The sequence below is a fragment of the Chiloscyllium plagiosum genome, unplaced genomic scaffold (genome assembly GCF_037043375.1).
Source record: "Chiloscyllium plagiosum isolate Xiang-an unplaced genomic scaffold, Cpla_swu_hap1 HiC_scaffold_1, whole genome shotgun sequence".
Lineage (NCBI taxonomy): Eukaryota > Metazoa > Chordata > Chondrichthyes > Orectolobiformes > Hemiscylliidae > Chiloscyllium > Chiloscyllium plagiosum.
In genome coordinates this window covers 85546464-85690642 of record NW_028270139.1, presented here as the reverse complement: position 1 = coordinate 85690642, position 144179 = coordinate 85546464, and the positions used below count along the sequence as shown (strand labels likewise).

The window sequence follows — 144179 nt, the reverse complement described above, 5'->3', positions numbered from 1 at the left end:
TAGACAGTGTTCGGTTCCCTTCCAGACCAGCCACTTCCTCTCTCTCCTTTACTTGCCCTTTTTGTCTTCTTTCTTATTCTTTTTTATTTTCTTCATCTTCTTCCTGTTGCCGGCGGCAGAGAAGGTGACATCACAGAGGAGGGGAAGGCAGCGGGATTCTTGGCAGTTCCTGGCAGCAGAGCGAGGGAAGGCTGGTTGTGGTAGGCCCGGAGCAGGGACTCCAGACAGCATCAAGGTGGCGGGTGACAGTGGAGCCAGGGATTCCTGTTTGTCATAGGCCCAGAGCGGGGAGGCAGGGGAGGCAGCTCCTGGTTGTGGTAGTTCTGGAACCGGGGATTCCTGATTGTGGGGCGAGGGTGGGTCCATCATGAAGTCCCATCATTGACGGCCCATCAGCAAGATGGGCCCAGCGACAAAGAAATGGTGCCTGAAGAGCGCTGATTCTGACTGGCAAGTGACGCTCAGATACGATGAATGAATAAAAGAACACTCAGACAGTATTCATGATCCCACACCCAGACAGTGCTGACAGAATTATTTGGTGACCTCAGAGAAAAAGCACTCTTAGGCAACAGTGACCACAAAGTAACAGAATTTTACATCCAATTTGAAAGAAAAGAGATTGGATCTAAAACTATTACTTTAAACTTAAATATAAGCTATAATGTGCCACTAATGCTGCCCTCGGTGATAGGTGAATGCAGAGGCTGTGACAGGCTTTCAAGGTGATATTTCTGAATACTCAAACTATATTCATACAATACAGGTATCCCCTACTTTTCAAACATTCGCTTTATGCAATTTCGCTTTTACAAAAGACCTACATTATAACCTGTTTTTGTGAATCCAAAGAGGATTTTTGCTTTTACAAAACATGGAAATACTTGTTACCATACAAGCCATGCACCTTCACTTTATGCCATTTCTGACTTACAAAAGGTTTCCTTGGAACACTCTACTTTCGGATAGAGGAAAAATTCTAAAGGGAGGGACCACCATCTTTTATTGACTAAAGAAGTTGAAGGAAGCAACAAACTTAAGGAAGAAGCATATAACCTCACAAAAATGTGTGGCAGATCAGATGATTGGTCAGAATATTAAGAACGGCAGAAATGAGAAGATTGTTACTCAGGACAAAGAATTAGAGCATGAGAGGAAATTAGCCACAAAGGAAAAAAGGCTAACAAATATTTCAATAAGCATTTAGAAAAGGAAAAAGTAAGTAAAGTGAGTGTCCTCTAAAGTGTTAGAATTGGGAATTGATAGTAAATAACAAGGAATTGGCAGATGAAAATGAAGAAGTTTTTTTGCTTCTGGCGTCAGTTTAGAGGATACAAAAAAAGTCCACTAAAAGCAGGAAATAAGGATTTGAAAGGGAGAGAGAAACTTTGTGAAATTACAATTACCACAGATTAGATACTAATCAATTAATAGAGCTGCATGCTGACAAGTCTCTGGGTCCAGATGCATTTCATCCAAAGGTTTAAAAGAGAATACTAATGAAGTAGTAGAAGTGTTGGTGTTAATTTCCCAAAATTCCTTAGATTCAGGAAAAGTTCAATTAGACGAAAAGTTGCAAACGTAACCCATCAACTCTAGACGGAATAGGAGCAGAAAACAGGAACTTGAAAGGCAGTTAGCTTGACACCTGTCTTGCAAATTGATCATTAAAGAGATTAGAACATTGTACTTTGAAGAAATCTCAACATTATCAGGAAGAGTCAGCACGGTTTTTTTGAAGGGACAATCATGTTTAACCAAGTTCTGAAGAAGGGTCACTGGACTTGAAATATGAACACTGCTCTTTTTTTCCACAGGTGCTGCCAGACTTGCTGAGTTTCTGCAGGGATTGCTGAGTTTTTTTCTGATTTCCTGCATCCGCAGTTCTTTGGTTTTATTTTGTTCAGTGTTTACCTCACTGTCACCTCTCTTCCAGGTACGCCCACTTTGAAGAAGCTCTGCTCTTCTCTCAGAAAAGATTTCCATTCTAATCTTTTTTCTTGGTAACCGTCATTACGTTCATTGTCGCTCCTAATGTTTGTTCATGGTATTTGCCAAAACTCACTTGAACAACCACATCACATTCTTCAGTGTCTGCCTCCGGCTCAGACTCACCCTATGTGGATTCCAATTCAAGTTTCATCCTTCATGTTTTGAATCCTCTCAGGATCACAGCTATCTCTGTGATATACCATGTTCCTCAGACATGTGTTCTCACTGCATCCTGAGATCCACATGTGTCACTGCATGCACACGCTCAGACCTCTCTTCCATCAGCATTACCTCACAGCTCTTCTGTCCCCATTCAACTCCATCCTCTGGCTCATTTGACCAGCTATGAGGAAGGTCACTGAACCCAAAACGTTAACTCTGATTTCTCTCCACAGATGTTGCCAGACTTGCTGAGACTCTGCAGAGATTTCTGTTTATTCTTCTGATTTCCACAATCCGCAGACTTTTGTTTTTTTTTTAACCAACTTATTAGGCTTGTTTAAAGTAATAATTATCTGTAGATAGATGGGAACTGAGGATGCACTGTATTCAGATTTTAAGAAAGCATTTAATAATCGTAGGTTACTTGGGAAAATTAACACATACAGCGTTAATTAGAGTAATATATTGGCAGGGATTGGCTGGTTAGTTGAAAACAGAGAGAACAGCTCACTCGGAGTAGCAGCAGGAGGCAAGTGAGTCGAGCTCAGTCGGAGCGGGAGAGGGGGTGGATCGAGCTCAGTCGGAGCGGGAGAGGGGGTGGATCGAGCTCAGTCGGAGCGGGAGAGGGAGAGGATAGAGCTCAGTTGGAGAGGGAGAGGGAGAGGATTGAGCTCAGTCGGAGAGGGAGAGGGAACGGATTAAATTCAGTGGGAATGGGAGAGGGAGAGGATTGAGCCCAGTCGGAATGGGAGAGGGAGAGTAATGAGCTCAGTCGGAGTGGGAGATGGTGGGGATTTTGCTCAGTTGGAATGGGAGAGGGAGTGGATCGAGCTGAGTCGGAGCGGGAAAGGGAGTGGATCGAGCTCAGTCAGAGCAGGAGAGGGAGCGGATTGAGCTCAGTCGGAGTGGGAGAGGGAGAGGGAGCGGATTGAGCTCAGTGGGAATGGGAGAGGGAGAGGGAGAGGGAGAGGGAGAGGATTGAGTTCAGTCAGAGTGGGAGAGGGAGAGGATTGAGCGCAGTCGGAGAGGGAGAGGGAGAGGATTGAGCTCAGTCGGAGAGGGAGAAGGAGAGGATCGAGCTCAGTCAGAGAGGGAAGGGGGTGGATCGAGCTCAGTCGGAATGGGAAAGGGAGAGGATTGAGCTCAGTCGGAATGGGAGAGGCAGAGGATTGAGCTCAGTCGGAATGGATGAGGAAGAGGATTGAGCTCAGTTGGAAAGGGAGAGGGAGGGGATTGAGCTCAGTCAGAGAGGGAGAGGGAACGGATTAAATTCAGTGGGAATGGGAGTGGGAGAGGATTGAGCCCAGTCGGACTGGGAGAGGAAGAGGATTGAGCTCAGTCAGAATTGGAGAGGGAGAGTATTGAGCTCAGTCAGAGCGGGAGAGGGAGAGGATTGAGCTCAGTTGGAGAGGGAGAGGGTGTGGATCGAGCTCAGTCGGAGCGGGAAAGGGAGCGGATTGAGCTCAGTCGGAGAGGGAGAGGGAGAGGGGGTGGATTGAGCTCAGTCGGAATGGGAGAGGAAGAGGATTGACCTCAGTCGGAGAGGGAGAGGGAGCGGATTGAGCTCAGTCGGAATGGGAGAGGTTGGGGATTTAACTCAGTCGGAGAGGGAGAGGGTGAGGATTGAGCTCAGTCGGAGAGGGAGAGGGAGAGGATTGAGTTCAGTCAGAGTGGGAGAGGGGGTGGATCGAGCTCAGTCGGAATGGGAGAGGGAGCAGATTGAGCTCAGTCAGAGAGGGAGAGGGAGTGGATTAAATTCAGTGGGAATGGGAGAGGGAGAGGATTGAGCCCAGTCGGAATGGGAGGTGAAGAGTATTGAGCTCAGTCGGAGCGGGAGAGGGTGGGGATTTTGCTCAGTCGGACAGGAAGAGAGAGAGGGTTGAGCTCAGTCGGAATGGGAGAGGGAGTGGATCGAGCTCAGTCGGAGCGGGAAAGGGAGTGGATTGAGCTCAGTCGGAGCGGGAGAAGGAGTGGATCGAGCTCAGTTGGAGCGGTAGAGGGGGTGGGTTGAGCTCAGTCGGAATGGGAGAGGGAGAGGATTTAGCTCAGTCGGAATGGGATAGGTTGGGGATTTAACTCAGTCGGAGAGGATGAGAGAGAGGATTGAGCTCAGTCGGAGCGGGAGAGGGTGAGGATTGAGCTCAGTCGGATTGGGAGAGAAAGAGGATTGAGCTAAGTCGGAGAGGGAGAGGGAGAGGATTGAGTTCAGTCAGAGTGGGAGTAGGGGTGGATTGAGCTCAGTCGGAGAGGGAGAGGAAGAGGATTGAGCTCAGTCAGAGAGGGAGAAGGAGTGGATTAAATTCAGTGGGAATGGGAGAGGGAGAGGATTGAGCCCAGTCGGAAAGGGAGGTGAAGAGGATTGAGCTCAGTCAGAATGGGAGAGGGAGAGGATTGAGCTCAGTCGGAATTGGAGAGTGTGGAGATTTTGCACAGTCGGACAGGAAGAGAGAGAGGGCTGAGCTCAGTCGGAATGGGAGAGAGATAGAGGATTGAGCTCAGTCGGAATGGGAGAGGGAGTGGATCGAGCTCAGTCGGAGCGGGAAAGGGAGTGGATCGAGCAAAGTTGGAGCGGGAAAGGGAGTGGATCGAGCTCAGTCGGAGAGGGAGAAGGAGTGGATCGAGCTCAGTCGGAGCGATAGAGGGGGTGGGTTGAGCTCAGTCGGAATGGGAGAGGGAGAGGATTGAGCTCAGTCGGAATGGGAGAGGGAGAGAATTGAGCTCAGTCAGAATGGGAGAGGGAGAGTATTGAGCTCAGTGAGAATGGGAGAGGTTGGGGATTTAACTCAGTCGGAGAGGATGAGAGAGAGAATTGAGCTCAGTCGGAGCGGGAGAGGGAGAGGATTCAGCTCAGTCGGAATGGGAGAGGTTGCGGATTTAACTCAGTCGGAGAGGGAGAGGGAGAGGATTGAGCTCAGTCGGATTTGGAGAGGGAGAGGATTGAGCTCAGTCGGATTGGGAGAGGGAGAGGATTGAGCTCAGTCGGAGAGGGAGAGGGAGAGGATTGAGCTCAGTCAGAGAGGGAGAGGGAGAGGATTGAGCTCAGTTGGAGAGGGAGAGGTTTGAGCTCAGTCGGAATGGGAGAGGTTGGGGATTTGACTCAGTCGGAGAGGACGAGAGAGAGGATTGAGCTCAGTTGGAAAGGGAGAGGGAGCGGATTGAGCTCAGACAGAGAGGGAGAGGGAGCGGATTAAATTCAGTGGGAATGCGAGAGGGAGAGGATTGAGCCCAGTCGGAATGGGAGAGGTAGAGGATTGAGCTCAGTCAGAATGGGAGAGGGAGAGTATTGAGCTCAGTCGGGGAGGGAGAGGGAGAGGATTGAGCTCAGTTGGAATGGGAGAGGGAGAGAATTGAGCTCAGTCAGAATGGGAGAGGGAGAGAATTGAGATCAGTCGGAGCGGTAGAGGGGGTGGGTTGAACTCAGTTGGAGAGTGAGAGGGAGCGGATAGAGCTCAGTGAGAAAGGGAGAGGGAACGGATCGAGCTCATTTGGAATGGGAGAAGGAGAGGATTGAGCTCAGTTGGAGAGGGAGAGAGGGTGGATTGAGCTCAGTCGGAATGGGAGAGGGAGAGGATTGAGCTTAGTCAGAGAGGGAGAGGGAGCGGGTGGAGCCCAGTTGGAATGGGAGAGGTTGGGGATTTAAGTCAGTCGGAGAGGATGAGAGAGAGGATTGAGCTCAGTCGGAGCAGGAGAGGGAGAGGATTGAGCTCAGTCGGAGAGGGAGAGGGAGCGGGTTGAGCTCAGTCGGAATGGGAGAGGGAGAAGATTGAGCTCAGTCGGAATTGGAGAGGGAGAGGATTGAGTTCAGTCGGAGCGGGAGAGGGAGCAGATCGAACTCAGTTGGAATGGGAGAGGGGGGTGGATTGAACTCAGTCGGAATGGGAGAGGGAGAGGATTGAGCTCAGTCGGAGAGGGAGAGGGAGAGGATTGAGCTCAGTTGGAGAGGGAGAGGGGGTGGATTGAGCACAATCGGAATGGGAGAGGGAGAGGATTGAACTCAGTCGGAGAGGGAGAGGAAGCGGATTGTGCCCAGTCGGAATGGGAGAGGAAGTGGATTGAGCTCAGTCGGGGAGGGAGAGGGAGAGGATTGAGCTCAGTCAGAATGGGAGAGGGAGAGGATTGAGCTCAGTTGGAGAGGGAGAGGGAGAGGATTGAGCTCAGTCGGAGAGGGAGAAGGAGTGGATTGAGCTCAGTCAGAGCGGGAGAGGGGGTGGATTGAGCTCAGTCGGAATGGGAGAGGGAGAAGATTGAGCATAATCGGAATGGGAGAGAAAGAGGATTGAGCTCAGTCGGAATTGGAGAGGGAGAGGATTGAGCTCAGTTGGAGAGGGAGAGGGGGTGGATTGAGCTCAGTCGGAATGGGAGAGGGAGAAGATTGAGCTCAGTCGGAGAGGGAGAGGGAGCAGATCGAACTCAGTTGGAATGGGAGAGGGGGGTGGATTGAACTCAGTCGGAATGGGAAAGAGAGTGGATTGAGCTCAGTCAGAGAGGGAGAGGGAGAGGATTGAGCTCAGTTGGAGAGGGAGAGGGAGAGAATTGAGCTCAGTTGGACAGGGAGAGGGGGTGGATTGAGCTCAATCGGAATGGGAGAGGGAGAGGATTGAACTCAGTCGGAGAGGCAGAGGAAGCGGATTGTGCCCAGTCGGAATGGGAGAGGAAGCGGATTGAGCTCAGTCGGGGAGGGAGAGGGAGAGGATTGAGCTCAGTCAGAGAGGGAGAAGGAGAGGATTGAGCTCAGTCAGAATGGGAGAGGGAGAGGACTGAGCTCAGTCGGAGAGGGAGAGGGAGAGGATTGAGCTCAGTAGGAGAGGGAGAGGGAGAGGATTGAGCTCAGTCGGAGCGGGAGAAGGAATGGATCGAGCTCAGTCGGAGCAATAGAGGGAGTGGGTTGAGCTCAGTCGGAATGGGAGAGGGAGAGGATTGAGCTCAGTCGGAGCGGGAGAGGGAGAGTATTGAGCTCAGTCAGAATGGGAGAGGTTGGGGATTTAACTCAGTCGGAGAGGGAGAGGGAGAGGATTGAGCTCAGTCGGATTGGGAGAGGGAGAGGATTGAGCTCAGTCGGAGAGGGAGAGGGAGAGGAGTGAGCTCAGTCGGAATGGGAGAGGGACAGGATTGAGCTCAGTCGGAGAGGGAGAGGGAGAGGATTGAGCTCAGTCGGAGAGGGAGAGGGAGAGGAGTGAGCTCAGTCGGAATGGGAGAGGGACAGGATTGAGCTCAGTCGGAGAGGGAGAGGAAGAGGATTGAGCTCAGTTGGAGAGGGAGAGGGAGAGGATTGAGCTCAGTCGAAATGGGAGAGGGAGAGGATTGAGCTCAGCTGGAGAGGGAGAGAGGGTGGATTGAGCTCAGTCGGAATGGGAAAGGGAGAGGATTGAGCTCAGTCGGAATGGGAGAGGGAGAGGATTGAGCTCAGTCGGAGTGGGAGAGGGAGTGGATCGAGCTCAGTCGGAGCGGGAGAAGGAGAGGATTGTGCTCAGTCGGAGAGTGAGAGGGAGAGGACTGAGCTCAGTCAGAATGGGAGAGGGGATGGATTGAGCTCAGTCAGAATGGGAGAGGGGATGGATTGAGCTTAGTCCCAGAGGGAGAGGGAGTGGATTAAGCTCAGTCGGAGAGGAAGAGAGACAGGATTGAGCTCAGTCGGAATGGGAGCTGGAGAGGATTGAGCTCACTCGGAATGGGAGAGGGAGTGGATCGAGCTCAGTCGGAGCGGGAGAGGGAGTGGATCGAGCTCAGTCAGAATGGGAGAGTGAGAGGATTGAGCTCAGTCGGAATGGGAGAGTGAGAGGATTGAGCTCAGTCGGAGAGGGAGAGGGAGAGGATTGAACTCAGTCGGAATGGGGGAGGGGGTGGATTGAGCTCATTCGGAGAGGGAGAGGGAGAGGATTGAGCTCAGTCGGAGAGTGAAAGGGAGAGGATTGAGCTCAGTCGGAATGGGGGAGGGGGTGGATTGAGCTCATTCGGAGAGGGAGTGGGAGACGATCGAGCACAGTCAGAATGGGAGAATGAGTGGATCGAGCCCAGTCGGAATGGGAGAGGGAGTGGATTGAGCTCAATCAGAATGGGAGAGGGAATGGATCGAGGTCAGTCGGAGCATGAAAGGAGTGGCTCAAGGTCAGTCAGAAAGGATTATGGGTTGGATCGAGCTCAGCCGGAGCAGGCAGAGGAACACAGCAGGCGGAACCTTCACTGAATCCAGAGTCAGAGCTCCTGAGGTGAGGTGAGATAGCACAAAAAGATTGGCTGCTTGGGACACAGCTTCAGAAACTGAGTGAACAATACCAACATAGAGGCAAAGTGTAAAGCCCTTATTTTTGTGGTTTGTAGTTTGTTAGGAATATATATAAATATATTTATAGATATAATAAAAAGAAATCTGATTTGGTGAGTACTGAGTAAAGTTGAGTAAGTGGTTCCCAGTTTATTGTTTGTAGTTGGTGAGTTTTACAATGGCAGGGGAACCCGGATCTCTGGAATACTCCTCCTGTAATATGTGGGGAATCAGGAACACTTACCGTAACCATGGTGACCATGCATGCAGGAACTGTAAGGAACTCACTATGGAGCATCCATGAGGTTGAGAATATTGTGGATAGTACGTTTAGTGAGTGGGTCACACCACAATTAAGGGCTACACAGGCAGAAAAGAGTTGGTTGACAACGAGGAAGATGAGTAACTGTGGGCAGGCAGTGCAGGAGTCATCTGTAGCCATTCCCCTCTCAAACAGATATACCATGATGGAAACCGATGGGGGAATGGCTTCTCAGGGGAAAGCAGCCACAGCCAGGTTTGTGGCACCACAGTTCACTCTGCTGCACAGCAAGGGAGGAAAAAGACTGGGAGAGCCTTAGTGATCGGGCACTTGGTTGTCGAGGGAACTGACAGGCGGCTCTGTGACAGCAAATGTGACTCTTTATTGGTATGTTGCCTCCCTGGTGTCAGGGTCAGGGATGCCTCAGAGCAGCTGCAGGGCTTTCTCAAGGGGAAGGGTGAATAGCCAGCAGTCAGGATACACGTCGGTAACAAAACACAGGTAAAAGAAACTACCTGAGGTCCTGCAGAAGGATTAGTGACAGTCTGGTAGCAGACTAAAGAAGAAGAAAACTAAGGTTGTAATTTCTGGATTACTGAGTACAGGAATCGGGAGATAGGTCAGATAAATATGTGGCTAAAGGGATGGTGGAGGAGGGAGGGCTATAGATTTCTGGATCATTGGGACAGTTTCTAGAGAAGGTGGGACCTGTACAAGCTGGATTGGTTGCACCCAAATCAAAATGAGTCCAATATCCTTACTGGGACGTTTGCTCCTGGTGTTGAAAAGGTTTTCAACTGATCTGGGAGGTGAGTGGGGCACTGAGAAGATGTGAAGTTGGGTGAAAGGTTCAGTCAGATATAGAAGGAATTTTCTCCAGTCGGTGGAGAAGACATAAAGAAGGAATGGAAGGAGCTTGACTGGTAAGGTGGATGAACTTCGAACATTAATCACCTCATGGGAATATGTTAATAATGCAATCACTGAGTCACAATGGAAGGAAGGACAGGACTGGCAGCTCAATATTCCAGGGTATAGGGATTGGGCAGGGATAGTCAGCATGGATTTATGAAAGGGAGATCCTGTCTGACAATTTTGTTTTATAATAGGGACTAAATATATGGATGAGGATAGTGCAGTTGATGTGGTTTACATGGACTTCAATAAGGTCTTTGACAAGGTCCTACATCGTCCAAAAGGTAAGAGCCCATGGAATCCAAGGCAAGTTGGTAAACTGGATCCAAAATTAGGAGAAAGTGAGGACTTCAGATGCTGGAGATCAGAGTTGAGAGTGCAGTGCTGGAAAAGCACAGCAGGTCAGGCAGCATCTGAGGAGCAGGAAAATTGACGTTTCAGGCATAAGCCCTTCATCAGGAAGGGCTGATGAAGGGTTTATACCTGAAATATAAATTCTCCTGCTCTTCGATGCTGCCTGACCTCCTGTGCTTTTCCGGCACCACACTCTCGACTCTGGATCCAAAATTGGCTTACAAACAGGGGGCAAAGAGTAATGGTGGGAGAAAGCTTTTGTAATTGAAAGCCTGTGACCAGGAGTGTACAACAGAGATTGGTGTTGGGACCCTCATTGTTCGTTATTCACATTAATGATTTGGATGCAAGCATCAGGGTATAATTGGTAAGTTTGAAGATGATAATAAAATCAACTCATCAACTGCCAGGTCCAACGTGCCTCAGCAAGGAACCATAATGACCTCCTCAGGAGACAGACATGTGCTGCAACCGACAGGGTACCCTTCATTGTCCAGTATTTCTCAGGAGCCGAAAAACTACACCATGTTCTTCACAGCCTGCAACACGTTATCAATAAGGATGAGCACCTCGCCAAGACCTTCCCTATACCTCCACTGCTTGTCTTTAAACAACCACCAAACCTCAAACAGATCATTGTTCGTAGCAAACTGCCCGGCTTTCAGGACAAGTCCATACAACCCTATTACGGTAGGTGCTGCAAGACGCGTCAGAGTGGGGACATGAATACCATCATTACACGTGGGGACACCTCCCACCACGCACATGGCAGGTAGTCATGCGACTCAGCCAACGTTGTCTATCTCATGCGCTGCAGGCAAGGATGCCCTGATGGATGATACATTGATGAAGCGAAGCAGAAGCTATGACAACGGATGAATGGGCACCGCATAATAATCAACAGACAGGACCGTTCCCTCCCAGTTGGGGAACACTTCAGCGGTCCAGGACTTTCGACCTTGGACCTTCAGGTGACCATCCTCCAAGACGGACTTCCAGACAGGCAGCAGCGAAAAGTGGCCGAGCAGAGGCTGATAGCTAGGTTCGGTACCCATAGGGAGGGCCTCAACCGGGACCTTGGATTCATGTCACACTACATTGCATTATACGTGCACACACACACAAACACTCCTACACACACACACACAAAAACCCACATGCACACATACACATATACATTTCAGGGGTGAATTTGTACTTGCAGAGTTACATTGTACTTTGCTCAAAAACTGCATGAATCCATGTAAGACTCTGTTAACTCATTTTTTTAGATTAGAATCAGTCTAAAAATTATGGCACAGACAGCAGCACACAGGGGGAAAACACCCTGAACACATTATCTGGGCTGACACCAATTGTTAAAGTTAGCCTGAGAATGTAACTGTTAAAAAAAGTTTTGTGATTTACATATGAAAGAAGTGAAACTAACATGGTCATTCAACAGATGAGAGACTTAACAAACAATCAAGGTATTTTTCAGTGTATAATTTCAGTTACATCACACTGTAAACTTTTGCTATAAATTCTGTGTCTTACAATTGTGTCCTCCACAACCACCTGATGAAGGAGCGTCGCTCCGAAAGCTAGTGCTTCCAATTAAACTTGTTGGACTATAACCTGGTGTTGTATGATTTTTAACTTTGTACACCCGAGTCCAACACCAGCATTTCCAAATAATGACATTAAAATTGGTGGTGCCGTTGATAGTGAGGAGGATGGTGTAAAAAACAATGACTGCAGATGCTGGAAACCAGATTCTGGATTAGTGGTGCTGGAAGAGCACAGCAGTTCAGGCAGCATCCGAGGACAGGCAAAATCCGAGGACAGGCAACATCGACGTTTCGGGCAAAAGCCCTTCATCAGGAATAAAAAAAAAAGTTTTGCCCGAAACGTCGATGTTGCCTGTCCTCGGATTTTGCCTGTGAGGAGGATGGTGTCAGGTTACAGTCAGATATTGATTAGCTGGTAAATTGGGCAGAGCAATGGCAGAGCTTTTAATCCCACTGAGTGTGAGGTGTTACATTTGGGAGGCCTAATAAAAGATGGATGTGCAGAACTCAGGTGTGACTGTCAGACATGACAATCTTAATAGAGTGTGGATATTTGGTGAACTAGCTCAGATAAGCACTTTCATGTCTGGTATTTTGTCCTACCACCTGACCTTCAGATGCTTCCAAAAGCAGCATAAGTGAAAATGGTTGGCATGATGACAGCACAGGGGTCAAGTCTCATGTGTATAAACAGAGTTTGAGGATTACAATTCTGTAGCCATTCAGTTTAATAGGCAACCTTACACCTTTTTATTGCCAGATTGATGCTTGCAATCTGGCAAAGTCTACACTGCTTCTTGCATTCATCTTGCCATTGATGTAGACAGCTTGATAGAGTGTGCTGCCAATTTTGTTATGGTTCACAGTTTGCAGATGTCACTGACTGAGCCAGCATTTACTACACATCCCAAGTTGCGTTGCAGATGGTTGCAAATGAGCTGCCTTCTTGAACTTCTGCAGTCCTTGGTGTTTTGCTCAAAAGAGAATTCCAGGATTGTAACCTAGCAACTGTTAAGGATATAATTTCAAATCAGGATGGGTTTTGGCTTGGAGGGGAATGTATAGTCATCTGTGTTCCCATGCATTTGCTGCCCTTGTCCTTCTGGGTGATGGAGAATGTTTGCTTGGAAGGTGCAATATGAAGAGACATGATGAGTTTGTGCAGTGCACACTGCTGCATTCGATGCTAGCCAAGTATCTTCCAGATGATGTTAATTCCTTGTGATGTTGGAGCTGCCCTACTCCAGGCAGGTGAAGAGTATCCAGACAAATGGGAGGTGATACATTTTGGAGGATCAAATTTAAGTGTGATTTATACTGTAAATGGCACAATCCTTAGGAACATTAACATACAGATGGATCTGGGCATGCAGGTCTACAGTTTCCTAAAAGTGGTAACGCAGGTATCTAAGGTGATGAAAAAGGCATATGGTGTGCTTGTCTTCATTGGCTGGTGCATGGAGTACAAAAGTTGGCAAACCATGTCGCAACTATATAAATCACTTGTTAGGCTGTATTTTGAGTATTATGTGCAGTTTTGGTCATCATGCTACCAGAAGATGTGGAAGCTTTGGAGAGAGTACAGAGAAGGATGTTGCCTGGTCTTGATGGCATTGGCTATGAGGAAAGGATAAAAAGACTAGGATTGTTTTCACTGGAAAGATGGCAGCTAAGAAGAGGCCTGATAGAGGTCTACAAAATTATGAGAGGCAGAGATAGTGTGGATAGTCGGACGCTTTTTCCCAAGGTTTAAAGTTTCAATTACAAGGGGGCACATGTTCAAGGTGAGAGAGAGAAAGTTAAAGGGAGATGTGTGAGGGAAGTCTTTCATGCAGGGACTGATAGGAGCCTGGAACACACTGCCTGAAGAGATGGTGGAAGCAGGCATGTTGGTGACACTTAAGAGGCATCTGCATGGTCACATGAATAGGGAGGGAATAGAGTGAATAAGGGCAGAAGGTTCGTTCTTTAGTTTAGTTTGGGCATGATGATTGGCACAGGTTTGGAGGGTTTTGTTCTTTTGCTGTGCTGACCTGTTCCTTGTTGATGGTGGAGCGCCCTCTGGAACAGCACTGTGGATGCACTGACACTCTAGGGACTACAGTTCTTCAAAAATGCAACTCAATACCACCTTCTCAAGAGCAATTAGAGATTGGTAATAAATGCCTGTGACAACCAAATCCCACAAACAAACAAAATAAAATGATTAACTTTCTATAGGTCCACAGATTTCTTCAGATTTCTCCTGGGGTTGTCTAACTATAAGTACCATATCAGTGGTTCCTCAACCTTCACTGATTCCCTGGCAGAGGATCCTGGTCAAGATGTTACATTAAGTGGTTCAGAATAACTTTGGTAAAGGTTTTACCAGCAATGAAGAGAAGTAAGGTTCCTGTATGATTACCCCAAGACTGTTGAGTCGACAAATGGATTTGAAGGATCTTGCAGGAACAGGATTTCTGAATGTCATAGACTGGAAAAGTTGAGTAAGCTTCTCAACTCAGGCCCTGACTTCCAGCCTTGTAGTCCACAGCTGGAACAGCTTCAACACTTCGAGCTTTGACACTAGACAAGTGTTTGGTAGTTTTTGTTATTCCAACAATGTCAGTGAGTCAACACAACAGCAGTTGATGGCAAATTGTGCGGTCTAGCACATGGTCAATGCTTCTTCATTGATGGACAAAGGCTGATTAAATTGGCCTGCTCATCTTTCACTAGTTTAGTATTTTTTGTGAGTAATATTGACTTGTCCTTATTGAGATTAATGATGAATTGGTAGGCTGGGCCTGTCAACAGATTTCACGGCATTATAGACTTTCTGCCTGTCTTTGTAATCAGCTTGTGTCCAAAGCATGTCTGACCAAGAGACCAATTGCAACCACAAGGTGTACCACTCATCGGATGTACTGCCATTGTGTAACTGCATTCAGTACATCATGCTGGTGAATGCCCACTATCCTGGTAGCATTGATCCTGCTTTAGTTCTGTACAAATCCACTGTCTCCTTTAACCAGGTTGGTTAAGGGGCAACAAAAGTAATTTATTTTATACCTGGCTCCTGACCCTGATGTGTAATGGAAATACCCATTGGTTCATGAACAATAAGAGACATGCTGCCAAAGGTGCTGAAAATGGCTCCTCTTCCTGCTCTGAATGAACTCGACAGTACTTGCTTGGGTTGGCATTCCGATAAAAAATGGCCTACTGTCTCCTCAACTAAACTTGACCATCATGAGAGCACCAAAGATCTGTTGAGCAGCTCAGGATCAGATGAAAGGAGAAGGAACAAAAGAATGATGATGGACGATCCCTCATCTGGTCAAGCTATCCATGATCTTTCATTTCAGAAGTACAATCCCCAGAATCCACCAACCTTTGCCACCCTCAAATTTGTTGAAACCAAAACTAATATCTTTAAAATGGTTTGGAGATGCATTTTAAATTTCCAAATTTTAACTTATCCAACCAAAACTTATGCCTTCTTGGAAGTTAAAATCATTTCCAAGTGAGGATGAAATTACGAAGAGCAAGAACATGTAAAAATATTAGGAATATCAATCCTTAATGAGGTTTAATTTGCAAAGAGCTGGCTTTGCTATTAGAAGCAGTTACACTTTCACTGAAGTCATATAGTCATAGTCATCGAGATATCCATCATGAAAACAGACCCTTCATTCCAATTGTCCACGACAATCAAATATCCTAAATTGACCTAGCCCCATTTGCCAGCATTTGACCCATATCCCTCTAAACCCTTCCTATTCAAATATCCATCCACACCCATCGATAGGACTGGAAATTCAGAACTCAAACTCAAATCACACCAAATTAAAATGCAAAAAGGAATTTTTAAAAGTAGCAATTTAGGGAGAACACCACTCAAGAAAAAATGAGGTTTTCATGGAAGTCAAACTGTTTCATGTTCGTGAACTTGCTACCCCTATTTAATCTGGTATCAGTGAGTTGACAGTATTAACTGTCAAGTCATTATTAACTGACAGTAATATCAATACCGTGAGAATACATCTTCAAAAACAAAATGCAGATGTATGCATACTAAGCATTAAAAGGATAATTTCTACAAACAGGCAATGTGACATTTTTGTCTTTTTTAAAAAAGTGATATTGTTCTCTATTAGCTCCACAAATGTGATTCATTTGTGCTTTCTCTTAGATCCAAGTTTTATTTAATAAACCAAAGCAACAGACTTTCACCTATATAAACACTGATGCCAAATTCAAATTGAGATATGTGAGAAGAGTACCCATTCCATTCAAGGTCACAAGGAATTTGTCATATTTAGTAATGCTTAAAAATATATCAAACAACAAAGCACACAACACTTCAAGTAAACCCGACATTGTTGCATGCTGAAACATTTCCTTCAGGCTGAGAATTACATAATTTAACACAGTGAAACTTGGTGAATTGCCAATAATTTATCAGCACTTAACCAGCACGTTGTGCAGTGATGGAACAGAGCTTTAGCTAAATGGCTTAGAGAAAGAAATAGAGGATATTACATAATTGAACTCGGTGAGCAATTCATAGACCATGCATTTGATTTTCAACTAATGCCTAACTGTTCAAAATTGAATCAATGAGGCTAGAAATATGAAACATTAGGTTATGACTTCATAAGCTCTTTTGGTCCCAGAGATGTGCATAAAGCCATTTTGGATCCAGCCTATGGTTAAGCTACCAGAACTATCGACCAGTCTAAGATCATAAGGCATCTATCTAGTATGTATAAGTAGATAGCTGTACCGCTTTCTGATCCAAACAGAACTTCTAATTGCTTTCAGCACATATTGGTCAAACATTATTCCTTCTATGATTTGTATCACTAATCAAAAAGGAGAAATTTCCAACTTTATCTACAGGGATTATTAGTAATGTCCTGAGATTAATTGGTTTAATCACTGCTAATGTGCTGTTTGATGAATGTAGCATTTACTTTTCAAGCATTCTTGTATATCACTGATACACAGTTTTAGTGCTAGGGGATGCAATCATTACTGCAACACAGATGTCTCTGCAGCTTTAGATAAATATTATCTTCCTGGTGCCAGGAACAAGGACACCTGAGGGACCATCAACTCGATGAAAGATACTTTTTGGTCTGCTCGAAACCTTTTATTCTTCCAGTGTAAAGATTTGAACTTGACAGTGTGTTGGACACTGGCACATTCCAACATCCAGTACTATATGCTGAGAGATGTGCTAGGTTAGGGGCAGCTGCCACCAAGGCACAGTGGGTAAAGGTCATTCTGCCAAAGTTTAACAGGGGTCTGTTCACTTATCAGACCCTCTCATTACCTCAATGTATGCAAATAGCATCCTGTGTGATTAAGAAATATCTTTGGTTATTGCAAACGCAGGGAATGTCAAATCCCAATATCTATTTTTTTTTGATACTCACAAATGGTACAGAACTGCTTTAGTACCTGTGAATGTATATAAAGTTTTTTTATGAATACAATATATTTTTGAAATTAATAAAAAGGACAGACCATTTTATTTTTAGTTGGGAAACTTGGGTGTTGCTGGCTGATCTGCGTTTATTGCCCATGCCCTTGAGAAGGTAATGCTGAGCTGCCTTCTTGATCTGCTGCAGTCCACATGCTGTAGGTTGACCCACCATAACGTTTGGGAAGGAATTCCAGGATTTTTGACACAGTGACAGTAAAAGATTAGCGATGTAATTGCAAGCCAGGAAAGTGTATCAATTGCCCTTGTCCTTCTAGATAGAAGTGGTCATGAGTTTGAAAGGTGCTGTCTCAGGATCTTTGGCAAATTCCTGCAGTGCATTTCATAGATGGTGCACATTGTTGCTACTGAGTGGCAGTGATAGAGGGAGAGGATGTTTGTGGTGTGGTGTCAAACAGGTGGGCAGTTATTGGAGCTGTCCTTATCCAGCCAAGTTGGGAATATTCCATCACACTTCAGTCTTCTGCCTTGCAAATGATGGACAAGCTTTGGGGAGTCTGGAAGTGAGTTACTCACTACAATATTCCTAGCCCCTGACCTGCTTTTGGAAACACAGAATTTATATGTCTGTCCAGTTCAGTTTCAGGATGTTGATAGCAGGGATTCTTTCATGAGTAATGCTCTTGAATGTCATGGCGATATGGTTAGGTTGTCTCTTTTTAGAGGTGGTCACTGATTGGTATTTGTGCAATATAAATGTTACATGCCATTTTCCATCACATAGTTGATGATTTCTGTTGAATTTCTCCTAGTTTATGTATACTAGATATATCTGAATCCAATGTTGTAACTGTACTGGAACAGGGTTGCAAGTAAAATGGCAAGTTCTGAAGTACAATTCTTAAGTATGATTGTGGAAATGCCATTATGGTCTATAGTTTTGTCGACTTTCATGCCTTCAGCCACTTTTTGATATCATATGGAGGAAATTCAATTGGCTAAAGATTAACATTTGTGATGCTGGGGAAAGACTTTGAAAATCTGAAGCAGAAAGGGAGTTAGGAGTCCCAGTTCAGGATTCTCTTAATGTTAACATGCAGGTTCAGTTGGCAGGTAGGAAGGCAAATACAATGTTAGCATTCATTTCAAGAGGGTTAGTTGGAGGGGCAGAGATGCACTACTGAGGTTGTATAAGGCTGTAGTCAGAGCACATTTGGAATATTGTGAACAGTTTTGGGGCACGTATCCAGGGAAGGATATTTTGACATTGGAGGGGGTCCAGAGGACCATCACAAGAATGATCTTGGGGATGAAAGGCTTGTCATATGATGAGCAGTTGAGGTCTCTGAGGCTGTACTTGATGGAGTTTAGAAGGATGAGGTAGATTCGATTGAAATGGAATACTGTGATGCCTGAATATGGTGGATATAGAGGAGATGTTTCAACTAGAACATGAGACGAGACTTGAGTGGACAGTCCTTCACACTGAGTTGTGGAGCAATTTCTTCAGCAGAGGATGATGAATCTCTGGAACTCATTGCCTCAGAAGGCTAAGGACACCAGGCCACTGAGCATACTTAAGATGGAGATAGATAAGTTCTTGATTAGTAAGGGATCAAAGATTACAGGAGAAGGAGAATGGAATTGAGAAACATATGAGCAAACTTAATGGGCTGAATGGCCTAATTCTCCCCCTATATGTTATGGTTTTATGGCTTTATGCTAACTCTGGCTGGGATAGTTGCAAATAATTCGGATGTAGTCTTTTGCACTGGGCTCCCCATAATTAAGGTGTGGAGTATTCATGGACCCTCCATTAAGCACTGTCTATCATTTGCTGCTTATTCTATATGATGTACAAGTTGTCCCATATTGTAGCTTGACTAGATTGACACTTCATTTTTAGATATAACTGATGCTGCTTGTGGCATGCTGTTCTGCTCTCTTCATTGAACCACGACTGATCCCCAAATTGATGGTGTTGGTGGAGTTGGTGATATTCCAGGCCATGAGGTTACAAATTGTGTTTAAGTACAATGCTTCTGCTGCTGTTAATGGCCCATAGCATATCATAGATGCCCAGCTTTGAATTGCTAGATTGATTCAAAATCTATCGCATTTAACATAGTGGAGGTTATCATTAATATGAAGGTATGACATTACCTCCACAAGGACTGTGCAGTTGTCACTTTTACCAATACTGTTATTGACAGATGAATCTGCATTAAACAGATTGGCGAGGATGAGGTCAAGCACATTTCTCCTTTTTGTAGAAATCCTTTAACACCACAGTTGCATTCCTATCCGATACAATGTTATAGAAAATTGTACAATAGAAATAATAGGGTCTATTGGAAAAACAGGATTGAGGTGAACCACCAAAACTACCAAAGAAAATTGAAACAAAAATAGTAGTTAGCTTAACTACAGTCTAAGTAAATTTTGATCTGTTGTAGGTGGTCTGTTGTATGGTGCTGTGTAGTGCAAATCATCAGAATCTTCAACAGATTACTCTTGATTGGCATCATACCTGCTGGCTGCACTACATTCTGACCAGTCTTCTGATACCATCCAATGGTAACACTGCACAAGTCAGATCCCCGAATGAAACCTGCCTTGATAGATCAAGGGTTGAATCTTAATTTCTTTCGCTAAGAGTCCATTTAGTCAAGTTTTTCAGAGGGTTTTACATCGTGATGTTTGGGGACATCTATCACCTTATTTTATTACCTATCCTGCCCTTTGGTGCCTTTTCACACATTCTAGCACCATGATGCCATGTGCCGTTTCCAAAACAGCTCACCATTTCCTGGATATCCCAGAATTAACCAACATCTGTGGCGCAAAACCATCTTTAAAAAGATATTGTGCACCCAGACAAGAGCTGCCAGTCCAGAATTGCCCTGTATGGTTTCTGATATTAGTCCTGAATGTGGCAGACAATGGAAAATTAGTGCCTATCTTTGTGGGCAGGGACATGAAGATACTGTTAATGGGGTGGGGGGTGATGCAGAATTGTTTTCTCCTCGACCAACAGAGGACACCATTCTACTGGAACCACACCAACCTGGACCAGGGTTACCATCCAGGAGAGTGCAGTCTCAACCACCTGATGGAATACACAGAACGTAGGAAGAAGATCAATGACCTTCTCCTCTCTGCCAGTGAAAGTGCCAACATCTTGTCATTGATACCTCACACTTACTCTATCTCTGCTACTGTACCCACCATTTCCTGCAACATCTTCCCCACTCACACTTTCCTCACTAACATCTGAGCCTGACTAACCCTGAATCTCTTCTATACAGCCTACTCACCCCCTCAGGACATTTCCACATCTGCACTAAAAATAACAGTGTGTAACCCACCTTTCTCTCCTTCACCCACTTTTTTGCAGTTTCCTGACTCTGACTACCCTGAGTAGCTGACTGACCACGTTCAAGTTCCTGTACTGGTATACTTTTGCACTTGGTTACCATAGTGGTTGGTCACTGAAACAAATTCACATGAGTCTGCAGAAACTCTTTAACACCTAAACATGTATTTTTTAAACAAAAAGAGAGACAAAAAGCTCTTAATACAAACAACAAAGCCTAGTTTCAAACTGCTCCTCAGCCCTGTCTTTTTACTGTTAGTCAATTCCAGTGAAATGTCACTATTATCTCAACTCTTTAAGTGTTTAAATTAACAGATTGCTCCCTGCTTCTCTTTCTCAGGCTGTAAAGACATTTTCATGATACTTTTCTAAGTCCACTAACACTAACATTTCAAAATACCTTTCACGAAGCTCTTCAGGAGAAGGTGCACGAGCCAATTGATCATGTGATGCTGACACGGAGCCCAGTCCTCCGCGCACCTAGTGTGTTGCTGGAAAAGCACAGCAGGTCAGGCAGCATCCGAGGAGCAGGATGATGAAGGGCTCCGGCAAAAAACGCCGATTCTCCTGCTCCTCAGATGCTGCCTGACTTGCCTGTGCTTTTCCAGCATCACACTCTCAACTCTGATCTCCAGCATCTGCAATCCTTACTGTCTCCCACTGCAACACCGAGTGCCAGGGATGGGAGTCATGTAGCAGTGAACAAGAGTTCACTTTATTAAAAATGGAAGACAATTCATATATCGCGACACAGACAAATCGTGTTTAGCAAACCTGCGTTATAGGAGAACTACCTGTAGTGCCACTGCTGAGCCACTCTTGGTGATGGTTATTGAAGCTCCAAGTCTGAGACATTCCGGCACTACTGTATACCACTGTGTTATTACCTCTGCTGGGTTTGTCCTGCTGGTGGGAGTGTACACATCCAGGGTGATGATTATCTGGGGCATTGATAGTAAGGTTTAGTTTTGTGAGTATGACTACGTCAAGCTGTTACTTGCCTCGTCTGTGAGACATCTCTCCCAATTTTAACACTAGCTCCCAGATGTTAGTAAGGACAATTTTGTAAGGTCAACATGGCTGTGTTTGCTGTTGCCATTCTGCTGCCTAGGTCAATGCCAAATGGTACATCCAATTTCATTCCTTCTTTGAGAAATGTTTAGCAGTTTAATACAAATGAGCAGTTTTCTACCTCATGTCAGGGGTAGTTAAGAGCCTAACACACTGATGTGGGAATTTCTTTCCCTAAAGAGGGAAAAAAAGGGGCAATAATGAACTAGATGGGTTGCATGGTCATCATTAGAAATCTTTATTTCAAATTTCATTAACTGTCGTGGTGAGATTCAAACACAGCTCCCTAGGACATTATTTGGGTTTTTTGGATTATAAGACTAGCGACAATAACACGTCATCATTGGTTGTTATAAGTGAAGGCAATCTAAAAATGACCTATTCCCCATTGTTCTCTACTTCCTGTTAGCTAATCAATTCTTCATCATGTGAATATGTTATCCCTCACACCATGAGTTCCAATTTCATATAACATGTACCCCCATCGACAAGAAGCATCACAATAACTCACCCAGGCTCCTTTGACAGCACCTTACAAACCTGTGACTTCTACCACCCAGAAGGACAAGGACAGCAGATGTATAAGAAAGGCAATAAGATTTCCTCCAAGTCACAAACCATCCTGACTTCAAATGATGATACCATTCCTTCACTGTTGTGTACTTAAAATCCTGGAATCCCTTTATAACAGTGCTGAAGGTGTAACCTCTATGAATTACAGTGGATCAAGAAGATGGTTCAACATCACCTTCTAGAAGTTTCTTTATGGTTGGGTAATAAATATTGGCCTTGCCAGTGGTGCCCACGTCTCATGAATTAATAAAATAAAACTTTGTTCCTTCAAGATCCAATGCTGTTCTGCTTCTCCCACTCTGATTTATATTACACTTTCAGGGACTCTTGGTTCCAGAACTAGACATCAATGCTGTGAACAGCTTCAGCATGCCAATTGGCTTTCGTAGACCCTCAGAACAGTCATGTGACTGAGCAGCTTAGGTGGAATGCTGCTCCTCAGTATTAACCCTTTCAGACACTAACACTTTTACAACAAGATCCTCAGATGCATCACCATGGTAATCTGGAGATTCTTCCAGGAAATATTGTACAGCTCTTTCAGCATGATCAAGGCAACCATGGCACATCTGCTTTATTGTATTGTGGGTCAGCAAAGTGCTTATTATTGTAAGACTCTCAGGTTCAATTTTCAATTGCTGAGAAGTGGTCAACAGCCTTAAAAGTTGATCCTCATTCCCCTGAAGCCAATAGGAGATCTGTTTACAATTGGCAGCTACAAAATAGTTTCTAGAGCAGGATCTGAAAGGAAATGCTTCCATTTTCCTAATTGGAGGACATAAGTGCTCATCCAAGATGGGATGGCAGATAAGCAGTCTGGTAAATTTGCAACACTGGAGGAGTCAGGAAGAGGTGCTGATAAAGTATTCTTGAAATTTGCAGCTGGTTAAAACCTAACACTCTACCTTCAGATGATATTATGGAGGACAATATCTAGCTGACTAAATTGACATTTGATGTTAAAACTGCAACTTTTGAACTGTTTTCTATTGCAGCAGATAATAGATGTTTGGGGGACAACTGAGTTCACGCTGATGCTCTGGCTGTGATTAGTTTGGTGAGAGTGGACATAGTGAGAGTAGTCTGTCAGTACCCAGCTAGACGATAGTGGTGAGGCTTTGGAGGAGGATCGTGCAGTTAACTGAATTAAAGGCTATAGGCAGGCTGAGAACAAAGTGAATGGAAAATGTACATTTGTCACAGCAACATAGGATGTCATTTTGAATTGATAACTTTTATTTCGATATTGTGAAAGGGGCAGAAACCTGACTGGAGGAATTCAGAGATGGAATTCTGGGAGGCAACACCAGGTTCAAAGACTTTGAACAGACTGGGGGGTTTGGAGATGAGACGATAGATTACAAGGACAGTGAAGTCAAAGGTTGGTTTTTGCGGTGGGGGCATGATGATATCAGTTTTGAAGGAGCGAGGAATAATATCTGACAAGAAGGAACCGTTGATAATATTGGCTAACATGGGTACCGGGAATGGAAGTTGACTGATCAGCAATCTAGGGGGAAACCTTGAGGTTGGTCTCATGCAGAAACTGAGATGAGAAAGGACATGAGGAGAGATCAGGGAGAAACAAGAGAAAAGCGTGAGCCCAGGAGTAGGAACAGGGTGTGGGAGATGACGGGGTGTGAAACAAGCTACTTGTTTCTTTCTGCTCAGTGTCTTTTTCAGCACAGTGTGATTTAAGGTTCTGAGGAAAGGTCGCTCAACCCGAAACATTTACTCTGATTTCTCTCCACACATGCTGCCAGACCCACTGAGCTTTTCCAGCAGTTTCAGATTTTGTCTCTGATTTACAGCATCCGCAGTTCTTTCGGTGATCTAGTCCTTCTTGGGCTGTTTTTTATATCATACTGGATATTTTGTTACACCTTGCTACAGTTTGCATGCCTAGTGCGTAATGGTTAACAGTGCACCATGAACCTGGCATGACTCTTCAATACAGCCTAGTGTGCTTTAAACCAGAGTTTATCCTTTTGTAATAAGATAAAGGTTTGACTCCCTGGGACTGCTGGAGGTCTGGAATATGATATATATCCAGAATTGTTAAGACAGATCTCAGTGTAATATAGCCTTGTCCTGCATAGTAAATAGATATGACATAGGAAAATGATTTTGTAGCAGTTCCTACTTAACGATTAATGTTTATTTGGTATATTTTTATGATTAGCAAGAAGATGAGCAGTACAGTCCCAGGACACCCCATTGGTATTCCACTCCTGATTTTGTCAAAGTAAATATTGAATGGAATAGTTTAGCTCCAGCAAAGTTAATGCATCAACAAGAGAAGAGCATAGTGTCAAACATTAACATCTGTCCTTTTCTCAACTGATTGCTTTAGAGATATGGAAATGGAAATTGGTCATTAAATCTGAAAATAAGCCAGAGCAGAATGCTGGTACATGCTGATGTGTTGAATAAGAAGCTGAATGAATTTTAGATTATGTGTATGTAATGTTATATCCAGTATTACATGCATGTCACATGGCCCTTGGCTGTCAGCACAAGGTCATTCATACTCATGGCCTCCTCCTCCTCAAACCATTTCAATTCATCCTCATCTGCAGAGGAATTGGTCTCCTTCTGCTCATCCTGTTGTAACAGATGTCTGTTACATTGCCAGTTTGTGCAATACACAGCAGTCCCTGACTATTCATGACACACTTTGTAGTGTGTATTGGAGAGCCCCTTTTGAAATGATAGGGCAGTGGAAGTGCATTTTGAGCACGGCAATGGTCTGCTCTGTGATTGCTCTGGTGGAAGTATGAGCTGATATGATCATTATTCTGCTAATGTGGTTTCAAGACTCACTCCACAGACCTGTGCACATAATCCTTGTGAAGTACTGAATGAATGCTCTCCTGCCAGAGATTAGAATAGATTCCCTACTGTATGGAAACAGGCCCTTTGGCCTAATAAGTCCATACCAACTCTCAGAAGAGTAACCCACTCAGACCCATTCCTCTATCCTATATTTACCCCTGACTAATGCATCTAGCACTATGGGCAATTTAATATGACCAATGGATGATGTGTATGACCATAAGGTGACATACAGGTTGGGAAGAGCCTTATTGGGATAGGTATAGGAATAAATGGCACATAGGCTATAAAAGGTGATGGGTAGGTTTGGAATAAGGTGATATAGAACGTATGACAGAGGATGGTATTGTATTTTCACATTAATGTTTAAGGTTTGACTACAGTGCTGGAGCCCCGAGGCAGGGTTTCTTCTCAGCCCGTTTTGGGAATGGGCAGCATCATAGGCACTTTCCGGGTGACTGGGACTGCCTTCTAATTCAACATCCTCATCCTCAAACAGACTGAAAAGCAGAAAGTGTGGCTGGCCTTACAGTTAACAGAGGCAGTTCTTCTATAATACAATGGTTGTGTTCTTGTGCAACCCTACATTATAGAAGAATTGTGCATTTGAAATGCTGCTTAAAGAGTTACAGCCAACTCACATTTAAAAGTTCGCATTTTAGAAACAAACTTTGGAATTGCGTTCCAACAAATTCATGTTAACAAAACACGTGTTATAGCAGAACGACCTGCATGTGGAAGTCCACATCATCAATCTTTCAGCCCCCCTAGAGCAGGCAGTCCCCAGATTGTGCACAGGTTCAGTTCTGGAGCCTGTTCGCAGGTTGATTCATCTGCAAGTCAGAACAAAATGCTGGACAATGCAAAGCAGCGGATCAAGCAAAGGACATTTTCGTAAGTCGGGTCTTCAAAATTACAAACATGTATGGTTTTGCATTGATAAATTAGATGTTTGTAAATCGGGAACTGTAGTAATGGAACAAACAGTGAGAATGCTGGAGAAAAACAGCAGATTTGGCAGTATCTGTAGAGAGAGTTAATGTTTCATGTTTGATATAATTCTTCAGAATGGGTCTACCTACAGCATATAAAGTGCAGCAATTTGGGAAGATAGCTTACCACCATCTCTGCAAGGGCAATTAGAGATAGTATTAAAGTGATAGACCAACCAGTGATGCTCACATCTCATGAGTGAATGAAAAATAAAAATCTATTGGAATTCTTTGAAGGAGTGACATGCACCAGCGGTGAAGAGGAGGCTGTAGATGTACTATATTTGGATATCCAAAAGGCAATTTATTAGGTGCCACATTGAAGGTTACTGCAGAAAATTGCAGCAAGTTCATGGTACTGGGTGGTTGCTTGTTATCATTGATAGAAGATTAGCTAGCTGGTAGAAAATGGAGAGATTATACCAATGAATCTTTGGCAGGATGTAACTATTGGAGATCCATACTATCTGAGCTGGACTCTCAAGTTTTTACAGTTTATATCAATTATGAAGCAAGCAGAAACATGAGAGCTAACTTTGTGCCTTACACATATATAAGTGCGAATGTATGTTGGGAAGAAGACATAGGGACATTGTAAATGAATAAAAATAGGTTGAGTGAGTGAGCAAAAATCTTGCATCTGTACAGGACATTAGTTAGGCACTTTTGGAATATTGTGTACAATTCTGGTGGACCTCCTATTGGAAGGATGTTGTGAAACTTGAAAGGGTTGAGAAAAGATTTACAAGGATGTTGCCAGGGTTGGAGGGTTTGAACTGATAGGGAGAGGCTGAAAAGGCTGGCGCTGTTTTCCCTGGGAGCATCGGAGACTAAGGGGTGACCTTATAGACGTTTATAAAATCATGAAGGGCATGGATAGAATAAAAGTCTTTTCCCTGGGTTGGGGGAGTCCAGAACTAGAGGGCATAGGTTTAGGGTGAGAGGGAGAAGGGACCTAAGGGACAACTTTTTCACGCAGAGGGTGGTGTGGGTATGGAATGAGCTGCCAGACCGAGTGATGGAGGTTGGTACAATTACAACATTTCAAAGGTACCTGGATGGGTATATGAATAGGAAAGGTTTAGAGAGATATGGGCCAAATACTGGCAAATGGGACTAGATTAATGTAGAACATCTGGTCGGCATGGATGAGTTGGACTGAAGGGTCTGTTTCCATGCTGTGCACCACTATTACTCTATGACTTTATGGAATATAATGTGGAAAAATGTGAAGCCATTTACATGGGCGGAAGAATAATGAAGCAGAATATCACTTAAATGGAATGAATAATTGCAGAATTCTGAGATGTCTGTATTCTGTTCCCTGAGTCAAAAACCGAGAGAATGCAAATACGACACAACATCAATAACCATATAATGGCTTAATATTCTTTATTATGAGAGGAATTGAACATAAAAGTTATACTTCAGATATACTGCAGAACATAAAATGTTATACTTCAGATATACAGGGCATGGTTGACACCACATCTCAAATACTGAAAGCAATTTTGAACCCCTTGTTTGAGTGCATTGGTCAGTTCAGAGGAAGTTCACTGGCTTGATACCTGGAGTCGATGGATTGTCTGATGAGGATTGGTTCAACAGGCCAGTCTTGTTTCTAATCAAGTTTGCAATGGTGAAGAATGACATGATTCTAACAATGTTGGATTGGAAAGCATGTTCCCGTTTGTGGATCAGTCCAGCCTGGAGGGCACTGTTTTAAAATTCAAGGTCACACTCTTTCAGAATGCTGCAAAGGATAATTAATTTTCTCTCAAGAGTATTGTTTGACTTTGGAACTGTCTACATGAGAGTGGTTGGAGGTAGGGTTTGCTACAGTCCCCCTCATCATAGCTCAAGCTTATTACCCCACGAGTGCACTCGCAATCTTTTTCTTCCAAGCTGCGCATTTCCAATTTCCATCAAGATAGAAGGCAATAGTTATCTGCTGTTATCTTGACCGGGTGTGTTGATGAGTTCCCAAACATTCCATCTCATCTCCCATCTATTAATGCTACAGGCCCACATTCCCACCCAACCCAGCTACTTGCACTTACAACTGCCAACTTTTCCCACCCAGGCCCTGGCATTTGAGCTCAATGTGGGAATTGTGGTCATTCACTGCCTTCCCACCTCCTTGAGACCAATGTGCTCCTGAACATGTGATGGCCTACAGCCCCATTGCATCCTTCCCAGCCATGCTTTATCATACCTTCTCTTTCCAAATCCTGCTGATCAATCCCCATCTGGATACCTGACTAAAGCCAATCTCCTGGACTGACATTGGAAGTTGCCCTTAACTAACTGCTCCAGAACCTCCTGCTACATCCATGGACTTTGGTAAGGAATACACCCCTAAGATTTCTAGACATGGATGCTTGCTTACTGCATAAATTGCTTGCACATGGTGCAGATGTGAGATTGACATAATACATTGCTGTACAGCAAGATGTATGCCCTTGGACTGAGGACTGTTTGACAACAAGGGAAGCTATCGGTTTTTGTGAGTGCCTTAATTGACAAAGCGAGGCAATACATGAATGCTATGAGTATGGAGATAAGTGCTAAGTCATTGAGAGCTAAGATAACAAGCAAGCAGCCCTGAGATGCAGTCTAGTCACTGGATTCAAAATGTTAACTCTGCTTTCTCGCTACAGATGCTGCTTGACCTGCTAAGTTTCTCCAACAATTTCTATTTTGTTTCTATCCATGCTGGTATGGTACCTCCTACACCATGAATCCGATTTTGAACAATGTTTTGAATGGAACTTTGTCAAAGGTCTTCTGGAAATCCAGGTACAATACATTAATGGGCTCAACCGCAGAGACTGTTATTTCTTCAAAAAAATTACAATAACTTGGTTAAACATGATTAGTTTTTCACAAAACCACACTTCCCGATTACCTTGAGATTTTCCAAGTGCTCAGTGAGAACCTCCTTAATGATCAATACTAGTACCTTCTGCAGTGATTGTAACAAAGTCAGCCAGGTGGATCTCATACAGCATGAGTTCCCTGATTGGGGCTGTTAATCTGGTCCACTTAGGGAGCCCTGGCTGACAGGTAAGAACTGGAATTTCAGACATCCTGCTCACTCTGAGAGAGCTGGATTAGTGTCAAGGACTCTCCACATGAAAATAATGGGTGACTTGGTGATGGGATGCCAGCCTGTTTGGAGTTATTTCACACTCATTATGATAGACACCAAACTAACTCCATAGTTTTCTGTATTCTACTCCTTCGCTTCTTGAATAGAGGAGTTATATTTGCTAAAGTTGTAAGGCCAGTGTGAGTGGAGACAAAGGTCAAGTGAATATTTCAGGGAATTTGGTACAAAGTGAGGATTTGTACCAGAGAGGGGTAAAGGGGCGTAAAGTAATGTTTACTGCAAGAAACAGGCTCCAATGAAAAAGGTAAGTGGGAGACATGAAAAGGCATGGATCGAGAGGATCGCCCACCAGTGGAGAATAGATGTTAAACCACAGCATTATCAAAGTGTAGAGCAAGACGTTGATTGGTGAGCAAAACCAGAGAATAATTTAAAGGAAAAGCAAGGTCATCACTTTGTGTTTGGGCAGGGAAATAAGAATACAGCCCTGGCAGGCAGTACTGTATAATTAGAAAAACAGATTGTTCATTGCAACCAAAAGCAAGGATTCCAATCACCATGTTATCCACCCAGAGCCAGGGTTGAGGACATCTCTAGGGCTGGAGAGGAAATTGACATTGGAGTGAAGGGATCCAGTTGCAATTGTCCATGTTGGTTTCAATGACACTGTTAGGACTGGAAAAAAGGTTTGACTGAAACAAGTTGATGAATTAGGGGCTAAATTAGAAAACAGAGCCTCCAAGCTAATTATTTCAGGATTGCTACCTGCGGCATGGGCAAACTGGCCTTGAGTAAATAAAGTCAAGGAATTCAAAGTGTAACTCAACTATTGGTGTCGGTGGAATGGCTTTTAGTTCGTGGGGCACTGGCAGTTCATAGTTGAAGAGAGCTGTTCTGTTGGAACGGGCTTCACTTGAACCATGCTGGGACCAGTGACCTGGTGAATCAAGTAACTAGGACTATAGAAAGAGCTTTTAGCTAAATAGAGGCAGAGTGGGTTTGGGAGAGAGGAAATGTAAGCTTACAAAGCAAAGTGATATGGTAACATTACAAGGTAATGTATTCAGAGAACAATACCCAAAGTGGGATAACAAGAGACGGAATGAACAAGCATAGAAACAAATAAAAGTCAAAGGGAGAAAACTTGGCAAGCTGGAAAAAGTAATGACTCTGTAGTTTAATGCTTATTGTGCTCAGAGAAAAAAAACTAAATGAATTATTGACACAAACAGATGTTATAAAGTCATAGAGTCACACAGTACAGAAACAGATCCTTCAGTCCAACTCATCCATGCTGACCAGGTTTCCCAAACTTAACTAATCGCATTTACCTGCGTTTAGCCCATATCTCTCTAAAACTTTCCTGTATGTATAGAGTAGAATCCCTACAATGTGGAAGCAGGCCATTCAGCTCATCAATTCGCACTGACCCTCTGAAGAGCATCCCACCTAGACTCATACCCCTCCCAATACCATGGCTAACCGATCTCGCCTGCACACCCCTGGACAATTTAACATGGCCAATCCACCTAACCTGCACATTTTTGGACTGTGGAAGGAAACTGGAACACCCAGAGGAAACCCACGCAGACACGGGGAGAATGTGGAAACTCCACAGAGACGGTCATCTGAGGCAGAAATTGAACCCAGTCCCTGGTGCTGTGAGGCAGCAGTCCAGCCACTGAGCCACTGTGCCACCCTGTACTTCTCCAAATGTCTTTTGAACGTTGTAACTGTACCTGCATCTGCCGCTTCCTCTGACAATTCATTCCACATATGCACCACCCTCTGTGTGAAAACGTTGCCATGCAGGTCCCTTTTAAATCATTCCCCTTTCACCTTGAACCTATGTCCTTTAGTTTTGAATTCCCTTAACCTGGGGAAAAGACTTTGACTATTCACCTCATCTATGCCTCTCCTGATTTTATAAACCTCTAATTGGCTGCCCTTTGTTCGACTATTTAAAAAGATAAGAGTCCTGGAGTGGGGTATATTAATTAGTAAGGATAGAGGATTGGCTAATTGATAGAGAATGGCAACTTTATGGCAACTTGTAACTAGTGGAATGGCACATGGATCTGTGCTGTGATCGTAATTATATACGATATATATCAATGACTTCAAAGAGGGAAATAAATGGACTATTATCAGGTTTGTATTTGACACGAAAAGCATTTGGTGAGGATGACAATCTACAGTGTTATATAAACAGGTTTAGCGATTGGGCGAAAATGTAGCAAGTGGAATATGATATGGGAAAATACAAGATTATGGACTTTAGCAGGAAGACTAGTGGAGATCAATATTATTAAAATAGTTGTGGTTCTGTTTGTCGAGCTGGGAATTTGAGTTGCAGATGTTTCGTCCCCTGTCTAGGTGACATCCTCAGTGCTTGGGAGCCTCCTGAGAATCCTGGCTTCACAGGAAACGTCTGCAACACAAATTCCCAGCTCGGCGAACAGAACCACAACAGCGAGCACCCGAGCTACAAATCTTCTCACAAACTTTGAATTATTAAAATAGAAACTGCATAAAGCTGCAGCACTGAGGGATTTCAGGGTAATAAGGAAGGTAAATGGCCTCTTATTTCAAATGGATGGAATATAAAACTAAACAAGGAACTAATTAGACCATACCTAGAATACTGTGAAAAGTTTTGGTCCCCTTATCAAAGGAAAGATATACTGACATTGGAGGCAGTCCAGAGAAAGTTGCCTCTGGGTATTGAGGCATTTTATTTTGAGGAGAGTCGAGTTGAGATAGGACCTGTACTCATTGGAGTTTATTGGCTTATTGAAATACATAAGATTATTAGGGTACTTGACAGGGTAGATGCTGATAAATTGATTTCACTTGTAGGAAAGTCCAGGACCAGAGAGCGAGATATCAGTATAATGGCTTAGCTGGTTATAACACAGATGAGGGAGAATTTCTTCTCTCAAAGGTTAATGAATCTGTCTTAAGCTTTACCAGCAAGAGCAATACAAGCTGCACCTTTGAGGAAATTCAAGACTGAGATAGAGAGATCTTTAATCAGGAAGGAAATCCAAGGTTATGGGGAATGTACAGGAAAACAAAGTTAAGGATTATCAGGTGAGCCACAATCACATTGAAAGTCACAGCAGGAAGAATGGGCTGAATGGCCTACTCATGTTCCTATGTCTAATTGGCCTTAAGCTACTTCCCAGTCTGATGGAATGTTTTCACAAGCTAATGAGTTTTGAAAAATTAACAACGATGTGCATCTATTACTTCATTAGTCATTTATTTTAAGAGCTGAGGATGAAGTCCATCAGGAGCCAAGGATTTATCAACCCAAACCCCACCAGGTTGCTCAGTATCAATTTCCTAGTTATCACAATTTTAGCAAGTTGAAGTTGCCCTCTTGATATTCAGTACTGAGACTTTTTTTATATTCTCAATTGTGAAGACAGAAGGAAAAGTTATACTAGATGTTAACCTTGCCCAATGTCACCCTTTAGAGGATCAGCACCAGCGTGTCCTCTAATTTTCTGATGGGCTGCATGGGTCTCTGAGGCCTTGGCACTGCAGTGAATTCCAAAGCAGAAATCAATGCCAATATCAGAATGCTGCTGCTGACCACTGTGAGCGGAACATTGGAACAGTGACGTGTACACAGGACACAGCTTAGAAGGAATGCCAACCAATGCTCACTTTACTTCATCTTATCAATTTTAGATATCTATAGAAACTCTTGCATGATCTCACCTGCTGTTCACTATTGCACAATTATATGCTTTTTCATCATAGAATCCTTACAGTGCCATTTGGCCTGTCAGGTCCATATTGACCCTCCAAAGAGCATCCCACCTGGACCCACCCTATCTCTGCAACCCATGGCTAATCCACCTAGCCAGCACATCCCTGGACACTATGGGCTATTTAGCATGGCCAATCCACCTAACCGGCACAACTTTGGACTGATAGGAGGAAACCTGAGCACCCGGAAGAAACCCACAGAGACACAACGATAATGTGTAAATTCCACACAGAGAGACACCCAAGGCTGGGATTGAACCTTGGTCCCTGGCACTGTGAGGGTGTGAACCACTGAACTACTGTGCCACCCTTTTGAAGCTTTCCTTAACATTTTTTTAGTAAATTTTAGTTGGCAAATTATTACCTTGTATGTTTTCTTTATAATAAGAATGAACTTATTCTGAGCATTCTGAAACAACTCCATGCACTGCCTCTTAAATGATTTACATGATATTTATAATGTCATTTCCCTTCAGTTAGCTCAGCTGATATATCCACAAAATTATCTTTACGTAAGAGGAAAGGTTTGAGCAGGTTATGACAATACTCCTCGGAGTTTGGAAAATAAGGCTATCTTACTAAGACATATGCAATCAATGAGATTTGACATGGTCAATGCTGCACATTTCTTTCTGTGCAGGAGCCTAGAAATCGGGTGCACTGTTTAAAAATAAAAGCCTCCCATTTAAGGTAATTAGACTCTGCAATTCTCCTTTCATTGTACATAAGAGGTTAGATCATTTGATAATGTGGGGTGGCACAAGGACTCAGTGGTTAGGACTGCTGCCTCACAGTGCCACGGACTCAGGTTCAATTCCAGTCTCAGGCGACTGTCTGTGTGGAGTTTGCACATTCTCCCCGTGTCGGCGTGTGTTTCCTCCAGGTGCGCAGGTTTCCTCCCACAATCCAAAGATGTGCAGGTTAGGTGAATTGGTCATGCTAAATTGCCAATAGTCTTCAGGGATGTATTAGTTAGGGGTAAATGTAGAGTTATAGGGTAGGGGAATAGTTTTTGTAGGGTACTCTTCAGAGGTTCAGTATGGACTTGTTGGGCCAAAGGGCCTGTTTCCACACTGTAGGGATTCTGTGATGATCTTTGATAACTTCAAAGTTGTATTTGACTGATTTATGATCAAGAAATTAGACCAGGGTTATGGGAGGCAGGCAGCAAGGTTGAGTGAAGACCACGATTCAGATCAATTATGTTCGTGATGAATGGTGGAAGAACGCTTACTGGTTCACTGGGTTAAATGGCAATCACCATTTTTTATGCTGTTCTGCGAGTACAATGTGAGTCATAATATGCTGTTGCTAAAGGCAAACAGAAAGGATTATATCTTTAGAGGATATTTTTCACTGAGTCAACTGTTACTGAAATAACAGAGACACATAATCATTAAATATTTCAGCATTTTATTATGATGCTTATACATTCAAGAAATGAAATGCTTCAACCTGATAAATGCATTATTTACAGCTTTACTGATTAGATCAATTTATCTTTAGTCAGTCTGTAACTGTGTATTTGGTTCAGCACATTTTACTTGCATCACATCAGTTAGTTCAATGGCAATGTTTTAGACAAGTGACGTACAGGTCTCAGGTCCCATTGCTGAAAGTACTTTCTCTCATTATAAAAGGAGCCATAGCACAAATATTTTATACATGCAAATAGTTCATGCAAAAGAGATTGCTGCAAATCTCCAATTATAAATGCTTCTTGTTTTTAAAAGAAAATAACCTTTACAAGTGGGGTAAACAAAATATGTTATCCTAACATGCTAGTGAATGAAAATAAACCACGTATGGCCACATTAGCTCTGCATTCCTCAGCTTTGTTTTGCACAATTAAACAACTGTAATCATATTTTCTTGATGTAAAGATAATACATTCTAGAACCATTTTACTCTCTGCAAAATTCATCTGCAGAAAGTGAAATTCAAATTCAATGGCAGCACAAGATAAATCTCAGTATACTATTTGCAGTCAATTTTACAACCCTTTTGATTTTCTTTTCAATGGATCAGATCATCTAATTTGAAGTAAAATAGTCTGATGAACTTTGAGTTCTGGTGAAGGATCTGCAACATGACATGACTCAGTTTCTCACTCCAGAGATATGATCTGACCTGCTGTGATTTTCCACCAATTCTGAATTGATTTCAAATTTTCCAGCAGTATTTTGTGTGTCTGGGTGTAAATTAAGCTGCTGATTCACTATTCACTGACTTTCATCGCCATCAAAATCTAATATCTACCCAGCCACCTGCCAAACCAAACATCTGCGTAATACCTACTGCTTTGTGTAGTTTATCACACTACCCTAAGGAACTGAGGATTTGTACCATGTGGAGAATAAATGTTTTCAACATGTATTCAGTTATAAAGTGCATTATAAGTACAATTCAGCACAAAAGCAGACCCTTTGGCCCACCAAGCCTGTGCCAATACATGATGCCTTTCTAAATTAAAAACCTTTTGCCACTATATGTTGGCGGCACGGTGGCACAGTGGTTAGCACTGCTGCCTCACAGCGCCTGAGACCCGGGTTCAATTCCCGCCTCAGGCGACTGACTGTGTGGAGATTCTCCCCGTGTCTGCGTGGGTTTCCTCCGGATGCTCCGGTTTCCTCCCTCAGTCCAAAGATGTGCAGGTCAGGTGAATTGGCCATGCTAAATTGCCCGTAGTGTTAGGTAAGGGGTAAATGTAGGGGTATGGGTGGGTTGCGCTTCGGCGGGTCGGTGTGGACATGTTGGGCCGAAGGGCCTGTTTCCACACTGTAATGTAATCTATACTGTCTGTGTCCCTCACGTTTGCCTTCATGGGTTAGTGTATTGAGTACAGGGGTTGAAAGGTCCTGTTGTGGCTGTACAGGATATTGGTTAGGCCACTTTTGAAATTCTGTGTTTAATTCTTGTCTCCTTGCTTTAAGAAAGATGATGTTAAATTTGAAATGGTTCAGAAAGATTTACAAGGAAATTGCAGGGATTGGAGGGTTTGAGCTACAGGGAGAAGTTGAATAGTCTTTTTTTTTCCTGGAGCATCAGAGGCTGAGGGATGATAAATTCATAAGGGGCATGGATAGGGGAAATAGCTAAGATATTTTCCCCAGGGTAGTGGAGTCCAAAACCTCTTAAAGGTTAGAGGGAAAGATTTAAAAGTGACCTGAGGGGCAACTTTTTCTTGCAGAAGGTGGGATGTGAATGAAAAGAGGTGCCAGAGAAAGTGATAGAGGTGAGTAAATTACAACATTTAAAAGGAATCTGGAAAGGTATATGAATAAGTTGGGTTTAAAACGATGTGGCCCAAATGCTGACATATGAAACTAGACGAATATAAGATATCTGGTGGGCATGGACGAGTTGGATTGAAAGGTCTGTTTCTGTGCTGTACATTTCTATGACTCTATAAAAACGGTGCTATTGATATAAATATTTCTGTTAAAGCTCGCAAACATTACATCAATACAGAATGCAGCAAAAGACTACACTGCTTAAGAATAATAAGTCTGAAATTCTAAAATTAAAACATTCTCTGATCAAAGCAGGATTACCTGTTCCAGTCAACATCCAATTCTCCCACCTATAAATAAGTTTTGTACTCTGAGGCTTAACTGGTTAACAAAAGCACACTAATGAATTTAAATTCATTGGTTGACACAACTAAACAACATATTTCTTCATTAAAATTGAATCTTGTCTTACATTGATCAAATAACTGACTTGCATTAATCTGACGAGCTTCATTTAAGGCCTAATAGGTCTATTTGTGAACATAGAACATATTTGAAGTCCATTTGAAGTTAACTTTGAGGTCAGTATTGTGAGAACCAGTTTAGTTTGTGATTGAGGGGAAAATGGAAATTTGCTCCATGGAGGAGCAGCCCAGGTTATTGTTGCAGCATCAGAAAAAAAAATTAATGATGTCAAAGCTAATTTGGGGCTTCTGTACCTAAGATGTGACTTGCTCTTGCACAGGCCTGAGTAGTTTGTATTCAGTTGACAGGCATAAGAATTCCAGTGATATAACCCAGAGGCGGCTTTGTCATTTAAAGTTTGTCCCTGCTCCACATGGATGGGTGACCTTCCTATACCTGCTTTCAGATATAAGAAAATGGTGGGAAGCTGAAATTAAAAACTTCAGGAAAATGCACCATTCAACTTTGGGTAAGATACCTATTGAACATTTTCATTAAAAATCTATTTGAAATTTTTAAAAAATAATACTGTTGAGTTGCACTTGTGCTTCTTTGGACATTGTTTAGAAACAGAGCATTGGCTACCACTGTTTCTGTTAACATAATTGACTTAATATAAAAAAACGGATTAAATATGAACTGCAAAATATACAAAGGAGACTGACAGTTTCTTTCCTCCAGTCTTAAGAGAAACTTTCTCATTACCACATGCAAAATTTTGCTATTCCTGATTCTAACTTACTTAATTTAAGTGATTTATACTATTCAACACTGCAGTTCCACAAGAATTACAATTGCCATTTTCTGCTTTTAGTCTCTTATGGTCCATAGGAGACTATGGTTTAGTCTCCTATAATAAAACCATTATTAAAATCAATGGTTTTAATAAGCATTGATTAAAATTAGCAAGGTTATTTTCATGCAAAATGCCATTAGACTATAAGAAAGACTGCCCAACAATTGTTCAAGTTGAGTTAATTACAATTTCTCAGAGTTAATAAGATAAATACATGATTACAAAAACATATTATGGGATGTAAAGAAAGATGAATAAAATATGTCCATGTAGGCTGGTGAAGTGAGGCCATAAGGATAAAGGCATGATGGACTAAAAGCCTCATTTTAGACATTTGTACACTTTTTTTAAGTTCATGAAGTTCCACCTGTCATGATTTTTCTTTCCAGTCCAGCATGATTTGTACACTTCAAGGAATTATCCTTAGTCTTCTCTCTTTCTCACCCACATGCTACCCCTTACAAAGGTGACATAACAGCTGGATGGAGGTAAAGCAGTGGATGTTGTAATTATGGACTTCAGTAGGGCATTTGATAAGTTTCCACATGGCAGGCTATAGTACAAAATACGGAGTTTCAGGATTGAAGGTCATTTAGCGGTTTGGATCAGAAATTGGCTAGCTGAAAGAAGACAGAGGGTGGTGGTTGATGGGAAGCTTTCATCCTGGAGCTCAGTTACCAGTGGCATGCCGCAAGGATCTGTTTTGGGGCCACTGCTATTTGTTATTTTGATAAATGATCCGGGTGTGAGTGTAGAAGGATGGATTAGTAAATTTGCGGATGACACTAAGGTAGGTAGAGTTGTGGATAGTGTTAAAGGATGTGATGGGTTACAGAAGGACATAGATAAGATGCAGAGCTGGGCTGAGAAGTGGCAAATGGAGTTTAATGTGGAAAAATGTGAAGTAGTTCACTTCAGAAGAATGCAGAGTACTGGGCTACTGGTAAAATTCTTGGCAGTGTAGATGAACAAGAGATCTTGGTATCTTGATGCATAAATCCCTGCAAGTTGCCACCCAGGCTGATAGGCATATGGTGTGTTGGCGTTTATTGGGAGGGGGATTGAGTTTCAGAGCCATGAGGTCATGCTTCAGTTGTACAAGACATTGGTAAGGCCGCACTTGGAATATTGTGTGTAGTTCTGGTCACCGCATTATAGGAAAGATGTGGAAGCTTTGGAAAGGGTTCAGAGGAGATTTACTAGAATATTGCCTGTTATGGAAGGAAGGTCTTATGAGGAAAGGCTCAGGGAACTGAGGTGGTTTTTGTTGAAGAGAAGAAGGTTGACAGGTGACTTAATCAAAACATATAAGATAATCAGTCGGTTAGATAAAGTGGGCAGTGAGAGCCTTTTTCCTCGGATGTGGAGGCTAACACGAGGGGGCATAGTTTTAAATTGAGGAATGATAGATTTAGGAGAGATATTTGGGGTAGCTTCTTCACTCAGAGAATAGTAGGGGTGTGGAACATCCTGCCTGCAACAGCAGTAGACTCGTTGACTTTAAGGGCATTTAAATGGGCATTGGACATATATATGGATAATAATGGAACAGTGTAGATTAGATGGGCACCAGATTATTTTCTCAGGTCAGCGCAACATCAAGGGCCGAAGGGCCTGTACGGCACTGTAACGTTTTATGTTCTATCATATCCTCCCAAAAGCACAGTATTTAATTTCATATGCACATAGATTATACCCAATTCTATGTCACTAACACTGCTTTTAATTCCTTTATTTTAATTTGTTTAGACTGTGTTGTTGGATCAGTAGAAATGTCCTCCGTGTACCAGTTCTAATAAAATGTCATTGACCTGAAATGTTAATTTTGTTACTCTCTCTAAAGGTGTTGTGTGGCTTGTTGAGTGATTCCAATAGTTTATTCTTTTACTTCAGAATCCCAGCATTAGCAACAGATTGCTTTTCAATTTTAATATCTGTTCAATGGATTCTACATAAAATCTAGAGGATGGTAAAGTGGATGCAATTAGCGTGTCACAACTTGACCTTTGTTTGCCAGGAGGAGTTTGTGTTATGAAACATTGAAAAATGAGTAAGGGATACTTTGCGTTTTCAATAGTTAATCACTTCATGCCATGTAAATGCTGACTGAAATATCAAAAAAAGATACATCTTAGACTTTTGTACTTCATTCCATTTACAAGAGAAAAGACAAATGTTGGTATTTTTACCGTTTCGATTAAAAGCCACAATAACAGCCAAAATTTTGTCATTACGCCATTGGGGTTGACAGTAACTTCTGGCACCAAACCTCATGTACAGAGAGACATGGAATGTCAGAGGTTGTTGTCAATGATTCCATAATCCTTTTTTGGATGCACTGTTCTAATCCCCCATCCAGACTAGAATCAATTATCAATGACTGGACTGACAAGAACTTCTATTAGACAAACTGCAAAAACATTTGAAAATGCTGCACCTTAATGAATGCAGAACAACTTTTTTTTAATCAGTATAACAATTTCATGCTGTAATTCCTGTTTTCCATAGAATCATAGAATCCCTACAGTATGGAAACAGGCCCTTCGGCCCAATAAGTCCACACCAACCCTCTGAAGGATAACCCACCCAGACCCATTCCCCTACCCAATTATCCTATATTATCCTATATTTACCCCTGACTTCTGCACCTAACTCACACATCCCTGAATGCTATGGGCAATTTAGCATGGCCAATTCACCCAACCTGCACATCTTTGGACTATGGGAGGAAACCGGACGACCTGGAGGAACCCATACATAAACAGGGAGAATGTGTAAACTCCAAACAGACAGTCATCTGAGGCTGGAATCAAACACGGGTCCCTGGCGCTGTGAGGCATAATGTTAACAATTCCCTTACTTTTTAAAAATGCTTTCCAACACAAGTCTGTTCATCTTTATTTTAGTTTCTATCTTGATCTAATTAAAATCATTTATTTGGCTTTCTGAATGGTTTAACTGGAATATCAGGACACTTGACTTTTGTGTGAATGTATCTGGCTGTTTACCCGCTTGTTGATGTCACTGCTGCTGTGTGCCAAAGATATCTCCTTGAATTGGCACCAGATTTAAACTGCTGTTGGGAAAGGAGCACAATGATTGCAAGATATTTGTGAAACCTTTCTTTGCGGCGAAGATTGATTGCCATTGATTTGCTGCTGACCATGAAATTGTGGCCAAAGTATATTTTCAAGTATTCAATCACCCTGTGCATTTGGCTCTGAAATCACATGAACATAGCCCACCAAGAGCACAAAACACTATGCTCCCATGTTATGTGTTTAAGCTGTTAAATAACTCAGCTCTAAGAAAAATATGAAAAATGCAAGTTATCGTGCACAATGCTAATACCCTCTTATCTCTGAACATGTTGTAATTATAAACTTTGGCAGCCAGGCAAGAAGTAAGGATTTTATTTTAATTCCTTTATGGGATGTGAACATCACTGGCAAGCATTTCATACCTATTCCTAATTGCCTTTGAGAAGGAAGAACATTTATTAACAAAGGCATCATAAGAACACAGTCATAGAGATTTGTAGATTTTATATTGACAAAAATGTAATGGCAAGCAAATATAAAAATCTGTGTAGCCTTATGTCCAGTAATCTATCAATCCTGTTTTTACTTTCAAAAAAGCAGCACCCAATTCTATTTTTATTTTCAAATTCACTGGTTTATTAATAAAATCAACTAATCTGCCAAGGGCTCTGAAGCTGTCATGCTGGAGGGAAATCTAAATTACAGTAAATAGCTGGAGGACATTTTCCCAGTGCATTCTGGGTGAAGTGACATTCTGTGCTGAAAGTCTTTTCATCTGTCAACATCTATGATGCATTGGAGATTAGTAATATGAAGAGGCACCAAAGAGCAACATTAATGTTTGGTAATTTGTGCATAGGTATTTTTATTTGTATCCAGGCTCCTACTATAGTGATGTGCTAAAGTTTCATTGGAATATCAATCTGAAAGTGCTTTTTATGAAGCATACAGATATAACAGAAAATCTATTATAAATGATAAAATATAGAAATCTTGGGAAAAAAATGTCAATCAGTGTTAAGGTAAGCAAGGTTTATTTTGAATTAAAAACAGAAATTGCTTGAAAAGCTTAGCAGATCTGTGGAGAGAAATCAGAATTAATGTTTTGGATCCAGTGAAGCTTCCTTGGAAAACCAAATATAACTCATTATATTTTGCTCTAGGAAACAGAATTTCTTCCTGTACTTTCTGTAACATTCCACTCCCTGCTCCTGTGACCTGCAAATCCACATCCCCAATGGTAGCCCACTCTTACACACAAACACCACCACTATTTGTAAAGGAATTGCATTTCAGCAAAAGGGAATCGGAATATGGTCCAGAATGTAATTAACTGTTATAATTAAAATGTAACATTCAGCTTCAGTGTGCATCTGTAGGTGCTAAATGTTACTGTACTGGGTTTGTAAACCAGTTGCACAAAAAGGTAGATGTTTTTCCTCATAACATTCAAAGAGGAAAATACTTATGACCCAAGCAGGTTTGACTTCCCTTCAGACCCCACCCTAAGAAGACGTAACCCATGTAACCTTACCCACATAACTTTCCAGTTCACTTTCTGAGTTGAAAAGGCAAAGTGCTGTTGAAAATTTTAGCCTTGCATTCATTAGGATAGAAGAAGAATATTGAAATCCAAAATAAATAATAATGTAACTGCGTTAGAAACAGGGTGCTGATTGGCTTAGGTATTGTCATGGAGAATACACCAGGTAAGAGTCACCCCAAAACTTTTGTTTAAATTCAAAAAATCTGTGACTGACTGAGAATTGCACTTGGGATCAGTATCGCACAAGCTTTTAACTAATTGAAAAGGTGCGATGTCTGGATAAATTCCTTTCACCTGCACAGAAGCAGGTTCAGTGTATAAATGTATGTCACTATAATGAACCACATTGCAAACCTGATTGATAATTTTAAACTGGTTGTGATTGAAATTCTCACATTCAGGATTATTCACACCAAACAAGAAAAGCATTCCCAGAGTTTGGAATTCTCTATTTGGTGGGCGGCACGGTGGCACAGTGGTTAGCACTGCTGCCTCACAGCGCCAGAGACCCGGGTTCAATTCCCCCCTCAGGCGACTGACTGTGTGGAGTTTGCACATTCTCCCCGTGTCTGCGTGGGTTTCCTCCGGGTGCTCCGGTTTCCTCCCACAGTCCAAAGATGTGCAGGGCCAGGTGAATTGGCCATACTAAATTGCCCGTAGTGTTAGGTAAGGGGTAAATGTAGGGGTAGGGGTATGGGTGGGTTTCGCTTCGGCGGGTCGGTGTGGACTTGTTGGGCCGAAGGGCCTGTTTCCACACTGTAATGTAATCTAATCTAATGTAATGTAATCTAATCTAATTCCAAGCTATCCTGTTACAAGCCGGTATCAAATGAAAATACTGAATCCTTCAAAGCATACCTAACTGGTCTAGTCATTGCAGGATAACCAATGATATATCCAATTTTTACACGCAGCACAATAGACTGGTGAGATTGTGAGTGGCCAATCCACTTGCAAGCCCAAAAAAGGGACTGAAATTGTCACATCAAAAATGTAACTTTACTGACAAGAGCACACTGTTGTTAATGATGGGTCCAAAATCCAAATCCTTGGATCCACTATTAAGCATGATCACACAGCCCTGCTTGGAAGCACATTGCAAAAATGTTTATTGGACTAATAAGCTGCAGAGTGGTGTGTGTGACAGGTATAACTTGTACTCGGTTTAATGCATGACTGTGCTGTCCAAAACTCAAAACATGTGTTAGTCCTGTGTGCCCTATTTTATTTAAGTCTGGCTCTGCACAACATGGATTAGTTACCTTAGCCAGGTCTGAATGATTTCTTCATTTTCATGAAGACTCTATCGGTATATCGTTAGTCACACTGTGTCAATATGCTGTCTCAACTATGATTAGTCACTAATGTGCCAATTGAGGAAGCAACAGACATTTCCACTAAGTCACCATGTTATAGTCATCTAGATGCATCATTATTTTCTGAATCTGTAATCGCCAATCTTATGAACTTAACAACTTATACAATTGAATTCACCTTAAATGACATATTGCATGGCTGAATAGATTGTATTACTCCTGGATCTCCTCTGGGCCCAACTCTCATTACTATTTCCATCAGATTTCACGAGAAGTGTGTTTTAGGTGGAAAGATAACTCACATTGAACCCTTGTATATTTTTTAATGTGAAGATGATATGGCTGCGATATTTGAATCTTCAGCCTCAAATGAGAATTTCTTTAAATGCTTTAATGGGTATTCAAATTCACCACTAAAATGGAGCAGTCCAACAAACACTTTGTGAATATCTTAGTTAGGACCTAACCAGAACTTTATATAGGTTCAGCTAACTTCCCTGCTTTTGTACTCAATGCCTCCATTATGAAGCCCAACATCCCATTCAGTTTGTTAATCACTCCCTCAATGGGCTAGATCTTCTCATCTAGTTCAGAAATCCTTGGTGGAATCTTCCTGGCTGGTACTGTGCTTTCAGAAGGACAGGAATGGGAACTTAATTGATGTCAGTTTCTCAAAGACTATTTAAACTACTTCTCTTAAATTCTCAGAGCTTTTCAAGCAAGACTGACTGTAATCCTGACTGTAATCAGTGGAAACCTTTTTTGTATTTGTTAGCATGCCATGAATGCCCAATAAAAACCCAGCCCACTGAAATTATATTCCTGGGCACAATACAGAGATACCAGCTACAGACCAAAGCTTTTCACTGTGCCTCGGTACACGTGACAATAAATTCAATTCAATTCAATATTGTCAGTCAAAAAAAATACCAGGTACATACCTGATAGGGTCAATTGATTTCTTCAACCACAAGGAGTGGAAACCTTTTCACTAACTTGATTCCCTCAGAGAAAATAAAATGTCATTTCTCTGTGCAAAGGCTTACAGAGTTAGAGCTGAAGTCTCTCCATGGTCATTCATGTACAGTATACCAACTTGTGCTTAAATGCTGATAGTGTTCGGGATGAAAGCTCAACGAGCCTGCCAAATAGCCAAACTGGCTGATTGCAGCAAACATGACCAGGCCAAGCAAGCAGAGCACAACTTAAAAGGGAGAGCAACATAAATGGTTGAATAATCTAAAGGGGAATCAAGGCTCCTACAGAAAAGTTGGATAGAGAAAGGGTCTGGGTGCAAATTAGAAGTATGGAATAGAAACTAAAGGTGTGATTTTTCTGGGACTAGAGGAATGCTGAGGAATGGAGGGAGTGAACCTTGGTGCAGTGGACAGAGTAAATGTCATGGGGAAGAGCTGATAATGAAAGTTTGGAGCTGGATATTAAGGGTGCAAACATAATGGGGCAATTTGGTGTTAGTTTGGGGATGGATAAAATGGAGTGGAACTAAATGAGGGGTGGTACATAACAAGACTAAGCATGAGAATCTCAAACAAAGTGGGACTAGAGAGAAGAACAGCAACATGCAGACCATGTAAGACCTGAGAGTCAAAGTGGAGGTGGATTTGAAGGAAGGCATAGGGGAAGGAAGATGAGAGGAGAACACCATCAGCACCTATGGCTGCAGGGTGCTGTATGCTCAAAAGGAGAAGGATAAAAGGTGAAAGACCAAAAGGAAAGTTAACCACCAGCATCATTTGTAAAGGTGTTCTCTAAATGAGGCTTTCAAAAATTTGCAGTGCAAAAGACAGGGCCCTTGGATCTGTTTGCATAAGATTAGAAACAGTGAACACAAAACGAAGCTGTCGAAATTGAATGTGCCAAAGTTTGTGCAAGCAATCCTTTAAAGCACTTTGCAAAAATGTCGTAAGATAAACAGTTAAAACATCTTGCACATGTCAGCAGAAGGAAAGGGGAGAAGCAGCATGCGTTATGGCAGTTGTACTTCTCGTATACAGGGGATCGATTTGTTGATTGGATATTTTTTATTATCACATGTACCGAGATACAGTGAAAAGTATTGTTTTGCATGCTATCCAACATAACATATCTTACATAAATACATCAGGATTATGGAACAGAATGCAGAATATTACAGCTACAGAGAGTGTGCAGAGAAAGATCAACTCTCATATATGAGGGATCCATTCATAAGTTTGCTAACAGTGGGGAAGAAGCTGTTCTCAAATCTGTTGGTATGTATTTCCAAACGCCTATGCCTTCCGCCCAATGGAAGAGGATGGAAGAGAGTAAAACAGGGGTGGGAGGGGGATTTGATTATGTTGGTTGCTTTCGCAAGCTGGTGGGAAGTGTAGACAGAGTCAATAGAAGGAAGACTGGTTTGTGTGATGAACCAGGCTGCAATCACAGCTGTCCGTAATTTCTTGTGGTATTGAGAACAGCAGTTGCCATACCAAGCTGTGATGCATCTGGATGAGATGCTTTCAATGGATCACAAGGCAGGTTTTCACTCAAAGCAGGAGCACTTTGAGAAAGCCCCAAAATTGCCATGGTTATGACAAAATATCTGATACAAAGCATACATCTCACTTTGAACAAAAGAGCTAAATTCCAGAGGTAAGGTGAGAGTGACAGCCCTTGAATCAAGGCTGCATTCAACCGAATGTAATATCAAGGAGCCCTAGCAAAACTGGAATCAGTGGGAATCGGGGGCAAACTCTCCATGGTTAGAGTCATATCTGACATGAAAGAAGATGATTACGGTTGTTGGAGATCAGTAATGTCTGTTCTAGGACATCTCTGCAGGAGTTCCTCAGCATAGTTTCCTCAGCCCAACCACCTTCAGCTGCTTCATCAATGACCTTCCCTCCATTATAAAGTCAGAAGTGGGGATATTTGATGATTGCATAATGTTCAGCACCATTGGCAACTCATCATATACTGATGCAGTCCGTGCCCAAATGCAACAAGATCTGGACAATATCCAGGCTTGTGCTGATAAGTGGCATGTAACATTTGTGCCACACAAACGGGAGGCTATGACCATCACCAATAAGAGACAATCTAACCACCACCCCTTGGTATTCAATGGTATTACTGTCACTATAGCCCCCCACTATCAACATCCTGGGAGTTATCATTGACCAGAAACTCAACTGGACTCGCCACACAAAGAAGAGCAGATCAGAAGCTAGGAATACTATGGCAAGTAATTCACATTCTGTCTCCCCAGAGCTTGGGTACCATCGAGAAGGCATAAGTCAGGAGTGTGATGGAACACACCCCACTTATCTGGATGAGTGCAGCTCCAGCAACACTCAAGAAGCTTGACACCATGCTTGCCAAAGCAACCTGTTTGACTGGCACCACATCCATGAGCATCCATTCCCTCCACCACCGACACTCAGTAGTGGCAGTGTATACTATCTACAAGATGCACTGCAGAAATTCACCAAAAACCCTCAGACAGCATCTTCCAAATGCACGGTCACTCTCATCTAGAAGGACAAGGGGAGCAGATACTTGAGGACACCACCACCTTCAAGTTGCCCTCTAAGCCACTCACCATCCTGACTTGGAAATATATCGCCGTTCCTTCACTGTTGCCAGGTTACAATCCTGGAATTCCCATCCCTAATGGCATTGTGGGTCAATCCACAGCAGGTGGACTGGAGCGGTTCAAGAAGGCAACTCACCACCACCTTCTCAAGGGTAACTAGAGATGAGCAATAAATGCTGGCCAGCCAGCGACCCTCACATCCCGCAAAATGAATAAATAAAAAAGAATTCCTATTCTTTCTTCACAGATTAGGAATTCCATGCCTGATGTTTATCCACTGAAGCCAGCAGCTGCCTTAGCATTGAAAGGATAAAGAAAAAGGAGGGGATGAAGGGAAGAGCACAATAGCAGAATTGGAAACATGATGCCTGGGGGCTCCAGCTGGGGATGAGCAAACAATACATGAAGACAGGGACCAAGGTCTTCAGCAATGTTGACCTTCCTCTTAAGACAGGTTATAGAGAAAGCAGAACATGCCAGAGAAACTCAGAAGTTTGCACTGAGGTCATTAGCCATGCCTATGAAGTTATCACTTGCCACTCCTGAGCCAGGCTTGGAGATAATCTGGTGGAGCAGGGATACGGTTTGGCTGTTACATTTGTGCAGGCTAATTAACACCTTGAGCTCTCATCCCTAACACTAATTGCTGAGGGATGTTCAACACTGTGGTGATCTTCAGCATTCAGGGATAGTGTTTCCTCTCAAGCCTGGTGATTGCAGGTCCGAATGCTGCTGGAGGAAGTGGGTATAAGTGACATCTTCTCTAATCATGCAAAGATATCATGTACACTGCCCTTGAGTCATCCGGAAATAATTGCAGCATTTTGTGTAAAGCAAAGTACTGCAAATGATGAAAATCCGAAATAAAAACAGAGAATGCTGGAGAAACTCGGCCTATTCTCCAGCAGTATCAAAGACCTTGGCCATTTCTCCTTCCTCCCAGCTGCTGGCCTGTGGTAGTGCTGTGCTCACCAGAATGTGACCCCAAGCTGACTGTACATACATCAGCCACCAAGGTGGAGGCCTCTGCATTGGTGGAGGTCAGGTTGGACTACCATGATGGTATCATCTCTCAGGATCCTGGCTGGGATCCTGAGATTCTCATGGGATTCTCATGGGCTGGGTGGGGCTGAGAGAGGGGGCTTCTGGGAATTAGCTTTTCCTTGTCTTCAATGGCTCTGTGATCCTGATCCAGAGAGTGCAGAGAAAACCATAAACATGTATTAACGTTGCCAGGTGCCACCCTTACCAACGCTTGCAGTAAACCTTTATTGTTTGATGTGCAGATGTGAGAAGCTGCTTGAACATTTTCTCAATATGTGGCTGGACAAATCCAATCTCGCCTCCTGAATCCCTCTCCTTCCAACTCCACAACATCCTCTTCAAACACAGTGAGGGACCTAGAATTTGGACATATTACTTCTACTGCCATACCCACTTTGATTGTTCAAGTTCTTCTCCTGCCAAAGGGTGAAATCATTAAGAGATAGTACCCTGAATGCAGTATCAGTTTTCTTGCATTGATAGGTACAGGTACAGATGTGAACACCTAAAGCTGCAATTGTTCACGCATGCTTCAATTACGAAGAAAGCAGTTTGAGGGATGTAACGATTGAAAGGGTACTGAATGAAAGGCACCTGCTGGTTGGTATTGATAGATTTCAATGAAGCTTTGTATGATGTGCTTGCATGATGCTCAGTTGAGGTGTTGATGTTCAATTGACCAGTTATTGTCATGTCCTTGTCCCATTTAGTTTGAAACTGTGACATGTAGATTCGCTGAGCTGTGATAAAAGGTGAGTGAGCTGGTGATGTGTGAGTTGCTGAGGGCCATAGGACCATTTCAGTTTGGCATGTGAGCTGCAACAAAGCTGCAAGATGTATCACCATGTGTCTCTTAATGCAACTGGATATGTGCAATGAAGTGAGAGACACTAATTAGATATGAGGCATATAATGGACATGTCTGTCATCTAAAGGTGTGTATGAAAATCCTGTACTGTGGCAGGCTGACTATGGGATGATACAGTCATAGAGTCACAAAGGATTGAGTAGACAGTGACTGATCGCAACAGATTATTCATTCTCATGGTGCTGCACTGAGTGGATTGAACAATGGCTGCCTCAGCTATTTCCATAGGTGCTGCCGTCAGCTGGTAGGATGGACTTTTGGAGACAGGATGTCCCTGTGCTCACACACACCCTACAAGGTCAACTTTAGGACTGGTCACAAAGCTGCAGGGCTAAGTTCTGCCTTCTCCAGGACTGTATGAGTGAGAGATGCAAGGTGCTCCAATGGCTATGCATTGCAGCAGTGAAGTGCTGTCCATTGACTTTTAAATCTGATGCTTAGTAGTTGGAGTATGAAAGAGGCTAGCAGGAGATTGAACATTCTACCCAGCCACCAGCAGAAGTTGGTGCTTTGCCCACACATGTACTCAACAAGTTTTAAAGAATGTAACTGGGCCAGAAAATCTGAGACACCCCCAAGTGAAATTCTGTCTCACTTTTTAGGCCTGTCATGATCCACGGCCTCAGAAGAGAAAGTACTGCCCCTTTACTGTGTTATTGAAAAGATAATTGGAACCTTCGGTGCCATGTTTCCAGGTTGGATAAAAGCACGGGCAAGGAAGTCACTTCAAAACTCTGTTTGACCTCAGAGCACTGTCTGCTTTTTCAGTTGGCAGATTTTGAAAATGCCATTCTGTAAATGGAGGAGTTACTAAGAAGGGCTGCTTAATTGATCCCAGAAGCAAAGGAAATAACATATGAAAAAACCCTGGTATTTTCTCACTTGAAAAAAAGAATATTATGGTATGACAGGGAATGTGATGGAAGTGTTTGAAATTTGAACAAGTTGTCCTAAGTCAACATTACTGCTGTGTACAGAATTTAAACACAATATGATAAACTAAGTGCCACAAAAGAAAATATGAAAATCAGGAAGAAATGTATCTGCTTAAATACTGGATATTGCATGTGTATATATTATTGGCAAGAGTAGTGCAATAAGATATCGTAATGGTTTGAATGGAAAACAGGGAATTATAGACCGGTTAGCCTGACATTGGTAGTTGGGATAATGATAGAGTCCATTAAAATAAGATTTAATAACAGAGCACTTGTAAAACAGTGACAGGATCAGACAGAGTCAGCATTGATTTGCAAATGGGAAGTCATGTTTGACAATTTTATTGGAATTTTTCAAGGATGTTAACTAATAGGGTTGATAAAGGGAGCCAGTGGATGTTTACTTAGACTTTCAGAAGACTTTCAATAGAGTCCCATGTAAGAAATCAGTATGTAAAACTAAAATGCATGTGAGTAGGGGCAGAGTACTGACATGGATAGAGAACTGGTTAGCAAACAGAAAACAAAAAGCAGGAATAAATTTGTATTTTGCCAAATTGAGCCTGTGATTAGTGGGGTATCACAGCAATCAGTGCTTGGACCCTAGCCCTTCTCAACATATAATAATGATTTAGACATGGAAACCAAACGTAATATCTCCAAGTTTGCAAATGACACAAAGCTGAGTAGGAGGATGAACTGTGAGGAGGATGCTTCAGTGTGATTTGAACAAGTTGAATGAGTTTGCAAATGCATGACAGATGAAGTAGAATGTGGATAAATGTGAGATACCACTTTGGTCATAAAAACAGAATGGCAAGTTATTAGCTGAATGGGAATAGATTAGGAAAGGGAGAGGTGCAACAGACCTGTGTATCCTTGTATGTCAGTCAGTAAAAATAAGCATGCAGGTGCGGTAAGCAGTGAGGAAGGTAAATGGTATGTTGGCCTTCATAGCGAGAGGTTTCAAATACCACATCAGAGCTGACTTGCTGCAGTTGTGCAGGGTCTTGGTGAGAATGCACCTGGAGTAGAGTGTGCAGTTTTGATCTCCTTCTTGAGGAAGGATGTTCAGGCTATGTGGGGAGTGCAACAAAAGTTTACCAGACTATTTACTGGGATGGTGGGATGGATGTATGAAGAGAGATTGGATCAGTTAGAACAATCATCACTGGAGATAAGAAGAATGATAGAAATCTCACAGAAAATTGTAAAATTCTAACAGGACCTGACAGGGTACATGCAGGAAGGATGTTCCCAATAACAAGTCAATCCAGAACCATGAGTTACAGTCTAAGGATTTGGGTTAGGCCATGTAGGACTAAGGGGAGGAGAAATTTCACTCAAAGCCTATGGAATTCTTTGCTGCTGAAAGCAGTTGAAAGATAAAATGCTTTCAAGGAGGATTTATATATAACTATTAGGATTAAAAGATCAAAGGGTATAGGGGAGAAAATGGGAACAGAGTACTGAGTTAGATGATCAGCCATACTGAATAGTGGAGAAGGCTCAAAGGGCTAAATGGAATACTCCTGGTTCTATTTTCTATGTGTCAATGAAGAAGGAACTAGACAGATTCTTTTCAACAAATGGCACTTAGGATAATTAGAAATGCCCAAAGGAAATAATTTTATGAAGATATTCCAAAGGTCTTGTCTTGCCTGGGGACTATTGCTATGACACATGAAAGATCAGTTTTATTTCCACCAATCTGGAGGATACAGGACACTGACAGGTAAAATAATTTTGGATGCTGATACTGCTAACTGCCCACAGGTACTGATTTCAACTTGCTTTTCTGAACAAACAGAGGGACATTCACCAGAGGACAGCAAAGCTCTTTCATAAATACACTGTTTGTAGATTTTGAGTTCTGCTAATGCTGTTGAGGCTGGTCTACAATTTTGATCAGACACAAAATGGCAAGTTCAATTAAAGTTGAGGCTGGGACAAACTCAACAAGGTAAGGGAGTTTTCTTTTTATAACTCCAAGAACAACTTGAAATGTTCAACCTTCTCTAACTGGAGCTTTGCCCTAATCCTTGACCATAAAGACATCTTGGGTCCCCATCGAACAACTTTCCTGAGGGCTGGGGATCATTTCCTCAAACATCAAGTGATATTTCATTACCCATATTTTACAAGCCCCTAACAATCTGTCACTACCCACTGGATTCAAATAGAAAACTGATGGACACTTTTGCAGATGAGAACTGCGAGTTAGAATTGATAGAGTATGTGCTGCCAAACACAAAATACTTTGTTGCTTATGTCAGCTGATGTTTGCAAGAATCTTATTCTGAATTGAAGTCATGGCAATTATTTACTCAAAACAAGAAGAGGGCATTAAGTCCAAACAGATATATCACTCTGCATATTGACCATAGTTCATGTCAGCACAATCTGGGAGAACATACAAGCATAAAAAAAGGACCTAGATTTGTCAATGGAGTTCATTCATGAATAGACCATCAAAATTTAAAATGAAAGTTAAGGTGAACATAGTAAATCACAAAATGGTAAAATGGTAACTCTCAGGCAATGACTGAATGGCTGAAAAAGATTCAATCCCATATTGTGTGAAGCATTGATATTTAGATCTGTATTTGCATATTTCTCTATGCTGTGAATTCTTAAGAACAGAAGGTACTAAAGCAAGTGACCAACTCTATTATACAGTTAGATATAAAAATAACAAAAAACGTGAATCACTAAGCCACAACCTGCCAGGGGGCAGAATAGGTATTATTAATAGATTGTGTCTTAAATTATGTGACTGAAATTTCAGAATGTCTATTTTTTAAACTTTTCCAGTTCCTTGGAATATTAGAGGAAAAAGATTGGAGCAAGTTCTAGTCAAAATGGCATTTCCATTAGTGAGTGTTAGAAATGTACTGATTACTATATTTAAAAATAAAATATACCAATCAAATTACCTCTTGAACTTTTAATCATTGCAGTAGATTTTGCCATTTGATATTTTAAGTCACTTTACGCATGGGATTCATACTCTGCTGTAAAGTGTATAGAAGGGTTGGAAGTTGGATTAGTATTTCTCCTCATGAATTACCTGTCATTCTCATATTCAATTCTGTTTGGTAGATTTTGTAGGTGACAATGAATTCATTTCACCTGGACTGAATGTGAGAGGGGACCCAGCTTTGGCCTGCAGTACCACCCAGTGTAGCTGGCAATCACCAATGAATGATGGTAACCCATGTGCTGCTGTCATAGGGTCAGGGAGCACAGAATTGTGTGGAATGGGCTTGTATCTTTATTTTATCATTTGGTTTTAGTCCAGGTATCATACAATCTGTTATGAGTTCCCTGGACAATTACCAGGGAAAAAAGAAATCACAGAAAGAGTTTCAAGAAGTATAAATAAAATCCCCAGAGTCTTTGAAGTAGAAGGGGTGTTTACGGGTGTTGAAATTACCCATAGATTTCCAAACTGTCATCGAGTCATAGAGATGGACAGCACAGAAACAGACCCTTCAGTCCAACTCTTCCATTCCAACCAGATATCCTAAATTAATCTAATTCCACTTGTCAGCATTTTGGCCCATATCTTTCTAAACCCTTTCTATTCATATACCCATCTAGATGTATGTAATCCGAGGTGACTTTCTTCACAATCCACTAAACCTCCAATTATGGCATCATCTGCAAACTTACTAACTATTCCTCCTATATTCACATCTGATTCAATTATATAAAATGACAAAAAGCAGTGGATCCAGCATCAGACCTCCAGCCTGAAAAAAAACCCTCCACCATCACTTTCTGTCTTCTATCTTCAAGCCAGTTCTATATCCAAATGGCTAGTTCTCCCTGGAATCCATGGGTCCTGAAGAAGGGCTTATGCCCGAAACATCGATTCTCCTGCTCCTTTGATACTGCCTGACCTGCTGCGCTTTTCCAGCAACACATTTTTAAGCTAGATATTACTATTATTGTGTAGGTATTAGGTATTATTATTTTGTGTAGTTACTAGTGACATTCTACCAGCAGAGCATGCAGATCAGTCAGCTGCAGACCATTTGTCTTTGTCATCTTACCAAATGCAGGTTGATTTAAAGCCTTTTCTTAGGGCTGTTACGGTGAACTTGTAGTATCCCTATCTCTGAATCAGGAGGCCCAGATTCAAATTCCACTGGTCCAGAAGTGCGGAATAACACCTCCTAACAGGTTAATTAGAAAAAATATCTTCCCATGTGCAACATTAAACTTAATCTATCCTTTAGGATGGACACCACTGCTACCACTGCATTTTGATTGTATCTGGTGGGTCTCCTTCCCATTGCACATACAGGAAATCTCTTCTCCTCCAGCAAGACCTCTGTTGCAGCAGCTGGAAAGCTCAGAGCTGCCCTACTTCCCTATTGAACCATTCCTCACTCTGACCCAGATTAATCACGAACAGTGTGATCTGATCTAACTACAATGCACTGCTCCTTTAAGAGCAGCTGGCAAGCTTTAGTGCCAAACAATAACCCTGATTGTGAGTCCAGCCAATTAGCAGAGTGGTTAACTGGCTGGAATTTTTTCACCTAATCAAGCTGTTCAGAGATGTTGTTACATGTCTCTTGGGACAGGTAGGACTTGAACCCAGGAATCCAGGTCGAGAAATAGGGATACTACTCTTGAGCCACAAGAGGACCCATGCAGAGATTATTCCATTGTGAAGGTAACATGATTGGTGTGCTGGCATCAATTAATCACAATTACAATCTCTAAGGCTTTTTTGAAGAGGCTTCCCAATTTAGCTTCCAAAGTAATTTATTCCCATCCGACACAATATACTCACAAACCTATCAACTGATCAATTACTATATCAAAATAATTGAATTGAATTGAACTGAATACTTCTGTCATAAATAGTACATACAGGATATGTTGGCCCATCAGCAATAATGCACTCTTGACTTTCAAAACCAGTTGCATTTCAGAAACATTTCATATAAATTTTTCATTACACTGAAGCCAAAACTTTCATATCAAACTTTATAAAAGCACTTTTGGTAAAACTAAAATCATTTTTGTATACAAGAATTGCATGCACCCTAACCAAATTAGACATTTCACTTTATAACTGGCAACTCACTTTTTTAATGACTCTTCAAAAATACTTTGTAATTTGCTAATGAAGTGACATTGGTCATTTCTCAAAATTGGTAAACATGCTAAAATACTTCCTTCTGTCACTTCCGAGTATGATAGTGCTTTACAACATAGTTTCAAATTTGATTGTGCACTTCAGACTCTGGACTGCGAGCCATTCTGATTTTCAAATCCATTTCAGTAAATATAATTTTTATCAAAGATATTTAATATGCAGTGGTCAAAATATGATTTCAGCTCACTGTTTCTTTCCAATCTCAAATATCCTGTAAGAGAACAAGGGTCACTGGATGCAAACTGTTAAATCTGATTTCAGATGCTGGCAGATCTGCTGAGTTTATCCAGCAATTTCTGTCTTTGTTTTAAACCTGTAAGAGAACTTACAGATAGATTAAAACTAAGTTAAGATACTTAAGTTCAACTGTTCACTTCTAGTTATGAAGTTTCCTATTCTCATTCCTAATTCTGTGAAGAATTCATCAATCATCTTAAAATAAATATTCTCTCTGTATATATTGTGACACAGATATGATTATAATCAAATGAAGTTTACTGTTTCCAAAAACATCAGTCACTCATGTACAATAGAATTGTACTGTTTTCATTAATTTGTGAAATAAATGCAATCATAGGTTTAACAATCATTGACAATATGTTTTGCTTTCCATCGATTCTGCATAATGTGCTATTTTGTTTAAGATTCATTGGCTGGCACGTGGAGTGAATGCATAAACCATTCAGACAGAATCTACCTTCACTTGATTATTGTTTGTCATTACAGGAGAAGGTTTACTTTTATTTCTGTCAGGCACATCATTTGAACTCTCTGGGAAAAAAATCCTTGCGGTGCACAGAGAGATTATAATTCTTTTGTACTCTCTTCTGAAATTCTGATTCAAAAGTCCATAGATAATCGCATTAAGGCAGCTATTGAAATATGCCATGAAGTAACTCGCTACAAACAACCACTCTGGAATCCTTGGGGCAATTGTATCTGGGTTGACAGCCACGGCAAGACCAATAAAATTAAGGGGTGCCCAACAAACAGCGAAGAGTACAAAGACCACAAACATCGTCACAAAGTTCCGCAAGTCGTGGGGCTTCAGCTTGGGTTTCATATCTGGCTTCACACGTCTTCTGACCTGAATGACGAGGACCCATATTCTCAAGTAGCAAAATGTAACAATGGCAATGGGGAGGATGAAGTGAAAGAACACCACCGAGACAGTGTAGGCAGAACTCACCGACTGCACAAATGTACAAGAGTAGACTCGCTGGTCATATTGCAAAGATCCCACAAACAGGTTTGGGATGATTGCGATAAACGTCAGGATCCAGATGAGGATGACAAAACACAAGGAATTCTTGTCACTGTAGAGCTTGTCGTACTTCAGACTGTGACAGATGTAGCAATACCGATTGATGGCAATGCCAGTAATATTGAAAATTGATCCGATCACACTCAGACCCATCAGGAAGCCACTGATTTGGCAATGCATGTAGCCCAGATTCCAACCATTATGAAATATGGATGTCAAGACCATAGGGTATGGGTAGATTGCCACTATTAGATCTGCAACGGCTAGGCTGACAACAAATATATTGCCTGTTTAAGCAAAGAAAGAGAAAAAGAATGTTAAATACACATATTTACATATAAAGCATCATATTTACTTGTAAGGCAAATAATTATACATGTTCATATTTGCACAAACAAGTATTATTTGTTAAAAATTAATTTAAATGTTAATGGTGAATGGTGTTGCACCATAAAATATAAGCTAAGAAAGCTAAAACATTGATTTTATTCCGAAAACATAATTTTCGTGACCAGTTTCGCGATGACTTGCTGAAAAAATCTGGGTGCTTAGTCCAGGATTGGTTGTGACAACACGTAATACTAGAACAAGAGTTCTCAGTCATATTATTAAGCTGGAAAGGGTGCAAAGAAGATTTAAAGGGACATTACTGAGACTGAAGTGTTTGAGTAATATGGAGAGGTTGGATCTTATTTCCCTGGAGTGTAGCAAATTGAGAGGTGACCTTGCAGAGGTTTATAAAATCATGAGGGGCATGGATAGGTTGAATAGCCAAAGTCTTTTCTGCAAGGCAACATAGTCCAAAACTAGTGGCATAGTGTTAAGGTGCGAGAGGAAAGATTTAAAAGGGGCCTGAGCAACAACTTTATCACACAGAGGGTGATGTATATATGGAATATGCTGCCAGAGGAAGTGATAGAGGTGGGTACAACTGTAAAATTTAAACTGGTAATTGGATAAGAAAGTTTTGAGGTTTATGGGCCAAACACAGGCAAATCATAGAATCCCTACAGGATGGAAGCAGGCCATTTAGCTCATCAAGTCCAAGCCAAAGAGCATCCCACCAGGCCCCTACCCTATCCCCATTTTCTATCTCTGGATAGAATGAGAAATTTAGCTAAATGTACCTACCCTGCATTTGGACTCTAGGAGGAAACTCTCACAGACACTGGGAGAATGTGCAAATGCCACACAGACAGTTGCCCAAAAGTGGGATTGAACCTGTGTTTTTAGCACTGTGAGGTAGCAGCACTAACCACTAAGCCAACGCACCATGTGGGACTAGCTCAGTTTAGGAAACCTGGTTGGTGTGGACGAGCTGGGCCGAAGGATCTCTTTCCATACAGTATAACTCTATTAAGGCAATCCAGCTCCTTTGGTGTTTCCTATCTTTCAATCAGGTAATGACTGACCTGAAACTCATCTTCATTTTTCCACTTTTGCTCAATACCTCATGATAGAGTTAATTAACAAAATCTTTCAAAATTAGCCTTTAAATTTCAACTGAGCCAGCATTCACATTCTTATGCGCAGGTTATGGCAGAAAAGTTCCACTTCTGTGTGAATAAAATGCTTTTTGCTTTTACTTTTGAAAGACATTGTTATTATTACAAGAACATAAGATAAGGGAGCAATAACATTAGCTAGATTGCTGCATTAACACTTTTCCTCTCTATTTGTCATCTCTCTTACTTCCTTTTACTTCTTACATCTTTCTTTCTTACTGAAGTGGAACTCATGCCTGACAAATTTATTTGAATTCTTTGAGGAGTTAAAAAAAATATATAGACAGGTTAAGAGTGGGCAAAATTTGGCAAATGGAATATGGGAAAATGCTAGGTTATGCATTTTGGCTGGAAGGATAGAGGAACTGAATATTATTTAAATGGAGAAAGACAGCAGAAAACTACAGAAAAGAGGGATTTGGCAGTCCTTGACTGTGAATCACAAAAAGGTAGTATCAAAGTTCGGCAGGTAATAGAGTCATAGAGGTGTACAGCACAGAAACAGACCCTTCAGTCCAACTTGTCCATGCTGACTAGATATCCTAAATTAATCTAGTCCCATTTGCCAGCACTTAGCACAGATCCCTCTAAACCCTTCTTATTCATATACCCATTTAGATGCCTTTCAAAAGTTGTAATTGTACTAGCCTCCACCACTTCCTCTGGGAGCTCATTCCATACACCCTCTGCATGAAAATGCTGCCCCTCATGTCCCTTTTATATCTTTCCCCTTTCACACTAAACCTATGCCCTCTAGCTCTGAACTCTCCCACCCCAGGGAAAAGAGCTTGTCTCTTTATCCTATCCATGCATCTCACAATTTTATAAACCTCTATAAGGTCACTCCTCAGCCTCCGTCACTCCAGGGAAAATAGCCCCAGCCTCTCCCTATAGCACAAAGCCTCCAACCCTGGCAACATCCTCATAAATCTGTTCTGAACTCTTTCAAGTTTCACAACATCCTTTCAAGAGGAAGGAGGTCAGAATTGCACGAAATTTTCCAAAAGTGGCCTAACCAATATCCTGTACAGCCGCAACATGATCCCCCAACATCTATACTCAATGCGCTGGCCAATAAAGGAAAACAATAAAGCAAAGGCATATGGAATATTGGTCTTTATTTCAAAGATTGAGGAAGATAAAAGTAGGAAGATCTTGCTAAAACTATACAAGGTACTAATCAAAATATACCTGGAAAACTGTAAACAGCTTTAGGCTCCTTATCTAAGAAAAGATCTTTTGTTTTATTAATTCATTTTTGTAGGATACGGACATTGCTGGCTGGCCAGCAGTTATTACCTGTCCTTAGTTGCCCATGAGAAGGTGGTGGTGAGCTAACTTCTTAAACCACTGCAGTCCACCTGCTGTGGAGGGAGATATAAAAACATATAAAAAGCTCAACTGGAACATAGGGCTGCTTTCTCATTGGACAGAGATGACTGGTATTGGTTTAACCACACCTCAGGGGAGGGGAAAGGCTGAGAAGGAGATTCCTTCATGGTAACCTGGTGCAGGAATTGAACAAGTGCTGTTAGTGTTACTCTGCATCACAAATCTTGGAGGCCTTCTACAAATGTTGACTAGACTGAAGTCAGGTATGGAAAGGTTGTCTTATGAGGAGAGGATGAGTGGGTTGGGCCTGTACTGATTGGAATTTAGAAGAATAAGAGGCTTATTGAAATGTCCAAGATTATTAGGGAACTTGACAAGGTAGGTGTTGAAAGATTGTTTCCACTTGTATGACAGTCTAGGACCAGAAGGCATAATCTCAGAATAAGGGTGCACAAATTTAAGATTTAGGAGATTAGGAGGAATTTCTTCTCTCAGCATATAATGAATCCCCATGAATTTTTTTTCCGCAAAGAGCTATTGAGGTTGGGCAACTAAGTCTATTCATGGCTGAGATAGACACAGATCTTTAGTTAGTAAAGTGATCAAAGTTATAGTGAAAAGACAAGAACGTGGAGTTGATCAGAGATGTTTGCATTGAATGGTGAAACAGACTTGATGGGTTGAATGGCTTACAAGTGCTTCTATATTTTCTGGTCTTTGAGTTCCTTTAGCGTTCAAAACTTAATCAATCTCAGTCTTGTGTATTTACTACGATTGAGCATTGACAGTCCCCTGCAGCACAGAATTGCAAAGATTCACAATGCATTGAGTGAAGAAATTTCTCTTCATCTTGTTTCTAAATATCTGACCTCTTAACCGAAGATTATGCTGCCTGGCTTTAGATTCTCCAGTGCTGGGAATCAGCCACTCAGCATCTATTCCTTCAAGGTCTCAAATAGCTTTTTTTGCATTTAATCAGCTTGATTCAAGTTTTATACAGTACAATGGCACAGAGAGGAAAGAGCACACTGAGATAACTGTCATAAACCACTGAAATTTAGATAGCAGCCTCTTTTCTTCTTTTTATAATTACTTAATGGGATGCGGGTGTCACTGGTTGGGCCAGCATTTATTGTCCATCCCGGGTCCATCTTGAGGAGGTAGTGGTGAGTTACCAACTTAAAACTTTGAAGTCTATTTCATGTGGGTAGACAGACAATGTCATTAGGGAAAGAGTTCCAGATTTATGGCTTGATAGTCTGATTTTTTTTTTGAGTGCAGCTTGGAGCTGTGGAAAATGTCAATCAGGGCTATCCCCTGTAATCTCTTCTTTGATCTCTCACCCTCATTTTTTTCAGTTCCCCATACCTGACTCAACCTCCTTGCTGTTCTCTAATTCCCTTCCCTCAGATCCCAGTCCTTGATCTCCTCTTCACTATCTTCATCTGACCAAAGGCAGCCTTCAAATTTTTAGAACATTTCAAACAATAACTGCTGGCACAAAAATCATAAGTAAAAATATTAAATTATGGTAAGCACAACCTTTATAAAGTAAATGCAATGTCATTGGCAGAAGTCACATAATCTAATGTCATGTGATGAGGCATCAAATGCTTGGATATCATGTGGTTAGAATGCCATGTGATCAAACCTCCAGAAATATTCCAACCAGAAATAAAAACAGAAAATGCTGGAAAGAGTCAGCTTCTCTGGCAGCATCTGTGGAGAGAAACAGCTATAGCATTTAACTTGTAAATATCAAAGCCTTGTAAATTTAACACTGGCTGTCTTTCTCCACAAATGCTGCAACAGCATATTAACATAGGAGCAGGAGTAAGCCATGCACTCTTTGAATCTGATTGGAAGCTTGCTTTTCCATCGTTGCACTGTTAGAAGTCTGTTGTGAAAAAGCATCACAGAATGCTTGGAATTTTATAATGGATTTTGTGACATTCTATAACATAGCTTCCCTGTGCTTTTCCAAAATAGTACCACTAGGATTTTTTTAATACTCAATGGGAAGGGTAGCCAGGGTCTCAGTTTAATGGATCATACAAAAGCCAGCACCTCCATTAATGCAGGTTCCTTCAGAATTGCACTGGAGTATCAGCCTAGAAGTTTTGTGCTTAATTCTCTGGAGTGGGATGTGAAAGTCATATCAACTGAGCCATAGCTGACAAAAAGCGCAATCTTCTCTCTGCTTCACGAAACAGCAGTTTTCATGCCATTAGGCAAAGTGCTTTGGTCTACTGACAGTCTTTTTTCTACATTTTTTTAAGAATTCTAAGTGCTTGAAAAATGTAGATGACACAGTTTATATTGAGGGATTCACTTTCTAGGCTCTATTTTAAGCTTAGCGAGTTTTGAGCTTTCATAGCCAACTGAAAATATAGGAACAGAGCATGCCATGCAGCCCCCTATACAAACCAGTTGTTGAACTATTTAAAAAATAAACATATACTGATACTGCTTTGTATTTACAACTGCACATTCTCACATCTTCCTTGTATGCCAGGCCATGCTATTCACCAGTGCTTAGCTATATGCTATCTTTCAAACCTCCCTATGTTACCACTATCCTTTTGCCAATGCCTGTAAAAGCCCAGCAACTTATCATTGTTCTATGAGGGGCTATTACTTTCAAATGATTCAAAAGAGTAGCCCTTATTTACAAGCACCAAAGGTGAAGCAGGAGCTGCATTACAAATAAACTGCCTGTATGTGAGCAATATGTATTTTACAGTTAATGAGTAACCACTGTACCCAGCTCTCATCTACTGGGACCGGAAGTCAACTAAGCCTGTTAGACTTGTAGTGCCCAAGACCTCTGTAATGTATCTGCAGTTCAAAATCCTCATTCTCCTTCTCCTCAGAAGTCTAGTCACTCAAAAGCAGAGGGAACATGTGAGTTCTCAAGGATGTAGGAATCATAGCAGCTCTAGGGTCCCAGGTGCAAACATCTAAGAATTGGTACCAGTGATCAGAAGGCACTCACACATTAATAGAATGGAAAACATTTCTATTGATGAACTCTGCTGCATTTTGAGATGTCCACCTCAGCATTATGTGCACATATTCTATCACATGCTGTTCTTTGTCTAATCACTTATATTTCTGTATTATCTTCATGTCCTGTTCACAACTTACTTTTCTACCTATTCTTGTGTCATGAGCAATTACAGCAACCATACCTATTGTCCCTTCAAACAAGTCAATTAAAAAGATTATGAATTTTTTTCAGATTATAATCCATTTGCCAGATCTTTTCTAACTCACTTAACTTAGCTACATCTTTTTGAGGCCTCATTATGTCTTCTGTATAATTTACTTTCTTATCCATCTTTTTGTCATCAGCAAATTTAACAACGATAACTTCGGTCCCAATGGTCAAGTGATTTATATAAATTGTAAAAATGTTGAGCACTGATCCCTACAACCACTTTACATTTTGCTAACTAGATAAAGACTCATTCATGCTGTTTCTCTGTTCCCATTTAGGTAGCCAAACTTCTATCAATGTCAAAATATTATCCCTTATGTTATGAGCATTTACTTTCCTAAATAACTGTTTACGTTACACATTATCGAATGCCTTCTGGAAATATAAGTACAGAACTTAGAATCTCTACAGTGTGGAAACAGGCCCTTTGGCCCAGCAAGTCCACACTGACCCTCTGAAGAGTAACCCACCCTGGCCCTGATTTCTCTACATTCCCCCTGACTAATACAGCTAACATTTTGGACAATTTAGCATGGCCAATCCACCTAACCAGCACATCTTTGGATTGTGGGAGGAAACCAGAGCACCCAGAGGAAACCCACACAGACATGGGGAGGATGTGCAAACTCCACACAGACAGTTGCCTGAGGCTGGAATCAAACCGGGGTCCCTGGTACTGTGAGGCTGCAGTGCTAACTACTGAGCTACTATTCCACCTCCATCACTTAGTCCCTCCTTATCCACAGCACAAGTTACATCCTCAAATAAATTGGTTAAATATGATTTCCATTTCACGAAACCATGTTGACTCTGTCTGAATACCTTGAAATTTTCTAAGTGCATTGCTATATCTTTTGTAATAATTTCCAAAATCTTCATTGCATTGATATCTTCTCAGAAACAAGTAGGTACAGGAAAATGTTTAAGGTATAGATAAAGAATATAAAAAATTAATTGATCCATCATTTAAAAATGGCTCACACACCTCCCCAAAGCAAGTATAAACAGCACAGGTTCAGTGAGGACTTTAGTGAGCAGATCTTTATGAAGAAGGTGCACTTCAATGAAGGAGCAATAGGAAGCTGTGTCAGTGGAGCATCTATGAAATCCACCAGTGCACATTGTCAATAACCAGTGTTTTTTTGTAATATTAGAGTGGTTGCAATGTGGCATTTGTTTGCCATGTGACTGACATTTCAGTGGAGATCTGAGAATTTTATATCACAAGTTGCTGCTGCTATTCTTGTTATTCATGTAAATTTAGAAGTTTGTCACAATTAAATTGTGGTCTTCTCATGTTATATTTTGCAGCTCTTCAGCTATCCTGGTTATACCTTCTGATGGAAGACCTTTCACAATTGTGAGACGACACTACAATGAGCCAAATGGCTTCCTCCTGTGCTGTAACAATTCAGTGAATCTATGAATCTATATCACACAAAAAACAGTTACTATGGTAACTCAATAACCAGTTTAGCATGACAAACTGCTGTGGAAGCTTAACTTTATGACATGATTATAGTTTGAAGGGTTTCATTAATACAAGGTAAAATTAAGTAATTTGGAGATGAAAATGAGGCTTCCTCTGAGATCTGCCTGCAGAACAATCAACATGACCTCCTGCTAAATCATATAGAGACAAACCCATGTGGCTTGCTTCTTGTGAAACAGAACCACAAATTCAAACTCTTCCAATATTAGGTGCAAATTTTAAAATATTGACTCAAAGGAAGAGGCAGTGAGAATCACATTTGATAAAACATAAGTTAAGTGAAGGAGTTCTAATGAAGAATCACCAGACTCAAAACGTTAACTCTGCTTTCTTCCCAACAGATGCTGTCAAACCTATTGAGTTTCTCCAAGAATTTCTGTTTTTGCTTCAGATCTTCAGCATCTGTAGTTCTTTGTTTTATTTAATTGAAGAAAACTTTGTTTCAAAAGATGCTGGAATATTCATTCAGGTAAAGCAGGAAGACGGCTCCTGTTAGAGAAAGGAAAGGGCACCGGACTTCAATCAGAGTCTTGCCTAATGCACAAATGTGACATGAACTTTTCTATTGTTCAGAAGTTAATTAGGACACCATTCCTGTAGTTTGGTGTGTCAGTTGTCTACTGATTAATGGTAGTCTATGCCGATTTTAATTTGTTTGTTTCAGTAAAAATCTCATAATATGAAATCTTGTGTGATCATTTGAATCAGTCACTGGAAATTCACATCTCTTTTTAAGTTTTTGATCTCGATAGAAATCTTAACTAAACACTTACATTGTCCTGTTAATTCCCCAATCTTTTGCTACACTTTAATATTTAACTCCTTCTGCCTAAAATACTGTTTCCTTTTAACACGGCAGACGTGCTAGAAAACTGGCAAAGGAGGTTAATACATGCTGACCCCATAACCCTAGAGAGATTCAAATTTACATTAAATCAGTGAGTACAAGTCTAGCCTTTGTATTGCAAGCCTTGTGGTATTTTCGGGCACAGAGAAACATTGGAGCATGGATAGGCCATTCTGCAGCTTTAGCCTGTTCCAACATTCAGTGAGTTCATGGCTGATCTGTGGCCTAATTCCATATACCTGCCTTTGGCCCATATCCATTAATACCTTTGCTGAACAAAAAAAAAATCTGTATCTCAGCTTTAAAGTTAACTACTGATCTAGCATCAACTGCCAGTTGTGGTAATGTTTCAAAAATCTACCTTCATGTGTCGAAGTGCTCCTTAAAATCTCTACTGAATGGTCTGGCTGTAATTCTCAGACAATGCCCCCTTGTTCTAGAATCCCCATCCAGAGGCAATAGTTTATCTTTATTTGATTTGATGTAATTATAGTCATGTGTACCAAACTACAGCAAAAAGCTTTTTTACAAGCAGTACAGGCAGATCATAGTAAGCAAGGACATAGAGGTCACAGGGTGAGAAAAAATATTAGACAGAGGCATACAGGTTACGCTGCACAGAGTGTGCACTAGGCAAGATTAACATTAGCAAGATAAGTTAGAGAGTCCATTCATCAGTCTAATAATGGCTGGGAAGTCACTAGTCCTGAACCTGTTGTTGCACGTGTTCAAGCTTTCTAACCTGTCTTCAATCAAACCACATCTTAACCTTCTAAATTCTAATGAAAACAAGCCTAATTTGTGTAATCTCTCCTTATAATTTTATGCCTGTAGTCCCAACACTATTTTTGTAAACCTGTGTTGTACACTCTCCATATTTTTCCATAACACCATAAGACATAGGAGTGGAAGGAAGGCCATTCAGTCCATCGAGTCCACTCCACCATTGAATCATAGCTGATGGGCATTTCAACGCCACTTACCCACACTCTCCCCATATCTCTTAATTCCTTGTGAGATCAAGAATTTGTCAATCTCTGCCTTGAAGACATTTAACGCCCCGGCCTCCACTGCACTCTGTGGCAATGAATTCCACAGGCCCACCACTCTCTGGCTGAAGAAATGTCTCCTCATTTCCGTTCTAATGACCCTCTCTAATTCTAAGGCTGTGCCCATGGGTCCTAGTCTCCCCACCTAACAGAAACAATTTCCAAGCGTTCACCCTTTCTAAACCATGCATTATTTTGTAATTTTCTATTAGATCTCTCCTCAACCTTTAAAACTCTAATGAATACAATCCCAGGATCCACAGACGTTCATTGAATGTTAGGCCTACCATTCCAGGGATCATCCATGTGAATCTCGGCTCCAGTGCCAGTATGTGGATGTAAGTTTGCTCGCTGAGCTTGGAGGTTCATTTCCAGACATCTCGTTACCTTCCTAGATAACATCTTCAGTGGGCTTCAGGCGAAGCAATGCTGAAAATTCCAGCTTTCGATTTATATATTTGGGTTTCTTTGGGTTAGTGATGTCATTTCCTGTGGTGAAGTCACTTCCTGTTCCTTTTCTCAGGGGGTGGTAGATGGGGTCGAACTCGTGTTTGTTGATAAAGTTCCGGTTGGAATGCCATGCTTCTAGGAATTCTTGTGCGTTTCTTTGTTTGGCTTGTTCTAGGATAGATGTGTTGTCCCAGTCGAAATGGCGTCCTTCCTCATCCGTATGTGAGGATACTAGTGAGAGAGGGTCATGTCTTTTTGTGGCTAGTTGATGTTCATGTGTCCTAGTGGCTAGTTTTCTGCCTGTTTGTCCAATGTAGTGTTTGTTACAGTTCTTGCACGGTATTTTGTAAATGACTTTAGTTTTGCCCATTGTCTCTATAGGGTCTTTCAAGTTCATTTGCTGCTGTTTGAGTGTATTGGTGGGTTTGTGGGCTACCATGATGCCAAGGGGTCTGAGTACTATTTAATATAGAATATATATTAATATATACAGTGAACGGCTGCGGCCCCAACACTGAACCCTGTGGGACACCACTTGTCACCAGCTGCCATTCCGAAAAAGAACCTTTTATCCCAACTCGCTGTCTTCTGTCAGGCAGCCAATCCCCAATCCATGCCAGTAGCTCACCTCAAATACCATGGGCCCTCACCTTACCCAGCAGCCTCCCACGAGGCACCTTATCAAAGGCCTTTTGGAAGTCTAGATAAATAAGATCCACTGCGTTTCCCTGGTCTAACCTACTTGTTACCTCTTCAAAGAATTCTAACAGGTTTGTCAGGCACGACATCCCCTTACTAAATCCATGCTGACTTGTTCTAATCTGACTCTGTCCTTCCAAGAATTCAGAAATCTCATCCTTAATGATGGATTCTAAAAGTTTTACCAACCGAATTTAGGCTAATTGGCCTACAATTTTCCATCTTTTGTTTTGATCCTTTCTTGAACAAGGGGGTTTTAACAGGGATTTTCCAATCATCTGGGACTTTTCCTGACTTCAGTGATTTTTTAAAGATTACAACCAGCGTCCCGCTATTTCTTCAGCCACCTCTCTCAGAACTCTTGGATGTAGCCCATCAGGGCCAGGAGGTTTATCAATTTTTAGATCTTATAGCTTTTCTAGTACTTTCTCTTTTGTAATGGCTACCATAATCAACTCTGTCCCTTGACTCTCATTATTGGGATATTACTCCTGTCTTCCACTGTGAAGACTGACACAAAGTACTTATTAAGTTCTTCAGCTATTTCCTTATCTCCCATCACTCGCCTTCCTGCATCAATTTGGGGCGCCCCAATGTCTACTTCTGCCTCCCGTTTGTTTCTTATGTATTGAAAGAAACTTCTACTATCATTTCTAATATTACTGGTTAGCTTATCTTCATATTTGATCCTCTCCTTCCTTATTTCTCTCTTTGTTATCTTCTTTTTGTTTTTGTAGTCTTCCCAATCTTCTGATTTCACAGTGCTCTTGGTCACTTTATGGCTCTCTCTTTTTCTTTGATACGTTCCCTGAATTCATTTGTCAGCCATGGCTGTATAATCTCACCCAGTCCCCCCCTTTTCTTTGGGATGAACCTCTGTGCTGTGTCCTCAATTTCACCCAGGAACTCCTGCCATTGTTGCTCCACTGTCTTCCCTGCTAGGCTCTGCTTCCAGTTCGATTTTCATCAGTTCCTCTCTCATGCCCCTGTAATTACCTTTGTTTAACTGCAACACCATTACATCTGATTTTGCCTTGTCTCTTTCAAATTGCAGACTGAACTCTATCATATTATGATCGCTGCCTCCTAAGTGTTCCCTTACTTTAAGATCTTTCATAAACTCTGGCTCATTACATAGCACTAAGTCCAGAATAGCCTGCTCCTTTGTGGAGTCCATCAGAAGCTGTTCGAAAAAGCGATCCTGAAAGCATTCCACGAATTCCCTTTCTTTGGATCTACCGGCAATAGTTGGATGCAAGATGGCACTGGATATGGTCAACTCCCTTGCAAGCTCCTGCATGCGGATCTAAGTTTCCTATTCCTACACTCTTTAAACTTAATAGCATACTTTTAAAAATAAATATATTTTATCTAAACTCACAGGTTTGAAGCTCCGCTGATCCTCAAAGCCAGTTTACTGGATGAAGGCAGCAGACCACGTGGTGCCCATGACCCATCCAAACACCCCACCAGGTCAGCCAGATGCAACCTAGGCGAGCCCCAGGCTTGGGGCCTGCTGGAAAATGGAGGGACTTGAGAGACCTGCCCCAGGAAGGAGAACCGACACAAAACACTCCTGGCCCCATAAGACACCTGCCGGACATGAAATCTATCAGAACGTACCTGGAGAGCAGCCCAAACACTTCTCCAAAACAATGTGGTTGGACCTGGAGCAGCAAATCGGCAGCAACTGAAACAAGGAACTTCTCCACTGGATCCTAAGCAAACGCCCTCCAGTAAAAAACTACACAATAAATTACCTGCTACACTGGGTCCGAAGCAGACTCTCTGCAAAAATACACGAAACTGCAACCTACCTGCTCCACAGGGTCCGAGGAAGGATCACCTAACTGTCACAATCCACTCCACTCAATCCAATCCAGACCACCAGACCACTCAAAAATAAGAAACCTGCGAAGAAGCGAGGTAAGCATGCTGGCTTGCTAGTAAGACTGAGAGTATGTGGTTTTGAGGCACCCCTCCCCCCCCCCTTCCTAGCTTACTCCTAGCAAACGTACAATCGCTGCAGCACAAGATGGATGAACTCAGATCACAGCTCAGCTTCCAGCGTGCACTGTGGGACTGCTGTGCACTCTGCTTCACAGAACCTGGCTCAACCCATCCATTCCCAACTGCGTACTTCAGGCTGATGGTTTTTTTATCCATTGTATGGACCATACAGCGTCCTCAGGTAAGACAAAGGGTGGAGGGGTTTGCTTTTTTATCAACAAGTTGTGGTGCATGGACATTGCAATCTGGGCAGCCATTGCTCCCCAAAACTTTGAATTCCTCACCATCAAGTGCCACCCCTTCAATTTACCATGGGAATTTACTGCTGCGAAACTAAATGCTGTGTACGTACCACCACAAGCAAAGGTTGAGGACATTACCTGCTCCACCAGAACATTACCTGCTCCACCAGGGACTTGAACATTTTAGACCACTGCTACACCACTGTGAATGATGCCTACCGCTCCATCTCCCACCCTCATTTCAGGAACTCCGACCACAATGCCGTGCTTCTTCTCCCGACTTATAGGCAAAACCTCAAGCAGGAGACCCCCTCGCAGATACAGGCCCAGTGCTGATTGGAGGAGGCAGAGGATCAGCTCCAGTGCTGTCTGGAATTGACTGATTGGCTGTGTTCAAACAGTCCACAAGTACCTTGGACGGGTACACCACCGTCACAGACTTTATCAGCAAGTGTGTGGAGGACTGCAGACTGAGGAAGCCAATCCGAGTGTTCCCCAACAGGAAACCCTGGATGAATCAGGACATACAGAACCTGCTAAAAACCAGGTGTGAGGCCTTCAGATCAGGAGACCCACTCAAATATAAGGAATCCAGGTATGACCTTCGCAGAGCCATTAAGACAGCCAAGGAACAATACTGATCCAAACTAAAGACCCAGACAGACACCAGTGACTATGGCAAGGACTGAATGACATCACAGGTTCTAAAAAGAGGCAGACGATGACATATCTCTCCCAAACATCTCAACACCTTTTATTCTCGTTTTGAGCAGAATTTTGGCGGAGAGAAAACATCTATTCTGACAAGTCCTGATGAATCTATCCCAACAGTCAGAGGTCAGATCAGTTTTCCTTGTGTGAATCCAAGGAAAGTGATGGGACCAGACGGAGTACCAGAGCATGCACTCAGAGCATGCACAGATCAACTGGCAGAGGTCTTCTTGGACATCTTCAACCTGTCCGTGCAGCAGGCCACTGTCTCTGCCTGTTTCAAGAGGGCCAACATCATCCCTGTGCCTAAGAAAGCTCACGCAGCATGTCTCAATGACTACTGCCCAGTGGCCCTAACTTCGGTGGTCATGAAGTGCTTTGAAAAGTTGGTCATGGCACTTATCAACTCCAGCCTTCCCACTACTCTTGACCCACTCTAATTTGCCTATCGGACCAAGAGATCCACGTCAGATGGAATATCACTTGCCCTTCACTCCTCCCTAGAACATCTTGACACCAAGAACATCTACGTAAGAATCCTACTCATTGACTACAGTTCAGCCTTCAACACTATTATCCCCTCGAGATGATTACTAAACTTAGTGATCTCGGACTAAGCTCCACTCTCTGCAACTGGATCCTCAGTTTCCTGATCTACAGGCCACAATCAGTGAAGACTGGGGACAATATTTCATCTTCACTAACACTCAGCACTGGACCTCCCCAGGGATGCGTATTCAACCCCCTACTGTACTCACTGTACACCCATGACTGTGTCGCCAAATACCAGACGAATGCCATTCACAGGTTCACTGATGACACCACCATAGTCAGTCGAATCTCAGAAGGCGATGAAACAGACTAGAGACGGGAGGTGGGAGGAGAAAGACCTGGAAAAATGGTACACTGAGAACAACTAGCTCTCAATGCCGGCAAAACCAAGGAACTCATTATTGATTTTCGGCGGGATGTTATTCATGTATCCCTACACATTAATAGCACAGAGGTGGAATGAGTGGAGAGTGTCGAGCTCCTGGGAGTGGTCATCCAACACAAGCTTTTTTGGACTCTTCAGAGACAGTTACAGAGAGTGGTGAACTCAGCCCGAACAATCACAAAGGCCAACCTCCCATCTATAGGATCCATCTACCAGGCTCACCACCAAGGAAAGGCCTCCAGCATTCTCAAAGATCCATCCCACTCTGGCAATGTTTTTCTACAACCTCTACCATTGGGGAGCAGGTACAGAAACCTGAACACATGCACCAGCCGGTTTCGTAACAGTCTTTACCCTACTGTTGTTAGAAAACTGAATGGACTCACAAACTCGCACGTACCTGTGTTTTTGTTTTTGCTGCTGTTTGCTGCTGTTTACCTATTACTTACTTATCTTTGCTACTTAACTATGTGATTTGCAAGTATTCCTCGCAAGACAAAGCTTTTCAGAGTGCCTTGGTACACGTGACAATAAGTTCAATTCAATTCAATTCAACATTCACCCAGTCCACCTGCATATTGAAGTCCCCTATGAACACTTTGACGTTGCCTTTCTGACATGCCCTATCTAGTTCCTGATACATCTTGCACCCCTGGTCCTGACCACTGCTGGGAGGTCTGAACATAACTCCTATTGTGGCTTTTTTGCCTTTGTGGTTCCTTAACTCCACTCACACAGACTCCACATCATCTGACCCTATGTCATTCAAAGCCACAGATTTAAATTCATTCTTAACTAACAAGGCAACCCCACCTCCCCTGCCCACCTCCCCGTCTTTTCAATAAGTTGTAAATCCTTGAAGTGCCAGTCCTGAACCCCCTGAAATCATGTCTCTGTGATGCCTACCACATTATAATCATCCACGATGATTTGTGCCGTTAATTCATCTACTTTGTCGCGAATACTACGAGCATTCAGGTAAAGTGCCTTAATGCTAATTTTCTTATCCTCACGATTTCCAACATCTCTGGTGGTATATCCTAAGTTATCCTTCCTTTTTGCTTTATTCCTAGTTTTCCTTGAACTTAAACACTACACACATGCTAACCTGCCACTTATTTTTAGATTACAGTGTGGAAACAGGCCCTTCGGCCCAACAAGTCCACACGGACCCTCCGAAGTGCAACCCACCCAGACCCAGTCCCCTATATTTACCTCTTCACCTAATGCCACGGGTAATTTATCACGGCCAATTCACCTAACCTGCACATCTTTAGACTGTGGGAGGAAACCAGAGCACCCGGAGGAAACCCATGATAACACACGGGGAGAATGTGCAAACTCCACACAGACAGTTGCCTGAGGCAGGAGTTGAACCCGGGTTCCTGACGCTGTGAGGCAGCAGTGCTAACCACTGCGCCACCGTTCTACTTGACTCCATACTCCCTGTCGCTTTCCCTTTCCTAAGGTGTGGTGTCCAAATCTGCTCATAGTACTCCAGGACAGTTCTAACTAGGGTTTTGTCTTGCTGCAGCATAACTTCTGCATCCTTACACTCCAGTCCTCTAGCTACAAAAGCCAGCATTTTATTAAATTTTTTGCACCTATTCATGACATTTTGAAGATCTACGTACCTGAACTCAATAGTCTCTTTGAACATCCATTGTAGTTAATTTCATACCATCCAGAAATTATGCTGATCAATCATTTTGTGATTCAAATGGATAACCTCACATTTGCTTACAATGAACTCCATCTGCCACAGATTTGCCCATTCATTCATCAATACCCTTTTTGTAATTTTGTGCTGTCATGCACATTGTCTATAATGCTGTTATCAGCAAATTTAGAGAGAGAATTTTCTATGCTATTATCCAAGTTATCACTAAATAGTGTGAATAATTGGAGTCCTAACACAGACTACTGGTCACGTCCTGCCAATTTGAGTTGTCATCCATTATCCCTACTTTCTGTCACCTGCCACCCAGCCACATCAGTAATTAGCCCTCAATTTCATGGCCTTCTATCATAGTTAGCAGTCTTATATGTGGGACATTATCAAATGCCTTCTGGAAGTCCATATTAACAATATCCATAGACACTCCCCTCTCCAATACCTTAGTTACCTCTTCAAAAAATGAGGTTTGTCAGGTTCATGTTGGCTCTCCCTGATTAACTGAGAAATCTCAAGGTGTTCAGTTACCCCATTCTTGATTACAGACTTAACAATTTCCTCACTTCAGGTGTTAGGCTAACTGCTCTGCAATTTCCTGTTTTTTCTCTTCCACCCTTTGTAAAAATTGGAATGACATGAAAGATGATAGTAAGAGCACCTACAATGTACTCCCCTACTTCTTTTAACACCCTCAGATGGAAACAGTTCGGTCCGGAGGATTTGTCTTAATTCAATTAATTTCCGCATTACCATATTCAGTCCCTGTTCCCGGTCTGTTATTGGTTTACCTGGGACTTCCAGCAAGCTATCCTCCTTTTCTATTGCAAATACTGAGGCAAACAAATTATTCAGTATGTCTGCCATTTCCCCATAGTCATTGACAATATCCCCACTTACAATCTGTAGTAGGTAAAAATTGCTCCTGACCACCCACTTTCCTTTTATCTAACTATAACATTTCCTCTTATTGATTTTGATGTCCCTGGCAAGTTTCTTTTCATAATTCCTTTTAATAGTTCTTAAAAGCCAAGAGGGTAGTGAATCTATTTACCACAATAAGGTGTCACTGTTGTGTTGTTCATATTCATTGTTCAGACAGACAGATTTTTAATCAGTAACAGAATCAAGGGTTATTGGGAAAAGCCAGGAAATTGGAGTTGAAGGTTATCAGATAAACCACAATCTCATTGAATTGTGCAGTGAACATGATGGGCCGAAAGGCCATCTTCTACTTCGATGTCTTACGGTGAAGCACTTTGAGACATCTGGTGGTCATAAAGGCACTATATAAATGTGGAGGTTTTCTTAAATATTTTTAAAGTTCTAAAACATTGACTGCTATCTGGCATCAAACAATAGGTTTGGGAGCACATGCGCCCGTGGAAATAGGCCACAAAACTATGAAATGAATCTTATTTAAAGGAGATGGCCATCAAACAGTAATATTTCAAAAAGAGATAGAAGGCAAGTGGAGTGATGGAGCTTATCAAGATCAAGAAATAAAGTATGGACCAGGAATGCTACCAGGAGCAGAAACCCACACGATCGGAATGTTTTGGTGGCAACAAACAAATCAGAAGACAAGTTAATTACAGTTAACAATCCAGTTATAAAACTGGAGAAAATTTGGAACATACACAAGGCTGTCAGATATGACGCAGCGAACCCTCTCACATAGATGGAAATGCATGTAAAATTCCCTCCCTTTTTCAATCATGCAAGTGGTGGCACGATGGCTCAGTGATTAGCACTGCTGCCTCACAGCGCCAGGGACCCAGGTTTGATTCCAACCTTGACTGACTGTCTGTGTGGAGTTTGCACATTCTCCCCATGTCTGCGTGGACTTCTGCCAGGTGCTTCAGTTTCCTTCCACAGTCCAAAGACGTGCAAGTTGGGTGGATTGGCCATGGTAAATGTGGGGTTACAGAGACAGGGTGCATTCTGGGTGGCTGCTCTTCAGAAGGTCACTGCAGATTCATGGGCCAAATGGATTCTTTCTGCACTATAGGGATTCTATGATTCTAAAACATTGTCCCCCAATGGGACTATATAAGGTTAAAAGCCAGGCTTGAGTCATGACGTTTTGAAGAAAAACTGTATGAACTAAAATTTAATAGGTGTACTCATGGCAGAAAAAGCAATGCTGAAGATTTTCTTAGCATTTCTGCAGTGGGACACTTGGAAGTTAAGTAAATGTGTATATAAATGATGCTTATAGAGTCTGGTACATGTCAGGAAGTTCTGCCTTATTAAAATTGCAGTGAAAGTAGATGCCCACAAAAAGATAATGCTGCTTCTGTCAAAACCTTGTCTGAAAAAGCGCACTACAAAATCAATCCCTACTATTCTACAAGTTGTCACAAATGAGGGAAATGCCTAATTCAGTCACTAGAATGGTTAATGTCTAATTGTGACTAAGATAAAATAAACTCACACCAGGTTTCATGAATAAAAAAAGCCAAAAACTTATTTATTCAAACAAATGCTTCAATTTTTACTGTTAGGATGTAATTAATTACTGATCCAAATTTAAACAGATGAAAAACACAGATGAGATAGATTTTCCAGAATATTGTGGATGGAGAACAGAGAAAGGAACAAAGTCTGTAGATCAAGAGTAAAATCAAAAGAGTTGAAAGAGGTTACTTACATTTTTTTGTTCCTGGCAATGATATATTATTTTTGACCATTGTGATGATGCTGTTCCTTTAACAAGGTTAGTCTGTCCTTAGTTTTTTTTTCAAAAGCGATTGTAAAGGCTGAGCCGAAATGTCTGAAATGGCTACTTTAATAACGGCTAACAGATGCTGCTTGAGTCAACAGTCAGAAAAGGCTTTCAGGGTTTCTTTTAACAACAACACTTGTCCAATGAATAGGGAGTAGCCAGTTCTCCCACTTCAAGGATTTTTCTAGTTTTGGTTTAGCTTTAGCTGGGGACCCCAAGAAGCTACTGGGAAAAAAAGAGGTTCCATGTTTCAACCAATGATCGCTTTATGGGATGTTGCAGGAAATTGGCACAGCTCTTTGTTAAGTTGTGGGGAATATCAAGTTGGTTGGGTTTTCAAATTGTTATTATTCTAAATTCTATTTCCTTTTGGTTGTGTTTCAGTAGTTTGTAAATAAATTCGGTTTTGTTTAAAACTGAGTGTTTGACCAGCTGCATCACTCCTGGAATATCCACTTCACACCTGCTTAAAACATCTAGCAAAGTTAGGGTCTGGGCTACCGTCTTGAAATGTTTTGAGGGGGCCTGGTCTGGTCCACAATAGATTGCAGGCACTTTGAGGGATTTATTCAATGGTTCCAGTTTGGGATTAGGCTTTTTGGACTGATAAATGTTAGTGTCTTTTGTTCCAGTTGTTGAATTCGGTTGGTTTAGACAGCGCTTGGTGTACTAATGGCTCTTTCAGTCACTAAGAGTTTTCTGGGGGTGGAAGAAGTGACTTTGGGGGCTTTCCAAAAGGTGAACTAGGAAAAGCTGCTGGAATTGGCAGACAAGCTGGAGCTGGAGTTAACCTTCATCTATAAGAAAGGGAGAGATCGTTACAACAATAGCTTAGCATTTAGATTTGCTGGAAATGTTATCTTTGGAGATGGCTAAAATTCAATTGAAAATCAAGCAGCTTGAGTTTGTGGCAAAAGAAAAAGAAAGAGAAAAAGAAATGAAACTGTTTGCATTATGAGTAAAAGCGGAGGAAAAAGAATGAGAGGCCCGAGCAGAACAAGAAGAAACAGGCAGACTTGCTTTAGCAGAACAAAAAGAAAAGGAAAGACAAGAAAGGAAGAAAGAGAGGAGTTTGAACTTCACAAATTGCCACTTAGACAGGAAAGGCAGCTTAAAAGGATGGAGATGAAGGCTGAAGGTAAGCTTAGTGAGGAAGAGAGTGAGCAAATCCTTGGCAGCCAAAGGCCTGGTGAGGATCTGTTCAAATATATCTAAGCAGTGCCTACATTTGAGGAGAAGGATATGGAAACCTTTTTCATCTCATTTGAGAAGGTGGCTAAACAAATGAACTGGCCAGTGTCCATGTTGGTTTTGTTGATCCAAACAAAACGTGTAGGTAGAGCTAGTGAGGCATTCACATCACTATCAGAGGAGGAAATTGGGGAGTATGAGGAGGTGAAGAAAGCCATTTTAAGTACATATGAGCTTGTGCCAACAGCCTACAGACAATGTTTGAGGAATCTAAGGAGGGACCCTGATTAAACCTACATAGAGTTTGAAAGGATCAAGCAAAATAATTTTGATGGGTGGATAAGGGCATTAAAAATGGAGCAAACCTATGACCTTCTTCGAGAGATGGTTATTTTGGAGGAGTTCAAAACTTCACTTCCTGAAGTAGTGAGAACTCATGTGGAAGAGCAGAATGAAAACAGCATGATTAGCAACTGATATTATGAGTTGTTCCATAAATCAAAGTTTGGCTTCCAACATCAATTTTAATCCGTGAGGGATAGAAATTGGGGAAAAGACAATTCCTCATGTGGTAAGGGAAAAGTAGATCCCGTTGAAGACTATAATGATAACCTACCTCAGGATAAAAAGGAAATCCTTGAAGGGGAAAGGGAAGTTAAAAAGCTCTGGTGTTTTCACTGCAATAAAGTAGGCCAGATTAAATCACAGTGAAGGTGAGTTAGAAAAAGCACTGGTAAGCCAGATGTAGGGAAACAGGATAAGACAGTGAATTTTGATGGAGTGGTAATGGAAAGCACAGTGGAGGCTAAAAAGCTGCACCAGAATGTACAACCTGGCCAGAGGTTGGTTAAGGAGGAAATGCCAAATCTTCTTAAACCATATATTTGTGAAGGTGAAGTTAACTCGCATATATCAGGAGCAGCACATAAAGAGGTTACAATGTTAAGAGATACCGGATCTGCTAAATCTTTGATGTTGAAAGACGAGGAGATATATACCACTGAAGGACGCTTGCTAGTAAAGCGAATTCACAGTGAGACATAAGCGCTTAATTATGTAGAGTGAAGTTAGTGTGTCCAGTAAAAAGTGAGGAAGTCATGGTAAGACTACTAGAAAACAATTTGTCCATGCTAACAATTTAGCTGGTTCCTAGGTAGGAGTACTGCCTACTGTGATTGAAAAGCCAGTGAAAAATCAGGCAACTGAACTATTACAGGAAGCATATCGTGGGATTTTTCCTGGTTAAATAGTTTGGAGTTATTTTTCCTGAAGCGTTGGAGGCTGAGGGGTGACCTTATAACATCATGAGGGGAATGGATAGGATAAATAGACAAAATCTCTTCGCTGGGGTGGGGGGGTGGGGGGGAAGGGGCAGAAGTCCAGAAGTAGAGGGCATAGGTTTATGATGAGAGTGAAAAGAAATAAAAGAGACCTAAAGGGCAGCTTTTTCACGCAGAAGGTGGTACGTGTATGGAATGAGCTGCCAGAGGAAGTGGTGGAGGCTAGTACAATTGCAACATTTAAAAGGTGTCTGGATATACGAATAGGAAGGGTTTGGAGGGATATGGGTCAGGTGCTGGCAGGTGGACTAGATTGGGTTGGGATATCTAGTTAGCATGGACAAGTTGGACCGAAGGGTCTGTTTCTGTGCTGTATATCTCTATGACTCTATAAATCTATGACTGTGTGGTAAGAAGGTCACAAAGTCACCAGTTGAAATAGGAGAGATCAAAGAGTACAGATAAGAAAGTTGATGTGGAATTATCAGACACCCTGTTTGATCAGATGGTTGAAACAAACTAGGAGCAGATGGATGACAAAGTAGGCATCTTTAGCTCAGAGAAATTACCTAAGTTACAGCAAGGAGATGGAAAACTAAAGCAATTGTATCAAAATACATACACAAAACAAGAATCTAGACGTATCCCTGAATGCTACTATCTTAGAAATGATGTCTTAATGAGGAAATGGAGACCATCATATATTCAGGCAGATGAGAAATAGGCAGAAGTTCATCAAGTCGTATTGTCAGTGGGTTATAAAAAGGTGTTACGGGTAGCACATGAACTACCGGCAGGAGGTCATTTAGGGGTAAAAGAAACTCAAGCTAAAATCCAAAAACATTTTTACTGGCCTGGACTGCACAAGGATGTAGTTGGATTTTACCAGACATATCATATGTGACAGGTAATTGGAAAACTAAAGGCAGTAATAAAACCCACAACTTTAATCCCATTTATGCATTTGAGGAACCTTTTAGAAGAGTCTTAATTGATTGTGTAGGACCCCTAATTAAAACAAAAAGAGGAAATCAGTATTTGTTAACAATACTGGATGTGTCCACTAAATTTCCAGAGTCCATTCTATTCCACAATATCACAACAAAAAGGATTGTAGAGGAGTTCCTCAAATTTTTCACTAGATATGGACTAACCTCAAGAGATACAATCAGATCAAGGGTCAAATTTTACATCAAAATTATTCAAGGAAGTTATGGACAGCTTAGGAATAAAACAATTCAAATCTACTGCATTCCATCCAGAATTGCAGGGCACGCTAGAGAGGTGGCATCAGGCATTAAAGACCATGTTAAAGGCTTTTAGTCAAGACTATTCAGATGATTGGAATAAAGGAACTCCATTTGTACAATGAAAAAGGAGGCAGATAAGAAATCAAAAACTTGCAATTTTGCTATTGGAGATAAAGTGTTAGTGTTCCTTCCAGTAAGAGAGTGAACCCTTTAAAGCAAGGTTTGGTGGACTTTGTCAAGTTGGAAGGAAGTTGACTGAGGTGAACTATTTGATAAGGACTCCAGACAGAAATCTCACAGAGTGTGTCATGTAAATGTACTCAAAAGTTATTATGGAAGGGAAGGAAAGCAAAAGGAGACTGTGTTACTGGTTACAACACAGAGGGAAGAACCAAGTTCAAAGGATTCTGAATCGGACATTCCTCAATTAAATTGGACAATGAGGAAGTTGTCAAAAACTGGGATAAATTATTGAGTTACCTTCCAGAGGAAAATCTAAAATGACTTGAAAGAGTTATTACTATCTCATGGGGAGACTCTTGGAAATAAGATGGGATTTACGAATCTCATTATGCATGATGTTAATCGCTGTTCCAATTAAGTAACATCCTTATAGGCTTAACCCTCTAAAGTTGACACAGGTTCAAAAGGAGATTGAATTCATGCTCCAAGGTGACATAATCAAAGTGATTTGCAGTGACTGGAGCTCACCCATAGTAATGGAGCCAAAAGCAGATGGTACCCAACGGTTAATGTGTGGACTATTGCAAAGTCAATGCAGTTACAAAGTCTGATTCTTATCCAATTCCACATTTGGAATACTGTATTGAACAGATGGGACAAGCCACTCATATTTCTAAGTTGGACTTGCTCAGAGTCTGCAGATACTGCAGTAACCTTTGTCCAAAACAGCGAAGACATTTTTGGCTTTCGTAACACCAAATGGACTGTATCAGTTTAAAGTCATGGTGTTTGGTATGAAAAATGTGCCAGCCCCATTTCAAAGACTAACCAATAAGGCCATTTCCAGATTATCCAATTGTGTAGTTTATATTGATGACCTGGTGATTTTTAGTCACATATGGAAGGAACATTTGCAACATTTATCAGAATTGTTTGATTGACTTTGGAAGGCAGGCTTGGTGATAAACTGACTAAGATTGAATTTGCCAATGTCCAAGTCACCTTCCTGGGCCATGTTATTGGGCATGAACAAATGAGCCCACGGAATGCAAAACAAAAATTATTGGGGAGTTTCCCATTCAATTGACAAAAAGAGCAGTACAATGATTCCTGGGATTGAGTGGATTTTATCAGAAATTTGAACCAAATTTTAGCAGTGTGGCTACTGCACTCACTGAATTACTAAAGAAAGGCAAGAAGTTTCAGTGGACAGCAGACTGTCATAGAGATTTGACAGCCTGAAAGCTGCGTTAGCTACCGCCCCAGTATTATCCACACCTAACCACTCAAAGCCATTCAAGGTGGCTTGTGAGTGATGTGCTCTTACAGGAAGACAACGAGAAGCTAGACAGACCTATCGGGTACTTCTCTTGGTAACTGAACATTCATCACAGAAATATTCAACAGTTGAGAAGGAGTCTTTGATTTTGATGTTGGCATTAAGAAATTTCAATGTTTATGTTACCATGAATGTGTTTTTTTTAAGATTAGATCAGATTACTTACAGTGTGGAAATAGGCCCTTCAGCCCAACAAGTCCACACCGACCCTCTGAAGAGCAACCCACCCAGACCCATTCCCCTACATTTACCCCTTTATCTAACACCACAGGCAATTTAGCACAGCCAATTCACCTAACCTGCACATTTTTTTTGGACTGTGGGAGGAAACCAGAGCACCCGGAAAAAACCCACGCAGACACGGGGAGAATGTGTAAACTCCACACAGACAGTTGCCTGAGGCGGGAATTGAACCCCGGTCTCTGGCACTGCAAGGTAACAGTGCTAACCACTGTGCCACCCACAATGTTGGAGACAATCATATACACTGACCATAACCCATTGAAGTCTGTGGAGAAATTTTAAGACAAAATTCCAGACTGTTTAGATGAAGCTTGTTGTTACAGCCATTCAATTTGAAAATTGTGCATGTGGGCAGGATGAGAAAACGCTTGCTGATACATTGTCAAGACTTGGATAAGAAACGGAGGTGTCTGGTGACAGGAGTAAATGGACTGAAATAGAATGTTGTAGTGCATGTTTGCATGGTTATGTCAATATAATGTACATGCGTGCTGTGGTGTACTAACAATATAAGATTAAGGGGCTTTAAAATGAAGCCATCTTTGGATATTAATGTTTCATTTTTTTTTATGTGGGAGATGTGATAATGCTGCTCCTTTAACAAGGTTGTTCTGTCCTTAGTTCTATTTTCATGAGGGATCATAAAGACTGAGCCGAAATGTTTGAACTGGCTACTTTATTAATGGCTAACAGATGCTGCATAAGTCAACAATCACTTTTAGTTTTTTTTTGACTCTATGACTTGTACAATGAAAGGGAATGGCCAGTTCTCCCAGTTCAGGGATTTGATCCTAGTTTTGGGTTAGTTTTAACTGGGGACCCCAAGAAGCTGCTAGAAAAGAAAAGATGTTCCATGTTTCAGCCAATGATCCCTGGTTGATCTTCTCTGCAATCTGTCTCTCTCCTGTAAGAACCTGTGTTTAAATGTACCTTTTTGCCAAGGGGATGTGTTTATGGGATGTTGCAGGAAATCAGAACAGCTCTTTGTTAAGTTATGGGGGATATTGAGTCGGTCAGGTTTTCAAATAGTTGTTATTCTAAATTCTGTTTTCTTTTGCTTGTGTTTTATTCGGTAGTCTGTAAATAAATTCCATTTTGTTTAAAACTGAGTGGTTTTTAATTGATGAGATTCCCTACAATATGGAAACAGGCCCTTTGGCCCAACAAGACCACACTAACCCTCCGAAGAGTAACCCACCTAACACTACAGGTAATCGAGCATGGCCAATTCACCTGACCTGCACATCTTTGGACCAACAACATCCACTATACACCTGCTTAAAACATCTAGCAAATTTAGGGTCTGGGCTACCTACTTTAAATGCTTTGAGTGGGTCTGGTCTGGTCCATAACCACATGGCAATGCTCAACTAGGTATTTGGTCAATTTGACCCAGGTCTTGGCTTGACAGAAAAGTTTTCTTTCAATTGCAAAATCTTTTTTTTATCAAGTTGGCTTCCTTCTGCTCATAAAAGGAGCTTGAGAGAAAGGGAGAACAGGAGATCTTCCTTGCTTGCAGGCTTTGGAGGTCTTAGAGCTTAACTACTGTCTCTCCTCTCATTCTATGATAAATTGTTACTTAGAACCTTCTGAAATGCTTTTGCCAATCAACCTCTTCTTTAACCTAAAGATACCTGTTGCTAGTTCACTTCTCAAAAGTATCAAGTCCAGCTTCTCCAAAACATATCTATGTAACCAATAAGTCAATGTAAGTTATACATACTCTGTATAACCAATAAGACAATGAGTTACATAAAACATATCAATAATGCAAAATTTTAATTTCCGATTTATATTTACAAATGCGAGGCTCTACACTTTCAAAACTGAAGCACAGGAATTGTGACGTCTAAATGGATGGTTGATTTGGTTGGACACTCATACAAGATCAGCTGCCAGTTTTGAGGTAAGTGTGATTATGAAAAATTCCAAAGTGGAAGATATTATTCAGTCAAACAAAACATTTTTTTTAAAATTTCCATCTTTGGGGGATGCCAGGGACATAAAATGTATTGTTTTATGATGTTTGTTGTCCAAATCTCTGTCAGTTCTCAAATGCTGGAGGGTTCATAACTTTTCTTTAGGGAGATGGCAATAAATGTTGCTCTTTCACTTTGAAAACTAGAAATATTTAAAGTAAAAAATACCTTAAGCAGCACAAACACTCACTCTTGAGGAGATGCAGATATGGTATTTTTCTTAATGAAAGTATTGGAAGAGCATCCAAGAAGGAATTTAGCAACAATACCCATTGAGTAGTACTTCAATAATAAGTCACTGCGAGATAAATATGTTTGATAAAATGTGTGAATGGTAGAAGACTGATCATTGATATTGCAATTTTAAAACAGCCGCTGGAGACAAGAGAAATCTCAAGTATGAACTGGGTGAATAACAGCAATCACCCTCTCAGTTGTTTTACAAAGAAAGGAGCCAGCACTGTGAAACTATCAGAAATATTTGAAAAAAGGATGTTTGGAACTTTATTGTCCACTAAAATATATCAGGAATTCTGCACAATATATTGTCATTTTATATATTTTTAGTTTTTCATTATTATTATACATTACTTTATTTTAAAAAAAGAAAAAGGTGAAACATATTACCATCTAGTCAGGTCTGGCATACATACCTGAGACCAAATGCAGGTGATAATTATATCTTATTTAAGGGATATTGGTGGGTAATTGAGAGGTATATCGATGGGAAGTAAGTAATAAGTGTTGGTCTTTTGTAATCTAAAACTGAAATAAAGCATAGAAAGGGAAAGTTGGTGCTTCAATTTTGTCAAACCAAACTTTAACCTCCAATGTTCAACACTGAGGAGTGCCTTATGAATAACCCACATGATAACATCATATGAATTGTGGGCAGAACAACTTGGGATCTCAAAAGAGTGGGACCTAACATCTAGTACTCCTCAAAGTCACTGTACTAATGTTGACCATATCAATGTAACTTGTAGTGAGTTCTAACATGCAATACAATATAGTTAGAGCAGGATGTGGTTTTCCTCTGTCACACTGGAACAAGCAGGTCCTGTTGTTGCCTGCATTTAAAGGTGGTAGGGGCAACAATCTTCATCTTGCATAACAGTTCATACAACACAGAAGGGCCTGAAGAAGGGCTTATGCCCGAAACTTCGATTCTCCTGTTCCCTGGATGCTGCCTGACCTGCTGCGCTTTTCCAGCAACACATTTTCAGCTCTGATCTCCAGCATCTGCAGACCTCACTTTCTCCCCATACAACACAGTGAGCTGGCATGTCCAAACAACATGAATAACCCCAGTTTCTTGCTCCAAACTCTGCAAGAGATGTAATTGACAAGCATAGATATAATAAGGGAAGGAGCTGAGCTGACATTGTATTTATCCAAAAACAGTCTGATGCAGAAGTCCTGGAAGAACAAAATGTGAAAAAAGAACTTTCCTGGGAATCCAACCTGATCAAAGTGCTTATTGAAAATACAGCCATAGAAAGGACGTTACTATTGAAATTTATGACGAAACATGCTCAGTAATATTTATGGATGGATTCATAAACAGTTTGTGAGATAGTACCTGACAGTCATGTGAAATGGACTAATACCCAGTTGAAATAATGAACAGTGCAGTGGTATCTAAAGGATTATCCACCTATGAAGATAATGGTAATATCTAGCCTTCGATCTGGGTTAAGGACATCTAGGGAGAGAACGCATTGATAATATTTTAAGACTAGTGACTCATCATCAGAAGTGAGGACTTAAAAGGGAAGTCTTTCATAGTGAGGACGGGATCAGCCAGGCGGGGTAGGGTGGTGGTGGATGGGTCAGTTAGGGCCTTTTCTCCAGCAAGAAGCAGACAGCCCTGAGACCACCCTGATGGGAGATGGACATGTAAAGGAATTGCATGTTTGTGGTGAAGAGGAGAAAGTGAGGAGTGCAGATGCTGGAGATCAGAGCTGAAAATGTGTTGCTGGAAAAGCGCAGCAAGTCAGGCAGCATCCAAGGAACAGGAGAAGCGACGTTTTTGGCATAAGCCCTTCTTCAGGAATGAGGAAAGTGTGTCCAGCAGGCTAAGATAAAGGTAGGGAGGAGGGACTTGGGGGAGGGGCGTTGGAAAGGCGATAGGTGGAAGGAGGTCAAGGTGAGGGTGATAGGCTGGAGTGGGGGTGGGGGGCGGAGAGGTCAGGTAGAAGATTGCAGGTTAGGAAGGCAGTGCTGAGTTCGAGGGATTTGACTGAGACAAGGTGGGGGGAGGGGAAATGAGGAAACTGGAGAAATCTGAGTTCATCCCTTGTGGTTGGAGGGTTCCTAGGCGGAAGATGAGCCGCTCTTCCTCCAACCGTCGTGTTGCTATGGTCTGGCGATGGAGGAGTCCAAGGACCTGCATGTCCTTGGTGGAGTGGGAGGGGGAGTTGACGCGTTGAGCCACGGGGTGGTTGGGTTGGTTGGTCCGGGTGTCCCAGAGGTGTTCTCTGAAACGTTCCGCAAGTAGGCAGCCTGTCTCCCCAATATAGAGGAGGCCACATCGGGTGCAGCGGATGCAATAGATGATGTTTGTGGAGGTGCAGGTGAATTTGTGGTGGATATGGAAGTATCCCTCGGGGCCTTGGAGGGAAGTAAGGGGGGAGGTGTGGGTGCAAGTTTTGCATTTCTTGCGGTTGCAGGGGAAGGTGCTGGGAGTGGAGGTTGGGTTGGTGGGGGGTGTGGACCTGACGAGGGAGTCACGGAGGGAGTGGTCTTTTCGGAACGCTGATAGGGGAGGGGAGGGAAATATATCCTTGGTGGTGGGGTCCGTTTGGAGGTGGCGGAAATGACGGCGGATGATACGCTGTACATGGAGGTTGGTGGGGTGGTAGGTGAGGACCAATGGCGGTTGGAGGGGCGGGGCTCAAGGGCAGAGGAGCGGGAAGTGGAAGAGATGCGGTGGAGGGCATTGTCGACCACGTCTGGGGGGCATTTGTGGTCCTTGAAGAAGGAGGACATCTGGGTTGTACGGATTTGGAACTGGTCCTCCTGGGAGCAGATGCGGCGGAGACAAAGGAATTGGGAATATGGGAGGGCGTTTTTACAGGGGGTAGGGTGGGAGGAGGTGTAGTCTTGGTAGCTGTGGGAGTCGGTCGGTTTATAATAAATGTCCGTGTTGATTCGGTCGCCCGAGATAGAAATGGAAAGGTCTAGGAAGGGAAGGGAGGAGTCTGAGACGGTCCAGGTGAATTTGAGGTCGGGGTGGAAGGTGTTGGTAAAGTGGATGAACTGTTCAACCTCCTCGTGGGAGCACGAGGCAGCGCCGATACAGTCATCGATGTAGCGGAGGAAAAGGTGGGGGGTGGTGCCAGTGTAGCTGCGGAAGATGGACTGTTTCACATATCCTACGAAGAGGCAGGCATAGCTGGGGCCCATGCGGGTGCCCATGGCTACTCCTTTGGTTTGGAGGAAGTGGGAGGATTGGAAAGAGAAGTTGTTCAGGGTGAGGACCAGTTCAGTCAGTCGAAGGAGGGTGTCAGTGGAAGGGTACTGGTTGGTACGGCGGGAAAGGAAGAAGCGGAGGGCTTTGAGTCCTTCGTGATGGGGGATGGAGGTGTACAGGGACTGGATGTCCATGGTGAAGATAAGGCGTTGGGGACCGGGGAAGTGAAAATCATGGAGGAGGTGGAGGACGTGGGTGGTGTCCCGAACGTAGGTGGGGAGTTCTTGGACTAAGGGGGACAGGACCGTGTCAAGGTATGCAGAGATGCGTTCGGTGGCGTAGGAGCAGGCGGAGACAATGGGTCGGCCGGGGCAGTCAGGTTTATGGATTTTGGACAGGAGGTAGAAACGGGCGGTGTGGGGGTTGTGGGGCCGCCTCCAACCTCATAGTCCCACAACCCCGCTGTCTGAGGGGCACTGTACATCACAGAGATAGCTGTGATCCTGGTGAATCCAAAACATGAAGGATGAAACTTGAGTTGGAATCCACACTTTGCCCAAAGACTTTGCCAAATACTAGGAGAGAAAAGTAATGATGATGAACAATAAGAAAGGTTAGAATGGAAATCCTGTCAGAAAGAGGAGCAAAGCTTCTTAAAGGTGAGCATATCTGGGAGAGATATGGGAGTGAATTAAACACTATAACAAAACAAAGAACTGCAGATACTGGAGATCGGAAACAAAAAGCAGAGGTTGCTGGCAAAATTCTGGCAGCATCTGTGGAGAGAAAGTAAAATAACATTTGAGTCCAGTGATTCTTCATCAGAAAGTTAATTTCTGATTTTGCTCAATTAACTGACTCACAGCTTCGTGGCAGTTACAATGCTACTCTCAGATTGACGTCCCTGGCTACTGAGGAGAAAATTCAGTAAGAGTTCTCAGTCCCATTCAAAATATGGTTGCTTCAGTTGTGAAGGTTAGACTTGCTCATGGTCCTGCCCAGTTTGAACAGACTGCCATCAGGTGCAGCCTAGCCTAACATGAAGAATGAGCAGATATCATCTATGAATACAGGTGAGCTACCACCTCTAGGATGTGTGAGAGCTGAGGACAAAGCAAATGGTGACACAATGACAGCAGCACTCTACTTCTTTTAATTAAACTTAACATAAAAATAATTAAAATTATCACATCAAAATAAAATCCTGGACTGTGATCTGCTGCAATCTTATCGCACACTATCCACATTGAGGATGTTGATTTCAGGATGATATTGCCTCATGTGTCAAGGTCATATCTCATCATTCCATCCTCTCCACGTCCCACAACTCCCTCATAACATTTTCATGAACAAGTTGGAACATACTGTAAAGGACACTGAGACAAGGATCTGGTTTTGGAATACTTTTCCAATAGAGACACAAAGTTATTCGCCTGGATTTTTATTCTGGCTCTGAGTCTCTGACATTGGGAACGCCTCTAGCTCCTGAGCCTGATGTTTATGAGCCTGACATGCCCACAGCTATTTTCAAGCCATCAGCAAACTAAAGGCCGGTGAGCAGACACACCATCCCAGTGAGGATAGCAGATTGACTCCCTAGGCTAGAGGGCCAATGGGAGAACCAGGCAAGTCCAGGGCTGTGAATCCTGCTGCAAGTAGCTGATCTCCACAGGCTGGCAGACATCTACAAGGCATAAGTCAGGAATATGAAAGAACTCTCCCCACTTAACAGGATTACTCCAGCTCCCAGAATATGCAAGAAGTTCCATACCATCTTGAACTAGATTGTTCTTTTTTTATAATCCTTTAACAGGATGCTGGCTAAATCAACATTTATTTATTGTACAGCCCTGGAAAGGTGGTGATGAGTATCTTTCTCAAACTGCTGCAAACACTCACAGCACTGTTAGAATTTCAGGATTTTGACACAGTGGCATTGACAGAATAGCGATACAGTTCCTCATCAGAATGGAGTGGGGCATGGAGGGGAACTTGCAGGAGGCTGTGTTCCCATGTGATTCCTGTCCCTGTCCAACGAGGTGGCTGAAGGTGTAGATTTGGAAGGCTCTATCAGAGGACCCTAGATGACTGAAGTACATTTTATAGATTTTACACACCGCTGCCACGAAGGGCCATTAGTGAATATTTATGTTGGTGGATGAGTTGCTAATCAAGCAGCCTACTTTACCCTGGATGGTGTCAAATGTCTTGAGTGTTTTTAGTGCCACACCTGGCAAAGCCATGCAATTTGTGCCGTCACACTTCTGATTTTGTCTTATGGATTGGCATTGAGGAGACAGGAGGAGAGCTATTTGCCTTAGAACGCCAAATCTCTCACCCAGTCTTAAAGCCAATCTATTCATACACCTGGTCCAGTCAGTTTCTGGTTAATCATAATGCCCAGGATGTTGACATATGAGATTAAATTATGGTAATGCCATTGAATATCAAGGAGAATGTCATGGTTAGATGCTCTCCTGTTGGAAATGGTGGTTGCCTGGTCTTTGTGAAGCATGAACGGTATTTGCTAGCTATAAACTTACGCCTGATGTTGTCCAGAACTTGCTGCACATACACACAATCTGCTTTAGTATCTGAAAGACCATGACTAGTACTGAACATTACGCAATCATCACTGGACATCATTATTTATAAAAATAAATGGCTGTTGAAAACAAAGGAAGATGTGGGACTCCAGTGGAATGAGGGGATTCCCGTGTATCTGTGAATGCAAGTTGAAAGGTTTTGACATGATTTAAGGCTAAAATTCAACTGAGGATAGAATTAAATTCTGACACAACCTAGATGACACTAAATCAGCCAGACATTTCTCCACAGTCATTTTGTCGCCTGGCATCGCTCTATTAACTTAGTAGAAGGTAGTTTAAATCATCTTTGTAAAATCAGACCATATTAGCATCAAGTCTTACCACGCATAAAGCTGAATTATTGTGACTCAGTGCAATGCAAGCACAAAACTGTATGCAATTTTCAAAGAAAAATAGGCATGGCGCGGAGGCTGAGGGGTGACCTTATAGAGGTTTACAAAATTATGAGAGGCATGGATAGGATAAATAGGCAAAGTCTTTTCCCTGGGGTTGGAGAGACCAGAACTGGAGAGCATAGGTTTAGGGTGAGAGGGGAAAGCTTTAAAAGGAACCTAAGGGGCAACTTTTTCACGCAGAGGGTGGTACGTGTATGGAATGAGCTGCCAGAGGAAGTGCTGGAGGCTGGTACAATTGCAACATTTAAAAGGCATTTGGATGGGTATATGAATAGGAAGGGTTTGGAGGGATATGTGCCAAGTGCTGGCAGGTGGGACGAGATTGGGTTGGGATATCTGGTCGGCATGGACGGGTTGGACCAAAGGGTCTGTTTCCATGCTGTACATCTCTATGACTCTATGATTCTTATCTCAGAATGAAAATAAAATGATATATCATTCCACACCGTCCCAGGAAATTGTTTTTTTGGATGTTAAATAAATGTGATTAAACTCCAAATTCTATCAAACTGCCATCCAAAAGGTTGTCAAAAATGAAGAGTTTGATGCGAGTTGTGATCAATATTTCTCCTCAAGTTAATCCTTCACATTCATATTGCTTTCCTCAGTTGGAGAAAAGGAAATAAGTATGTGGCTATTGGTGCTGAGTCAGTTTGGTGCACTGGCAAGCAGTGTTTTTGTGCAAACGCTAATAAATCCTTTCTGGTCAATCCTCCTTGTCTGTTTTGATGGCCAATCTAAGTTTCATAAACTAGTTTGGTGAAGTATGCTCAGATACAGATACAGAAACTATGCTGTTATATCCTAGCTAATGGTCTGATACCTCTTTATTTACATTTTGCACCTTTTATTCCTGAAGCTTGCCAACAAGCCTTCACTTTTAATACTCAACCATTATAAACCAGATCCACAGTGCTTGGACTAGATTTATGGTCACGAGGGACAGCTCTAGGCAGAGTACAAGTTGAGCATGGGGATAACTTGAGGGTCAATAGAAACAGGGCATTAGGTGCTAGAGTAAGGGCAAAAGGTGGGAAGGTTAAAGGTAACTTAGGAAGGAGGCAGGGGAATAGCCTCCTGCTGCAGGTCAATGTGGTGGTGTCCAGGGACATAGCCACACAACTTGAAAATTTCCATAGTACAAGATTGGACAGGTACACCCTGTTCTTCTGCTAATATTGGCACATCTGCAGCATCAGTCCAGAACAATGTAACAATGGCCATTACTTCAACAAGGGATGTTAGCAGAAGGTCAGGAAATTGGGGAAACAAGGGCACTGTGTGATATGGAGCATCAGCACATAATTGAATATACAGCAAATGCACTAACTACCTGTAATTGTCACAGTAGGACTGGCTGGTGATCAGTTGGCCAGCAGTTGAAAACTCAGCACAGTATTGAATTTCTACATCCATGGGTCTTTTCAAGGCTCCACTGGGAATGTGGGTGGCACCTTACAGACAGCCACACACAAATATCTCAGGAAGGTCACCAATATTCTGCTCAGGAGAGCCAATGATTTTGTTCGATTACCACAGACCCTGAGAAAGGGAAGCCGAGGATTTGTTGTCCTTACTGGACTTCCAAAGATACAAGGGGCAATTGATTGCGCACGTATAGTGCAGGGCACAACCCAGCATTGAGACAATGAAAGGACATTCCCATTCTTGCAATGTGCAGCAATGTCAGCCTGTCACAAGTGACTCTGTCAAGTGGGCACAAGCCAAGTAGTCCTATGATTTGTCCAGCCTCACTGTCTCAGGTGCCACGAGGGTTTGTTCCCCCTCAGCATCTGTAAGGGTAGCTTCGGAGTGACAGGCAATAGCTACAAGGCCTAGTTGTATGGGAACCCACAGCCCCAGCAGAAGAGATACAACACTGTTAATACCTCAGCAAGGGCAACAACAGACTATTAAACTGCTGATGGTGAGGTTCCACTCAGATTGATCACCACAGTGTACAACAGAGAGAGAGAGAGAGAGAGAGACTCCAGACTCATTACCTGTACCATATGATTCTGTCACTATGGTCTGTTGTGCTTCGCACAAATCATGCACCAAAGGAGTGAGAAATTGTCAGGTGAAAAGATGGAGCCTCTTCAGGTAATGAAGAAGAAAGGGAGAGTGTAGTGCAGCCGCCACTCCAGAGATCAGAGCACTAACAGGACCAATTATGTCTTATCCCAAAGCAATCAAATTTCAACAAAAGTAAGGCCCCAACATGATCTTTTGATCATGTGAATAAACGTTGTGGTGGAAATGTGAATAGATACAGCATAGTCCTTCCAGACCAGCCTTCGTTCCCATAACCTTTGGCATCTAGAAAAAAAATGGCAGGATCAAGCTAATGCTCATCAATCCACAAGTAATCACATGTGTCTCAGTTTTTTTTAATTCACTCATAGTTTCTAGGCATTCCTGGCTGTTCCAGCATTTATTGCCTGTCTGTAGGTGCCCTGGAGAAGGTGGTCATGAGTTACCTTCTTCAACAACTACAGTTGACCTGCTGTAGGTTGACCCACAATGCTGTTAGGGAAGGTATTCCAGGATTTTGACTCACACTCCAAATGCCAGCAATACCTCATTAAGAACTCTTTGTTCAGTGCTGAAGAAGGGTCACTGGACCTGAAACATTAACTCTGATTTCTCTCCACAGATGCTGCCAGACCTGTTGAGATTTTCCATCAATTTCTGTTTTTGTTTTTGATCTCCAACATCTGCAGTTATTTTGTGTTTGTTTATGAACTCTTTATTTTCACCTGAAATATATCAAATGCCTCAGGTAGAGATGCTGCTGAAACAGCTTCTGATAGACAATAAGGGGATGATCACCTTGGGTTGCCAGCCAGTTTCCAAACTCCTGACCTTACAAATGCTTGCTAACTTAGAGATTTGCATGTTGCAAGAGGATCAGAGGTAGGCCATTTGGCTCATTGCGTCTGTTCTGCCATTCAATGCGATCACAGATGATCTGATAATCCTCAATTTCACTTCCTGCCTTTAACCCATAATCCTTGATTCCCTTACTGATTAAAAACCTGTCTATCTCAATATTCTTAATGATCGAACCTCAACAGCTCTCTGTGGAAAAGAATTCAAGATTCACTACCTTCTGAGACAAGAAATTTGTCTTCATCTCTGTATTAAAAGACAACACCTTTTCCTTTTCTCTGGACCTGGACTCTTCAACAACAGAGATGACAATTCTTCTAAGATGATACATTTAATGGTGTTCCTATGTTCCCAAAGCTTCTACCCTTTAATAGTTAATGAGCATCATAACCTTAAATAATCCTTTCAGTTTGTACAACTCCCTACATAATAATTATTAACACATATAAATAGTGACCAAACGATATACGTGTGCGGCGCGTGTGTGTGCCTGTTTCCACATGATATATAATAGCCATAGTATGAATAAATGAGGCATCCATGCTATCATTGGCAATTAGAATCCTTCAGCTTGTGTTTCCTTACACTATCCTTAGTACAACCCCGACATCTGCAGCTAAGATGGAGGAAGTCTATGTATGCTGTGCCCTGTTTCCAGGGTGGCCTTTCACTGCTGTTCAAGACCCAGGAGGTGCCAGCCTGCTTGAGTTGTCCTGTAATGGGTGCAGGCTCAGTCTCCTCGACTGAGGAGAAGGGGCAACAGTGCACCCTGAGATGTAGAGCCTATGGCCAGTGTGCCTAAATGTGGGCCTGAGTCCATATCTGGTAGCTACAGTGTACTGATAAAGCTGACTCCCTGTGATTGTTGCTAATTGCTGTCAACATGGAGGTGGGCATGTGCAAGATCCGTGGCAGAACTCAGGACTTGGATTACAACTCCACCTTTCCCTCAAGGCTGTACATTGCCTCTGACTTTGCTGCCAAATATTCCGCTAACTGACCCCGCATCTCCAAGGTTCTGATAACCATTACAAATGTATTTCATTTGCAAGGGGCTCAGCAAGGAGCTGATCCACAACAGTCCTCTGACTGACACATCCTCCATCTGCTGCAGGGGTGTGTTTGTGACCCTCAGTCTAATTGTGAAAATGTATGTATTATTGAATGTTTCTGCGATGGTGGAGGATGTAAAGTGATGCAACAGTGTATCCTGGGGCTGGTCCAGTTCAGCATCCTCAGATGTGGAGGTTAGGCTTGCTGTAGGTTGCTTTCGCTTTTAGTCTATGACTCTGTTTACCTGTGTGAGTGAACACAGACATTAGTTGCCCTGTATCAGTATCCCTGTCCTCTCAGATCTGAACACAAGATCCTCACTCACTCTGATGCCCTGAAACTCCAGCCCTTTCCATCGACATTGAATTGGCCACCACCCTCCCCTCCAGACCTGTGCCTCTTCTTCAGTGCTGATCAGGAGTCTAATTTCTGGGGCATTTCCAGCCCCTCCTTCCCCAGCTTTGCCTTTTCTACACACAACACACAAAACTATGACAGCCGCCATCACTCTCCTACAGTTGAGAAAACTTTCATTGTATGAACTAGTTCTGACATGTTCCGTTGGAACTGAGGCCAGTTCGCAGTTCTCTTTTTGCAATCTCCAGCATGACATCCCTCTCCACTTGAGCATTGACACTTGTTGGTGCCTGTGTGAGTGTCACTTTGTAGTAACCAGCCAACGCCTCTTTTCCAGAAGAGATTGATTCTTGTTCTTCACTGGACATAGTTTTGAAGGAGGACTCCATGGGTGCTAGTCTCCAGCGTGATGTGGAGGTGCCGGTGTTGGACTGGGGTGGACAAGGTCAGCAGTCACACGACACCAGGTTATAGCCTGACAGGTTTATTTGAAATCATAAGCGCTGCTTCTTCATCAGGTGAAGTGAAGAAAAGCACATAGGCACAGAATTTATCAGCAGAGACATCAATGGGCAGGGAGATAAAAAGATCATACAAATGGTGTGAGTGGAGTGTCGACAGGTTGAATAATAAATCTCTGCAGGTGATCAAAAGTGTCAGACAGTGTGAGTAAAGTGTCAACAGCTGAATAGTAAGTGAAGGGATGTCCTATAATCTGATTAAGTGAGGGAGAAAAAAATTAAAAATAATTTGGTGTTGGAGACAAACCAAATGGCTAGAATAACATGCTAGGCCGCATAAGTGTTGCATGGCAAGGATCTAACCAAAGTAACAAGTAATCCAAAACAGTACAAACTAATTAAGGTAGAGAGATCATAACAGGTTATCAAGGTGATGGTGTCAAAACAGGACAGTAAGGAAGATGTTACAGATACAGAATAGTGTGATGGGGTCACTTGTAGTGTGATATGAACCCATTATCACGGTTGAGGCCGTCTTCATGGGTATGGAACTACACTATCAGTTTCTGCTCAGCGATTCTGTGTTGTTGTGTATTTCAAAGTCCACCTTGGAGGACACTTACTAGAAGATAACAGGCTGAATATCCTTGGCATTGAAATGTTCCCCGACTGGGAGGGAACATCTCTGTCTGGTGATTATTGCACAGTGTCCATTCCTCCGTTGCCGTAGCATTGAATTGAATTGAATTGAATTTATTGTCACGTGTACCGAGGCACAGTGAAAAGCTTTGTCTTGCGAGCAATACAGGCAGATCACAGAGTTAAGTAGCATAGATAATAAATAATAGGTAAACAGCAGCAAAAACAAAAACACAGGTACAGGCGAATGTTAAGCATTTGTGAGTCCATTCAGTATTCTAACAACAGTAGGGTAGAAACTGTTACGAAACCGGCTGTTGCATGTGTTCAGGCTTCTGTACCTTCTCCCCGATGGTAGAGGTTGTAGAAAAACATTGCCAGGGTGGGACGGATCTTAAAGAATGCTGGCGGCCTTTCCTTGACAGCGGGCCTGGTAGATGGATTCTATAGATGGGAGGTTGGCCTTTGTGATTGTCCGGGCCGAGTTCACCACTCTCTGTAACTGTCTCCGATCTTGAATGGTACAGTTGCCATACCAGGTAGTGATACATCCAGACAGAATGCTCTTGATGGCGCACCTATAAAAATTAGCAAGGGTATTCACCGTAATGCCAAATTCCCTCAGCTGCCTGAGGAAGAAGAGACGTTGTTGGGCCTTAGTAACCAGTGCAACCACATGAACAGTCCAAGAAAGCTTGTGGTGGATAAACAGTCCCAGGAGCTTGACACTCTCCACTCGTTCCACCTCTGTGCTATTAACGTATAGGGGGCCATGAGTAACATCCTACCGAAAGTCAGCAAAGAGTTCGTTGGTTTGGCTGGCATTGAGAGCTAGGTTGTTCTCAGTGCACCATTTTTCCAGGTCTTCCACCTCCGGTCTGTGGTCTGTTTCATCACCATCTGAGATTTGACCAACTATGGTGGTGTCATCAGTGAACTTGTAAATGGCATTAGTCTGGTATTTGGTGACGCAGTAATGGGTATACAGTGAGTACAGTAGGAGGCTGAGTACACACCCCTGAGGGGCTCCCGTGTTGAGTGTTAGTGAGGATGAAATATTGTTCCCAGTCTTTACTGATTGTGGCCTGTGGGTTAGGAAACTGAGGATCCAGTTGCAGAGAGTGGGGCTTAGTTGATGATCACTAAGTTTAGTAATCAGCCTTGAGGAGATAATAGTGCTGAAGGCTGAACTGTAGTCAATGAGTAGAATTATTACGTAGCTGTTCTTGGTATCAAGATGTTCTAGGGAAGAGTGAAAGGCAAGTGATATTCCATCTGACATGGATCTCCTGGTCCGATAGGCAAATTGGAGTTGGCCAAGAGTAGTGGGGAGGCTGGAGCTGATTAATGCCATGACCAACCTTTCAAAGCTCTTCATGACCATCGAAGTTAGGGCCACTGGGCAGTAGTCATTGATTCATGCTGTACAAGCCTTCTTAAGTACAGGAATGATGTTGGTCCTCTTGAAACAGGCAGGGACAGTGGCCTACTGCAGGGAGAGGTTGAAGATATCCGAGGAGACCTCTGCCAGTTGATCTGCGCACGCTCTGAGTACACGGTCTGGTACTCCGTCTGGTCCCATCACTTTCCTTGGATTCGCACGAAGGAAAACCAATCTGATCTCGGTGCAGTGTCTGTTGGGACAGGTTTATCAGGACTTTTTGGAATAGGTATTACCTCTCCGCCAAGATTCTGCTCAAAGCGAGCACAGAAGGTGTTGAGACAATCTCGGAGGGATAGGCCATTGTCTGCTATCTTGCATTGTCACTTTTTAGAACCTGTGATGTCATTCAGTCCTTGCCATAGTCACTGGTGTCTGTCTGGGTCTCTAGTTTGGATCAGTATTGTTCCTTGGCTGTCTTAATGGCTCTACGAAGGTCATACTTGGATTCCTTATCTCTGAGTGGGTCTCCTGATCTGAAGGCCTCACACCTGGATTTTAGTAGGTTCTGTATGTCCTGATTCATCCAGGGTTTCCTGTTGGGGAACACCTGGTTTGACTTCCTCGGTATGCAGTCCTCCACACACTTGCTGATAAAGATTGTGACAGTGGCGTACCCGTCCAAGGTGCCTGTGGACTGTTTGAACATGGCCCAATCAGCCGATTCCAGACAGCACTGAAGTTGATCCTCTGCCTCCTCTGACCAGCATTGGGCCTGTATCTGCGAGGGGGTCTCCTGCTTGAGCTTTTGCCTGTAAGCCAGGAGAAGAAACACGGCATTGTGGTCGGAGTTCCTGAAATGAGGGCAGGGATGGATCAGTTGGCATCTTTCACAGTGATATAGCAGTGGTCTAAAATGTTCGGGCTCCTGGTGGGGCAGGTAATGTTCTGGTGGTAATTGGGCAACACCTTCCTTAGATTGGCATCTGTGTGGTCTTGACAATATACTAGGCCTCAGGGCATCCTTACCTGCAGCGTATGAGATAGACAGCATTGGCCGAGTCACATGGGTATCTGCCGTATACATGGAGGGCAGTGTTGTCATTGATGCTAATTGTCATTGATGCCTTGTTGAAGGCTGTGAAGAAGATGACGTAGTTTCTCCACTCCAGGGAAGTACTGGACAACAAAGGGTATTCTATCGGTCATATCCTGCGTCTGTTTTCTGAGGCGGTCGCCACGGTTTTTTGCTTTGGGACTTCGGAACTGGTGATTGATGGATTGAGAATTATATCCTGTTCTTATGAGGGCATCTTTCAGCACCTCTAGGTGTCCATCACTGTCCTCCTCGTCTGAGCAGATCTTGTGTATGCGCAGGGCTGTCTGTAGGGGATGGCTTCTTCAACATGTTTAGGGTGGAAGCTAGAGAAGTGCAGCATTCTGAGGTTATCTGTGGGCTTGCGGTAGAGTGAGGTACAGAGGTGTCCGTCCTTGATGGACAAATGTGTGTCCAAAAACAAGACGAATTCTGAAGAGTGGTCCATGGTAAATCTGGTGGTGGGATGAACTTATTGATATTGTTTTATAATCATTTCAGTTATTCCTCGCCATGAGTCCAGAGGAAGAAAATGTTGTCAATGTATCTGGTGTATAGCATTGATTGGAGGTCCTGTGCAGCAAAGAAGCATTGCTTGAACTTGCACATGAAAATGTTGGCATATTGGGGTGCCTCATGAGCCTGCCTTTCTCAGATGAAAAGGCCTTGTGCTGCAATCGCTGAGAGACAGCAGCTCCCACCATTCCTGGAGAAGAACATAGAACAGGCATTGCTAAATCACACAGCCACTTATCTATTCTGAGGCGTCACTCCAGAATAGCAAGTAGTAATAGCAATTGAGGCTATGCAGAAGCCAGAGTTTAGAAGGTGCTAGCAGCAGTTATAGCCTCAAAACATCCATTCACACAGCAAAACTGATGTTACTGGATTGCGGGGAATGAATAGGAGGAAGTGAGGTCTGCAGGTGCCAGAGATCAGAGTCGAGAGTGTGTTGCTGGAAAAGCACAGCAGGTCAGGCAGCATCCAAGGAGTAGGAGAATTGACATTTCAGGCTGGAGCCCTTCATACCTGTCTAGATGCCTTTTAATATAGTAACTGGGCCTTTGACCCCAAGAAGTAGTGGGAGGATTGTTGTGCTGACTACTCCATGGTTGGCCACACTGGCCAGGCCCCTCATCCATAAATGTCTAGTTGGTAGACTACTGAATAATTGCACATGTCCAGCCAATATGCAGAAGTCCTCCTGTCATGACAATTGCAATACTGCAAGATTCTGGCCTAAGTTTGTAATCACAACAGAGAGGATGATTCAGTTCATTTTAGTTATTTCATTCATAAACATCTGCAGATCTCCTAACTCTATCAACTCTTTATTTTCTGATTTATGCTTTCATGCTGATATTGAGATAAAATTTCCTGACATTAGTCCTAAATTTTCCTTTTACTAGTTTGTAACAATTATCCTGGTTAATTTGTGAAGTACTGTTCCAGACTTAATGTTATTGTTCGCTGGGTTATTAACCTTTAAAATGTCACCTCTTTGATCTTTGTTCCTCTGTCAAGACTGAATCATTGAAGTTACTGCATTCTTTCCTCCAAACTTGGTCCCATTTACCAGTAACCTGCCTCAGCACTCCTCTTTGAGCTACCTCCAAATCTTGCGCTGATTTTCTCTCTTGATCACCTTTAAAATGTTGCACTGAGGTTTTGTCAGTGCAGCCAAAGCAGCTCCAAGTAAATTCCTGGCCTAAATCAAACAGACACCACATCCCACAAATATATTATCGAATTCATCACAGCTATCTATTCAGTTAGCACTTCCATGTAAAATAAGAGCATGGTAGCATCAGCTATTACAAAATTTGAAGCAGAATAATTATGATTCTTGTACAAGTGTTTAAAAATCTGTAACCTCATTAAAAGAAAGTAATGACAGGCTTTCTCTAAGTAAAAGACAGTTCAAACACTAATATCTGGTATAATGAATACATTAGAGAAACAGAAATTGGAGACAATGCAGAACTAAATTCGATTAAACTTAGAAATAATTAGGGAAGTTTGAATTAAGTTGCAAATAAATCTTGGGTAGGCGATGATCTAGTGATATTGTCACTGGGTTAGTAATCCTGGCTTCAAATCTCATCACAGCAAATGATGAAATTTGGAATTAAATTTTGATGTGAAGGTGTCCATTTTTGATTCTCATAAAACCCCATCAGGTTCATTAATGCATCTTAGGGAGGAAATCTGCTATCCTTACCCAGTCTGCCCTAAATGTAACTCCAGTAATGTAATTGGCTCTTAATGGCCTCTCAGAAATTAAGGATGGACAGTAAATGCTGGGCCTAGCCAGCAATGCCAACACCTTATGAATGAACAATAAAAGTTATCATCTGTTATCATTGCCCGTGGCAATCATCTTTGCGTCCTTATTGATCACTGTGGTAGTGCCAGATGATTGGAGGGTGGCAAATGTTATTCCCTTGTTCAAGAAAGGGAATAGGGATAATCTTGGGAATTACAGATCAGTTAGTCTTATGTCTGTGGTAGGCAAAGTATTGGAGAGGATTCTGAGAGACAGATTTATAATTACTTGAAAAATCATAGTTTGATTATAGATAGTCAGCATGGCTTTGTGAGGGGCAGGTCATGCCTCACAAACCTTATTGGCTTCTGTGAGGATGTGGCAAAACACATTGATGGAAATGTGTTGCTGGAAAAGCACAGCAGGTCAGGCAGCATCCAGGGAACAGGAGAATCGACGTTTCGGGCATTAGCCCTTCTTCAGGAATGCCCGAAACGTCGATTCTCCTGTTCCCTGGATGCTGCCTGACCTGCTGTGCTTTTCCAGCAACACATTTCCATCTCTGATCTCCAGCATCTGCAGACCTCACTTTCTCCTCAAAACACATTGATAAAGGTAGAGCAATGGAGGTGGTGTACATGGATTTTAGCAAGGCGTTTGATAAAGTTTCCCACTGTAAGCTCATTCACAAAATAAGGAGGCATGGGATACAGGGAAATCTGGCTATCTAGATACAGAACTGGCTGGCCCATAAAAGACAGAGGGTGGTGGAAGTTGGAAAGTATTCAGCCAGGAGCTTGGTGACCAGTGGTTATCTACAAGGAGCTGTTCTGGGACCTCTGCTCTTTATGATTTTTATAAATGACTTGGATTAGGAAGTGGAAGGGTGGGTTAGTAAGTTTGCTGACGACATGAAGGTTGGTAGAGTTGTAGATATTGTAGAGAGCTGTTGTAGGTTGCAACAGGACATTGACAGGATGCAGAACTGGACTGATAAGTGGCAGATGGAGTTCAACGGGGAATAATGTGAAGTCATTCACTTTGGAAGGTAAAATTTGAATGCAGAATATAGGGTTAAAGGCAGGAGTCTTGGCAGTGTGGAGGAACAGATGGTGCTTGTTGACCATGTCCATAGATCCTTCAAAGTTGCCACCCAAGTTGATAGGGTTTTTAAGAAGGTGTATGGTGTATTGGTTTTCATTAGCAGGGAGATTGAATTTAAGAGCTCTATGGAATCCTGGTTAGAACACACTGGGATATTGTGTTTAATTCTGGTCGCCTCATTATAGGAAAGATGTGGAAGCTTTAGAGGACGTGCAGAGGAGATTTACCAGGATGCTGCCTGGACTGGAGGGCATGTCTTATGAAGAAAGGTTGAGGGATCTAGGGCTTTTCTCATTGGAGCAAACAAGAATGAGAGGTAATTTGATAGATGATGTGTGTGCAAGATGATGAGAGGCGTACATAGAGTGGAGAGCCAGAGACTATTTCCCATGGCGGCAATGGATATCACGAGGGGTCATAATTTTAAGGTGATTGGAGAAAGGTATAGGGGAGATGTCAGATGTAGATTCTTTACACAAAGAGTGGTGGGTGTGTGGAATGCACTGCCGGCAGTAGCAGTAGAGTCAGATATATTAGAGACATTTAAATGACTCTTAGATAGACACATGGAATATAGTACAATGAAGGGTATGTTGGTTAGTTTGATCTTAGAGTAGGATAAAAAGTTGGCACAATTGTTCAATGTTCTATGTTCTATCTGTGTGAACTTCACTGAAAGTCATTGATCTCTACTTGTACTTTTGGAATGGTTGAGAGTTGAGGGGATACTAGATTGGTTTGAGTGCCATGGAGCCCAGCTCCAAGTGAAAGAACAAGCCAAGGGTTTTTAAATACGTAACATCATTGCAACTGTGGTACAGACCATAAGGCATAGGCTTCCTGCCTCAGACATGATGGTATAAAAAAAATGAAAATGGAGAGAGACAACTTGAGTTTTGCTGCTACCACAAGCTTTGTATAACTTGAATGCAAACTTTGTATAGCTTCTTTCAGAACAAACGAGGCCACAAGTTTTTTGGACATATCAGGGCATTAGCACTAGCTAGATCTGATCATGAACAGACATAACTCTCAACATACACAGCTCCCACAGCATTGACTGACTTACAGATCACCCTATAGGGTGCAGTGCAATTTTTGAACTTTTTCATTCAAATTCCATCCTCATGTCAACATTAACCACACTACCTAACTAGATAAGAACCAACTGTTCCCCCACCTGATTAAAAACAGGCTGTCTAGTATTGTCACACACAGTGCAGAAGATAAATGGAGCAAACATTGAAACATCATCTATAGTCATACATACTCAACATATAAGAAGCAAGATGAGAAAGTGCTGAATGTCTTATGGCGAGTATCACTGTGATGGAACCTATCATTGAAGGCAAGTAACCTACTTCTTTTAATGACAAAAGAAATTGGAACAACAAGACTGATGCACTAAAAGACACTCAAAATAAAGTCTAAGAAAATGCTAGGAAATGTGGCCTTTGACCTCAACTTTATCAGAATATCTAGATGTTTTTTGTTACAGGAAATATCAAGGTCATGTATAGAGGGCTCAAAAACGCAACACGTCCACCACCAAAGAAAAGAATCCATCGAAAACATAGGTAGGGGAGTTCAATATTTACTACAATAGCAGGTGAAGATTTATTTGGAACATTATTTAATTTGTATTCTTGAAGACTCTAGACATCAAGGAAGCCTGTCCATTATGGTACCATCGGATAATGAAACCACAGTGTAGATGATTAGCTATCGACTTAGACCATAAGACCTTAAGACATAGAAACAGAAGTAAGGCCATTCGGCCCATCGAGTCCACTCCGCCATTCAATCATGGCTGATGGGCATTTCAACTCCAACTACCCGCATTCTCCTCGTAGCCCTTAATTTCTTGTGACATCAAGAATTTATCAATTTCTGACTTGAAGACATTTAGCGTCCCAGCCTCCACTGCATTCTGTGGCAATGAATTCCACAGGCCCACCACTCTCTGGCTGAAGAGATGTCTCCGCATTTCTGTTCTGAATTTACCCCCTCTAATTCTAAGGCTGTGTCCATGGGTCCTACTCTCCTTGCCTAACGGAAACAATTTCCGAGCGTCCACCCTCTCCAAGCCATGTATTATCTTGTAAGTTTCTATTAGATCTCCCCTTAATCTTCTAAACTCAAATGAATACAATCCCAGGATCCTCAGCCGTTCCTCGTATGTTAGACTTACCATTCCCGGGATCATCCGTGTGAATCTCCGCTGGACACGCTCCAGTGTCAGTATGTCCTTCCTGAGGTGTGGGGACCAAAACTGGACCTAATGGGGCCTAACCAGAGCTATATAAAGTCTCAGTAGCACAACAGTGCTTTTATATTCCAACCCTCTTGAGATAATTGACAACATTGCATTCGCTTTCTTAATCACGGACTCAACCTGCGTGTTTACCTTTAGAGAATCCTCAACTAGCACTCCCAGATCCCTCTGTACTTTGGCTTTACGAATTTTCTTACCATTTAGAAAGTAGTCCATGCTTGTATTCTTTTTTCAAAGATGGTATAAAAAAAATGAAAATGGAGAGAGACAACTTGAGTTTCGCATTTGCTCACATTGAATTGCATCAGCCATTCCCTGGACCACTCCTCCAAACTGTCTAGTTCCTTCTGCAGCCTCCCCACCTCCTCAGTACTACCTGCCTGTCCACCTAACTTTGTATCATTAGCAAACTTCGCTAGAATGCCCCCAGTCCCTTCATCCAGATCATTAATATATAATGCGAACAGCTGCGGCCCCAACACTGAACCCTGCGGGACACCGCTTGTCACTGGCTGCCATTCCGAAAAAGAACCTTTTATCCCAACTCTCTGCCTTCTGTCAGATAGCCAATCCTCAATCCATACCAGTAGCTCACCTCGAACACCATGGGCCCTCACCTTGCTCAGCAGCATCCCGTGTGGCACCTTATCAAAGGCCTTTTGGAAGTTTAGGTAGATAACATCCACTGGGTTTCCCTGGTCTAACCTACTTGTCACCTCTTCAAAAAATTCCAACAGGTTTGTCAGGCACGACCTCCCCTTACTAAATCCATGTTGACTTGTTCTAATCCGACCCTGCTCTTCCAAGAATTTAGAAACCTCATCCTTAATGATGGATTCTAGAATTTTACCGAGGTTAGGCTAATTGGCCTATAATTTTCCATCTTTTGCCTTGATCCTTTCTTGAACAAGAGGGTTACAACAGCGACCTTCCAGTCATCTGGGACTTTCCCTGACTCCAGTGACTTTTGAAAGATCTCAACCAACGCCTCCGCTATTTCCTCAGCCACCTCCCTCAGAACTCTAGGATGTAGCCCATCAGGGCCAGGAGATTTATCAATTTTAAGACCTTTTAGCTTTTCTAGCACTTTCTCTTTTGTAATGGCAACCATACTCAACTCAGCCTTCTGACTCCCTTTAATTGTTGGGATATTACTCATGTCTTCCACTGTGAAGACTGACGCAAAGTACTTATTAAGTTCTCCTGCTATTTCCTTATCTCCCATCACTAGGCTTCCAGCATCAGTTTGAAGTGGCCCAATGTCTACTCTTGCCTGTTGTTTGTTTCTTATGTATTGAAAGAAACTTTTACTATCATTTCTAATATTACTGGCTAGCCTACCTTCATATTTGATCCTCTCCTTCCTTATTTCTCTCTTTGTTATCCTCTGTTTTTGTAGCCTTCCCAATCTTCTGATTTCCCAGTGCTCTTGGCCACTTTATACGATCTCTCTTTGTCAGCATGGCTGTCTAATCCCTCCCCGGATAATCTTTCTCTTCTTGGGGATGAACCTCTGTACAGTGTCCTCAATTTTACCCACAAACTCCTGCCATTTTTGCTCTACTGTCTTCCCTGCTAGGCTCTGCTTCCAGTCTATTTTCGTCAGTTCCTCTCTCATGCCCTCATAATTACCTTTATTTAACTGTAACGCCATTACATCCGATTTTGCTTTCTCTCTTTCAAACTGCAGACTGAACTCTACCATATTATGATCGCTGCTTCCTAAGTGTTACCTTACTTTAAGATTTTTTTTATAAAGTCTGGTTCATTACATAGCACTAGGTCCAGAATAGCCTGCTCCCTTGTGGGCTCCATGACAAGCTGTTCCAAAAAGCCATCCTGTAAGCATTCCATGAATTCCCTTTCTTTGGATCCACTGGCAACATTAGTTACCCAGTCCACCTGCATATTGAAGTCTCCCATGATCACCGTGACCTTGCCTTTCTGACATGCCTTCTCTATTTCTCGGTACATGTTGTGCCCCTGGTCCTGACCACTGTTAGGAGGTCTGTACATAACTCCCACTATGGTTTTTTTTCCTTTGTGGTTCCTCAATTCCACCCACACAGACTCCACATCATCCGACACTATGTCATTCAGAGCCATAGATTTAATTTTGTTCTTAACTAACAAGGCAACCCCGCCCCCTCTGCCCACCTCCCTGTCTTTTCGATAAGTTGAAAACCCTTGGATGTTTAACTGCCAGTCCTGACCCCCCTGTAACCACATCTCTGTGATGCCTACCACATCATAATCATTCACGATGATCTGTGCCATTAGTTCATCTGCTTTGTTACGAATGCTATGAGCATTCAGGTAAAATGCCTTAATGTTAACTTTCTTATCTTTAGAGATATTGGAAGTCATAAGATGTCCTAAGTTATCCTTCCTTTTTGCTGCATTCCCAGTCTGTCTCAAGTTTAAATCTGCCTGCACATATGCTATCCTGCCACTTATCTTTCCATTTAACTCCATACTCCCTGTCGCTTTCACTTTCCCTTCCCCCCAACTCAGACTTGCTTATTGAAGACAAAGCTCCAAGTGATAATGATATACCACATCAAGCAAAACAAAAAGGCACAACTGCATAAAGTTCTTGTCTGTACTAGAGAAAGGGCAGGATATGTGTGATGCAAAAATGATCATATATAAGAGTACCAGTGACTGCAACATTTGTCGTACATCATGGAAATAATTTGCGCTGTCAAGTTTGTCAGACTTCAGATATTGGCTGAACATATCAAGCATCAGGTATTTGAGAATGTGATGGTCCAGAAAGTTGTCAATACTGATAGATAGCTGCATGACAGCACAAAGCTGGCTGCACAATCACCATCAATCTGTTACTCGATGCTAAAATCAGTACATTCATCACAAAACTGCGATTGTTACATGCAAGTTGAGTAAGAAAGTGTAGAACAACAGAGAACACAAAACTGAATGTTTATCAAGTTTGTGCTCCCAGTATACTGGTGAGACTTGGATATCATATGCCAGGCAGCAACAAATGCTAAGCAGTTTCCACTTTTGTTACCTCAAACATATCTTCAGCATCTCTTGGCAGGACAAGGTCTCCAGCTAAGAAGTCCTGGAAATGATTAATTCCATTCAGTGAGAAAGAAACAGCATCTTTTCTGGCTCAGCAACATTCGTCTGGTGGATGACAGCTGGAAATGCAAAGACCTTCGGTTTGGTTAACTGTTCACAATGGTCTTGGTGTTCTTATCTCGACAACAAGGACACCTACAAGTGCGATATGAAACTGGTGGGCATTGACATTGACAAATGGGAGATGGTCATTGACAGCTATTGGAGAAAGTTTTTGTATCATCTAAATGTAACATAAATGAGGTATATGGAGTCTGGTAGCTCAAAGATCTCTGATGGATTTACATACAGCTAAACTAATACAGACAGTACCAATTAAGCCCTCCTGAAGAAGGGCTCATGCCCGAAACTTCGATTCTCCTGCTCCTTGGATGCTGCCTGACCTGCTGCGCTTTTCCAGCAACACATTTTCAGCATCTGCAGTCCTCACTTTCTCCTAGTACCAATTAATCCCCAGATATAACCTTTGTCTACAGTGCAACTGTACAATCTGGAAACTTGAGTGGGTACTTGGTGTATTACAGGGTGTGTGACCTCTTGACATTTGTTTAGTTGAGATAGTTCCACACCTGTATGTCTGTCATACGCCATCTTCATCCTTCCTTGTTTGTCAAGAAGTGCATCCTGCTTTTCAGGGAATTTGGAGAGATCCTTCTCATATGTCTTATCAACATGATCTCTCCTGTTAACCACAGATCCAGAGGTGTAGCTGTAAGCTGTAACTCTTGTTTTGTTGTCTGGAACTTCAAAATGTGATCCATTTGCTTGGTGAGACCGTTTTCCTGGCTTCACAGGCTACCAAAGCACCTACAGGCAGTCTCGCTGAATCTCGTGTAATGGGCGAGGCACAGATTTCATCACACAGCCTCCTGAACATGGCTATTGTCCATCAAATTTAGCTCATGCTCTTCAGAGGTGCTCAAGAGAATCATCTAATTCAACTCCTCTCCGATGTGTCAGGATATACAGAGCACAGAACACCACCACGCTATGGGAGACCCTTCAGGATTCATATTTGGAGGGAATTAACAAAGTGGCATAAATATTTGAAGCGCATTTAACCAAATCCAAGTTGTAGTCCTGGGAACCCTCTGAACCCTCTGATATGGCACTGGGCCATTGCTAGGGTATCAGCAAAGAGGCTTCAGAACTGAGGGTAGGTGTTTAAAAATAAGATGTCACCATTATATTAAAAAAAAGTGTCGAAAAGACCATTTTTCTCACAGAAGATGTTCTTGCAACACTGCAACCAGATCATCAGGGCTTGAGTCCTTGCTTTAACCTCAAAAGCTAACTGCATGCATTCTCTGCTGAGTGTAATTCTGCAAGCCCTGCTCACCTGTATGAAGATGTACAACATCTCTTCTCATTTCAAACTTCTTCACTAATACTTCTCATGCAGCATTTGGAAATCTTAGAGCCTGCACTCTCCTGTTATGCCAATATTCAATGTTCCTACATCAAATTCACTTCTGCATGACTGCCAGCAACCACCCTAGTCACAATGCTTCTCTTCTTCCAGCTCTACTGCCAGCTTTAAGTGATGTTGAGTTAAACAAGGATCATAATACTTATGCCCATTTTTGAGGATTATCAAATTTAGCTTCCAAGAACTGAAGTTGGCTTAAATAGTCTTATTTCATTTTATATTGGACTCAGTGCATGAAGTACATTAACGTCATAAAGTTATAAAGCTTTTATAGCATGAAGCTGACCCTTCAGTCATTGTGTCCATGCTGGTTATCAAGCATCCATCCACTATAATCCCATTTACCAGCACTGGCACTGTAGCCATGCATGCTGTTTTGTTTCAAATGTTAATCTAAATACTTCGTAAGTGTCTGTATATGCCTCGACCATCCTTTTGGGCAGTGCGTTCCAGATACCCACCACTTTCTTGGTGAAAAACTCTTTCCTAAAATCCCTTCTAAATCCCCTTCCCTATTACCTTAAAACTACCCAGTCACCAGTTCTTCCCACCCCTTACAAACAGAGCTGTGTGCGGAGAAGAAAGAAGAGAGAAGCAAAAAAAAACATAAAAGAGAGAAAACAAGAAAAAGAAACAGATGGAGCGGACAGGAGCAGAGAAAATGCAAAACTGCCAAGTGAACAAGCAAACATCTCCTGGAGCTTTGGACACAATAGAACATCTGTTGGAGGGATGCATTGTCATCTCATTGACAAGTTAATGAAGTAATTGGGTGCAAAAACAATCTTAAAGATATCCTTTTTGCCTGCAGGGATCATGATTCAAGAAGTAATGTGATCAGATCAATGTGGACACACATAGTTTATTTATGCCCACCTAGCCCCCCCCCCCCTACCCCCCGGCATCAGAATGATTGCTTCTGTGCTTCTCTTCTCTTTCAAATACTTCCTGAGGTCTCTGATCTTTGCATGAAGGACCAGTTAGCACTGTATGCAAACCACCCAGTCCAGTGAGTCCTCCCTTTTTAAATATGGAGGTGCCAGTGTTGGACAAATCACACAACATCAGGTTGTAATCCAACAGGTTTATTTGGAAGTACTAGTTTTCAGAGCACTGCTCCTTCATCAGTAAGAAAGCGTCCTTTCTTCTCGATGTAGAGAAGACCACACCGGGTGCACCCTCTACATTGGGGAGACAAGACGCCTTCTTGCAGATCGTTTCAGAGAACATCTCTGGGACACCCGCACCCACCAACCCCACCACCACGTGGCTGAACGTTTCAACTCCCCCTCCCACTCCATCAAGGACATGTAGGTCCTGGGCCTCTTCTACTGCAAACTGTTACCACCCGATGCTTGGAGGAGGAACACCTCATATTCTGCCTTGGGACCCTGCAACCACATGGAATAAATGTGGATTTCAATAGCTTCCTCATTTCCCCTCCCCCCACATTATTCCAATCCCAAGACTCCAACTCGGCACCACCCTCTGGACCCATCTATCACTGCCTCCTCTGACCTATCACCTTCTCCCCCACCTTTACCCACCTATCGCTTTCCCAGCTACCTCCCCACAACCCCACCCCTCTCCCCACTTATCTCTCAGCCCCGACCCACAAGCCTCATTCCTGATGAAGGGTTTATGCCCAAAATGTCAATTCTCCTGCTCCTCAGATGCTGCCTGACCTGCTGTGCTTTTCCAGCACCACACTCTTGACAATATACCTACCATTGTCAACCTTCACATACATGGCAGGCACACTATCCAAGCATTGTGGTACATGATCACCAACATTCACTCTTGGAGGAGAAGGTTGTAACCAACATTAGAAAGCCCCAGAAACACTGGAGGAGGGATTGCCTGATCCATGCCCCAAGCTTCACAGGGAAATAGGACTCTTGAGTTTTTGTCCAGAAGTGATCCAGTCTGTGGTCCAAAGGTGATGCAAAGTGACTGTCTCATGCCTCTTTTCACCTCTCTCCTCACTATCATCCCAATGTCGGGCAGGAAATGAACGCTGCAATATGTAATTGTGCACCTCCTGGCTTCTCCCTCACCAACACGGCCTTTACGTCAGCACTTCTTTTCAGCTTGTATGCTTTCAGATCTCGAAAACCTCCCAGTTGAATAGCCTCTTTACGAGACAGCAGATGAAGAGCAGCAATAATCTTTTAGCAGTGATATGGAAGCATTGTCACTTGACTTTACAAGCCTAGTCACTAATTCAGTTACCAGACTCTGTGAACATAGAGATTAACAAATAGTCGAGATCAGCACATGGTAAACTGGCAGACAGACAGGCCAGAGGAAAGGACGGCTTGAGTGCCAACTTCCTAGAAGGCAAGGTCAAAGACAATTCTATTGCAGGGTATTCAGATCTGACTTTGGTCAGAAAAATTGTTGATGGTGAAAACCAAGAAGTTTTGTTCATTGGCAGGTTGCCAGATAGCCACTTGTCACTAAAACGGAGCATGAAGGAGTCTGGCTTTACCACAGAACAGGGCATCAGGCAGAGCTTGGATCACACACTTTCCAGCATGACAGCAACAGCCTTCATACAGTATCTGCTGGTTACTGGCTCGACTCCGCTTACAGCACCAGCAGCTAGGTGCTCCAGCAGAAGCTCAGAATAGGCTCATCTGATCCATGCAGTCACCATGGCTGCAGATCTGTGCTGAAAGTAGCATGCAGACTCTGAGAGTGCTTTAACAATCTGTACTCTAATAGATTACTAGAAAACTGAGCTGCTATCCTGGGGAACTGTCAGTTCCTCCATGGAGAAAAGTCTGAGGCCCAATAATCACTAGCGCTTCTTCAATGACTTTTCCTCCATCCTAAGGTCAGAGGTTGTAATGTTTGCTGATTTTTCTGCATTGTTCTGCCTAACTTATGACCCCACAGATACTATATCAATCTCTGTCCAAATGCAGCAAGACCTGAACAATATTTAGACTTGGGCTGGTTTGTGGTAAGTTACATGCATACCACACAAGTGCCAGGCAATGACCATCTCCAATAAGAGATAATCCAACCATTTTACCTTGACAATCAATATCATTATTATCATTGAGTTTCTCACTATAATAGCCTGGGCTTATTATTAACCAGAAATTGAATTGAATTGGACTGATCATACAAATAGTGTGGTACAACACCAGGTTATAGGCTGGCAATTTGAGTAACTTAACCTCTGACTCCCTAGAAATTGTACCAACCAGAAGGACAAGGGCAGCAGCTGCGTGGGAACACCACCGAATACAAGTTTTCCTCCCATTCAAATGCATCCTAGTTTTACAGCTGAATGCTAGGTATCTTTCTAAAATTCAACTGCTTATACTGCTCCCACCCTGCCCCCTTTAAAAACGCCATCCCATATTCCCAATTCCTTCGCCTTCGCCACATCTGCTCCCAGGAGGACCAATTCCAATACTGAACAACCCAGATGGCCTCCTTCTTCAAAGACCGCAATTTCCCCTCAGATGTGGTTGACGATGCTCTCCACCACTTCTCCTCCACTTCCCGCTCCTCCGCCCTTGAACCCCGCTCCTCCAATCACCACCAGGACAGAACCCCACTGGTCCTCACCTACCACCCCACCAACCTCCAGATACATCAGATCATCCTTTGTCATTTCTGCCATCTCCAAACGGACCCCACCACCAAGGATATATTTCTCTGCCCATCCCTATCAGCGTTCCGGATAGACCACTCCCTCCGCGACTCCCTCGTCAGATCCACACGCCCCACCAACCCAACGTCCACTCCCGGCACCTACCCCTGCAACCGCAAAAAATGCAAAACTTGAGCCCACACCTCCCCCTTCACTTCCCTCCAAGGCCCCAAGGGATTCTTCAATATCCATCAGAAATTCACCTGCACCTCCACACACATCATTTACTGCATCCGCTGCACCCAATGTGGCCTCCTCTACATTGGGGAGACAGGCTGCCTACTTGCGGAACGTTTCAGAGAACACCTCTCTGGGATACCCGCACCAACCAACCCAACCGCCCCATGGCTGAACACTTTAATTGCCCCTCCCACTCCGCCAAGGACTACAGGTCCTTGGCCTCCTCTATTGCCAGACCATGGCAACACGACGCCTGGAGGAAGAGTGACTCATCTTCTGGCTAGGAACCCTCCAACCACAAGGGATGAATATAGATTTCTCCAGCTTCCTCATTTCCCCTCCCCCCACCTTTTCTCAGTCCCAACCCTCACACTCAGCACTGCCTCCTTGACCTGCAATCTTCTTCCCGACCTCTCTGCCCCCACCCTCTCTCCGGCCTATCACCCTCACCTTAACCTCCTTCCACCTATCGCATTCCCAACGCCCCTCCCCCAACTCCCTTCTCCCTACCTTTTATCTTAGCCTGCTTGGCACACCCTCCTCATTCCTGAAGAAGGGCTAATACCCGAAACGTCAATTCTCCTTCCCCTTTGATGCTGCCTGACCTGCTGCGCTTTTCCAGCAACACATTTGTAAGCTCTGGTCCCCAGCATCTGCAGTCCTCACTTTCTCCAAGCAGAGCTCTTTGTCAATTTATAATGCCAAGTGCTCTCTCCTGGTGACAGAACCAGCCATATGACTGTAATGTTGCAAGATGGCCTTCTCACTCTACAGTATTGATTTCACAGCAGTAATGTGGAATATTTGCAATTTTAATGAACCAGCATGCCCATCTAACCAACAATGGCTTACTTCAAACTCAATGTAAACTCACAAAGCAAAACTAGAGGGGAATTGAGGAGGAAATATTATAATTCATATTTGCAATAACAAATCAATCTTGTTACACTGTATGTGCTTTCTCAGTGTTGTCTCGAATATTTTTGACTGTACAAATGAGTTATTTTTGTTCAGAACGTTTCATAGTTATGTTGAAAACTCTGCAACTGAATTCCTTGGAAAGAACAGTTTAATACGGAGCTGCTCTCGGGAAAAACTTATTGAAGGTATTTCATCTGTGCTTGTTTAAAACATATCTCCTTATATGATTGCCAAGGAAAACAAAATAATTGTATGTTTATTGAAATGTAAGCTCTCATACCAAAAGCTGAAATCACAAAGTATTGTGAATAAACAATATATCAAAAGTCTCTTTCGTTTATAGGACAGGAAATTTAAACCAGTACTGAAGATAAATAAAAATAACTAAGCTATCAGTCATCTTAATTGACCCACAGAAGACATATATTTCTGCAAATATTAAATGACTAGTAAATACTGTTAAGGTGAAACATAATCTTAAAACAAGTTATTAATATGTAGCCTTATAGATTAGAATGTGTGATATAGGTAAAACATAACAAAAAGAACACTTCAAAAATCGAGTACCAAACACTAACGTCATCTGAGCTCTGTGGCTTTCTGTTACATCCTAACAGGACATTTAGTTTTGGCAGCCTCACTGTGATGCCAGATCTTGTGCTCGATATAACACGGAATAGTTATAGCACAGAAGGAAGCCAATCAACCTCCAGTGTCAATACTGCCTCTCTGAAGGATCAAATTCTCCAGATATCACTGCCAGCCATTCATGCAACAGTCTTTTATATTTTTTCTTTTCAAATAATAATCCAATTCTCTCAATTGAACCACTCCTCACCAAACTGTGAGCAGTGCATTTCAAATATCTACTACTTGCTGCATGAAAAATCTCTTCCAATGTTTTGTTCTGCTGCTTTTTTCTGTTACTGTGTTAATTCTATTGTGTTTGGACAAATTGTACTTTGAGCCTATCTTTAGAAATATTTGTAAACTGCTGTACTGAGTATCAGAAATAAATGAGTACAGTATCAGTGAAATACTGTTGATTATTGTTGTGATTCTGTTCGCCGAGCTGGGAATTTGTGTTGCAGACGTTTCATACCCTGTCTAGGTGACATCCTCAGTGCTTGGGAGCCTCCTATGAAGCGCTTCTGTGATCTTTCCTCCGGCATTTATAGTGATTTGTATCTGCCACTTCCGGTTGTCAGTTCCAGCTGTCCGCTGCAGTGGCCGATATATTGGGTCCAGGTTGATGTGTTTATTGATTGAATCGGTGGATGAATGCCATGCCTCTAGGAATTCCCTGGCTGTTCTCTGTTTGGCTTGTCCTATAACAGTAGTGTTGTCCCAGTTGAACTCATCTGAGTGTGTGGCTACTAAGGATAGCTGGTCATGTCGTTTTGTGGCTAGTTGGTGTTCATGGATATGGATCGTTAGCTGTCTTCCTGTTTGTCCTATGTAGTGTTTTGTGCAGTTCTTGCATGGGATTTTGTGCATTACATTGGTTTTGCTCATGCTGGGTATCGGGTCCTTTGTCCTGGTGAGTTGTTGTCTGAGAGTGGCTGTTGGTTTGTGTGCTACTATTATAGGACAAGCCAAACAGAGAACAGCCAGGGAATTCCTAGAGGCATGGCATTCATCCACAGATTCAATCAATAAGCACATCGACCTGGACCCAATATACCGGCCACTGCAGTGGACAGCTGGAACTGACAACCGGAAGCGTCAGATACAAATCACTATAAATGCCGGAGGAAAGATCACAGAAGCGCTTCACAGGAGGCTCCCAAGCACTGAGGATGTCACCTAGACAGGGGACGAAACGTCTGTAACACAAATTCCCAGCTCGGCAAACAGAACCACAACAACGAGCACCCGAGCTACAAATCTTCTCACAAACTTTGAACTGATGATTATATTTTGGATGCATCACAAAAACTCCAATTTGTAGACACATTAATCATTCAGCAATATCACAATTTTTCTGCATTTACCTTCTCTCAATATGCAATAAGAAAAGGGTAATGTTCATTTTGTATTGAGCTGCCAACATTTGACTTTCAATCATTTGTGTGCTGTATCTTTATTACAAAGAAATCTGTTTATTTTACAGAAGTATTACAGTTTTACTGATGCCTTTCGATAAGTTAGGAAAGTCTGTCCAAGTTGTCAGACTTGTATCAACACAAAGATCCCAGAATATAATTGATAGGTTAATTAAATGAGTATACGGCAATTTTGGGGAGGGTTGAATCATTTTCTATCATCCTATTTTGAAATCTTAACAATTCTCTGACCTATCAATACATTTATGTCTACTTAGAGAAAAGGACCTTGATAATAATATTTTTAGATATCAATATGTATTGAACTATCCCAAAGGGTACATAGTCAGTACTGAATGAATCTTGAAAATCAAAAATATTTTCTCCATTTTGCTAGTTCTCATGTAATCATGCTACTACCGGATGTTTTTCAGGGAAGTCAAATAAAGTTATGCCAACATATTCAATAACATTTGAAACAGAGAGGCAAATTACAGACAATCTCAAATATCTGGACAAATATATCTACGTAAGTAACAAATCTCAGCATCAATGAGGACGCTTAAATACCAACTGGAACAGAATTAATCTTAAACCAGAATGGAAAGGGCAATGCAGTATTTACAAGATACTGTCATCTAACATTTGCCAGAGGGAATTTTATTTGAAAGCTGCATTATTTTCCAACAATGAATTCTTCACTAACTTCAGCAGATATCAGCATCACCACAGGGAGAGCTGGAATAAAGAAGTATTTATAGCTGCGTTGAAAAAAGCAAAAATAGCACTAAGTCAAAATTCATTTATTTATGAATGAAGGTTGAGCATGATTATTGATTCAGAGAAAGATTTGAAGCAGAAAGACTTGCAAGGCTACAAGGGACTGGCAGCGATTGGGAATTAATGAGGGGCCGACAGATGTACCAATGCCGGATTGCCACCTTCTGTGCTCGTTTACAGTATTCCATAACCAACCAGGATAGAATAATAGTAATTAACATTTCTCCCTCCAGTTCGATGAAACAAGTTTGTTAGTAAAGGTGTAGATTTTTTAAGTTCTGCATTATTAAATCTCATCTTGCATTTCGGATATCAATTCTTTTTCAAGTTGCTACATGAGGAAAAATAAAACTTGTCTTTGGAGCTTCCCACATCTGGATGGATTCGCTAGTAATCGCGAGAATCAATAATTGTCTTCTTTCAGGTAATTCAACAGGTGATAGCATTGTTCTGCAAGTGCAATAAGGCGTATGACCAGCACTGGGCAAATTCAGTATTATTTAAAGCATTAAAATAAAACAAAGAATTGAGGATGCTAGAAATCTGAAACAAAAACGGAAATTGCTGGAGAAAATCGGTAAGATCTGTGGACAGAATGTCCACATCATCTCCAGTGATGCTGCCAGACCTACTGAGTTTCTCCCAGCAATTTCCGTGTTTGTTTCACTTCAAAACATCTCGGACACTCATTTTTGTTTCTCAAACACGCAATAAGACGCTACAAGGACAAATAAATCGTGGCTGGGTCTGATAGCATCAGCAAATGTTGCATTTGTTTGTCGTACATGAATCATTTCAGTCTGGGGGTCCCTGGGCTCCTGCAATTGATTGATCTCGCTGTTGTAAGTGAAATCAACAGGCATGGGGTGCCGGCCAGAGCATCGCCACATCAAGTGCACCGCAGGATTTCAGAATCTTCCCTCTTGTGGAATTACTACCCTGAATGAAATGTTCTACAGTGAAAAGATAATTCCCACCAAATGAATCATTTCATAGGTACTGTAATAGATTCTGTTTCGCCATCGTAATGAGGCTTTCCACATTGCCTGTTCGGAAGTGATCTCTTGTTAAAACCGAGCTCTTCACGAGAGTATGGAAGATCTACATCACAATTCTAATAGTGAAAGAAGGGTGACTGTGAAGACAAAAACAAAACAGCTTCAAGTTTTTGCTTAATATCAGAGTGAAAAACCAGTAAAACTGGACAGTCGTATACCAGTAAAAAAATTCCCCGAAAGAACTGTGGGTGCTGGAAATCAGAAATAAAGACGGGTCACCGAACCCAAAACGTTAACTTTGATTTTTGTCCACAGATGCTGCCGGACCTGCTGAGCATCTCCAGCAATTTCTGTTGATGCACCAGTAAATCCTGTCGGAATCGGACAGAGATGGGACTCCGGGAACACTGGGACCAGTTGTCGATTTGTAAAATAGAAACATATTTTGAACTCATTTATTTATTCACCATGCGCTAAAAAAAATCCCTGTGAAGTTTGGAATAAAGTAGATAGTCTACTCTACAAAATGGAAACCATCTGTAGTACAGTATCTGAAAGGTATAAGATGCACAAATCGTCACTTTGGAAGGAGTTAGAGAAATGGAAGGCGAGAGGGAAAGACCAGTGAAGTGGGACGAACTGGGTGGTTCATTCAATGAGCCAAAACAGACAGAGTGGGCCGAACGATCTCCCCTATCTCTATCAGCAAAACTTGCCCGAGCTGGATCCTCAAGTCGATCTGCCAATCAGATTTCGATTTCTTAAAATCTGCCCGCTGTTTAGGGGAGTAGTGTGTAACCTATGTTTGACCGGGTACTGTCTGAGGGTCAACTCATCTCATCAGGGAGACTTCATTCTAATATCAAACACTTTATTCAACTCAAACAGGCATTAACATTCAGCTGCATCCTTCTGATTAAGCGAAACATAGTTAAAAAAAACAATGGACTAACATTTCACACAGGAAACGGGTTGATATCGGAGACATGAGCTATCCCACTCACCGGCATTCCTCAATTTCTTGTTCCTGTAAACTGACAAGATGACGAGGAGGTTCCCCAGGATATCGATCACGATGGTGAATATAAGCAGCCCTGCCAGGGTGGTGGCTACCCAGGGTGGCCGATCCAGAATGAACGGTTCTGGGACCAGTATGGAACGGTTTAAACAGCTCACATTGGTGCTCATTTTCCTTCACTTTGACTTGGCGCCGCAAATGTAAATTCTACCGAGGGATGCAGCCAACCTTCAGCACCAAAGCCAGCCCGGTAACTCTGGTCACCAGTGATGAATTTGACCAAAGCAAGCTACACCACATCCATCAGGGTTAAAGTTTTATTTCCTGGGGGGGGGGGGGGGGGGTACAAAAACAAAACCAGGGATCTAACTTTTCTGAAGCTGCTAAATCTATCGGAGGCAGGACTTTTATATCTCCCAGTGTCCCGCTCACATTGCTAGTTAGTGTCTCTTCAATGTTCACGGCCCTTCTGCCATCATGTGACGGCGGCTTGCACTGAGCCGTGTAGGAAGACCGCCCCTGTGTGGCGGGGAGAAGGAGCTTTCATTCATCCCCACGGTACACCACTCACACCGAGTAACATCAATCCCCCTGTCTGTCTCCTTCCAAGGCATTCGCCAGTTCTGAGAAAGGGTCACCGAATCCCAAAACTCCTATTTCTCTGCACAGATGCTGCCAGACCTGCTGAGCTTTTCCAGCAACTCTTTTTTACATTTCTGATTCACAGCATCCGCAGTTCTTTCGGTTTTGACAGTACTTTCATTCATTCATCAGTTGACGTCGTTGCAGACATCCGTACGTGTGCTTCTTCTAACCTGTCCTTCAGTTTCTGTCTACTCCTTTAGCCACTTCATCGTTCCATTCAGATGTTGGTTGTTTTCTCGACCAAGTTGTCAGTTTTATAATTTCCAGACCTTTTGTGAAACTCCCAACTGTATCTCAGGTTCCGAAATTAGAAAATAAATACAAAAAGAAGTTGCATGTCTGGGAAATATTCCATTAGGGCCCTTAATATTTGAAAGATTGACAGCCACTGGTGAAGTGCCGGAAGATTGGAGGGTGGCTAATGTTGTGCCATTGTTTAAGAAAGACTGCAAGGAAATGTCTGGGAACTACAGAACCTGTGACCCTAATGTCTGTGGTGGGTAAATCATTAGAGGATTCTGAGAGACGGGATCTTGAGGCAAAATGAGAGGCAAGGACTCATTTGGGATAGTCAGCATGGCTTTGTGTGTTAAAAATGGTGTCTCATGATTTTGATTGAATTTTTTTGAAGGAGTGATCAAGAAAGTAAATGAGGACAGTGCAATAGACGTACTCTACATGGAATTAGCAAAGCCTTTGACAAGGTACCACATAATCCGTTGTTGAGTCAGGTTAGATCTCACTGGATCTGGGGAGAGCTGGTTAATTGGAGGTAGAAGGCAGAAGACAGTGGGTGGTGGTAGAGGTAGGTAGAAGCCTTCGACCAGCAGTATGCCACAGGGATCGGTGCTGGGTCCACTGTTATTCATCATTTGTATAAATAATTTGGATGAGCATTTAGTAGGTATAGTTAGTAAGTTTGTAGATGACACCAAGACTGGTGGTATGGTGGGCAGTGAGGAAGGTTATCTAGAAATAAAGTGAGATGTTGATCAACCGGGCCAGTAGGCTGAGAAATGACGGATGGAGTTTAATTTAGATAAATGCAAGGTGTTGTATTTTGGTGGGTCAAACCAGAGCAGCACTTACACAGTCAATAGTTGAGTCCTGGGGAGTGTTATAGAACAAAGCAATTTAGGGGTGCAGATTCAGAGCTCCTTGAAAGTGGTCTTTCATTTAATTTATTATATTCGCCACTCACAATGAGATCTTCTCCACAGTTAGATGACCAAATGCAGGCTGAGTGAACACTTTGCAGAACAACGCCATTCAGTCCACAATTATGACCCTGTGTCTTATCATTTTAATTCTCCTCTACATTATCATTGTGATTCTTTGGTCTTAGCTCCTACCTTGTTCCATTAAATCTGAACAGAGCTTCGAGGAGCACCATTACCTTCCAGCTCGGCATTCTACAGCCTTCTAGACATGGCAGTGAGTTCAACCATTTTAGTCTATTTGAGCTGTTTTTGTGAAACAGCTGTGTTGGTTATATCTCTGCTATTGTCATTTCGACTCCTCTAGACAGCAATTTTTGTTTCTTTACTTGTCCTGTCACTATCCGTTTTGTTTTGTAACTTAATTACTTTTGCCATTTAATCACTTCGTTATTGTTCTTTGCTCCAAATTCCCCCACCAACTGCCTAACCTAACATTTCCTGCCTCTGGATCTGCTTAATGCATGTCAAAAGTCCAAGTTTTTCTAGTTCTGATGAAAGGTCATTGACCTAAATCGTTAACTATGTGATTCCTTCCACAGATGTTGCCTGACTGTGTGTGTTTGCTATTTCATAAATACATGGCATCATTTTTATGTTATCGCATGAGAAATGTTTTGTGGGATTGTTTGGTGCAGTCAACTGCGTGACTCAAAAAAATTGAAAGGCCAGATTGTGTGATAAGTTATTTTTTTTCTACAATGGTCTGTGTATAATAACCCTGATCTCTTTTGAACAGAAGATGCAAATAGGATGTGGGAATAAAGAGGTTATGATGCTGAAACAAAGTTGTGGCATTTGTGGAATATTGTGTGCAATTCTAGTCTCCCTCCTACAGGAAGGATGTTATGAAACTTGAAGAGTTCAGAAAATATTTACAGAGATGTTGCCAGGGTTGGAGGGTTTGAGCTATCAGGAGAGGCTGAATAGGCTGGGGCTGATTTCCCTGGAGTGTCAGAGGCTGAGGGATAACCTTAAAGAGGTTTATAAAATTATGAGGGGCATGGATAAGGTAGATAGACAAGGTCTTTTCCTTGGGGTGGGGGAGTCCAGAACTAGAGGGCATAGGTTTAGGGTGAGAGGGGAACTAAATAGCCAACTTTTTCACACAGAGTATGGTGTGTGCATGGAATGAGTTGCCGGAGGAAGGGGTGGAGGCTGGTACAATTACATTTAAAAAGCATTTAGAAAGGTAAATGAATAGGGTGGGTTTAGAGGGGTGTGGGCCAATTGCTGGCATATGGGACCAGATTAATTTAGGATATCTGGATGGCATGGACAAATTGGACAGAAGGGTGTTTTTCCCTGCTGTACATCTTTATGACTATAATGAGTTCCAAAGGGCATGAGTACAATAAACCAAGGGAAAGAACTGAGAACAATGCAGACTTTTCAGAAGAGTCTTCCAGTTTCCAATGGCCGTTTCCCATGTTCCAGGGCCCACTTTGAAGAACAATCCCCTTCAGTCCACAATTGTGACCCTGTATTTCTTGTCACTTTAATTATCCTCTCCATTATCATTGTGATTCTTTGGCCCATGCTTCCTACATCTGAACAGAGCTTCAAGGACCATGGCAATGGGGCATTGAGCCACTGAAGTTAAAGTTTTATTGACACTGTCAGACTGCACAAGCCTTTGGTGGGGTTCAGAATGCACTCAGTCTGTCACGTTATTTATCTGAGAAGCTGGACCCATGATTATAAGACCATAAGACGGTAAGAAAAGGAACACAAGGGGCCATATGGCCCCTAGAGCCATTTCTGCCATTCATTTGGATCATGGCTGATTCAACATTTCTCACCAGGAGACAGTGAGGTCCGCAGATACTGGAGATCAGAGTTGAGAGTGTGTTGCTGGAAAAGCACAGCAGGTCAGGCAGCATCCAAGGAGCAGGAAAATCAACATTTCGGATCATCAGGAATTAGGCTGGGTGCCTCGGGGATGGAGAGATAACTGGGAGGGGGTGGGGCTGGGGAGAAGGTAGTTGAGAGTGCAATAGGTGGATGGAGGTGGGGGTAAAGGTGATAGGTCAGACAGGAGGGTGGAGCGGATGGGTAGGAAGGAAGATTGACAGGTGGGACAGGTCATGAGGGCAGTGCTGAGCTGGAAGGTTGGAACTGAGGTAAGGTGGGGGGAGGGGAAATGAGGAAACTGGTGAAGTCCACATTGATGCCCTGGGGTTGAAATGTTTCGAGGCAGAAGATAAGGCGTTCTTCCTCCAGGCGTCAGGTGGTGAGGGAGTGGCGGTGGAGGAGGCCCAGGACCTGCATGTCCTCAGGAGAGTGGGAAGGAAAGTTGAAATGTTCAGCCACGGGGCAGTGAGGTTGGTTGGTGCGGGTGTCCTGGAGATGTTCACTGAAGGGCTCTGCGAGGAGGCGTTCAGTCTCCCCAGTGTAGAAGGGACTGCATCGGGAAATTAAAAGGTCAAGGATGGATAGCAGGCCAGCATTTCCCTCCCCACCCCTTTCCGCTTTCCACAAACATCATTCCCTTCGCGACCGCCTGGTCAGGTCCAAGTCCCCCAACAAACACCCTCCCTCCTGGCACCCTCTCCTGCCACTGCAAGAATTGCAAAACCTGCGCCCACACCTCCCACCTTACCTCTGTCCAAGGCACCACCGCCCCGTGGTCCAACATTTCAACTCCCCCTCCCAGTCTGCCGGGGGCATGCAGGTCCTGGACCTCCTCCACCACCACTTCCTCACCACCCGACGCCTGGAAGAAGAATGCATCATCTTCTGCCTTGGAACACTTCAACCCCAGGGCATCAATGTGAACTTCACCAATTTCCTCATTTCCCCTTCCCCCACCTTACCCCAGTTCCAATCTTCCAGCTCAGTGCCGCCCTCATGACCTGTCCCACCTGTCAATCTTCCTTCCCATCTATCCGCTCCACCCTCCTCTCTGACCTATCACCTTTACCCCCACCTCCATCCACCTATTTCACTCTCAGCTACCTTATCCCCAGCTCCACGCCCCCTCCCATTTATCTCTCCACCCCCGAGGCTCCCAGCCTCATTCCTGATGAAGGGCTCCAGCCCAAAATGTCGATACTCTTTGGATGCTGCCTGAACTGCTGTGCTTTTCCAGCAACACACTTGCAACATTTCTCACGTTTATTTTCCGTCTCTTTCCCTGTAACCCTTGATTTCCCAACTGTCAAGAACCTATATATCCCAGCTTTAAATGTATACCAGAACTTTGCCCCCACAGATCTCTGTGCCCAGCAGTTTCAAAGAAGCAGCCATGGACGGCACAGTAGCTCAGTGGTTAGCACTGCTGCCTCACAGCACCAGAGACCTGGGTTCAATTCCCACCTTGGGCAACTTGTCTGTGTGGAGTTTGCACATTCTCCCCGTGTCTGTGTGGGTTTCCTCCGGGTGTTCCGGTTTCCTCCCACAGTCCAAAGATGTGCAGGTTAGGTAAATTGGCTGTGCTAAATTGCCCGTAGTGTTACGTGACGGGATAAATGTAAGGGAATGGGTCTGGGTGGGTTGCTCTTCGGAGTCTTATTGGGCCGAAGGGCCTGTTTCCACACTGCAAGTAATCTAATGGAAGCAGCCCTGTGAGGAAGAAATCCCTCTCAGATGTAAGTGAGTGCCCCTTTATTCTGAGACTATGCTCTTTGGTTCTAGACTCTTCATGAGGGGAAATGCACTCTCTGCATTTACCCTGTCCAGCCCCTTAGGATTCCTAAATGATTTAATGAGATCATGTCTCATTCTTCTGCGCTCCAGTGAGTAGGGTCCCAACCTGTCTAGCCTTTGCTTATAAGATAATGCCTCCATACCAAGGAATCATTCTAGCGAACCTTTTCAGACCTGCTTCTAATGAAGTGATATCTTTCCTGAAATAAGGGAACTAAACTGCTGACAATGTGGTCTTAGCAGCATTTGTACAGTTGCAGTAAGACTTCCCTACTCTTATACTCCAACCTCTTTGAAATAAGGATCAACATTCCATTAGCCTTCCTGATTATTTGATGCATCTGTGTGTAGCTTTCTGTGTTTCATATACAAATACCTCCAAGCCATTTGTATTGTAGCTTTATGTAGTTTTTCACTGCATAAATAATACTCTGTTCTTCTGTTGTCTCTTCCAAAATGAACGACTTCACAGTTTCCCATATTTGCCAACTCCTTGTTCACTTACTCAGTCTATCAAGATCTCTCTGTAAACTGTATCCATCTTACCAACTGCCTTTCCACCTATTTTTGTGCCCATCTACAAATTTGGCTTCAGAAGTCACTTCCTTCCTCCAAGTCATTAATATGTATTGCAAACAGTTGCAGTCTCAGCATTGATTCTTGTGGAACCCCACTGGCCATGGGTTGTCAGCCTGAAAATGAGCCCTTTATCCTGACTCACTGTTTCCTACCCATGAGCCAATTCTTTTTCCAAGCCAATATACTACCTCCAACATTGTGGACTCTTATTTTGTGACTTAACCTGTTGTGAGGTTCCTTCTATTCCTTGCTTTCTGGAAGACCAAATACAACACATCCATTTTCTATCCACTTAGATTGAGATTTCCTCGACAAAAAATCTAATAAATCAGTCAGACACAATTTTCCTTTCATGAACCCATGCTGACTCTGCTTGATTGGATTATGATTTTCCAAATGCTCTGCCATTATGTCCTTAATAATTGATTGAAATATTTTTCTAACAATAGAAGTTAGGATAATCAGCTTGTAGTTACCTGTTTTCTGCCTCCCTCCCTTTTGGAATAAGGGTGTCACATTGGCAGTTTTCCGACCCTCTGGTTCTTCTCTGTCATTCAACAAATTTAGGAAAATGTACAACTATGCAACTACTATCAATGGAGCTATCTCTCCAAGGATCCTAAAATACAAGCCATCAGGCCCAAGGGACTTATTGCCTTTAACCCCATTACTTTGTCTAATACGACTTCTTTAGTGATGGTGATGCTATTTAATTCCTCCCCCATATTCTTAAATATTAATGGGACGTTTTAAGGTTTTTCCACTGCAAAGACTGATGTAAAATATCTGATTAACTCCTCTGTCATTTCGTTGTTCCCCAAAACTGTCTCCACAGATTCATTTTCTGAGGTGTGTATGTTCATTTTGACCTCTCTCTTCCTTTTTATTTATTTAAAGAGTCAATTTTATATTTCTCGCTAGTTTGCCCTTGTCATTTATTTTCCCTGTCTTTATTAGCTTTTTGGACCTCCTTTGCTGGATTCTGAATTTATCCTAATCACTGATGTTGGCTCCTTGTAAGCTTTTTTGTTCAATTTTATAGTTTCCTTAACTTTCTTGGTTAGCCATGGTTGTTTTATCCCTCTCTTAGAATCTTTCTTCCTTACTGGGATATCATGAATTATCTCCTTAAATATCTGCCACTGCCTGCTTACTGTCATTCATGCTAATCTATTCACCCAGTTCACTATAGCTAATGCTATCCTCACTTCATTGCAATTTCCTTTATCTAAGTTAAACACAATTGTTCCTTTTCAAGTTTCTCACTCTCAAACAGAATATTATTATGTGTGTATCAGTACTGATGGAGGGCGTATTGGAGCCATATGATGATATATCCTCAGAATAATGGTCCTTCGATGACGACTCCTAATATCCTTCATTCATCTTCCCCACTGGAACATGCAAACTCCTGAAAGACAGAAGATATGAAATTGCCTGAGTTACAGGAAATAGCAATTATGAGTTTCTTTTCCAATGAATGACTAGTGGGGTTCCTCCGGCTTTTAAGAGGTACATTAATGATTTAGATTCAGTACCTTTACAAACGTTATGAATGACACAAAACTTGGATGCATTGTGAACTTTGATGAGGTCATGGAGAGCCTGAAGGAATGATTAATTTTTAATTCTTTCCAGGGATGTGGACAGTATTAGTGAGGCCAGCATTTGTTGCCCTTTTCTAATTGTCCTTGATCTGAATGGCTTGCCAGGCCATTTCTAAGGGCAATGAAGAGTCAACCACACTGCTGTGGGTCTGGAGTCATGTATGGACCAAACCAGGTAAGAATGGCAAATTTTCTTACCAGATGAATTTTTCTGCCAATTAATGATAGTCTCAGTGATGATAATCATAAAACTATCAATTCCAGATTTTTTGAATTGAAGTTCCACTAACTCATATGATGGGAATTGAACCATATTTCCAAAGTATTGAACTGGTTTTTAGTATTACTAGTCCAGTGACATATTATCACTATATTACCATGCACAAGTACAATTTTCTGCACTGCAGCATGAAGTGATTCTTTTTAGTAGCAACAACTCAAAAAAAAAAGCAAAATGAATAGGAATTAATTAATTATTTTCCAAATGGCAGGCAGTGACTAGTGAGTTACTAAAATGATCAGAGCTTGGGCCTCAACTAATGGTGATACACATAAATGATTTGGACAAGGGAACCAAGTGCAACATTTCAAAGTTTGCTGATGACACAAAACTGAGTTTTGTAAGTTGTTTGGAGAATATGAGAAGATTTAGACAAGTTGAGTAGATGGGCAAACACATGGCAGATGCAGCATAATGTGGCTAGATGGAAAATTGTGCACTTCAGTGTGAAAACGGGAAGGAAGGATATTCTCAAAGTGGTGGTATGAAGGGAAGTGTGGACATATAAAGGGATCTGGGTGTCCTTGCACACCAGTCAACGAAATTAGACAGACAATTTAAAAAGTCCAATTAGGATGACAAATAATATATTTCAACAAGTTTAATTGGAAGCACTAGCTTTTGGAGCGCTGCTCCTTCATCAGGTGGTTGTGGACTACATGATTGTAAAACACAGAGTTTATAGCCTTACAATCTTACAATCGTGCACTCCACAACCACCTGATGAAGGAGCAGCGCTCCAAAAGCTAGTGCTTCCAATTAAACCTGTTGGACTATAACTTGGTGTTGTGTGATTTTTAACTTTGTACACCCCAGTCCAACACCGGCATCTCCAAATCAAAAATAATGTATTGACCTTCATTGCAAGAGGATTTGAGTCAGAAGTAGAGATGCCTTATTGAAGTTATACAGGGCCTTGGTGAGACTGCATTTGGAGTATTGTGTACAGTTTTGTTCTCCGTACCTAAAAAAAAGGTTATACTTGCCACAGAGGAAGTGCAACTGACATTCTCTAGGCTGATACCAGAAATGGCAGCACTGCCCTAAAAGGAGAGATTGACTTGAATGAACCTATGTTCACTGGAGTTTAGAAGGATGGGTAGGAATCTGATTGAAGCGTAAAAAAGTTTGGAAAGAGTTGACAGATTAGGTCTCCTGGTTGGAAATTCTCAAACCAGGAGTCATAGTCACAGGATACAGGGGAGGCTATTTCGGACTGAGATATGGATTTATTTTTACTCAAAGGATAGTAAACCTGTCAAATTCGCTATCACAGAAAGTTGTGGAGCCCAAGTCATGAATCGTCCAGTTTTGGTAATTTTCTACTTGCCATCCATCATGTATTTCTTTCATTCTTCTTTATCTGGGAACATCCTGAATCTTGGAATGGTTAGACAATTAGTCGCTAGGCAAACTCGTTCACACTTACCCTTTTAAATATAAATTGTGTTGGAATGGTAATCCCTTCTCCACATTTGATGATACATACCATGCATTCTGCTAGACCATTTAGTTTGAGAAACCTGAGACCATTTGAGAAACCTGATAGGCCTCCACAGTCTCCTGTCATGGCATTCCACATGTTACAGGTTGCAATCCTGAAATTATTCTCTTCAGCCCAATTCTCTGTCTCCATAAGGTAGCTAAACCTCTATCCACCTTTATATACTGCCCTCTAACACAATGAGCTCTTATCTTATTAAGTAGACTTAAGTGCAGTTACTTGACAATTGCTTTTTTGGAAATTGAATTATGTTAGATCTACAGGTTCCCCTTTATCTATTCTGTTTGTTAACCTCCTTGAAAAACTCTAATAAATTGGTCAGTTATGACTTACACTTCATGAAGCTATGCTGACTCTGTTTACTCATGTTATGTATTTCTAAATGTTGAGCTGTTAAATCTTTTATAGTAGACTCTGACAGATGTTAAGTTAACTGGCCTTTAATTAACTGTGTTTGCTTCCAACCCTTTTTGAATAAGAATGTTACATTGCTAGTTTACTAATCCTCTGGGCATTTTCCAGAATCTAAGGCATTTTAGATAATTACTACCAGTACCACTGTCCATATATGTACTTCTTTAAAATCCTAGGATACAGTCCCTCAGGTCCAGGGTACATATTGGCCTCTAAATCCATTAGTTTCCGTAGTAGATTTTCTCGAGTGATAGTTATCATGTTTATTTTTTAACTCCTTTGCCATTTCCTAATTCTCTATTATAATTTGCAAACCTTGTTGTCTAAGGGGGCTATGTTCACTTTGGCCTCTCATACAGTTGCACAAATGATGTTTAATGCTGCTGTTTGGTTGGATTTCTTTTAGTTTCCTAAATATCTACCACCACTTTGTTGTGTCTTTTTGACATGCTCACTACTGCTAACATAGTGTGAGATTGTCTCCAACAGCGTGATTCACCTGATATGGCAATGCTTATGTCATCTCCCATAACACAAGAAACTGAGTGTGGATACTTTGGTATTGAACATTTATATAACTAACTATTATTTACCAAACATTACATTTCTCAGTCACTTAAATATCTGGGCCAATTTTAAGCAATTACGATGGAACAGTATGCCTCCAGAACATGCCATGCTTAAGAGATCCAAGGGAAAATGGATTATGAGATCTATGTACACTCAGGTCACATGCTATGATGCAGTTTAAGAGTTATATCTCTTAAAGGTGTACTGACAAACTGACCGTAAGATACAACACAACACAGAATATGTCTCAGATGATTCCCCTCGGGTTCAGTTTAAGAAACAAAAACAGATATTGCTAGAGAAACTCAACAAGTCAGGAAGCACCTGTGGAGAGAAAACAGGCAATGTGTTGGGTACAGTGACCCTTCATCAGAACTCTATGGCAATTACTGTTTTGTTTCAGATTTCCGTAGTTCTTTGTTTTATTTCAGTTTGAGAAAGATAGATTCCAAAAGTGTTTAAACTGGTTGATGATCTACCTATCCAATTGAAATTATTATCTTCCTCCGGACATACCAAATTTCCTGAGCTGCCTGAGGAAGAGGAGGCGTTGTTGACCATTGCATCCATGTGGGAAGTCCAGGACAGGTTGTCAGGTTATTGTCGGTCTGAGTAACCTGGATTTAATGCCTCAGGGGGCCTCAGCAGTTTATAATTTACGTAAGTGAACTATATAAAGGGTCAGAATGTATGATTGTCAAAATTGCTGACAACACCAAGATAAAGTTAAAAATCACACAACACCAGGTTAGAGTTCAACAGATTTATTTGAAAGTACAAGTTTTCAGAGCGCTGCTCTTTCGACAAAGTTAAAAATCACACAACACCAGGTTATAGTCCAACAGGTTAAATTGGAAGCACTAGCTTTCGGAGCGATGCTCCTTCATCAGGTGGTACCTGATGAAGGAGCATCACTCCGAAAGCTAGTGTGTTTCCAATTTAACCTGTTGGACTATAACCTGGTGTTGTGTGATTTTTAACTTTGTACACCCCAGTCCAACACCAGCATCTCCAAATCATGGTTCCTTCGTCAGGCAGCTACCTGAAAAAGGAGCAGTGCTCCAAAAGCTGTATTTTAAAATAAATCTGTTGGACTATAACCTGCTGTTGTGTAATTTTTAACTTTGTCCACCCAAGTCCATTGCTGGCATCTTCACATCAACAGGAAGATATGTAGGGAAGTAAGTTATGAAGAACATACCAGGAGTTACAAAGATATATATTAAGGTTAAGTGACCATGCAAAGATGTGACAAATGGAGGATAATGTGGAATCCACAGAATCCCTACAGTATGGAAGCAAGTTATTTTGCCCATCTTGTCCACACCATCTCTCCAAACAGTATCCTACTCAAACCCAGCCCCCAACCCTACATTTGTAAGCCTACATTTTCCATGGCCAATCTACCTATCCTGCACATTTTTGGACTGTGGGATGAACCTGGAGCACCCAAATGAACCCATACAATTACGGGGAGAATGTGCAAACTGTGAAAATGGGAAAATATGAAATTGTCCATTTTGACAGAAAAAAAAAGCTTAAATGGTGCGAATTTGCAGGGCTCTGAAATGGAGAGGGATCTCCATGTATGCCTTGCATGAATTGCAAAATGATACTATACAGGTAAGGCAAGTAACCAAGGAAGCTAATAAAATGTTATCATTTATCGTGAAGGAATTGAACACAAAAGTAGGGTGTTTACACTTCAGTTTTACAGAGCACTGATGAGTCCGCATCTGAAATGCTGTGTACATATTGACCACCTTAAGGAAGGATGTAAAGTTTACCAGATTAATACCTGGAAGAGCTGGTTGCCTTATGAGGTTGGGCTGAGCAGGTTAGACTTGTATCCTCTGGATTTTGAAAGAATGAGAGGCTACTTGAACAAAACATAGAAGATCATGAGGGGTAGATGTGGAGAAGTTATTTCTTGTTATGGGAGAAGAACTTGACATCACTGTTTAAAAATCATTGGTGGCCCATTTTAAAAACAGATTCGTTGAACTTTTTTTCCTCTGATGTTTGCGAATCTTTGAAACTTTCTTCTTGAAGAAGTATGGAAGCAGTGTACTTGGAAATTTTTAAGGCAAAGGTAGACAGATTCTTATTGAAGAAAGAGGTGAAACGTCAACAGGGATATGCAAGCATATAGATTTGAGGTGACTATTTGGTTCAGCTATGAATGTGTTGATTGGTGGAGCAAGCTCAAGGGGCTAAATAGCCTGCTCCTCCTCTTGATTCTTGTATTTGTTTTGTAAGCTGCATCTGTCATTTTTAAAATTTGAGCCCTTTAATTCCTTTAATCTTTATTTCTTCAAAAAGAACACTACTATTTGTAGAGCCCTTCATCATGCTTTTATTATTTAATACCTATTCTTTCACACACCTTGTCAGACCTCATAAGGTCATGAACCTTTCTGGTGCTGAATCCACTTCTTTGAGACCACACTCCAGTTGCTCACTGCCAGAGCACCTTGAAGCTGTGCTGTGTTTGGTGAGGCCAGTTGGTCTCTTCTTGCCACCTCTGTGATGTGGATTTCTCTCTGTGCCCCTATTCCTGGTATCAATAGTCCAGGCATAAGTCTATGAAAAGAGGGTTGAGAAGCAGTTGCTGGAAGTACGTATTCAAAAAGCCAGAAAATGAAGAGATACAACTCAAAAAAGATCATGATGGAACACTAGGAAATATGACTGTTTCCTATTGCGCTTTCAATCCTGAGTTTTAAGTTTGTGTAATTGTGGAAATTCATCCACATTTCAGTTTTATTATGAACTGAGTCGCATTTAGACACAGCGAAGAGTATGAAAGAACAATGAAATTTGAGAATATACTAATGCTTGCAAACAGATTTCCTCAATCGTTTACACGGTTTCAATTACAGGCGTCCCTTGATGTAAATACACAGAATTTTACTCCTACATTTCCAGTGATCATTTCATATCCTTCTCACCCTGTCCTTTCATTTGATTTTGAATATGATACAGAAGTTGTGACTGATCAGTGCATTCTATTTAATTGTCCCGGGTAATTATCAAGTAGCATTTCCCAATAATAAGAGGGGCAGTGGCTGCAGTCTTGTTACATTGTTTACCTGTCACCTAATATTCTATAGGTTAAATACTGTGCAGCCTTTGATACTGAATTAATTTTGCAACGGTTACCCATCAAATTTATCACCTCCAAAATTATTCATAGTGATGTTTGATGGAATATTTCATGGCTGCTTTCAGACTAACATCTCAGATGTTCAATAAATAATGAGGTTACAGAGCAAGTCAATTAAGCTCGTGAAATAGAGATGCTGTTGTCAAGATGCTAACAGGTCCAGCACTTTCACAGCAAACTTTCAGATCACAAAGTGCAATCATGCACATCTCACATATATTTTAAGAGAGGTCATTCAGCTATGTGCTTGAAGATTTTTCCCAGTGCTGGTTATGTAAAATCCACATGGAGCAACAATTGCAACAAATAAGGAAATCAGAAATCGCAACTGACCAAATGTAAAATCTAAAAATTTGCGATTGAATCATGTTGCACCTAGAAAGGCTTACCTGGGGGCAGGAGACATTGCCACCAGTTCAGCATATTCCAGTGACAAGGATGCACCCATAGTTACATCTCCACCATGCACGTACATGTTGAATTGCTGTAATCCTGAATTCTCAAAGTCCTAACTTCAGTCAATACCAGATGTCTCATGGATTGGTGTCTGCTGCAGAATCTTGGATGACTAAAGAAAATGAGGATTTGTTTAATAAAAAGAAGGAAGCTTATGTCAGGTATAGACAGGATAGATCGAGTGAAACCTTAGAAGAGTATAAAGGAAGTAGGAGTATACTTAAAAGGGAAATCAGGAGGGCAAAAAGGGGACACGAGATAGCTTTGGCAAATAGAAATAAGGAGAATCCAAAGGGTTTTTACAAATATATTAAGGACCAAAGAGTAACTGGGGAGAGAATAGGGCCCCTCAAAAATCAGCAAGGCGGCCATTGTGTGGAGCCACAGAAAATGGGGGAGATACTAAACAAATATTTTGCATCAGTATTTACTGTGGAAAAGGATATGGAAGATATAGACTGTAGGGAAATAGATGGTGACATGTTGCAAAATGTCCAGATTACAGAGGAAGAAGTGCTGGATATCGTGAAACGGGTAAAGGCTGATGATAAATCCCCAGGACCTGATCAGGTGTACCCAAGAACCCTGTGGGAAGTTAGAGAAGTGATTGCTGGGCCTTTTGCTGAGATATTTGTATCATCGATAGTCACAGGTGAGGTGCCGGAAGTCTGGAGGTTGGCAAACATGGTGCCACTGTTTAAGAAGGGCGGTAAAGACAAGCCAGGGAACTATAGACCAGTGAGCCTGACCTCAGTGGTGGGCAAGTTGTTGGAGGGAATCCTGAGGGACAGGATGTACATGTATTTGGAAAGGCAAGGACTGATTAGGGATAATCAACATGGGTTTGTGCGTGGGAAATCATGTCTCACAAACTTGATTGAGTTTTTTGAAGAAGTAACAAATAAGATTGATGAGGGCAGAGCAGTAGATGTGATCTATATGGACTTCAGTAAGGCGTTCGACAAGGTTCCCCATGGGAGACTGATTAGCAAGGTTAGATCTCACGGAATACAGGGAGAACTAGCCATTTGGATACAGAACTGGTTCAAGGGTAGAAGACAGAGAGTGGTGGTGGAGGGTTACTTTTCAGACTGGAGGCCTATGACCAGTGGAGTGCCACAAGGAGCGGTGCTGGGTCCTCTACATTTTGTCATTTACATAAATGATTTGGATGCGAGCATAAGAGGTACAGTTAGTAAGTTTGCAGACGACACCAAAATTGGAGGTGTAGTGGACAGCGAAGAGGGTTACCTCAGATTACAACAGGATCTGGATCAGATGGGCCAATGGGCTGAGAAGTGGCAGATGGAGTTTAATTCAGATAAAGGCGAAGTGCTATATATTGGGAAAGCAAATCTTAACAGGACTTATACACTTAATGGTAAGGTCCTAGGGAGTGTTGCTGAACAAAGAGACCTTGGAGTGCAGGTTCATAGCTCCTTGAAAGTGGAGTCGCAGGTAGATAGGATAGTGAAGAAGGCGCTTGGTATGCTTTTCTTTATTGGTCAGAGTATTGAGTACAGGAGTGGGGAGGTACAGGAGTTGGGAGATACAGGACATTGGTTAGGCCACTGTTGGAATATTGCATACAATTCTGGTCTCCTTCCTATTGAAAAGATGTTGTGAAACTTGAAAGGGTTCAGAAAAGATTTACAAGGATGTTGCCAGGGTTGGAGGATTTGAGCTATAGGGAGAGGCTGAACAGGCTGGGGCTGTTTTCCCTGGAGCGTCGGAGGCTGAGAGGTGTCCTTATAGAGTTTTACAAAATTATGAGGGCATGGATAGGATAAATAGGCAAAGTCTTTTCTCTGGATCGGGGAGTCCAGAGCTAGAGGGCATAGGTTCAGGGTGAGAGGGGAAAGATATAAAAGAGACCTAATGGGCAACGTTTTCATGCAGAGGGTGGTACATGTATGGAATGAGCTGCCAGAGGAAGTGGTGGAGGCTGGTACAGTTGCAACATTTAAGAGGCATTTGGATGGGTATATGAATAGGAAGGGTTTGGAGGGATATGGGCCAGGTGCTGGTAGGTTGGGTTGGGATATCTGATTGGCATGGATGGGTTGGACCGAAGGGTCTGTCTCCATGCTGTACATCTCTAAGATGAACAAGAGATACACAGAGCAATGGGGTCTGTTGGCACTATCACCCCTGTTACCAAAAATCCACTCTTTCCCTGGTCTCTATGAACTAACATATCAGTGTGAATGGTGTGATCATGTAGAAGTCTGGAGCAGGGAGGTGTACAGAACACTGAGAGCTCATACCTCGGGATAGCAGCCCTGTGTCCTGTCTGGTGCATTGGTCTGTGTGTAATGTTGTTACTGTCTAAAAGGCCTCCATTCTGTGAGACTGGCAGTACCCTCCCTCACAGGTCAAGACACTTTCCCTGACCCTTACAGGTGTGGTCACAGTCATTCCCTCTCACATTGCATACTTTGGGAATTCCAGCACAATGGAAGGGAATGCTCTTCAGCCAGAGGCTTCCAGCCTCGACATTTGCACAGTGGTGAGGCTCAAATGTCTGGATTTCCTTCTGGATAGCCCTTCCCATCATCCCCATAAGCATCCTACCCACCTACCCACCTTCACATCCATGCTCTGGCATTTGAGGAAAGAACGCCAGATGTGGTTATATATTGGTGAACCACTGAATCCAAGGTGACACAGAGCCATAGAGCATGAAAACAACCCTTTGGTCCCAACCAGTCCATGCTGACCATAGTCCCACGCCAAGTGCCTGCGCTTGTCCCATATCCCTCCAAACATTTCTTATTCACATACTTAACTAAATGTCTTTTAAACAATGTAATTGTACCCACATCCACCACTTCCTCTGGAAGTTCATTCTGGACACAAACCATTCTCTGTGTAAATAAAATTTCCCCTCGTGTTCATTTCCTCCTCTCAACTTAAAAATGTGCCTCTTAGTCTGGAAATTCCCCTCCCTAGGGGAAGAACACCTGCCATTCACCGTATCTATACCCATCATGATTTTATAAATCTCCATAAGATCACTCCTCAATCTCCTATGCTCCAATGATAAAAGTCCCAACCTATCCAGCCTCTCTTTATAAATCAAACCCTCCATTCCTTACACCATCCTAAAATACCTCTTGGGAACACTGTCCAGCTTAATCATCTCTTTCTGATAACAGGGTGACTGGCACTGGATACAGTACTCCAGAAGAGGCCTTACCCATATCCCGTACAACCACAACATAATGTCCTAACTCCTATACTCAAAAGGTCTGAGCAATGAAGGCAAGCATGCTAAACACCTTCTGAATCACCCTGTCTACCTCTGACACAAATTTCAAAGAATTGTGTACCTGAACTCCAAGGAGTCTCTGTTCTACAACACTACCCAAGGTTCTACCTTTAATTGTAAAAGTCCTGCCTTTATTTGTTTTGCCAAAATGCAATACCTCACATTTATCCAAACTAAACTCCATCTGCCATGCTTCAGCCCACTGACCCAATTGATAAGATTTCTTTGTAACCTTAGAAAAGTTTCTTCACCGGCCACTATAACCACCAATTTTGGTGTCATCCACATGTCTTACTAACCATGTCTTCTATATTCTCATCTAAATTATTTATATAAATAACAAACAAAAGTGGGCATTTTATCATTCCTGAAGAAGGGCTTATGCCCGAAACGGCGATTCTCCTGTTCCCTGGATGCTGCCTGACCTGCTGCGCTTTTCCAGCAACACATTTCCAGCTCTGATCTCCAGCATCTGCAGACCTCACTTTCTCCTCATTTTATTGTTAATGATTATTAATAATTTATAACAATTTATTATTACCCATAGTTTGCAGGTTAGGTGGATTGATCATGTTAAATTGCCCCATAGGGGCCAGGGCTGTGTAGGCTAGGCAGATTAGTCATGGTAAATGCAGGGCTATGGGGATAGTGTGGGAGGGTTGGTGCATACGTCTTGGGCTGAATGGTCTCCATGGTCTCCAGCACTATAGGGATTCTATAATCAGGCAGAGACATTTGTAAATTACTCAATCTAGCAATGCTGTCTCCAGAAGAACAGATAAATCAGCTCCCTATATCTTTATACAAGGATTGCTTATATAAGCAGAATCAGAAGGATTACTGAACCTAGCCTTGACCCACCTAATTTATCATCATATGAGAACTGTATACCTTTAATCTTTATTGATCTTCAATGTATCCTCTTGATTTGTAAATTGCTTGTGTGTGAGAGAGAGAGAAACGGAGCATGTGTGTGCATTAAACTTGAAGCATTTTTATTACTTTACTTAGACTGGGTTAAGTACAATATAAACTATCCTCTTTCCTTTTCAAAGAAGCCTAGAAACTTGTCTGTTTTTGTATTTTACAGTAACAGCATGTAAACAGTTAAATACTCACTGAATTAGCAAGCAGACCCTTTGAGAAAAACCTCATGCAGTCAAACAAGGAATGGGGATATAAAGGAGAGTCAGCCTGCTTCTCCTTGCTTGACTGTAATATATTCAAGTTACAATTTAAAACTGCAACAATTACCAAAGAGATATTTTACACAGCAATATTTCCAACAATCCATTGTCCTCGCATATGTAAAGGTAGATGTTTATTATTCAGGTACAGAAAATCCAGCTTATTTATCGTTTTAATGGATACCACCATTTATGCTGCATTTTGATTTTTAAGAGTTGCCCTCTATAAGTAAAGCTACACTGAATCACATAAAATCTGTAGCAGAAAGCTAGTTTGTCATTTCTAATTTGAAATGAAAGTTTGCAGCCTGAATAATCACCAAAACAATACAAGAAGCAATGATATCACTCAGCCCCTCTTTCATGATGCTCCACATACAAGCAGACACTGCAACACTGATACACTCCATTTCTCAGTTGACTAGTTAATGCCATAATCTGAAAGACATTTAATGAAATGTCAAATCGCCTAGAATCAGCAAAGGATTTTAAAATGCTAAATATTGTGGTTTAAGTAATTAAAATAATGGTACCTAAATGAGTTATTGAATTGTCGGAAGTAACAAATTCAGGTGGGCTTTGTAATTCATTTCTATGATGGTGGAAATAGTCAGCATTATGTGAATCTAATAGGTTTCCCACCAACAACACTAGTAGGATAATTGGGAGATACTGTATTTCTAACAACTCTGTTGCTTTCAGTACAAGAGAGCTCATAGCAGAAGTTAGAAAACCCATATAAGACAAAGACAATCCAATTTCAGACCAAAGGCAGTTTTTTTTTGTACAGACCTGAGTCAAAATAATATTGGGACCATCACTGTTTTTCTTCAGTTTACTCATTATTGATTTGGAGCTGAGAATTGAAGTTGAAAGTCGAACTTTGGACTTTGAGCAGCAATTTTGTTTTTAAAAACGATAAGAACAAATGAACTGATACTTGTTCCCAAGAATTGGTCTGGAAGGGTAACTGCAGATTGTTCATTGTTTTAAGAACACAGCAGACATTTCAGCACTTGGGATGGAGTATGCTTGAGGACTGGCAGCTGCTTGAATGGTCAAAGGAAAACTCAAACAGAGAGAATGTTGGTGGAAAGAAAAGAGAAGCCAAAGACTGAACTGGTTTTACCTGTTTTTAGGCAGAAGGCAGTAAGGCTGTGAAAGCTGCTGATTGGAGGTTTTGCTGCACTTTAGTTTATGTCCAGTTATCAAATTACTGAAAATTCTGAGAAAAAGAACTCCAGTCTGTAAGACATAAGTAAAGGCCATCAGTGGTCTGTGGAAGCTGTTTGTTTTGACTGGGGGTAACTTTGGAATTCAAGAAAGATATACAGTCCCATGTGCCTATGAGCAACACATTGTCCAAGGATTGCATGAAGGTTGTGTACCAATCTTCGAGCTATACAGCATGGACACAGACCCTTTGGTCCAACTGGTCCATGCCAACCAGATATCCTAAATTAATATAGTCCCATTTGACAGCATTTGGCCACTACCCTTCTAAACCCTTCCTATTCATATACCCACCCAGGTGCCTTTTAAATGTTGTAATTGTACCAGCGTCCACCACTTCCTGCGGCAGCTCATTCCATATGTGCACCACCCTCTGTTTGAAAAGGTTGCCCCTTGGACCCCTTTTAAATCTTTCCGCTCTCACTTTAAACCTACGCCACAGAGTTTTGGATTCCACTACTGTAGGGTAAAGACCTTGCCTATTTATTCTATCTAAGCCCCTCCCAATTTTGTAAACCTCTATAAGGTCACCCCTCAGCCTCCGAAACTCCAGTGAAAACTCCCCAGCCTATTCAGCCTCACCCTATGGCTCAAACCCTCCAACCCTGGCAACATTCTTGTAAATCTTTTCTGAACTCTTTCAAGTTTCACAACATCCTTATTATAATAGGAAGACCAGAATTGCATACGGTATTCCAAAAGTGGCTTAACCAATGTTGCTTCTGTACAGGATCGATCAAAACTGTTTAAGTGAACTGGCCATTTACAATTATTTTATTTCTCTTTTAGTGTATTCCTTAACCGTCTCCGTCTGCCTGTCTGTGTATGTTTGTGGTGGGGCTGCACTCAAAGAAGACGAGAGGTTTAAATTGCAGGCGTGAAATAATGGGAATTAGGTTTTTGAACATCATCACTAACTGAAGTGTGGGAGAGAAGATGATCCAGAAATCTGGAGCCCTCTTACAGTTGAGGTAGTCAGATCTGTGGAAGATACTCAAGCAGCAGAGAAGGAGATGATGAGGCCTGTGCAAATGGGTATAAATCACTGAAGCCTAACATGTAGGTGCAACAAGCTATTTGAAAGACCAATGGAATGTTTGCCTTTATCACAGGAGGATTTGAGTACAGACGTAGTGGAGTCCTTCTTCACTTGTGTAGGAGCTTGGTTAAAATGCACCTGGAGTTCTCTGCAATTGTGGGCTCCTTACCTCATGGAAGGAGCGCAATTAAGGATAACTAGATTTTTTTCCCAGGATGATGATGAGAGATTAAGGAAACTGGGTTTGTGTTCTCCTCTCTGAGAATCAGAGAAACTCTGATCCCGAGCTTCAAACATTGAGAGATGACCTCATTGAATCCTAAAGAAAGGATATAAGGGTAGATGCAGTTAAGACATTTGTCCTGGTTGGGGTATCCAGAACAATTTAAAGGAAAGGGTGTATGTTATTAAGGAACAGGATAAAGAGGCATTCTTTTGCTCAGAAGTTTTATCATGAATGAAAATGTTTACTTTTCAAGAACATCTGAAAAGGGACAAATATTTATTCATCAGTTTGGCAGAATTGGAGGGGTGATCTTATTATAACATATAAGATTCTGAACGGGCTTGACAGGATAGATATTGAGAAGATGTTTCTACTCCTGGGAGAGTCTCAAACTAGGAGACATAGTTACAGATTAAGGGGGCACTCATTTCAAACTGAGATGTGGAAGAACATCTCTAAGGTAATGTCTGGAATTCTTTCCCCTTGGGAACTGTGGAGACTAGATTACAGATTTAGAAGGAGGAAGCGAATAAATTTTTGCAATATTGAGGAATTGAGGGCAACGAGGAGCTGTGATGAAAGTGTTTTCGAAGCCTGGGGCAGTTCAGCTGTGATGTCATAGAATGACGGTACGGCTTTGAAGGGCTGAATAGCCTAATCCTGCTCGAATTGCTTATTTTCTTATGTTTTGAATCACTGGAATTCTGTACTCCAAAAGGCAGTAGAAGCAAAAAAAATGTATGATTACTGATGACATAAAGGGTTATTATAGGGCTAGTGTGGATCAAAGGCATTGAAGTGTACAATCAGCCATGATCATATTAAATGGCAGGGCAGGCACAGTGTGTTGAATGGCCTCTGCTATTCCTTTGCTGTAGGTTTCTGATAACTATATATCATTGGAGGTGCAACGCTGAAGGTTTAAATAATCCATGACTTTGGGAAATTAGTTGAGACAGAGGATATCATTTCAGTTTTTGTAGACTGAAAAGATACAGTCCTGTTCCCCCTGATTGATACAGCAAATGAAAAGTCTTTGACAATCACAGAAAAAGAGAGCACCATTTGTCCTCTGGAATTCACTGTTGCCCTTTCAGCAGAGATACAGCAGTATAAAATGCAGATTCAGGAAAATCTGATTACAAACATGTCAGTTCAGTGAATGTTGCATGTCAAGGCTAACAATGTCACATTCAGGTCAAGCTGCCAACCAATCACAGTACTCAATCATAAAAAATACTCATGGACTTGTATCTTCCAAAGTACAATAAATCGTCAGCCACTGCTGGCACTGACTAACATTTATGTAAGATTATAGTTTCCCTGTGTAATGAAGAATTCATGTAATGGAGTGTATAAACAAATTGGTCAGTGATATTTCATGTGTGGAAATTATACATTCAATGACCCTCAGGTGGGCATACCACATCCGAATGTGAATCTATGCTTTTAGTCCAGTTTCCTTCCTGTTACTGCATACAAAATGGATCATTTAACTGTGGAACCTCAATTCATTAATCAGAAAGATAAGGAATATTCCGATATTGGAATGTCCGATCAAGAAAAGTTTTTGAAAGCCAATATCCTTATTTCCCTAGAAAGGAAAAATGTGACCAGAATTATAAATTATATTGTTAAGCTATAATTAGACGACTCATCCAGTTCCGGTCACCACATTTTGGGAATAACATGAATATCTTTGAAAGGTGCAGGGGAGATTTATCGGAATGATTCCAGGATGGGAGATTTTAACCACAAGGAGAGTTTGGGGTTGTGTTTCTTGGAGAAAACGGGATTGTGGGGAGATTTGATAGAGGTCTACAAGATGCTGCCTACTTTAGATATGGTAAACAAAGAAAGAATATTCCCATTAGCTAACAAGGATTAGAGGAGACAGATAAGGCAGTGGTTTTTGGCAAAAGGTATAGGGAGAAGGTGAAGAAGAATCGTAATTAACCTTGTAACTTGCTATGAGGCTTGTGTAAGTAGAAATGACAAATTATATCAGAAAGATATTGGATGATAACTTGCTGGAAATAAACTTACTGGGCTATGGGGATGGATCATAGAATAAGACTGATTGGGTTATTCTCCAAATAGCCAGCAAGGTATTGACAAATTGCACATCCTCCTGCTGTACCATATTGAATCTATGCCTGTATTAACAAAGATAGATTGTTGGTATCTATACCATAATGACTTTATTAATTAGTAGGTTTTTTTGCAACAGTTTGAAGCTTCCAGCAGATCTAATGCTCCTGCTGACAATATTACCTTTTACTGAACCACATCTATAAAAAATTCTGTCTTGAGGATTTTGGTTCACCTTTGAGCTTTATTTTAACATATTAGGACTGATACGCAAGGAAGGATACAGTTTATGTCATCTGTATTACCAGGATTGACAATCCCCTTCTTTTGCCTGGAGACAAGATAGTAAGCATCTTCACTGGTGAAACCACCATCGGCTGACAATGTAGTGAGTACAGGCAGCCTAGTAGTTAAAGAGTATCCTGGTCAAACTGTAAGGTTACAGCTGCAACATCTCTGCACAGCTCGATTGCCATTAACACAAAACTTGAGAGTCTAAAAGTGGCAGACATATTGTTTCAAATTTAAATTTAATTTGACACTATTTCATATTACATTGGTTTCACTGTATTCCTATCTGCATCATTGTTATTTATTGAGAGTAGCCTTGCCAGAGAGCTAATTATACTAGCACAGCTCATGATTGGCATGCTTGATAGTTAGAGGGGATGTGGGGAAACTTCCTTTATTCTGGAAGAAACAATTTTGTGCTTTTTTCAAATCACTGTTATTGTATGTTTATGTTAATGCCTGGTGTTGTACATTCTCCTCTCTGGGACATGGAAAGTTAGCCCTCACTGCTGCACATTGGAAAAGATATCATCTCCTCAGGGATAAATGAAATGTTGTCGGTGAGCTCAGAGTCAAGTAACGGCTTTACCATCCAACACGCCAAGTTGGACACACATTTGGGCAGTAGTGGTACTGAACTTTAGGCATCTTAATTTCTTACTTCCATCCACACTGTCTCGCACCACACCCGGACCAGCCAGTCCTTTCCACATTCATGTTTCCGATTCCATTGTTTGTTTTAGCTTGGATCCTTCCTCGGCTTCTCCGTGACCTTGAGGAGAAAGTGAGGTCTGCAGATGCTGGAGATCAAAGTTGAAACTTTATTGCTGGAACAGCACAGCAGGTCAGGCAGCATCCAGGGAACAGGAGTTCCCTGGATGCTGCCTGACCTGCTGTGCTGTTCCAGCAATAAAGTTTCAACTTCTCCGTGACCTTACCCTGTCTCTTCACCACTGATGCATCCTTGCCTGCCCTGAGTCTCCATGCACACTGCTATACTCCAGCTGCCTTCTCCTATGCTGCACAGGTAAACAAGCCAAACCACTAACCTTACACACAACTGCACAATCACAAATGGTGCACAACATCTTTAATCATGATCCATAAGATTCAGAAGTGTCGCTGACTTTATCTTAAAGGCAGGACATAACTTTAAAAAAGGTTCTTTGTGAATGCTAATGGTAATGACAGGTGAAGGAATAACATGTAGGTATCCACAACAGGTTATATGTCACAAACACACCATTGACTCTGCATTTCAACCCACCCTCATGAAATCAAAATGTGGATCTTCAGAAGTCATTTCCTCAAACGTTAGTGAAAATAGAGCTTTTGAATATGTTAAAAACAGAGTTAGGTCGAGTCATGATAGTCAAGCGAGGGAAAGGTTGTCATGTGTAGAGCAATCAGCCATGATCGTATATTAGGCTGGCTCAGACTCAAAGGCTGGAAAGGTCCATTCCTGATCCACATGCTTGAATGCGATTTCCCATCCCATCTAACAAAGTTACTCTGCACTCCATAAAATTTCCTCTGTGGTGAGAGAGTCTTTAGAGATTTCTGAAGATATTCAATGGGTTTTATCAAAATGTCCACTGATTCTCACTTGAACTTATTGCTATTTTCTTTGGAGTTCCAGAGGCTGAGAGGTAAACTTATAGAGGCTTATGCAATCATGAGAGGCATGGATAAGGTGAATAGTCAAGGTATTTTTACCATGATTTGGAGATGCCTGTTTTGAACTGGGGTGTACAAAGTTAAAAATCACACAACACCAGGAAAGATTTAAAATGGATCTAAGAGGCAACTTCTTTATTCAGAGGGTGATGTGTGTATGGAATGAGCTGCCAGAAGCAGTGGTGGAGGTGGGTACAATTACAACATTTAATAGGCATCTTGATGGATACATGATTAGGAAGGGTTTAGAGGGATATGGGCCAAATGATGGCTAATGGGACTACATTAATTTAAGATAATTGGTTGGCATGGATGCAATGGATCAAAGGCTCGGTTTCCGTGCTGTAGATCTCTGTGATTTATAGCAAAGCTCATTTCTTGCAGACACTGAATAACTTTATTGCAAGTAATGGCAAGATCTCATAGCAGGATTGCATAACTGCTGCAATAATTCATATAGGAACCAGCTAGGTTGAACTATTTATTGTCATAACCAAAATGTGATCTTTCAAACAAATCACCCTCATCTCATCACAGATCCACAAACAGATCAACAGTGGGGAGTGGTTTCGAAGTTGGAGTTGGCAGTCTGGAATTCCTTTCTGGGGAAGACTGGTTAGTTATACCAACAGCTGAGGAGTACTGGGCCAATTCTTCTCTTTAAAGATCTCTTCAAAACACTTCTGAGGAAGTTTTGCTGAAAAATAGCTCCTATTTTATTATTTGGTGAAAAAAGTCACATACAGAGCACAGTTACAGGTTGTTTCTTTTTTTAAAACAGGCCAAAAGGTTTGGTTGCCAACTGAAAATCATACATTCTGAAAGAAGCTGGAGGCAATATTGTGGGAGTCATGTGATCAAGCCCCCAGGGCAAGAGTAGCAGTTATCCTGAAAGTAAAGGCATGCAGTGCAGTTGTCAACAGTCCATTCCAGAGGTTAAGTGGAAAGGCTTTCCCACATCTTCTTGCAAAATGGGTGGAACTTGTGAGTGAATTGTGTGTGGTGTCTGAATTTCCATTGGAAATGATTGTGTTGTAATCTGCTATAGAAACAATAGATTGCAACACATACTGATAATTCCAGAAGAGTCTAGTATCAAACGCAGTAGCTGCCTGGGAAATTCTGCATCTGTGGAGAGAGCAGCAGAGTTAACATAGAGTCTGTTAGTAATATTTGACAAGATTTTCAGCTCAGGTTGATTATATGTAAATTAGCTCGCTGTTCTTCAGGAAAGGAGTCTCCCCACAGATGCTGCCAGAGCTGCTGAGTTTCTCGAGCATTCTCTACATTTGTTTTAGTTGCCCATCATCCACAGTACTTTGCATTTATTCAAGAAGTTCGTCATGAGTTGATTATCTGGCTGCTATTCACTTCAGAGAGTGTTTGAGAAGGAGATAGTCAAGCCCAGCAACATAATTATTGTCTTTGTGGGGTCTTTTCCAATTTCTTAAAAATTATCACTGTAGAATTAACTTAAGTTTCATTCCTATGATTCTTACTTCATTCTTCAGATATCAAATTATAACCAGCAAATAATTTACAACAACTTCACCCGCATCTCCCACACTATTACATATCAGCTCAGTACTGTTTTGTTAGCTCCCTGCCTGTGGCCAGAGGTGTATGTGGTTATGATGATTTTAAAGACTACACCTTACTAACATGCTGTAAGAAACAGCAGCCAGTACTAGAAAATTAGACAGCTAGCCACAAATTTAATGTTCTATAAATGACATAGGAAGTTACATTTTGAGCTATAGGCAGCTTGCTTGTGTTGGTTACTTATCAGTACACAGGATTATGCAGGAATGCACTATAATTAGAAGACCACACATGTAAGAAAAGCTGGGTTCATGTTTATGCTTTAACCTTCCAAAGTATTCTTTGAAGCATATCCAAAAACAATAGTGCAGCTTACACTTGAGTATTCAATTTTTTGAGCACATCTGTGCAGAGATCAATCTGTTCCATGGAAGTGCCCTATGTCATTCGTACATCTCTATGACCAGCTTCTTTTTCCCACCAATGACAATTGAAAAGCAAATAAAATTGACAACATTGTTCCTCAGAAGCAAAATTAGAAGTGGACTAACTCAGAAATGAATTAATGTAGCGATGAAGCTCAATGGAAAATGCAGTATCTGAATTAAACATTGGATAAATCTAATTTCCCCATAGTTTTGGAGCAGAGAATTCTATATACTCAGCACCCTGAGTGAGGAAATCCCCATTCTTTCAGCTTTATTCTGACACTCTGGCTCCTGGTTCTTGGCGTATACATGCTTTCTGTATCCATTTTGTCTATCCCTTAAGAATTTTGAGAATTTTAATGAGGTCACTTCTCAGTGTTCTAAACTCTGGAGAAAACGAGCCCATTTACCTTAATCTCTCTGTATTAAACATTGGATAAATCTCACTCTCTGGTGAACTTCCACTGCATTTCCTCAATGGCAAATATATTCTTTCTTAGGTAAGGGGTCCAGAACACAATACAGGAGGTGCAGTGTGATCAGTTTTCTTCACAACTGAAGCATAATCTCAGTGTGTCAAACACATGTTCAATGTGTTCAAGAAAACTTTCTTAAATCAATTTGTAGATGGCCCTACCAGAGAAAGGGCTAAACTTGAGCTCATCTTTGGAAATAAAGCAGGGCATGTGACTAAGGTGTCAGTGGGGGGGAGCACTTTGGGAACCG

At 42.1% G+C, this 144179-nt stretch overlaps 1 protein-coding gene across 1 annotated transcript; it reads right to left on the bottom strand.

The window, feature by feature from the left end:
• Positions 1 to 55209: 55209 nt before the first annotated feature.
• On the bottom strand, positions 55210 to 116652 carry LOC122549780 (melatonin receptor type 1A-like). The gene is made up of 2 exons (XM_043689807.2): positions 116369 to 116652; positions 55210 to 56218 (listed from the first exon to the last, which is right to left on the bottom strand). The coding sequence occupies exons 1-2, from the start codon at positions 116550 to 116552 to the stop codon at positions 55350 to 55352; spliced, it is 1053 nt and encodes a 350-aa protein (XP_043545742.1). The 5' UTR covers positions 116553 to 116652; the 3' UTR covers positions 55210 to 55349.
• Positions 116653 to 144179: the final 27527 nt, after the last annotated feature.

What these genes read in the sequence shown, in the direction of transcription:
- LOC122549780 (XM_043689807.2), bottom strand. Translation starts at nt 116,552, where the DNA reads ATGAGCACCAATGTGAGCTGTTTAAACCGTTCCATACTGGTCCCAGAA. An exon ending in CAAGAAATTGAGGAATGCCG is followed by an intron (nt 56,219 to 116,368) that starts GTGAGTGGGATA and finishes TTGCTTAAACAG; the next exon opens with GCAATATATTTGTTGTCAGC.